This window comes from Stenella coeruleoalba (genome assembly GCF_951394435.1).
Source record: "Stenella coeruleoalba genome assembly, chromosome: 13".
Taxonomy (NCBI): domain Eukaryota; kingdom Metazoa; phylum Chordata; class Mammalia; order Artiodactyla; family Delphinidae; genus Stenella; species Stenella coeruleoalba.
The window spans coordinates 66,372,138-66,516,316 of record NC_137159.1 but is presented as its reverse complement, the minus strand read 5'-3'; the positions used below and the strand labels follow the sequence as shown (position 1 = coordinate 66,516,316).

The 144,179-nt window shown below is 44.5% G+C and overlaps 2 protein-coding genes across 4 annotated transcripts; both read left to right on the top strand.

Moving 5' to 3' along the window:
- Nucleotides 1–26,776: 26,776 nt before the first annotated feature.
- YPEL5 (yippee like 5) lies at nt 26,777–42,927 on the top strand. Its single transcript, XM_079940089.1, has 3 exons — nt 26,777–26,925; nt 38,670–38,834; nt 40,277–42,927. The coding sequence occupies exons 2-3, from the start codon at nt 38,694–38,696 to the stop codon at nt 40,499–40,501; spliced, it is 366 nt and encodes a 121-aa protein (XP_079796215.1). The 5' UTR covers nt 26,777–26,925; nt 38,670–38,693; the 3' UTR covers nt 40,502–42,927.
- A 3,092-nt stretch (nt 42,928–46,019) lies between these two features.
- On the top strand, nt 46,020–128,885 carry LBH (LBH regulator of WNT signaling pathway). Of its 3 annotated transcripts, XM_079940090.1 has the most exons (5): nt 46,020–46,914; nt 54,049–54,278; nt 73,962–74,100; nt 107,148–107,250; nt 128,452–128,885. In XM_079940090.1, exons 3-5 carry the CDS (start codon nt 74,039–74,041, stop codon nt 128,638–128,640), a joined length of 354 nt encoding a protein of 117 aa, XP_079796216.1. In that variant the 5' UTR covers nt 46,020–46,914; nt 54,049–54,278; nt 73,962–74,038; the 3' UTR covers nt 128,641–128,885. The 3 variants fall into 3 exon arrangements, with proteins under 3 accessions (XP_079796216.1, XP_079796217.1, XP_079796218.1); XM_079940091.1 differs by lacking the exon at nt 46,020–46,914 and having other exon boundaries at nt 54,033–54,278; XM_079940092.1 differs by lacking the exons at nt 46,020–46,914; nt 54,049–54,278; nt 73,962–74,100 and adding an exon at nt 104,341–104,559.
- Nucleotides 128,886–144,179: the final 15,294 nt, after the last annotated feature.

Below are 144,179 nucleotides of genomic sequence, written 5' to 3'. Positions count from 1 at the left end.
ACCCACCACCTCGGAGAGTTTGCTCTTATGGTTTCCTCTTACTGGAGCGCTCTAACCTCCCAATCATTACTGGCTTCATCTTGCAGGTATAGCACAAATACCACCTCCTCTGAAAGAACCCCCAGAAAACCCTTCCTGAAGTGACCCCACACCCACACCCCAATGAGTCTCTCTCTGCCCTAGCATCGGGCTTGCCATCGTCATCATACTGAGCCACCATCTGGCAATGCTCTTTCGTTAATTTTCTCTCCCATGCCCCAAGCCCTGGCCCACAGACTGTAAATTCCAAGAGACTGGCATCTTGTCTGTTTCATGCCCTGCTGTGTCCTCAGTCAAGGGAAGAGGCCTAGCACATAGCAGGCACTCAAAAGCTTTAGAATGAACTAATGAAAGAAATGCTTTTAAAACAAATTCATGTCAAGTAGACATGGAAATTATTATTTGCAAGTAACTAAATTCAAGGCTGGTATAGTGGAAAGAGGACTAGGTTGAGCAGTCATAAGACATGAATTTTAGTCCTAGGTGGATTTTTTTTCTAGCCGTACGGGTCAACACACTGAAAATTTTGAATCTCAGGCTGGTTTGTTGCCTGTTAAAGAAAGAAGACAATGCCTCACACATCAGTGCTGGAAGGGTCGAGCTAGAAGTTTATATTAAAATGCTTTGTCAACTATAAAGTGTGAATAAATATATTATCGTAACTTTTGTCAACTGAAAAAAATGTACAACCTAAAATTTGAGAATAATATTTTTTTCGGTGGATGTACTAAGGAGTTAAGACCAGGAGACACCCTCTCAGATAGCTCTGAGGGAAGGTGTGGAACCGGAAAGGTAGGACCCGGGATATATAGGAGTTTTTGCAAAAAAACCCCAATAGTTAGAACATCAAAAGATTACTGTTAATTAAAGAAAAACCAGACATCTCACGTTAATGAATTTAGTGCTTTTCTATGTATGGGAAGATGCAATAGTCTAGGCTCATTGAAATCATTCCTTTGATATGCACCTTAACTATCTAGGGCCAGTATCCTGCTTTTCTCCATCCTGAGTCCCCTCAGGGTGCCCATGGGGTGTGGGTTCGGGGGAGGCGCACTGCTGCAGTGGCTGATGGCTTGATGGCCACAACATCCTCTGTTTACTGATATGGCAGGCAACATTTTTCATCCACACTTTACAAAGGAAATTACTACAGTATTATATAAGTACTTTCCCTATCCTAAAAATAAGCTCCAACTTAAAAAACACTGATCTAGAATCAACATTTCAGAAACTCATCTAGTACATAGCAGGAATCATTTCTACAAATGAGGACAGAGTATATAAATTGTGTCTATTCATGGACCATGTTGGGTTTTTTTCACACTTTGCCCACTGACAGCTGGCTTCACTTTTTTTTTTTAATAGATCTTTATTGGAGTATAATTGTTTAACAATATTGTTTTAGTTTCTGTTGCACAACAAAGCGAATCAGCCATATGGATACACATGTCCCCATATCCCCTTCCTCTTTAGCCTCCCTCCCATCCTCCCTATCCCACCCCTCTACTAGGTCATCGCAAAGCACTGAGCCTATCTCCCTGTGCTATGCTGCTGCTTCCCATCAGCCAACTGTTTTACATTCGGTAGTGTATATATGTCGATGCTACTCTCACTTCGCCCCAGCTTCACCCTCCCACCCCGTGTCCTCAAGTCCATTCTCTATGTCTACATCTTTATTCCTGCCCTACAACTAGGTTCATCAGTACCATTTTTTATTTTTTTAGATTCCATATATATGCATTAGCATATGGTATTTGTTTTTCTCTTTCTGACTTACTTCGCTGTGTATGACAGACTTCCAGGTCCATCCACCTCACTAAAGATAACTCAATTTCATTTCTTTTTATAGCTGAGTAATATTCCATTGTATATATTGCCACATCTTCTTTATCCATTCATCTGTTGATGGACATTTAGGTTGCTTCAATGTCCTGGCTATTGTAAATAGTGCTGCAATGAACAATGAGGTACATGTCTCTTTTTGAATGGTTTTCTCAAGGTATATGCCCAGTAGTGGGATTGCTGGGTCATGTGGTAGTTCTATTTTTAGGTTTTTAAGGAACCTCCATACTGTTCTCCATATTGGCTGTATCAATTTACATCCCCCCCAACAGTGTAGGAGGGTTCCCTTTACACCACACCCTTTCCAGCACTTACTGTTTCTAGATTTTTTGATAATGGCCATTCTGATTGACATGAGGTGATACTTCATTGTAGTTTGATTTGCAGTTCTCTAATAATTAGTGATGTTGAGCATCTTTTCATGTGCCTCTTGGCCATCTGTATGTCTTCCTTGGTGAAATGTCTATTTAGGTCTTCTGCCCATTTTTTAACTGGATTGTTTGTTTTTTTTGAAATTGAGCTCCATGAGCTGTTTGTATATTTTGGAGATTAATTCTTTGTCTGTTGTTTCATTTGCAAATATTTTCTCCCATTCTGAGGGTTGTCTTTTTGTCTTGTTTATGGTTTCCTTTGCTGTGCAAAAGCTTTGAAGTTTAATTAAGCCCCATTTTTTTATTTTTGTTTTTATTTCTGATCCTCTAGGAGGTGGTCAAAAAAGATCTTGCTGTGATTTATATCAAAGAGTGTTTTTCCTATGTTTTTCTCTAAGAGTTTTGTAGTGTCTGGTCTTACATTTAAGTCTTTAAACCAGTTGGAGTCTATTTTTGTGTATAGTGTTAGGTAGTGTTCTAATTTCATTCTTTTACATGTAGCTGTCCAGTTTTTCCAGCACCACTTATTAAAGAGACTGTCTTTTCTCCATTGTATGTTCTTAACTCCTTTGTTGTAAATTAGGTGCCCATATGTGCGTGGGTTTATCTCTGGGCATTCTATCCTGTATCATTGATCTATATTTCTGTTTTTGTGCCAGTGCCATACTGTCTTGATTACTGTAGCTTTATGGTATAGTTTGAAGTCGGGGAGCCTGATTCCTCCAACTCCATTTTTCTTTCTCAAGATTGCTTTGGCTATTTGGGGTCTTTTGTGTTTCCATAGGAATTGTAAGATTGTTTGTTCTGATTCTGTGAAGAATGCCATTGGTAGTTTGATAGGGATTGCATTGAATCTGTAGATTGCTTTGGGTAGTATAGTCATTTTCACAATATTGATTCTTCCAATCCAAGAACATGGTATATTTCTCCATCTGTTTATGTCATCTTTGATTTCTTTCATCAGTGTTTCATAGTTTTCTGAGTACAAGTCTTTCGTCTCCTTAGGCAGGTTTATTCCTAGGTATTTTATTCTTTTTGTTGCAGTGGTAAATGAGAGTGTTTCCTTCATTTCTCTTTCTAATTTTTCGTTGTTGGTATATAGGAATGCCAGAGATTTCTGTGCATTAATTTTGTATCCTGCAACCTTACCAAATTCATTGATTAGTTCTAGTAGTTTTCTGGTGGCATCTTTAGGATTTTCTATGTATAGTATCATGTCATTGGCAAACAGTGACAGTTTTACTTCTTCTTTTCCAATTTGTATTCCTTTTATTTCTTTTTCTTCTCTGATTGCTATGGCTAGGACTTCCGAAACTATGTTGAATAAGAGTGGCGAGTGTGGACATACTTGTCTTGTTCCTGATCTTAGTGGAAATGCTTTCAGTTTTTTACCTTTGACTATGATGCTTGCTGTGGATTTGTCATATGTGGCCTTTATTATGTTGAGGGAGGTTCCCTCCATGCCCATTTTCTGGAGCGTTCTTATCATAAATGGGTGTTGAATTTTGTCAAAAGCTTTTTCTGCATTTATTGAGATGATCATATGGTTTTTATTCCTTAATTTGTTAATGTGTTGTATCACATTGATTGATTTGCATATATTGAAGAATCCTTGCCTACCTGGGATAAATCCCACTTGATCATGGGGTATGATCCTTTTAATGTGCTGTTGGATTCTGTTTGCTAGTATTTTGTTCAGTATTTTTGCATCTATGTGCATCAGTGATATTGGTCTATACTTTTCTTTTTTTGTGATATATTTTTCTGGTTTTAGTATCAGGGTGATGGTGGCTTTGTAGAATGAATTTGGGAGTGTTTCTCCCTCTGCAATTCTTTGGAAGAGTTTGAGAAGGATCAGTGTTAGCTCCTCTATAAATGTTTGATGGAATTTGCCTGTGAAGCCATCTGGTCCTGGACTTTTGTTTGCTGGAAGATTTTTAATTATGGTTTCAATTTCATTACTTGTGATAGGTCTGTTTATATTTTCCAATTCTTCATGGTTCAGTCTTGGCAAATTGTAGCTTTCCAAGAAATGTCCATTTCTTCGTGGTTGTCCATTTGATTGGCATATAGTTTTTTGTAGTAGTCTCTTACAACCCTTTGTATTTCTGCAGTGTCAGTTGTGATTTCTCCTTTTTCAGTTCTAATTTTATTGATTTGTGTCCTCTGCCTTTTTTTCTTGATGCGTGTGGCTAAAGGTTTATCAATTTTGTTTATCTTCTCAAAGAACCAGCATTTAGTTTTATTGATCTTTGCTATTGTTTTCTTTGTTTATATTCATTTATTTCTGCTCTGATATTTACAATTTCTTTCCTTCTACTGACTTTGGGTTTTCTTTGTTCTTCTTTCTCTAGTTGTTTTAAGTGTAGGGTTAGATTGTTTATTTGAGATTTTTCTTGTTTCTTGAGGTGAGATTGAATTGCTATAAACTTTCCTCTTAGAACTGCTTTTGCTGTGTCCCATAGGTTTTGAGTCGTAATGTTTTCATTGTCATTTGTTTCTATGTACTTTTATTTCTTCTTTGATTTCTTCAGTGATCTCTTGGTTATTTAGTAGTGCACTGTTTGGCCTCCATGTATTTGTGTTTCTTACAGTTTTTTTCCTGTAATTGATTTCCAATCTCATAGTGCTGTGGTCAGAAAAGATGCTTGATAAGATTTCAATTTCTTCAATTTTCCAAGGCTTGATTTGTGACTCAAGATGTGATCTATCCTGGAGAATGTTCCATGAGCACTTGATAAGAAAGTGTATTCTGCCACTTTTGGGTGGAATGCCCTATAAATATCAATTAAATCTATCTGGTGTATTGTGTCATTTAAAGCTTGTGTTTCCTTATTTATCTTCTGTTTGGATGATCTGTCCATTGATGTAAGTGAGGTGTTAATGTCCCCTACTATTATTGTGTTACTGTTGATTTCTCCTTTCATGGTTGTTAGCATTTGCCTTATGTATTGAGGTGCTCCTATGTTGGGTGCATAAACATTTATAACTGTTATATCTTCTTCTTGGATTGATCCTTTGATCATTATGTAGTGTCCCTCCTTATCTCTTGTAACAGTCTTTATTTTAAAGTCTATTTTATCTGACACGAGTATTGCTACTCGAGCTTTCTTTTGATTTCCACTTGCATGGAATATCTTTTTCCATCCCTTCACTTTCAGTCTGTATGTGTCCCTCAGTCTGAAGTGGGTCTCTTGTAGACAGCATATATATGGGTCTTGTTTTTGTATCCATTCAGCCAGTCTGTGTCTTTTGGTTGGGGCATTTAATCCATTTATATGCAAGGTTATTATCGATATGTATGTTCCTATTACCATTTTATTAATTGTTTTGGATTTGTTTTTGTGGGTCTTTTTCTTCTCTTGTGTGTCCCGCCTTGAGAAGTTTCTTTAGCATTTGTCGTAAAGCTGGTTTTGTGGTGCTGAATTCTCTTAGCTTTTGCTTGTCTGAAAAGCTTTTGACTTCTCCATTGAATCTGAATGAGATCCTTGCTGGGTAGAGTAATCTTGGTTGTAGGTTTTTCTCTTTCATCACTTTAGGTATATCCTGCCACTCCCTTCTGGCCTGCAGAGTTTCCACTGAAAAATCAGCTGTTAACCATATGGGGATTCCTTTGTATGTTATTTTTTATTTTTCCTTTGCTGCTTTTAATATTTTGAATTTAGTTTTTGTTAGTTTGATTCATTTGTGTTCTGGTATGTTTTTCCTAGGGTTCTCCTTTATGGGATTCTCTGTGTTTCCTGGACTCAGGTGACTATTTCCTTTCCCATGTTAGGGAAGTTTTCAACTATAATCTCTTCAGATATTTTCTCAGACCCTTTCTTTTTCTCTTCTTCTTCTGGGACCCCTATACTTTGAATGTTGGTGCATTTATTGTTTTCCCAGAGGTCTCTGAGACTGTCTTCAATTCTTTTCATTCTTTTTTCTTTATTCTGCTCCTCGGCAGTTATTTCTACCATTTTGTCTTACAGATCATTTATTCGTTCTTCTGCCTCCGTTATTCTGTTATTGATTCCTTCTAGTGTATTTTTTATTTCAATTATTGTGCTGTTCATCTCTGTTTGTTTGTTCTTCCTGATGTTTGTTAAACATTTCTTGTATTTTCTCAATCCATGCCTCCATTCTATTTCTGAGATTCTGGATCATATTTACTATCATTACTCTGAATTCTTTTTCATGTAGACTGCCTGTTTCCTCTTCATTTATTTGGTCTTGTAGGGTTTTACCTTGATCCTTCATCTGTGACATATTTTTTTGCCATCTCTCTCTCTCTTTTTTTTTTTTTATGAGTGGGATTGTGTTCCTGTCTTACTGGTTGTTTGGCCTGAGGCTTCCAACACGGAGTTGGTAGGATATTGGTAAAGGTGGATCTTGATGCTGAGATGAGGAACTCCATGAGACCTCACTCTGATGAATATTCCCTGGGGTCTAAGTTCTCTGTTAGTCCAGTGGTTGGGACTCGGAGCTCCCACTGTAGGAGTCTCAGCCCGACCCCAGGCTCATGAACCAAGATCCTGCAAGCTGTGTGGGGCAGCAAAAAAAAGAGAACAATAACGAAGTAAAAAATAAAATTAGACTAGGAAACTAACAGATATGTTAGAAAGAATATAAAAATAAAAATATAGATGAATCAACAACTGGAAGTTACCTCAGTACCATGATAGTAAAAAAGAGGAGGAGGGAAAAGAAAAAAGAAAAAGTGGGGAAAAGGCCTTGGCTGTGAAGGGTGGGGCCTAAGCAAGGGCAAGGTTTGGGCAGTGGGCGGGGCCAATGCTCAGGACCCACAGGGCTGGAAAAGGCCTTGGGAGCTGTGGGGGGTGGGGCTTAGGCTCAAGGGACAGAAGGGGCCCAGGCATGCCCCCCAACCCTGGTCTCAGAGGGCAGGGGACCTTACCTGGGATCCCAAGAGGCTTCCTGGTCTCGACTGGGTGGGTAAATACCCTCCTCTCCTCTCCCACTCTTCCCAGAGAGTTCCTCCCACCTGCCTCTCCTGATCTCCCTGGCCTCAGGGTCGCAGATCCTGTCTGGCCTCCATTTCTCCTCCCCCCTCAGTCCCCCTACATCCTACTGGTCCATTTTGGTGTTCCTCCCATCTCCTTGGATGTCAGAGTCCCCCACCAGCGGCCGGCAGGCGCCCTAGATGTGGGGAGAAGCTAACTCCACATCTTCCCACACAGCCATCTTGACTCCGCCCCTGGCTTCACTTTTAAACAATCTCTTTTGTCTGATTGTTTATTTTCTTTTTTAAAAGGCTTTCTCCTTTTATACCTATAATATATGTTCTTGCAAAATTTTTAGAAAATACTGTTAAGTATAGAAGAAAACAAAATCACCTGTAGCCCTAACATTCTGGAGATAACCAAAGTACATATTTTGAAATATTTTCTTCCAAATTCTTTTCTAAAATTGAAATTGCACGTGACAGTCTCATTTTGTACAGAGCTTAGAGTGAATGTGCTACATAAAAATGGCTCTGTTGAGCCGCCTGAGACCCTAGTGAATGGGAGGCAGATGGCACAGAATGGTAGAAAAAGCACAAGAGTTTGATTCTGACTCTGCTTCTTGGTAGCTTGTAGATTTGGTGCAAGTTATTTAGCAAAATAATAATTCCTACCACATTGAGTGGTTGTGAGTGCTCAATAAAATAAAATATGTAAATCGACAGAAAAGTAGTGTTGCTCGATAAATGATAGTCATATTATCAGTACTGTTAGCCATAATGTCTTTAAAGGTGGCAGCTCAGTCTTAATGCAAGGAGTTTAAATTGAAGCAAAATTGGCTGGAGCCAGACACAGTGGGTTAGGACAGGGTGAGAACTCTGCGCTCCTTGCTGGAATGTAGTCTTGTGTGTCCAGAGAAAACCTCCTGTCTGAGGCTTACCCTTGAAAACACTGATCAAAACTAGAAAATCAATGGGAACCAACAAAACCCAGATCTGGCCACAACTTAAGGACAGTAATCAGAGCTCTCTGTCACTGGCCCAATGCCGAGAAGTACATGTGGCAAAAGCTGTGGTGTGTCATCCAGAGTGTCCTTCCTTCTGGATGAAGGACTGGTTCCCCAGCTGCTGGAGCGCTGTTGGCAGGCCACCCTCAACTGTTAGCCCTCTCCAGGGGTGACCTCAATGAAGAAAACTGCCTTGCCCTGTCACATATCTTTTTGGGATGAGTCCCATCCTGTGACTGATGATGAGGGTTCTAAAGGCCTGCACCTCTTTTCCCAACTCGGGACAGCTCTGAAAACCCATCCCATCTTCAGAATGCTCTGTAGGGTCTGCTGAGGTTCCCATGAGGACTTGACATCTCCGTCTACGCAACCTTGCTCTGTTCACTTCCCTTCTCTTCCGTGGGTGCTGATCCCCAAAACGCCCCCTACTGAGCTTCCTACATGCTAGCTCCATGTCAGAGTCTGCTTCCAGGAGGAGTCAACCTGTGACAGGAGCCTCACCCACTCCCCCTCCTCACTTCCTCCTGGGCAGTCCCTGCTGCCCAGGGACAGCCAAAAGACTAGGCTGACACTAGATTTCATTCTTACACTTTACCTTTTTAAAAATGTTACGTGAGGGCTTCTGCTTCCAGAAGGATGGAGCAAGCATACTTTTCCCTATTTGTCCTGCTAAATATAACCAAAAACCCTGGACATTCAATATAGTACAAACAAAAGAAGACTCTGAAGGTGGAGAGAAGGAAGACAAGCTAAGGACCTTGGGACTCAAAGAATGACACTGTGATTAGTGTCTTGAGTTTCCTTTTTGCCTCATATACCCCAGACCTGGAGCTGAAGAAGCCAGCAACTCAGAAATAGAAACAGGCAGTCATAAAGCCTGCTTTCTCCAGCCAAAGAACCAAGAAAAATATAGTCTAGCAGAAGAGAAACTTTTATACAATAACTACTCAACTCCAGTCAAATGCCACAGAAAAAAAAAAAACTATGGTCCCATCCCCACCCTCACCAGCAAAAGGAGCCTAGACCTCTATCCTCATCAGACTGTAATAGGGTTCCCAAGCCCCCTGGCAGGGTGTTGTCAGAGAAGACCAAGTGGGAGCTAAAACTTTCCTTCTCCCCTTCCCCCATAACCATCTAGACATGTGGTGTCATTGGAGGCCACATGGGGAGCCTGGACTTCCACCCCCATCCTGCAGTAATGAGGCATCCCTACCTCTCCTCACTAGACTGGTGTCATAGGCTCAGGGGAGGACTTTCACCACTGCCCAGTAATAAGGAAGCCACCTCCTCCTGTGGTACAGTAGAAGCCACTCCTATCCCTCCCTGCAGGGTGTGTAGTATAGGCCAATAGGGGATCAAGAATACCCACCTCCAGGGACTTCCCTGGGGGCGCAATGGTTAAGAATTCGCCAATGCAGGGAACATGGGTTTGAGCCATGATCCAGGAAGATCCCACATGCCGTGGAGCAACTAAGTCCATGCACCACAACTACTGAGCCTGCGCTCTAGAGCCAGCAAACTACAACTACTGAGCCTGCGTGCCACAATTACTGAAGCCCGCACACCTAGAGCCCATACTCTGCCACAAGAGAAGTCACTGCAGTAAGAAGCCTGCGCACTGCAGCGAAGAGTAGCCCCAGCTTAACGCAATTGGAGAAAGTCTGCCCGCGGCAACAAAGACCCAACGCAGCCATAAATTAATTAATTAATTAATTAATTAAAAAAGAATATCCACTTCTACCCAGCAGTACTGAGGAATCCTCCCCCTCAGGTGTCAACGGAGGTTGGCTGAATGGAAAATCTGGGCTTCTAACCCCACCCCTGGGAAAATGAGGCAGCAGCTCCCCCTTCATCCGCTGGGCTCACACTAGATTTTATCTGACACCTGCCGGAGTGGTGTTAGCAGAAGCCAGCTAAAATGGAAAGTTTAAACAAGATCAGAGTTTCACAATATAAAAGCCCAAAATAAACAACTTTCAATAGAAAATTATTCATCACAGCAAGAACCAGGAAGACCTCAAACTAAATGAAAAAAGCAATCAATAGATGCCAATACCAGGAAGACAAAGATATTAGAATTTTTTGGAAAAGATTTTAAAGCAGCCACAATAAAAATGCTTCAGTGAGCAATTATAAGCACATTTGAAACAAATAAAAAGATTTTTTTTAAAAAAGCAAAGAAAGAGGGAACAATGGAAATTTTAGAACTGAAAATCACAGTAACTGAAATAAAATAAACCCAATTGGTGGACTTACAGCAGAATATAAGAGACAATAAAAAATCAGGGAGCCTGAAGATAGGACAATAGAAATTACTCAATCTGAACAACAGAGACATAATAAATTGAAAAATAAAAATGAACTGAGCCTTAGGGATCTATGGGACTAAAACAAAATATCTAACATTAGTGTCCTGGAGAAAGAGGGCTGGGCTGGAAAAGTCCCTTAATATATAATGACTGAAAACTTCTCCAAGTTGTCAAAAGACATAATCCTACAGATTCAGAAAGCTGAGCAAACCCTAAACAGTTAAACCCAAAGAAATTCACACTAAGGCCTACCATGGTCAAACTTCTGAAAACTAAAGACAAAGAAAACATCCTAATAAGAAACAACATCCCCTTATAGGGGAAAACAATTTGAAAGACAGCAAATTTCACAAAATAAGACATGGAATCCAAAAGGAAAGTAGAACAACATTTTTCAAGTGCTGAAAGAAAAGACTTGTCAACCCAGAATTTTCTATCCAGAGAAAATATCCTTCAGGAATGAAGGATAAATCAAGGTATTCTCAGATGAAAGAAAACTAAGAGAATTTTTTGCTCGCAGACAGAACTACACTAAAAGAGTGGCTAAGAAAATTATGTAAACAGTAAGAAAATGCTTTTAAAGGAATCTTGGAACATTAGGAAGGAAGAAAGCACACACAAGCAAAAATATGGATAAATACAATAGTCCTTCCTTCTCCTCTTGAGTTTTCAAAATTAAGTTTTATTGTTAAAGCAAAAATTATAATACCGTCTGATGTGGTTCTCCATGTAGAGGAAATATTTAAGACATTTATATTATAGGTGGGGAGGGCAAGGGATTTAAGTTTCTATATTTCATTTGAACTGGTAAAGTGTTGACAACAATAGACAGTAATAAGTTAGGTATATATAATGTACTACCTAGAGAAACCACTTAAAAAGATAACAAGGACATATACTCAAAAAGCACTATAGAGGAAAAGGTGTTCTAAAAGAAAAGTTCAAGCAATCCAAAGGAATGAGGGAAAAAGAAAACTAAGAAATGAAAAACACAGAAAACAAATATAGAGAGAACAAAAGATAAGACACAGCTGAAGTCCTAACATACCAATAATTACACTAAATGCAAATGATCTAGATACACTAAAAAATGGAGATTGACAGAGGGATTGAAACGTTATCACCTAACTATATGCTTAACACAACTATGTGAAATTTTTAATTTGACAAATTACATCAAGATCAAAAGTCCTGAAGGCTTTGCAGAGGTTTTCTATGACATGCAAAGAGTGGGTACAATTCACAAAGTGTCTGGGAGCTCTAGGGAGTGTAATGTGGCCAGAACATCAGGTACCAGTAGGGGAAGGAGATGGTGGGGAAAGTGTCTACAGTGGAAGGAGCTGCAGGAAGATGATGGGTACAAGAAACAGAAAGAGTATGGTGGTCATAGACATGTGCCGCTTGGACCTCCCACCAAAAATAAACTACTGCAGGGAGCGCAGCTTCCAGTGGCCACAACTTTGGATCCACAAAAGAGCATGCCTCAGCTGCACTTGCCTGGCCTCTCCCAGCCTGAGCCCACAGGGGCTACTGCAGCTGGGCCATTTCTGCCTGATGCAGAATTCCTCTAACAGGCTCTCTTTTTTGGAGATGGCCCTAAGCTCTTGCTCTGCAATCTCCCTTTCCTCTTTCCTTTCACAGTCTGATGCTCTCACTTGCTTTAGCCTCACCTCTTCAGCTGTTTCCTCCGTTGCCCATCTTGCACATTAATTCTCTGATTTGATCTTGGCATCTGCCTCTTGGAGGACCTGAACTGACCCACAGAGAGAATCTGTGACTATGTGACGGAGAGAAAAGCTGACTGGGGCTCAGCACGTGTGATTACTAGACCCATGCCCTCTGCTGTGGGCTGGGGAGATTCAATGCTTCCCCAGCAGAGCTTAGATAAGACATCCCCCACACCAGGCCCCTGTTGTTGCTATTATGTTCTGGTGAGGAATTCAGCTACCATGATACCTTGGTGATGAGAAGACTGTGGGGATCTGACTGATTACAAAGTGGCAGTGTGCTGCATTAGACTGTGCTACCACCCTAGTAACCCACCACTGATGGCAACAAAATCACTGTCCCGCAGAACCTTGATTTCCTCATCTGTAAGATGAGAGAGTTAGGCGACATACTCTCCAGGCTCCTTCAGCTCTACAGTTCCATAAACTGAGTTTGTTAAGATTTCAAATTTGTGAATGTGGTCTTTACTATCAAAGAGAAAGATGACTTTTCTTTATTAACCAATAGAGTTAAACAGAGGCATGAGTTTTTCTTGTGAACAGCACAGTTAATCCCAGGCAGAGGAGAGCAGGAACAAAATGGATAGGGAAGAGGGGACACTGAGACCTTGGGGTGCTCTTGGGCTCCTGCCAGAAGCAGAGGTGGTACAGAGACCATAACCTGCCCTTACTTGCATTGACTTCTTTTTTGAAACTACAAAGGTTTTACAGGCTCTTTATTTAATTTAAAAAAAAATGATCAATATATAGTGTAAAAGCTAAACTGCTTAAGGGTTATCATTGTTCACAGTTTGATGTTTCTCTTTCCAGGTCTTTCTCTCTTTTGCACAAACTCATAAATTTCCACTTATACACATCTTCTCTTTTGAATTTTAAAGACTATCAGAGAAACAGAAGCTTACTGTAAACAAAACAAAATAGAACAAAAAAAGAAAAGAAAAAAGGTTTTTTTAGAAGACCCGGAAGCTTATGAAGAAAAAGTATAAGTCCTGACTCATCTCTGTCTAATTCCAGTCAACTCCCAGGAAGTAACACACATAGGAATATACAATCACTGAATTGATATCTCTACTTGCATTCCAAATAAGCAGCTCAAATTTAAGTCCAAAATGGGCTTAAATGATTCTTGTCCCACTCCACGCCCCAAATCCATTCTTTGAGGCCCCAGTGTTTCCCCATCACTAAAGGATCCCAACATTTATCTCGTTGCTCAGGCTAAAATCTGGGAGTCAGTCTTGGTTCCTCTCTTTCCCTCACACCCCACATCTACTGCATCAATAAGTCCCATTGAGATGAATGGATAAAGAAGATGTGGCACATATATACAGTGGAATATTACGCAGCAGTAAAAAGAAACGAAACTGAGTTATTTTCAGTGAGGCGGATGTACCTAGAGACTGTCATACAGAGTGAAATAAGTCAGAAACAGAAAAAAAATACCGTATGCTAACACATATGTATGGAATCTTAAGAAAAAAAAAGATTCTGAAGAACCTAGGGGCAGGACAGGAATAAAGACGCAGACGTAGAGAATGGACTTGAGGACACGGGGAGAGGGAAGCGTAAGCTGGGACGAAGTGAGAGAGTGGCATGGACATGTATACACTACCACGTAAAATAGATAGCTAGTGGGAAGCAGCTGCATAGCACAGGGAGATCAGCTCGGTGTTTTGTGTCCACCTGGAGGGGTAGGATAGGGAGGGTGGGAGGGAACCGCAAGAGGGAGGGGATATGGGGATATTTGTATATGTATAGTTGATTCACTTTGTTATACAGCAGAAACTAACACACCATTGTAAAGCAATTATACTCCAATAAAGATGTTAAAATAAGTCCTGTTGACTCTGTTTTCAAAATATCCTAAATTTTGCCATTTCTCACAGTGTCTATTATCACGGCCCTGTTGTAAGCCACTGTCTACTCTCACCTAGATTATAGCATTCGATTTTTGACTGATCTCCATGCTTCCAAGAGCAATCAGAGGAATTGTTTTAAAATGCAAAATGAAAGTGAAGTTTAAATGACTGCAATGACTTTCCATTACCCTTGGAATAAAATCCTACCCATTTGGCTCTATGTGATCTTCCCCACTTTTAAGCCCCTATGCCCCAGGCTCACTAGCCTTTCTAGGCTACGTGCAGCACCTTCCATGCAGGGACCTTCAATTTTCTGTCCCTTCTGTCTGGGACACTCTCCTCTGGCATCTTCACTTGGTGCTCCTTCTCAAATATCTCTTCCTACAGGACCTCAAATAGCTGTCCCACACTTAACCCTACACACTGCTGAGTTCTCTTCAAGATAAGATAACCTGCAAGTATTTAATCACTTACTTGTTTAGTTTCCCTCTCACTAGAGTCCATCACCCATGAGGGGCACAGACTCGATTGTAGTCAGCACTGCATCTCCAGTTTCTAAAGCAGTGCTTGCTAAGGACTTCCCTGGTGGTCCAGTGGTTAAGACTCTGCGCTTCCAATGCAGGGGCCACGGGTTTCATTCCTAGTTGGGGAACTAAGATCCCACATGCTGCACAGTGTGGCCAAAAATTTTTTTTAAATAAAAAAATACTAAAAAGTAAATAAATAAAGCAGTGCTTGGTACACAGTAAGTGCTCAGTAAATATTTATTGAATGAAGGAATGAAAACACATATGTGTCCAGAATTTTTTAAAATAATGGTTTTATGCTATATTTACTCTTTTCATGTTGTTCTTTTCACTTAAAAAATATCACACAAACACCATTCTATGTCAGTGCATATAAACCCACATCCTAACACAAGACAGCATACCATGTTTATACCATAATTTATTGAACCATTTCCCTACTGATAGACATTTATATCATTTCCAGGGTGTTTTTTTTTCTCCTTTTTTTGATATTACAAATAGTGCTTGAAAGAACTCTCTTTTACATATATTCTTGCACCCTTGGATAAGTGTTTTCACAGACTAAGTTCCAAAAGTGGAATTGTTGGTTTAGAGTCTTTCCTGACTTTAAAGAGAGAACTGTGGGTTGGGAGAATGAGTGTGGACTTCATTTCACAAGGTCTGTATTTGAATCCAGGCTTTGCCATGTGCTTAGCATTCTGTGGCATTCAGGGTTTATACATAAGAGATAATGAGTGTATAAGTATCTTCTAGAATACAAAGTTGTGTACAAATGGAAAAATTATTAATCAGGTTGTGTGGCATAGCAGTTAAGAGCATGGGCTCTGGAGCCCTACTGCCTGAGTGCTCATGGAAGCCCCAGTTTACAATATGCCTTGGGCAGATAGGTTAACCTTTCTATGCCTCAGTATTGTCATATTTTTATAAGATGTGGATACAGTATTAGCCATCCCATAGAGTTATTGTATTAGATAAATTAAAATATGGGTAAAATATTTAGAATACTGAGTAGCACATAGTAAAAACTATTTAAATATACTATCATTGTTATTATTACTGTGACTTATTTGGGACCATATAAAGTATTACTTCATGAAGAACAGAGCTAACTAAATACTTCCTGATACTTCTTTTGGTTTAGAAAAATGTCCTCACATCTTCATAAATTATAAAAATCTCTCTTACCGTCTCCTTCCCCTTACCTGAGCTTTCTCACTCGTTATTAAAGTTGTCACCCTTTTCAACTTGTTCACGTGTCACACAGAATACTACATGTGACCTACTCTGCATTCTACATATGTCATTCAAAAACTGGATTTAAAAAAGAAAGCAAAACTGTAATACTTCCCAATGATTTCTAAGGGAAAAAACCACAGTGACATAGTGCTGCTTGGAGAAAATTAAAAACTCACCATCTGGTGATGGTACATGGCAGTGTATTTTACTGTCACGTACCATCACCAAAAGGCGCTGGTTATTATTCATGGTGTGTTCTTCTTGAAATTCGGATGGCACATCCACGAAAGACAAAGCTCAGCCCTGCTTGAAGTCTTTCTGCAGAATTCCCACTGAGCTAAACAGTGCTAGTGAAACAGAGCTGTCACAGTGGGTACAGTTAACCCTATTTGCCTGGTACAGGTTAAGTGACATGAGGTTTTGTTACCAAGTCCAAGCTTGTACTGCTCGCCACACAGGACAATGAATCGGAGACGAGGTGTTGAGGCAAGGAAGACGACTTTATTCAGAAAGCCGGCAGACCAAGAAGATGGAGACTAGCGTCTCTGAAAAACCATCTTATCGGGCTCTGGATGCCAGTTTCCTTTATAGAATCAGAGAGGGAGAGGCGGTGAGGAAGTAAAAGGGCCATCATTCTTGCAAAACATCTGGAATGAGCAGTCTCTGTGAGGGGATGTGTTAGTTTCTTCTTTCTTGCAGCCATTCGCAGGTGGACGGGGTCAGATTGTCTCCCAGTGAGCTGAACATCAGAGGGGCAGGGTTCCCTGAGGCAGGCCATTATGCACGATTAGAATAACAAAGGCAACGAAAAGCAAAGGTTAAAGTCAAAGAAACAGATCCAACGTGGAGTCCGATTTAGTTCTTCCCTGTTACAGTTTCCCAGGAACACAATGGCCATGGCATTGGGGAAAGACAAGGCTATTTATAATCTGATAAATAAGCACTGATTTATGTTTCTATCTACTGTGTGGTCATTATATTTGTATCTTTGAATCCTTTATCTCTCTGTGTGCCTCTCTTTTCTTTCCTTTTCTTTTTCCAAGAAGTGATCAGTTTGCCCATTCTCCAAAGTCCATTTTGGAGCCAGGGAACACATCTGCAGAAGTCAAAAGTTTGCTAGCCATAAGCCGCCTCCAAGATTACTGATATAATTACAACCTTTGTCAAAACAAAGGGATTTCTATGAACTCCATAGGATGAAATCTTTTCAGATCGAAGCTTATTCAGCTGGCACTGGTTAAAATTCAGAATTACAGTAAGGATGTAAAGGTATTGTGATAGTTCATTACGTGTCAACTTGACTAGATCATGGGATGCCCAGATATCTGGTTAAACATTATTTCTGGATGTGTCTGAGAAGGTGTTTCTGGAAGAGATTAGCATTTGAATCCATAGACTGAGTAAAGCAGATGGTCCTTCCCAATGTGGGTGGGCCTCATCCAATTCACTGAGGGCCTGAATAGAACAGAAAGGCAGAGGAAGGATTCAACCTTTGAGCTGGGACATCAATAATCTTCTGCCCTTGGCACTGCTGGTTCTCAGGGCTTCAGACTCAGACTGGAATCTATACCATCAGCAATCTGGCTTTCAGGACTTTGAACTACACCACTGGCTTTCCTGGATCTCTAGCTTGCAGATGGTAAATGTGGTACTTCTCAGCCTCCATAATTGTGTGAGCCAGTACCTTATAATAAATCTATCTATCTATACATATATATTCTATTGGTTCTGTTTCTCTGGAGAACCCTAACTAATACATACTTCTTGATAGAACACCTAAATTCATCAGTCCTGTCACCAATATGTCTAACAGACTCATTTTTAAATTTGCATATAAGCATTCCCTTTCCAATAGTGAGGCTCTGTTCCTAAAAACCTAGGTTTTGAAACTTTTAAAATTGAGGCTCTCAAGACCTTAAAGACTTTGGGATTAAAAACAAACTTACCTATAATTATACTTTAAAAGAAATGTATTGGTCCAGCCAAATTTCTTAGACTAGCCCTTATGGTCTCTTTACCATCTATTGTCAGCCTCGGTTTCTAACCTTGTCCCTGGCTATTGCTCATTACAGACGTTATTCTGTTAAACAGAGTCCCTCAGTCTTCCATCTTCCCCAAGCATGCTGACGCTTCCTGTCTCTGAGCCTTAGTTTAAGGGCAAATTGATCACCAAGGAACTTTTACAACAGATGCTAGAATGCATCCTGGCAATGTCTTCAGCAATAAAAATATATGGCTCCATCTGCCTGGAACAGGACCACCCTTCTTTTGAGAAATGCCATTGTTATGGGCTGAATGCTTGTGTTCTCCTATCAAAATTCATATGTTGAAGCCCTAACCCCTAATGTGATGGTATTTGGATATGAGGCCTTTGGGTGGTAATTAGGTCATGAGTGTGGGCCCTTATGAATGGGATTACTGTCCTTAAAAGAAGAGGCCAGGGCTTCCCTGGTGGTGCAGTGGTTGAGAGTCCGCCTGCCGATGCAGGGGACACGGGTTCGTGCCCCGGTCCGGGAAGATCCCACATGCAGCGGAGCGGCTGGGCCCGTGAGCCATGGCCGCTGAGCCTGCGCGTCTGGAGCCTGTGCTCCGAAATGGGAGAGGCCACAACAGTGAGAGGTCCGCGTACTGCAAAAAAAAAAAAAAAAAGAAGAAGAGGCCAGAGAGCTAGTTCACTCTCTTTCCGCCGTGTGAGGATACAAGATGTTGGCAGTCCACAACCTGGAAGAGGGCTGTCACCAGAACCTCGACCATGCTGACACCCTGGTATGGGACTTGCAGCCTCCAGGACTGTGAGGAACAAATATCTGTTGTTTATAAGCCATCCAGTCTATGGGACTTTGTTATGTACTATAGCAGCCATTTCCCCAACTCCAACCCCATGGAGCTGGGAAGGTATAGGGGATGCCAATCACAAGACCTCACACATCTGGCCATGGTGACTGGTCCCTGATCCAGCCAGGCCAATCAGAATCCTTCTCTAGAACTTTCCTAACTGGAGATTGCAGGGAAAAGACTTTCCTCTCTTGTCAGGAAGCTGTGATAATGTAAGCATGGAGCTGCATGAGGCCATGGCAGGGAAGTGCAAGGCGAAACAGAAGTGGAGACAGAATCAGCCATTCTTGGCCACATCTAAGTTCTCTCGGGCCAGATCAGACCACCCTTCCTGTTCTTCGGTGATGTGTGCCAATACATTTCCTTCTTATGCTTAGTTACTTCAGGCTGGATTGCTGGATTACTGGTATGGACTGATACAGGCAGTTTTGCAGAAGATGCAGATTCTTCACATGATCATTTTTTTGTATCATTCCTCAATAAAAGTTGAGGGCACACTAAACTTAAATGCGCTTGTGGCAATAAAATTTATCTTTATCAGTTTTCTGGTTGCTAAAGTTAAACGTACACATTTAAAATGTTTATGAAAACTAGGACAGTGTAGAAAGTGAATATTTCAGAATTTTGTCTGTATGTATATAAATACATATAATGGTATTTTTGTAAAAAATTGGATCAGACTATGCATTTAATCAATCCTATAGCTTACATCTTTCACTTAATAAAGTATTTTGGATATCATGATATATCAATTCATATAGATCTGCTTGGTGCTTGGTGGTGTTTTAAATGTTTATGGTCAAAGTGTGTCCTCCTAAATGACTACCACTGGTAATAGTGGTCAGTAAGAGTGTGTGTTATCTCAATGATGGAATTCTAGCTTAGAGCCAGGAGACCTGTGCAATTGCCTTTTTGTGTGCAGACAGGTTTTGCAAAAAGTTGAATGGCTCATTTCTTTCTTTCCTTTTATTTTTTGGCTGTGTTGGGTCATCGTTGCTGTGCACGGGCTTTCTCTAGCTGTGGCGAGTGGGGGCTACTCTTCATTGCAGTGCACGGGCTTCTCATTGCAGTGGCTTCTCTTGTTCCGGAGCACGGGTTCTAGGTGCGTGGGCTTTAGTAGTGGTGGCACACAGGCTCAGTAGTTGTGGCTCATGGGCTCTAGAGCACAGGCTCAGTAGTTGTGGCGCACAGGCTTAGCTGCTTCATGGCATGTGGGATCTTCCCAAACCAGGGCACGAACCCGTGTCCCCTGCATTGGCAGCTGGATTCTTAACTACTGTGCCACCAGGGAAGTCCCTGAATGGCTCATTTCTTACCTCCATGTCAGGCTATTGGCAGTATTTCAAGTACTCTTTGAATCAGGGTTGAACCATGGGAGAGAGCTATCAGGTATTTGCCGGGCAATATGCAAGGTGACCTTATAATGTGGACAGTACAGGGAAAACAGCAAAACCTTCTCACTCTGGACTCAGCTTCATAATCAAGAGTCATGGAAATAATGACAAGAACTAACACAATAGCAACTTTTACTGAGTACTTAATAGGTACCAGGGACATTGGCTAAGCATTTGACAACAGATGCATTATTTAATGCTCACAGTAACTCAAAAATTATCACTATTTTCAGTAATTAAATTGAAGCTCTTGCCTATGGTCAGACAGGTAGAAAGTGGCAGTGCTGGTATTTGAACTCGAGCTAAATAGCTCTAAAGCCTGTGTTCCTCACCACCATTTATCCTGTTCTATTCTCCAGTTCCCCAGCCCCTTCCCCTGCCACCACCGACTTGGGACATTTATCTGTCCTTACCTCAAAACTCAGATTTTGAGATGTAAACATTTTTATTGTTGGGAAAGTTTGTGGAAATTTTACTAATGCTTTTGTTGTTGGTTTTAAAATAAATTTAGAGGAGGATATTACAATATCCTTTTGGTTGACACAACCTGATGCAAGTAAGGGTTGGAGGTTTATTGACTAAGGTTCTGCTCCCTGACCACTTCAACATTTGCTAGGTCAGACTTATGGAAATAATATACATTAGAAGAAATATAGTTATGTGCAGTACAAAATTAAAACTAATTATAAATAGCACCAAGTAATTCATAAGGAAACTCAGTATACAATACGACTTTAGGAAACAGGTGAAGTATTAGTTTCCTATTGCTAATGTAACAAATTATCACAAACCTAGAGGCTTAAAACAACACAAATGTATCATCTTATATTTTGAAAGACACAAGTCCAAAATGGGTCTTATGCGGCTAAAGTCAAGGTATCAGTAGAGTGGTGGTCCTTTGGGAGGCTCTAGGGGAGAATCTGTTTCCTTGCCTTTGCTTGTTTCTAGAGGGTGCCTGCATTCCTGGCTCATGGCCCAACATCACTCCCATCTCTGCTTCCATCTTTACATCTACTTCTCTGACTCTGACTCTCCTACCGCCCTTTTCTTTCTTTCCTTTGTTTTCTTTCTCTTCTTTCCCTTCCTTCCTTCCTTCCTTCCCTTCTTCCTTTCTTTCTTTCTTTGTTGTTAGAAAACCTAGTTTATTTTTTTAGTGGTGGTAAAATGCACATAACATTTATCATCTTAACCATTTTTAAAGGTAAAGTTCAGTATTATTAAATACATTCATATTGTTGTGCAACCAATTTCCAGAACTTTTTCAACCTGCAAAACTGAAACTCTACACTCCTTAAACAACTTCTCATATCCTCTTCCCCCTAACCTCTGGCAACCACAATGCTACATTCTGTTTCTATGAATCGACTACACTAGATACCTCATATAAATGGAATCATACAATGTTTGTCCTTCTGTGTTTGGTTTATTTCACTTAGCTTAATGTCTTGAAGGTTCATCCATGTCATAGCATGTGTCAGAATTTATTTACTTTTTAAAACTGAATTATTTCCACTGTATGGGTAGACACATTTTGTTTAAACATTAAATTGTTGGACACTCACGTTACTTCCACCTTTTGGCTATTGTGAATAATGCTGCTATGAACGTGGGTATACAAACATCTCTTCAAGACCATACTTTCAGTTATTTGGGGTATATACCCAGAAGTGGAATTGTTCTATTTTTTACTTTTTGAGGAAACTCCATACTGTTTTCCATAGAAGCTGTACCATTTTATATTCCCCGAAACAGAGCACCAGGCTTCCAATTTCTCCACATTCTTGCCAACACTTTTTGTTTTCTGTTTTGTTTGGTTTTTGTTTTTTTAGGAGTAGCAATCCTGATGGGTATGAAGTGATATCTCATTGTGGTTTTGATTTACATTTATCTAATGATTAGTGATATTGAGCATCTTTTCATATGATTGTTGGCCATCCTATCTCCCTTTTATAAAGACCCTTGTCATTATATTGGGCCCACCTGAAAAATCCAGAATAATCTCCCCATTTTAAGATCTTAACTTAATCCCATCTGCAACGTCCCTTTTGCTACGTAAGGTAACATACACAGGTTCCACACATTAGAACACAGATAACTCGTGGGGCAAAAGGTGTCATTATTCTGTCTACCACAGGTGACTACTTTACTGCCAAAGCCAAAAGGATAAAAATTCTGAAGAATTTTTATGGATGTTTGGCTGATGATTTCAAATACAAAAAAGAAGTATTTTACGATCAGTGACATTTGAGACAGCTTTTAGTAAAGTGGCAGGACTGTAACTCAGAATAAGTTATATATTTTTTATGTTAACTACTAATCTGAAATTGTATTTACATATATCTGTTTCTTCCCAAAGGAGCTATTTTGTTTAAATTACCCAGAGTTCTCATAAGTTTAGGTTAAAGTGAAAACCATACAGTCCTAGGCTAGTATGTCAACTCTACGCTACACAGCATTCAGGATCCAGGTTCCTTTCCCTAGGATGGAATCCTGGTCCTTGTGGTCCAGGCAACTTTGCAGGAAGCAGGATGGCGGGGGCGGGGTGGGCAGCAAATGCATGTCATGTCAATATAAAGCAAGGGAAAAGATAAAGGGGTTATTGTAAGAAGTTACATGGGTCTAAACTATAGTGTTAGGTGTGAGGACAGGTCACTTGTATGTAGAGTCCAAAGAATACTTGCAGCAATTGACGAAGTCATGGGGGATTGGGGGATTGGGGTCCATTAACAGACACGAGAAGGGAGTGACAATCCTAGGCCTAAGGAAATTGTTGTTTGTCTCTGCTGTTGAGAGAGGAAATGTGGGTTCTGTTTAGAACAAACTGAGCTTCAAGATTCAGAGTTTTATCCAGGTATAGGTGTCCATCAGACCCTGGAAAAGAAGAAAGGTTGTTTTTCATCCAACACAGGAGAAAGTGCCAAGAAAATAGGTGATGTAGGAAAAAACATCAAGTAGAGAAACTTTGAAGTAGCTCATTTCCAACAGTCTTCATCTGACTTTAAATTATGAGACATGAGTATCTGCAGAGTGAGACAGGTGGGTGGAGGCCCACATGTTTCAAGTTTGGGAAGCAAGGAGGTTTCATAGGCCATGGGAAGTGTGGGGAGGCTCATAGCTAATTGCTCATGAAGCACACACTTGAAAGGTGGTCTTACCTCTAAAGCAGCAGCGCCAGTGTGAGTCCTTTAAAGCAAGAGAAGGCACACAGAGGAGGGGTCCAAGGAAACAGCAACAGAAGGGCATTCTGAAAGCCTGACCCAGGGTTTGTAGTTATATTGAATCACCCATCTGGGGGGATATCAGACAGTTTAGGCCAGAAAGTATAATCAGCAACCAGGATAAAACACCATGGTATGTTGGTGTATGTTGGTATATTCCTGTTTCTTATTTTATGGACTTGAAGAATGTCAGAGTTAGCATATGTCAAGTGATGAAGGAACTTTTATTCAAGAAATGTAAATCTGGTTTAATGTTGGAGATGGGTTATTGTAATACATCACATAAAGGAATAAAGGGGGAAATGTTTATCTCAAAAGACACTAAAAAGGTATTTGATAAAATTGCATACCCATTTTAAAAAAAGAAACCTTACAAACTATCGATAACTTCTAGGAATTTGTTTGACAGAAATATTCACACATGTACTCAAAGATATATGTACAAGGATATTTAAACAGAAATAAAAGGCAAAATGACTAGAAAGACGTAGGCAAAATTATGATCATTTGCAGGCAGAGGAATTTTCTATCCAGAAAATTCAGGAAAGTAAACTATAAAATCGTTATCTTTCCTACAAAATAACAACCAACCAGTTAGAGTTATATGATAGGAGAAGTTTCTATTCACAGTAACCCCCTCTATTAGTTTGCTAGGGCTGCCACAATGAAATACCACAGACTGTGTGGCTTAAGTAACAGAAACTGATTTCTCACAGTTCTGGAGGCTGGAATTCCAAGATCAAACAGTCAGCAGGTTTGGTTTCTAGCGAGGCCTCTCTCCTTGGTTTGCAGGTGGCCATCTTCTCTCTGTGCACACACATCCCTTGTATATCCCAGTCTCCTCTTTTTACAAGGATGCCAGTCAGATTGTTCTAGGGCTCAACCCTAAGAACCTCATTTCAATTTAATCACCTCTTTAAAAGCCTTATCTCAATATACAGCCACATTCTGAGGTACTGGGACTTAGGACTGCAACATACGAATCAAGGGGGCATAACTCAGTCCATAATATCCCCAGAAAATATACAATACCTAAATATAACTCTAAGAAGATAGAAGCAACCTAAAGGAAGACAGATATATCATGACATTTCACTGGAAGACATAAAAGAACACTTGAATAAATGGAGAAACATACCATATTCTTGGTGGGAAAGTTTCAATATTATAAAGTGCAAATTTATTCCAAATTAAATTAATACGTATAGCACAAATCAAACAAGATAAAATATCAAATCTCTCAAACTTTCTTTTTATTTCTCTTCCATATTTGTTATCTTCAACAGTAAATTCTTTATTTCTAATGGGCATGCCACCATCATCCCAGACCCATCAGCTTTCACCCCAAATCAACTTTCTCAACCACCCTATACCTAGCAATAGGAAGTCATCACCCTACCAATCACCTAGGATAAAACCTCTGGTTTATCTTTGAAAATTCTCTCTTCTTAGCCCACCTACATACAATCAGTCAGTTCTGTATAGCCATTCTTGTTAATGTTAAACCTACCCCTTCCATTCCATTCCTATCTGCCCACCTTTCCTCATATGTGGATCCTAACTCTGCACAACACCAACACCTAGATTTATCTTTCTAAAATATGGTTTTAATCATTCTTTTACAAGTTTACAAATGTTGTATTCAATACCTCTATTGGGTGATCTTGGACAAGTTAGTTAATCAATATGCCTCTGTTTATTTAGCTGTAAAATGGGAATGATAGCAGTACTTACCTCACTGGGTTATTATGAAAAGTGAGTTAATAATTTTAAAGCACTTGGAACAGTAAGTGCTTTATATGTATTTGTTAAATGAATAAATATCTTTCCCATTGTTTTTTGCTGGTACTTAAAGTGTTCACTTTGAGAAAAACTCATTCCTTGGGGTTTAGGCATTGTATGCCCTTTTCAAACGATTATATTCAGAAATATTTGACCAATATTTTATCAACGAATACAAGTTTCTAAAAAATATATTTTTAATAGCAAAAGATTGAAGGCAACCTCATGTCTGTTAGTAGAAAAAGTAATGCTTAATAAAAGATGAAGTCCTATTATAAAAAACTATGGAGACAAAGGTAAATTTGTAGATAAAAGATATATTTGACATGGAAGGATGGCCATAACATATTGAGTGAAAAAAGCAAATTGAGGAATAAGAGATGCACGTTCCTTTCAGGAAGAATAGGAAAAAACACATGAAGCTGTAAGCAGAGGACAGTCTCTGTTATGAAATGAGACTGTATGACCTTCCTACAATGAACATGTATTGATTTTGTAATTAAAACTAAGTAAAAACAAATGAATAATGAGAAAAAAAACTTTTAAAAAGTTTTAAATTTCCTCATCTCTTGGAAAACTCGCTTATCAAAAGATAATCCAGGTTTTTATCTGCCCTGAATGAAAATACTGGTGAGTTTGGGGTTGGTGAGGAGTCAAATGCTACGATTTGCTCCGAAACCTCTATCCCACCAAAGACAGCTTTAAGCACCTTGCAGGTTAGTCTCAAATGTTAGTCTTTATTTTTTACCTGAGAAAGAGGCATCGTCAAACATTTCTACTTTATCGTCAAACATTTCTACTTTATCCATTAATCCAAAGACCATTAATGTAATAACCTGGGAAATTCTAATTTAATGAGACGCAAAATCTTCCATTTTAAGCGTTGATGAGGATTAAGGGAATAGCTACCCTTTTCAACAAACAAATCTCAGACTCTCTGAGGCAAAAAAATCTTCATGTAGAAGACTCTGAATTTTCTCATCTTTTTGATAAACACTTCCACTACCAAGAAAGAACTCAGGCAGTTGTAAATAAAGTTCGGCCACACCTGAAAAATGCTTGCTCCAGTTGTTCCTATATGCCCAGACTCAAAGGGTTTGGGGTTTGTAAATAAAAGGTGGCCTACTGTAAGGAGGGGCAAGAGTAAACAATCTCAAAGAAATTAATTACACGGTGCATTTAAACTATCCAGGCACCTGCTTTACCTAGAAAAACTGCCTGTTGTTTTCATCACTGGGCCTCAGGAAACTAGGCCCTAGCCACCACCTGGTGACGCTGATAACGCGCAATGTCTCTCAGCTGCAGCAATTAGAAAGGCCGGGCAGTCTCCTTTAAGAAGCTGACTCACGTGGACGCTGTGTTGTGTGCTCTCAGCTGGGAAGGGGGTGGATCTCAGGTCTCTCCACATTGGCTGCGTCTGGAGAGGGGGCAGAGTTAGCCTCTTTGATTGGCTGTCCGAGTCCCGGGCGTTGGGTCAGGGGCGGGGCGAGCTGCAGGGAGATTGCCCTGGGTCTGCGGCTTCTGGGAGGGGCGGGCCGCGACGCAAAGGGGAGCGGGGGTGGGGGAGGGTGAGCCAGAGAAGGGGCGGGGCCCAGCGGAAAGGGCTGGGTGCCGGGGAGAGGGCGGGGTCTAGAAATGATGGGCGTTCTGGGCCAACCGGGAGAGCCGACTGTTCGAGGGGCGGGGCTACGCCGGGTGATTGACGCTGAGGCCCAACCAGGGAGAGGCGGGGCCAAGGCCAGGGCCTGACTAAACCTGGAGACTCCGCTGGCTGAGGGGGCTTCGTTTCAGCTGAGGACCGAAGAGCCGCTGGCGGCCGTGGATCTTACAGCCGCTCGGGGTGAGTGCGGCGGTCGGGGGCTGGATTCGGGGCCTGAGGGGGGCTGAGGCGCCCCTCTGGGTCAGCGGCTTCGAAACACTCGGGATCGGCCCGGGGCGGGAGGCCCAGGCAGGAAGTGCCTTTTCCTCCCCGCGCTCCCTCCGGGGTCCCAGCGCGGCCGACCCCCGCCCCTCTGGGCGGGCTCCGGTGCCGGGGCTGCGGGCTGACGAGCTGGCCTGTTTCCTCTTTGTGAGGCCCAGGCGCGGCGGCCGCCGTCAGCCCGCCCCCGCCGCGCAACCGGGGCAACCGGCGCAACCGCAACGGACGCGACCTCCATCTCGGCGCCCGCGCCCTCCCGCCCCAGCGCAGCCTCTAAGGCCCTGCACGTCGCGGCCGGGGCTTCCGGCGCCCCTCCGCGGGCAGTTTGGCCAGCAACCCCGTCGCCTGGGCTGCCCCGCCCCCACGGGCCGCGTCCCCGCCGCAGTGTCGGGGGCGCGCCCCGGACTCCGCGCCGCCGCGGTCTCCGCCGGGGCCTGCGCCCACGGCCCCGAGGTGAAGTCCGAACTCGACTCCGAGATGTGCGGCGTTAATAACGCCACGGCGTGGCCTGTCCTTCAAAGGGGCCACATCCCCTTTCGGTTGGCACTGGCCATGAGCGGGGGTCGGCGTTGGCTTTTGTTTGCTGCCCCCCAAAGGCTGGATGCCCGCCACCCTGCCTTCTTGCACCCCAGGAGATCCCCGGGCCGAGGGAGGGGTACGCTTGACGGAGGGCGTGGCGCAACTGCTGGGCGGCCGTCGGGCGGCCGGGGCCGCGGGGCCGCCCGCTCAGCTGTTTCCGGCCCGTGTTTGTTGTGCCGGAGGAGGCCCGGCCGCGCCGCGCTCGGGCCCCGGCCCCTCCCGATTGGCCCGCGGCGTCACGTGCCCGCAATCAGCTGGGGCTAGCCTGGGCCGCGGGGCGTGGGTGGCTGCGGCGGTGCTCACCGGCGCGGGGTGTCGCGCGGCCGCCTGCTGCCCCACGCGAACAGCATCCTTGCTTTCCTTGTCGGTGGGGCGTATGCGCACCCTGGTCACCCCTTTATTCTGCACTCGTAGGTAGGACAATGAGTATTCCGGACAGCGGGAGTTGGAAAATTGGAATACTACAAAGATCTGTTTAATCCCGACACCGATTAATCTCCCCTTGCGCGGAGAGTCTGGGAAGGTGTACAGCTCATTTATTTTTAAATTTTTTCTGTTTACAGAGCCCTGTTGGTAATCTGAGGATTTTTATTTCAGATCTCCTTGACAGATGGAAAACCTGAAGTAACCTCAGGCTAACCTTGTGTTTTGGGGAAATTAGACTTGCTGCTGAAGTAACTGGGGGCAATAGGGTATTAGCTAATCTTGCACAGTTGCATATGCAGTGTTGCAGCTGTGTTCCAACAAAAGACGAACCAAAATGCATGAAGTGTGTCCAGGGTACATATTTGTGCCAGATGTGAAGCGTCTTGGTGGAATCTTTCCCTAAAAGTTTATTGCATACTCGCGCTATGTTAGGTAAGAAGGAAATTGCAAATAATTTATGATCTTTTCTCTAGAAACGCACAGTTTTTAGTAAAAAGGCATAGTCAAATGAAATTGGGTAACAGTACGCAGTTAAATATTAGTAATTTATGAAATGATGTTGTAGAAGTTCAAAAATGGGGCAGTGAGAAGAGTGAAGCATCCTAGAGTGGATTGATATTAATTAGACCTAGAAAATGAAGAGGCTTTGGGATGCTATTAGGCAAACAGAGGCCTAGGAGGAAAAAAAGAGGCCCAGAGCCTTTATAGATAGTGAGAAGGTAGAGCTTGTGGAATTTGGCACACAAAGTATTTTCCACATATGCCATTATCTTTCTGGCTTTGTACTGGAATACCAGGTAAAATGTCACGCTCCTTGGAAAGAACCAATGTCTGCCTTTATCACATTCTCACCCAGCTCAGTGCCCAATACAGGCTTACTGTTTGGCTTTTTTTGTTTCTTTTTTAAGTTTATTTCTGGCAGCCATCTTATCTATAGGAGAGGGTGTTGATGAAATGTGCTTAAGTAAGTTATTTAACTCTATACAGGGACACTAAATTGGATTTTAACATGTAAAATACATGTTGCTGCTTCTAAAATAATCTGGCTGGATCATTGAGGACCTTTCCCTAGACTTAGTTGCCTTTTCTTTTGCTCTATTTAAGTGGTAGGAAAGAAAAAAAGGTTTAGAAAATTAAAAAGGAAGGGAAATAAGGCCAAAATTAAGTCTAAAAATGAGATTAAATTAGCTACTACCCTCCAAAAAAACAGTCCATGAGACATGAGGCTAATCCTAAATATTAAGATGTGAAGATAGTCCTACCAAGTATAATCCTGCCCAGATTATCACTTTAGGTTTCATAGTGCCTAAATGGCTATATAAACCAATATCAGTTTCTCTGATAATCCTGTGTAGTAATGTCTTGGTGGTGTAGGAACTGAACCTTAGGTGTGACATGAAACTTGCTACTTGACACCTGAATCAGGAAACCAGAGAGTTAAATTGTACTCCAGTCCATCCAATTAGAGGCTTTTTTGACTCATGGTATTGCATCACAGCAAATGAGAGATCTTGAATTTGTCTTGCCAAAAGCTGTTTTGGGGCGATTACCAACTCAGATTGTTTAGCTGACTCACTGAGTTACATGACTAGTCTTATTTTCTGGAGATAACTGAACAATAAGAATTATAGAAACAGTGAACTTGGAAAACATTTAACAACAACAAAGGCATTATTAGCAGGCAAGAACAAAAATATAAAAGTTACTGTCAAATGAAGATCTGAGGGCTTCCCTGGTGGCGCGCAGTGGTTGAGAGTCCACCTGCCGATGCAGGGGACACAGGTTCGTGCCCCGGTCCGGGAAGATCCCACATGCTGCAGAGCGGCTGGGCCCGTGAGTCATGGCTGCTGAGCCTGTGCGTCCAGAGCCTGTGCTCCGCAACGGGAGAGGCCGCAACAGTGAGAGGCCCGCTTACTGCAAAAAAAAAAAAAAAAAAAAAAAAAAATGAAGACCTGATTGCACAACCAGAACATCATTTGAAACAGCAAAGTAAACTGGTCAGGTATTGCAAGAGAACAAGAGGAAAGCATAGCTTTCTTGTGTCACCGAAACCTTGGCTTGGTGAACATTTTGTAAAAAAAAAAAAAAATTGGAAAATTGGTTTTGTGGATCAAACTAAATTTATTATTTTCTCTTGTAGGTTTTCAATAGAACTTCATCACAAATTGGTATGAAATAGTTGATGAGATAACAGTAGAGTTAGATGCTAATTATAGTAATCAGCCCAGCACTGTTAAAAGTCCTTTGAGTTTTGTTCCTTCCCTTTTTGGAGAGGGAAGAGACTGAAAACCAGATATACAAGCTTGCTCCCGCATGTTTCCATTTTAGCCAAACCATTGCAAAACACAGCCTTTCCTGGAAGGGCAGATTCCTTTAACCCTTTCTGCACTAGGCTCCTGCACACTCAGTTCCCTGCAGGAGAGAGTTTTTGTGTCTTGTATTTGCCCACCACCTCCTAGTGCAGTGGAAAAACTCCTCTTACCTGTCCAATGATAGCTAGAGTTGGGTAGAGTGTGTGTTTTGTGGTCTGTGGAAATGCCCTGAGGAAATAATTCTTTTACAAAGGAAAAGTCTATCTGTGGATTGGGTGTTTTCCCACCAGAGGGTTCTTAGAGATGCCTCCCTGGTATTTTTAGGGCTGGGAAGTGTGATTCCTCCTCCTGTGAATTCTACTTGCCAGGGTTGAGTCCCAACTGGATTATTAGTTACAGGGAGGTCAAGTGCCTATTTTAAGACCTAGAATTATGATACTGAGAATTTGAGATGCTTCACAAGGTTTCTAACTTTCCTCCTGCATGTAATTTCTGTCACCTGGTCACTTAGCTTTGCAGTGATTAACAGGAAATGAAGCCAGTTAATATTGTTTGTTTCATATCCTTTCTGAGCCTTGCTTTCTTCATCTGTAATTGGAGGGGGAAGTTCAGGTGGAGAATGTTGAAGAAGATAATCTAATTTTACTAGATTTATCTTTATTTAGCATTTATTGTGTGCCAGGCACTGTTCTCAAAATGTATTATCGCCATTTAATTTTCACAACTCAGAGATGGGTACTGCTGTCACCGTTTTATAGATGAAGAAACTGAGGTGAGGATACCTTACCCAAAGTTTATGCAACTTTTAAGCGGCAGAGCTGAGATTTGAACCCTGAGTTCAAGTATTTGAGCTACATTGTTTAAATCCTAGGGGTGGAGAGAGAAGGAGGCAGCAGCTGGGTATACTATCTATTTTTATAATCTTTGTATTGTTGATCTTCAACATGCTGAATTTACTACAGAAAGTTAAGGACTTTAGTTAGAAAATCCATGAAGAAGAGGGGAGTGGGATTAAATTGATTTTGTTGGATACTCCTGTTGATCCTTAAACCTGAATGCCAATCAAGTTTCCTTTTTTTCTGAGAAAGACTGTCTGCTTTTTAAATGAAAAGCTCTTCTGCTCTCCAAACAATTTTTTCAGCAAGGGTCAGCACACTTTCTGTCAAGGGCCAGATAGTGAATATTGTGAACTTTGCAGCCCATAAGGTTTAAGTAGCAAATACTCAAATTCTGCCATTGTAGTGAGAGAGCAGCTAAGTATAAACAAATGGGTATGGCTCTGTCCCAATAAAACTTTATTTATGGTCACTGAGATTTGAATTTCATGTAATTTTCATGTCACAAAATATTCTTTCAGTGTTTTTTCCCCAACCATTTTAAAGTGTAAAAAGCATTCTTAGCTTTTGGGGCATATGAAAATAGGTGGTGAGCTGAATTTTGTCTGTAGATCTTCGTTTGCTGACCCCTGCTTTTAAAGAATATATTCAGCAATGAACCAGACTAATGAACAGGATATTTGTTAGTGTGTATGTGTGTGTGGTGTGTATAAATCAGTACCAGTGGTGAACAAGTGGAATTTGAAATTAACACAGTACCATTTACATTAGCACGCCCGCCCCCCCCAAAGAAATACTTAGGTACAAATCTAACAATGTGTATACGATCTATATGAGGAAAAATACAAAACTCTGATGAATGAAATCAACAAGAACCAAATGAATGGAGAGAGATTCCGTGTTCATGGATAGGAATACTCAATGTTGTCAAGATGTCATTTCTTCTCAACTTGTTCTGTAAATTCAATGCAGTCTCAGTCAAAATTCGAACAAGTTACTTTGTGAATATTAACAAATTTTTTCTAAAGTTTCTATAAAGAGGCAAAAGACCCAGAATAGCCAACACAGTATTGAAGGAGGAGAATAAAGTCTGAAGACTGACACTACCCAACTTCAAGACTTAATATATATCTACAGTAATCAAGACAGTATGGTATTGGTGAAAGAACAGACAAATAGATCAATGGAATAGAATAGAGAGCCCAGAAATAGGTCCACATAAATGTGGTCAACTGATCTTTAACAGAGGACCAAAGGCAGTACAGTGGAGCAAAGATAACCTTAAATGTGCTGGAACAACTGGACATTCACATGCAAAAAAGTGAATGTAGACACAGACTTTACACCCCCACTCACAAAAATTAACTCAAAAGTGGATCACAGACCTAAATGTAAAATGCAAAACTATAGAACTCTTAGAAGATAATATAGGAGAAAACCTAGATGACCTTGAGAATGGCAATGACTTTTTAAATACAACACCAAAGGCATGACCCATGAAAATAGATAATTGACAAGCTGGACTTCATTACTATGAAAAAGTCTGCTCTGTGGAAGGCAATGTTAAGAGAATGAAAAGACAAGCCACAGACTGAAAGAAATATTTGCAAAAGACATATCTGATAAAGGACTGTTACCCAAAATATACAAAGGACTCTTAAAACTCAACAGTAACAAAACAACCCAATTAAAAACTGGGCCAAGGGCTTCCCTGGTGGCGCAGTGGTTGAGAGTCCGCCTGCCGATGCAGGGGACACGGGTTTGTGCCCCGGTCCGGGAAGATCCCACATGCCGCGGAGCGGCTGGGCCCGTGAGCCATGGCCGCTGAGCCTGCGTGTCTGGAGCCTGTGCTCCGTAACGGGAGAGGCCACAACAGTGAGAGGCCTGTGTACAGCAAAAAAAAAAAAAAAAAAAAAAAAACCTGCGCCAAGGACCTTGACAGATGCTTCACCAAAGAACATACACAGATGGCAAATAGCACATGAAAAGATGCTCCACATCATATGTCATCAGGGAAATGTAAGTTAAAACAGTGGGATGCCACTACACACCTATTAGAATGGCCAAAATCCAGAATACTGACGCCACAAAATGCTGGTGAGGTTGTAGAGCTCATTCATTCCTAGTGGGAATGCAAAATGGTACAGCCACTTTGGAAGACAGTGTGGTGGTTTCTTAAAAAACTAAACATACCATATAATCCAGCAGTGACACTCTTCGACGTTTACCCAATGGAAAACTTATATCCACACAAAAACCTGCATGGGGATATATATAGCAGCTTTAGTCATAATTGTCAAAACTTTGAAGCAACCATAGTGTCCTTCAGTAGGTGAATGGATAAATACACTGGTACATCCAGACAGTTGAATAGTATTCAACACTGAAAAGAAATGAGCCATGAAGCCATGGAAAGACTTGGAGGAACCTTAAGTACATATTGGTAAGAAAAAGAAGCCAATCTGGAAAGACTATATACTGTATGATTCCAACTGTATGACATTCTGGAAGAGGAAGAACTATGGAGAGAGTAAGAAGATCAGGGGTTGGTGGTAGAGGGAGGGAAGAATAGAGCCCAGAGAATTTTTAAAACAGTGATAACATAATGATGGATATATGTCATTATACATTTGTTTAAACCCATAAGATGTACAACACTGAGAGTGATCCCTAAAAAACTATGGACTTTGGGTGGTTATGATGTGTCATTATAGGTTCATTAGTTGTCACAAATGTACCACTCTGGTGAAGGATGTTGATAATGAGGGAGGGTATGCATTTGTTGGGGCAGGGAGCATGTGGAAAATCTCTGCCTTATTTTGCTGCTGTGGACTTAAAACTGCTCTAAAAAACTAAATCAAAAAACCTTTTTTTAGAAAATTGTTTTATTGACCTGGAAATTATATAGTCCATAATGTATTAATTTTTAAAATAATACATTCCTGGAGACTGTCTTTCATGGATTTCTGAAAGAGAAAAACTATTTTTTCTCTTAGATTCTATAAATCCTATAAATTTAAAAAACTGTAAAAAGGTAAAGGTCTTAATCTATTGCTTCACTGGAGTCTCCTATTAAAATAGAAATTGAAAATTCTAGGTAGCTAAATTCTATTTATTGAAGAGGGAGGAAATTGAAATCAATTACTAAAATATCAACATATCATGTGTGAATTTCACTTATATTTTCAACCTGACACCTTACTGTTTCCAGTAATTTCAAATGAACTGATGTTAGGCTTCCAGTTAAACACTCAAATTTGATAATTTTCTTACTTCCACCTTTTAAGGTTTCAATAACCTACAGCAAGGAAAATCTAGTACCCAAGAGACCTTATTTATTAAATTATTTGGGGAATGGCACTTATAAAAATTAAAATTATTAGATTCTTTTTTGCTTGAAATGCTAAAAAGGAAGAGAGCGTCTTAAAGCTTTAATTAATGATGAGTTTGGGGCTAATTTTGGTTATAAACTTGAACTTCAACACTGATACCATAACACACATTTTATTACTTAGGGACACAGTAAGTGCCCCCACAATCAATACAGAGAACATTAGTCATCTGTGAAAGCAATTCATTCTTAAGATATTTTAGAGATATGTGACTGAAGATATTTGGTACTCTTCTAAATCCAAGCAAGGTGATTAGCATATCTGGGAAATAATTTAGATGTAAAAACAGTCAGAAGGTAGATCATTGGTTGCCTGTGGCTGGAGATTGACTGAAGAAGGGTTTGTGGGGATTTGGGGGAGGTGATGGAAATATTCTAAAGCTAAAGGGTTTGTGGTGATGGTAGCACAACTTTGTAAATTTACTAAAAGTCATTCATTTGTACACTTACAATGGCCAAATTTTATGTTATGTAAATTATTCCTTTAAGAAAATTGTTTTTAAAGAATCAGCTATATTCTATCCTGTCAGATAAAAAGTTTCAAAGTTTGTAGAGGAGTGGTCTGTATAAGCTCTTAGAAAGGGGTGGCTGAAGTCCATGTCTTTTGTAAGTAAGGCTGAAGTACCTTTTGTAGCACTATCTAATTTAGCATAAATGTAGTGGCACCTGTGAATGTATATTGCATTTACTAATGCACACTCCCTGACCACAAGAGGTTTATCTAGAAGTGATGAGAATTTGAACTAAGACATTGATGAGGGAGGGGGAGGAAAGACCTCGAAAAGCGATCGCGGAGGTATTGTCAATTTTGCAGTTTCTTAAAGAAGTTGCCAGGGTTTCTAGTTTAGGAGAGTGATTGGAGTTGCCATCAACAAAGTTAGGGAATATAGCAGGTTCAGCATGGAGACAGGAGGGGTGCATGATAAATCTGAGGGAGAAGGACTGAATCTGGCTGTCTCTTCTGGTCACTAGAGAGTAAGTGGGGTGAAAAGAACTGGAGCAGAATTTAGTTCACATCCCAGTTTGGATGGTTTCATAAAGTCACAGTCTTTATTTCTTCCTCTACAAAATTAGGATAATATCTACTTTAGAAATTGTCAAGATTAAATGTGATATGTAAAGTACCAAATGCAGTGTCCCATATTATTAAGTCTAAGACAGAGTTCAATATATTGTCCAGGTCCAGAGAAACCTGATTCAGGTGTTATGTGTTAGCTTTTTAATAACCTTCGCCCTTCTGTAAGGAAGTGGCAGTCTGCTTGACGTCAGTCCTCCCGAATGTGCACAGGGGAAGTGAGCACTAGGTTGCACTCCTAGCCCAGCGAAGCTAAAGCCTAACACCTGGGACCCAATGGCCTGCGAAGGTTTTTCTATGTCCCAGAGACCTTCAACAGCAAGTGGTGTTTTGCTTGCTTCTGCTGGATTCCATGGCATTCAGGCTTCTCTCTTTTGGCAAATTAGAACTACATTTTACAGTTTTATAAACATATATAGAACTCTCCAAATAGCAACTGCAACTGGGAATAGTGATTCTGTACAGATATTTTTAGTCTTGGTAATGAATCATGTAACTGAATCCAGTAAAAAATAGCTGGGTAAAAGTTAAAAATAGTCTGAATTTGAAGCAGGGAAGAGAAGGCATGTTAAATCTATTTACCCCATTTAGAAATAGTTTGCATGTATCCAGTAGCAAGCAGATGGCCACAGCTATGTTGTAATACTGAACCAAAGATAGAGATGTAGGTAGAAGGTATCAGGAGAGTTCATTTTGAAGTTCTGAACATTTTCCTCAATAGTATTGTATCTGTCACAGTCAATTCAAAAATATATAGTTATTCTTGCATTATGGTTGAAATAACTTACAAGATGAATATTGTATTTAAAAGTTTGAAGGAAAATTGGCTTGAAAGTAACAGTTCCCAGAAGCCCAAGCTGGAGGCTAAATTACTGCACAAATACTAGTTTTCAGAGAAATATAGATTCTGAGGACTATGTCTTCAGAGGTGAGACTATAAAACCCTGCTGTTGATTCCTTTCTCTAAATGACCAGTATTAAGAAAGATGACCAAAATCAACTACTCACAGGGTTGTTGAATGCTTAATTTATATCAAGAGTCATAAACTCAAATGTCTTAACAGGTGAAGTAATTTTGTGGCACAGAATGGACACAAAGCAAATGAAATGGCCTAGCTTGGGGAGTCGCAGCCACCACTCACCTCTAGCCAGTTGTTGCCCTATGAGAATATATGCCCTGTGTTGCCAGCTCTCCCCATTGTTTTTTGTTTTTTTTAAAGGCCCAATACAGGCTCTTAATGAAATCTCTCAAATTTTAAGTGATTCTCAGCGGTTTTTTATTAAAAGTAAAAAACTGTGCTCCAGATTAAACATGTCCACTTGTGTTTTGTGAGGGAAGGGTTGTTTTGTTCACTGCTGTATGCCTCTGCCACCAAATGAATTCAGCCAGCAGGCCTCAGATTTGCAGCCTTTGACCTTTGCATAACAAATAATGTGTTCTTAGGCATCTGGGAAAAGTAATGCTATCCTAGAGACTGAAACAATAGACAGCAAGTCTTACCTTCTGTTGTCGTTTTGCAGAAATACAATCAGAAAGCTAAATGTCATTTCATAAGTCTTGTGTTTTTACCCAGGGTTTACTCATTGACACTTTTGTTAGTGCACTGGCTTTCCTTTTACAAGCTATACATTGTAATTATAGTCACTATTTGTTTTTCATTCTTTATTAAACTCCCATATCATAATGTGTAATGGGAGTCATAATTATCTTTGTGATAATGACATTTCTGATGACATTAGAACTGCCTAATGGCTGAGGAAGTTGACAGATGTTAGAAGGAATGGAATTTTTAATTTGTAATGGAATTTCCCCAAGTTTAAGATGACAGTGGATTACACATGGCTTCTAGATTTTTCTTTTCCATAGTGGTAGCTGTGTTAGCTCTGCGTGCCATTTTAAAGACATATAATGTTAAATATTTAAAACATAGGAGCTGATCACTACACGCAGGAATAAATGCTTTTTAAAATGAAAAGCTATAGTGTATTCTTGACTATGTCTAGATCTTAAAAATACTGTTTTAGGCGATTAATTGCAGTGAATTTAAGGAGTTGCATATATTAACTCTCCTAAGTTTTAAAATATTGGAGTGTGATTATCCTTGTTTCAGAAGTTGGATTCAGAGATTTTTTGCAATGTTTCAGAACTTCTGTGATTTGTTGAATTGGAAGGATTTCTTAAAAATAGTAAGCTATATAACGACGGCTCATCTTTCCCTTCTTCTCTGTTCTTGTTTTACTAGCCTTATGCCAGCCTAGACCATCTTGTGTGTCCTCTTCTTGTGTTAGAGTAATGGAAAAATTTTGGCTTTGACTTGGGTGAGCCGTATTCCCGTCACGATTTTCTGTACTTGAAACTGTGTAACCTTTGACCAGTTAGTAACCTTGGGTAATCTTTGAAATGGGGGCGATAACTTCACAGAGTTGTCGTGATGATTTTGAAATAAGTAAAGCATCCTAGTACAGTGCTCCACAGACTCAAACTTAACTACTGTTAGTGCCATCACCCCTTCGTGGTTGTTGACGCACCTGATGACCAGAGAGCCAGGCCCCCCATGCTCTCGAACCAGACTACCCTCTTGTTTTCTGATCGCCCCTTTTTCTACTCTTATCTGATCATCCCACTCTCATCCCACAAGTCTTTTCTCAAATTACACATACTCAGAATGTATACTTAACCCTGTGCTAAACCTCTTTTCTCACCTCTCTGCTTGTACTTCTCATCATTCAGTTTGATATTCCACTGTCTTCCTGTTTTTTTCATACCCATCAAAAGAGAAGTGATACCATTCTTTGGCCTTCCTAAGCATGTTTACTTCCTTGACTTACTGCTTCTAAAATGTTCTTAGTTTGGGTATGCCTATTTGTTTCCTCAGTGTGTGAACTTTGGATCCTTTTGTTCAGAGTCAGCTATTTCACGTATTAAGTACTATAAAGAGATCACATATGTGTATATAAATGGTTCTCTATGACACCACCAAGTAGGTACTAACAAATTTTTTCAAAAAATCATAATGTGTTTCTTGTCCTTTTCCATTTGCTCCTAGGTTTTTAGAACTTCAGCTATAAAAATGGGCAGGATTTTCCTTGATCATATTGGTGGTACCCGTCTGTTTTCCTGTGCAAACTGCGATACGATCCTGACCAACCGCTCAGAACTCATCTCCACTCGATTCACAGGCGCCACTGGCAGAGCATTTCTTTTTAACAAGGTTGGTGGGGAAAACCAGTTTCATTTCCTAAGTGGGTTCAGTGGATATATTTGATAGCAGTACCAGAATACCCCTCAGAGCATGGAGATGCCAGGAAGAGTCAGAATGAGAGCTGTGCTCTATAGAACTGATTGTTGAGAGTTTAAAGATTGTATTATAATAAGAAGGGTGGTCTCCGTTGCTTCAGAAGACATTCAGTGTAAGAATTTGGTAGTTACTTCACAGACTATTGAAGGGGCCAAGATACCCCCATATCACGGATTTATCCTTATAGAGAGGTAGCTGCATTAAGCTGTCATAGTTTGACAGTGCAAGTGAATAAGGATCATCTAACCAACTTCCCTTGCTTTAACTTATGCCTACCAGTCATCCTTCTGATTATGATTTGGCTAAGAGGTTTGCTAACAGGAAGAGCGCTTCCTGACTTACACATTAGTGTATAGTCTGCCTCCTTCTCTAATTTCTGGCTGGCTTTGAAATTGGTTGATGTGATTCTGCCTCCTGGAATCTAATGTGTACCAGCAAACTTGAATTTCCAAATACTTTACGCTAAGGAACAGAACTAGTCCAAGGTCCTGTTCTTAGAAGTTCAACTTAAACCTCTCCAGTGGACACTCCCCTGTTCCACTTAGAAATAAGTTTTTTCTCTCAAAGAATTGATAGCGTATATACCCCTTGCTCTTCATTTCGGTATAGAGCAGGGGTTGGCACACCATGGCAGGCCAGCTGCCTGTTTTTGTAAGTACAGTTTAATGAAGCACAACCATATTTATTCTTCTATGTGTTATCTATGGTTGCTTTTGTGCTACAGCAGCAGAGCTAAATAGCTATAACAAAAACCATATAGCCGTCAAAGCCAAAAATATTTACTATCTGGTTCTTTACAGAAAAGTAAAGTGTGGAAGATTATTGGTTGTTAAGAATCATTGGAAATTCTTCACAGATTCTCTGAACCCACTTGAAAACTATGTATTGCAATCTACCCCAGTCTCTTTATAGATAAAATGTAATTTCAGAAACAAATCTGCCAAATTTCTTTTTATGGGGTACCTGTTGCGTACTAGGTTCTTTTGCATTGGTAGCCATAGTTGTACTCATCATCGAGTGGTGAATTATAACAGTTGGACCCAGACCTACGTTTTATGACTCCAAGTTAAGGACTCTTCACTATAACACAGAAGTGTAACTAACGTGTATAATAGTGTGACTTAGACTAATACAATAATGCATGGTTACATTAGATGTCCAGTTGAGTACAGATGCTTACCTGTCCCAGCAGTTTGTAAAAATAGCTCTTGGGAAATGTATTGTAGGTTTGACTAAAGTAACAACTGCTATTCGTTTTTCTGAAGTTGCTGTTCTTGCACCAACAAAAATATTGTGTACCATTTTTGGCAGATAACTTACATGGCTTTGCAATTTTGTTTTCACATGTTTCTTAGGTAGTTAACCTGCAGTACAGTGAAGTTCAAGACCGGGTCATGCTCACTGGCCGCCACATGGTTCGAGATGTGAGCTGCAAAAACTGCAATAGCAAACTGGGATGGATCTATGAGTTTGCCACTGAAGACAGCCAGCGTTATAAGGAAGGCCGTGTGATCCTAGAACGTGCGCTAGTTCGAGAAAGTGAGGGCTTTGAGGAGCATGTACCATCTGATAACTCTTGAAGAAAAAGAGATAAATCCATCTTTTTCCCAGGTCTTCTTCACTGAAAACAAAAATCTACTTACATACACTGTCACCTTAGCATCAGAGTCGGATTCATGAACTGTGGAACAAGAGGTTGTGAGAATCTATGATGGAACCTTTCTTTCCTTCTTTCTTTTTTTTTTTTAAATTTTCTATTTTCCATCCAACAGCAGTGTGTAGAGAGAATATTATGCGGATGCCGTTAATTTTTTTCCCCCCTATGTTTACATCTTGAGGCAGAATAGTCTATCTGCAGCTACATGGTGGGCTATGTGAGGAAAAATATCTGGACCATTAGAGTGAAAAAGTGTTTTATGTAAATTTTGAAAGGAAAATGTGTCAAGAGCATGGTTCTTAAATTTATTTGGGCTTCATTTTAAAACTTTTTTTTAAACCCAGTTATTTCACTTGATTTGCTAGCTTCAGAGAAGAGATCCGAATTTGTGACCAGCGCTAAAGGTTCAGTGTTAGTATGGCTTGTGCTGGCCATTGTGCCATATTCTTGTTGGAGATGAACCGTAGCATCAGAGCCCATTCTTCCTTGTCAGTCTTGACCCAAAGATGTCACCATTCCTAGTTACTTGTCACCACATAATTGGTGTTGATTGGAAACTTTTCCTGATATGGGGCAGAACTGCTTGGTTGTCTTTTCCATGTAACTTAAGCATAGTAATATAAATAAAGTAATAGTTGGATGTTTTTGGTCCTGTGTTGCTTTTAAAATCACCTTTTAAAAGAGCAGAGTATTTGTTAAGTAATTTTCATAGTAGTGTTTCTTTTCATCTCTTAAGCTAAATTGTGTATAAGATTCTACTTTGTTTAAATTAAAGCATACTGTTTAAATCCACAGTATTGCATTTAGAAAACAGTTGAACAGAATGTCAGTGTGCATTCATGCAGAAAGCATTTCATCTGCATCTGTTTTAAAAGGAGGGAAGTGAAGCAGCCTATCTAAAACTACTGCTTTGCAAAGTGTTTCAACCTATCCTCCTCAGTTTTGCATTGATTTTGACAAGTCTGTGGAGCCTGATAGTTACATCAAAGGACTAGATCTTCTAGCATTATTTTCTCAGATCTTCCCTCAGAAGTTTAGCTGTTGAAATTGAAATTCTACTTGGCCCCTTCAAATAGAAAGGGATCAAATTTGACTCAGGGGGTTATTTTAGCCCAAAATTTACAACATTATGAAGTATTAAAATGTAAATGTCTCTCTATCCAAACTATTTCTAGATATTCGAGTATTTCTGGTGGAATAAATGGCGTTAAAATTGGCTAAATGAATGAATGGATGTTTGCTCAATTTCTAGGTCTTTGTCTAGAGATGAAATTTGCCTCAAATTAGTTAGCAAAATCTTTCTGTTATTGATACTAGATGTGATTTCTGAGTACAGTTAGGATTAAGTTTCTCTTATTTGCCTTTGGGCTCTTGGTTAGAGGCATAGGCCTCTGATTTGGTAGGTGTATAATATTGCATTTGAGATATGTGGACACAAATTCTTCTCTTTCCTTCACCATGGACTAAATCTTCATGCATTAAGACACAACACTGATTCCCATTCATTTCCATACCAGCCTTTGATTATATGCAGATTCCTAGTAGCATGCCTTACCTATAGCACTATGTGCATTTGCTGTCACAATAAAGTATATTTTGTCTTGCATTGGTGCAAAACTGCTACTTATTTTCCACTATCCTTGTCTAGTAATCATCTTAGTTTTTATCTATGAACACATACATCTTACCTTTGAGTAGCTATAGCTTTTTCAGTTGGCAGTGATAAAGTGACATTCTGGTTTAGGTAACTCTACCTAATTTCCACATGGAGATACTGAATTTACAAATATTAACTTCTCTGAGATGACTTTTGCCTCAGACACTGACACCTATAATTCAGTATATATGAACAAATAAAATGTCATAGCACTAGGTTAACTTTCAGGTGGCTGCACCAGGTACCATAGCAGCAAGTTCCTCTACACCCTTCCTTTTAAAAACTTCATTTGCAAAAAAACAAAAACAAATAGCAATATGGAGGATCCAGTCAGATTGAATTGTTTACAGAAAAGCAAACACACTGTGCACTTGAGATGGGAAACCACTAGTGGGAATGATTTTGCTGTGGGAAGGAAAAGTTAACCAAATACAGGTGAATATACTGTATAATGAGTGGCTTACTGAAATGTGTACAGAGACTGTCCTAAAGTGAATATTCTGAGTTAAATATCTGTTAGTAATTATGTAATGATTTAAGTTACAATTGTGAGTGGCTACTTTGGGATTGGAGGAGAAAAATAGCAATACCATAACTGTTTTCTATTTTCAGTTTTCAATACCTATTCATAAAAGTCATATATGAGGTGTTTAAATGTAGAGTCTGGGCCCTAGCCCAGGCCTAAATCAGTCCACAGGTAATTTTTTTTTTTTTTTTTTTTTTGCGGTACGCGGGCCTCTCACTGTTGTGGCCTCTCCCGTTGCGGAGTACAGGCTCCAGACGCGCAGGCTCAGCAGCCATGGCTCACGGGCCTAGCCGCTCCGCGGCATGTGGGATCTTCCCGGACCGGGGCTTGAACCCGTGACCCCTGCATCGGCAGGCGGACCCTCAACCTCTGCGCCACCAGGGAAGCCCCACAGGTAATTTTTGATCAGGCAGGATTTGGAAACTACCAACTGTACAATATTCAGAGACAGGTTTATGGATTTCATTTTTACAACAGTTAAAAATACCTCACAGTTCAAACAGATCCACTAATTAATTGCATGTCACTTTTTAACACTGGTTTCCCACGAGGAGCCATATAAAACCAAAACTTAATCTAGGAAAGGTGTGAATTGGGAATAGAGCAAGATTAAACTGAAAAACTCCTTTTAAGGTAGCACATTGCAATGATAAGAAGATATCTGTTATAGAAATAAAGCACAACTAAGAGGAGAAATTAGCATGGATACTCATCCTAAATTGGATATGAATTGTATGGCTTCTTTATTTTAAAATATTGGTACTTCCCAAATTGAAACTTTTCTACATTAAGGCAAAAAAATATACATTTCAAAGCACCATTAAGGGTTTTGTGATCCTGGGCATTGCTTTACTTATTTATTTTAATTAATTAATTTATTTTTGGCTGCGTTGCGTCTTCGTTGCTGCACGCGGGCTTTCTCTAGTTGGGACGAGCGGGGGCTGCTCTTCATCGTGGTGCACGGGCTTCTCATTGCGGTGGCTTCTGTTGTGGAGCACGGGCTCTAGGCATGCAGGCTTCAGTAGTTCTGGCACACGGGTTCAGTATTGTGACTCGCAGGCTCTCGAGCGCAGGCTCAGTAGTTGTGGCGCACGGGTTTAGTTGCTCTGCGGCGTGTGGGATCTTCCTGGACCAGGGCTCGAACCCGTGTCCCCAGCATTGGCAGGCGGATTCTTAACCACTGTGCCACCAGGGAAGGCCCATATTTATGTTCTTTAAAATCATCTGCAATTTGACCATTTTGGGAGGCTTGTTAACAGTGAATTATGTCTCCATTCCCTCCCACTATACTGGATTGGTCCCTGAGGTGGAGCCAAGAAATCAGATTTTTTACAAAACTGCAAAGATAACCTATTGCTAAGATGTGAGAATCACTATTCAAAGGGTTGTTCAAACAAAATAATGTATAGTTTTGGTGTGCTACCACCTGGTAAACGCAGGTGTTTATCACAGGAGGCCCACAGGCTTAGAAGTATGACTAAGAAAAAGCAGATTAATTTCCACCTGCTTTTTAAAAACAGTGGCTCTTTTAAACAGTTAAGTACAATAGTCAGATAAACTGATGTTTAAAGAGAGGAGAAGTTTCGGGAAGAGTTTCTAGAAAGATCACTAGACTTTATAAAGACCTGTCTTCAATGCTGTGATTTATCAGCTGCATGACTGGGAAGTATGTGACTTAACCTCTGAACCTTAGTTTTCTCAAGTATGAATTATGAAAACAAGCCCTATCTTAAATGATTCTGGTTAGAATATAGTGAAATATATGGCCTAAAAACCTGTTAAGTATCATGCAAATGTTTGAAATAACTACTGTTTTTTTTCAATAATCCTGAACAACACTTCACAACTTAATTTTGCTCTAAATTAAAGAATGACCAGAATGCTTTCAAAGTTTTATAAATCCTTCCTGGTCTTGATATGTACTGCTAAATCTTTAAGGGAATTAGGGCATGAAATCTGCTGTTTATCAAATGTTACTGTCTTGACCTTTGACCGTAAGAAAGCTTTCATCATCTGCTACAATAGACATTTTACTTTGCTTTCAGAAATTGTCAGAGCTTCTATTTTTGTCCTAACATGGAGCAGAAGGAAGGGAAGGTTAAAAGTTCATTAAATACAACCTCAGTGATAAAGAAAAAAGCATACAAGTTTTCTCCCCAGTCAGACAAATTTACTTTTTGAAAAGAATCCTGCAAGAATTTCCACTAAAATTCCACTAGTTACTTTTCACATCCAATTTTCTTTCTCCCGTGTTTGCCTCAGCCTATTTCACACTACTGCTATAATAGTGTTAGTTCAATTTTTAAAGAACCCTAAAATTATGAGAAACTATTTATATACCAGATCATCTCATTTTAATCCTACTCTGGTAATTTGCCCTAAAGATGAACAAGTCATCTCTCAGCCCTGGATTTCTAGTAAAGTACATAGACAGATTTTGTGTAATAATTTTAAAAACTTGTATCCAGAGCAAAGCCCAGCTTTGAAAAAAGGTATTGACCAGAGGTTTTCAGGGATTGGTGCAGTTTGAGAAACTTCACTGGTGTGCCCCTGAGTCAGGACGTTGGCTTCAGTTGTCCCCCAGAATTTCATTCCTCTTCCACTAACTGTTGGGGTGCCATGGAGTAAGCTGTCAGCATCTGGCACACTACCTTCTCAGCTGACCCGCTCTCTACCTGTAGCCCTCCCAGAAAATACTGGGCAAAGTGGAGGCAATACTACGAAAGCGTGAAATCCGTGAGTATTCTCTGTCCCTGGCTAAGCCACCTCCCTTCCTCCAGCCTCTAAGCCAACTGGAAGGTGCTCATAGACATTTCTGAAACCTGCCAGTATGCCAAAAGGAGTCAGAAGTATTTCCACCCCTTTCCTAAGAAAGTCTTAGGTCCTGTTTCAGAGTGGCCTCCTTAGAAATTGAGTTTCAAAGATGGGGGCAGCGGGGTCTTTTTAAGGACTTGAGTGATAAGGAGTAAAAGAGTCGAGTGGTCCCACTGAAGAAAAAACGTTTGTTAATATAAAATTAGCTGAAACCCATGCTACCAGAAAAGCACCAGTAGGTGGCAGGAGTATGCAGGATATTCAGTTCTTAAGTGCCAGTCTGGCCTGCCTTGGAAAAGAGTTAATATCTGGGGCAGTCTGTTACTGTTGTTAATGGTCAGCTAACCTGAAGCGAGAGGCGATTTCACCCCACTGGAGTAGAATTGCAGGGGGTCAGATGAAATCGTCCGTGAGAAAATGCCCTAGAAACTATGAATTACTATACAAGTAATAGTACTATTTCCAGATTTTTATGGTAAGTGATTTTTTTCCGCCATGTTTGTTTTAGTATCTAAAGCTTTAGCTTGCACAACTTCAAAATTTTTTTTCAACAACTATTTTTTGATATTGTCTTTTGACAATGACAGCCTGAGGTCACAGGAACATCACAGTGTGACTTTGAAGTTAGTTAACCTCTTGAAGCCTCATTTCCTCAACTTTAAAAAAATATGGAAACTAATTTCTAGAGAACATGTGTGAAAACTATAAGCCCTACAGTATTCTAAAAACAAAACATTTCTATAAATTGAGTGAGGTTCAATGAGTTATTTAATTAGCTTAGGCTCCAGTTGCTAGAAAGTATTTGCTCGTTCATTTATCCATATTCAGCAATATCTGAGTGCCTATTACGTGTGTCAGGCAATATGCTAGTCATTAGTCAGCAACACCTGGCACCTACTTCCCAGCAGCCTTATGAAGGATGTTTGCAAAGCCCAGTACAAATCCTCAAAGCCACTGTATCAATACTGACTGTATTCCTGCTACAGGAAATGAAGACATTCAACATAGGGGTACACAAGCTCATAAAGCAGAATAAAAGGCCTTTGTTTTTCCAGCAATTAAGTTCTAAGTTTGAAAAGAGGAAACCTACCAGTTTAAATGGAAATAACAGAAATCATCTTTCCATGTGCAATGGACTCTGAAATTGGATTAACCTTACATTCTAAAATGAGCTTCCTCTGTCTCCCTTCCAGAAGCAAATGTAAATCAGCATTTTCAGGGCACATGGAGAAAAGAAGGAACACCAGCTCACCTCCAACAGACATGCCAAGTAGAGGACTTCCGTAACAGTGAAAGGCAGGGGCCAAGGCTCAGAGCCTTTGCACAAGAAACGGCCCAGGTAAAGTGTTCTTTAAGTTGGATTGGGGGAGAAGAAAGGCGAAGGTGAAAGAATTGTAAACTTGTAGATTTAGGCATTGTCGGATTAGTGATCTCAAACTCAGATGCCTTTGGATGCCAGACAGTTCATTAAAATAAGGAAAGTGGGCCTGGTGTAAGACTACTGAAAGGGGTGGTTATAGAGTGAAGAGGGGGAGCATATACCAATTAAAGACAGACGCTTGGTTTAAGTCAAATAAACAAAACAGCTTATTCTTTACACCTTAGGGGCTCCTGCTTACATCCCTCACCTAGTCCAACCTCTCATTTTAAACATTTGGAAACTAAGACCAGGAGAGGTGAAGTGACTAAGGCATGTTCTCTGTAAGTAGCAGAGAGAAGACTGTTTTAGGTGAGGCATTTCAACACAACCACAGAGTATGCTAGAGGTCAGATGCGTTATTCATATTTCAGAGGAGACTTTGGAGGCAGACTGCCTAAGAGCATGGACTCCGTGGCCAGAGGGCCTGTGCCTGAGTCTCAGCTGTAACACTTAAGAACTGTGTGCCCTCGAGCAAGTTTCTTAACCTTTCTGTGCCTTGGCTTCCTTGTCTCTAAAATGGGGATAATAATTGTACTAACTCCATAGGGCTGTGGTGAGGATAAAATGCATCAATATGTGGAAAGTACTTAGACCTGTGACTGGCCCATAGGTATTAGCAATTCCGTTTCCAGATGAGGAAACACATACTTAGAGGTCAAGGTCACACAGCTTTACTAGAGGTCAAAAATCTGTATAGGCGCGCACACACACACACACACACACACACACACACACACACACACACCACACACACAGCTGGCATGGAACTCCCTCTCAAACATACTGACTTCAAAGCCTGACCTCCTGAGCCTCACATCTGCAGTGACCAATAAGAAGGAAAGGGGGGGCCAGAGCAGAGGCCGGAGCTCTGTGGCTGGTTCGATTGTTCTACTTTTTAGGAGTAATGTAGGTTTCCAGAAAAGCAAGCACAGGGATGAGGCAGTTACATCAGTGTTTCTCAAACTTCATCATGTATTAGAACTAACTGCAGGGTGTGTGAAAACACAGAGTGCTGGCATCTTGCACAGGGTTTCTGAGTCAGCAGGTCTGGGATGGGGCCCAAGAATTTGCATTTCTAACAAGTTCCCAGGCAGTGCTGAGGCTGATGGTCCAAGGACCATACTGTGAAAAACACTGTTGAATTTCTTCTGATCCTCAGTGTCATCTCATGAGCTTGGCATTTTCTCCATTTTATAGTGGAGAAAACCAAGATCAGAGAACATGGCTGACTCACCCAATATCATACCGCTGGAGCTGGGTCTTGAATCAAGTTGGTCTGACACCGAAGCCTATGTTTTCTCTACCTCACCATGTGACATGAGGTGTGGGCAGTTATTCTCTGCCAGGCACAGAGCTACGGGCCAGAGGCATAAGGAAGGTTAGGGCTCTGTCGTGGGCTGGAGTGTGCAGGTGGAGAAGATGTGAGGGAGAGTTCCCTGGAGAAGTTCACCAAGTGCCCTACCTGCCCTGCCACTGACACTGCCTTCATTAGCTCTCCAGTTCGTGCTCCCTGTAAGGCCCCATCAGCCTCCACAAGCTCACTGCCCGCAAAGCTTCAGTCACCTTAAGTTCTTGTCCACCCCCAAAAGTGACATGCTTTCTCCAGCTTGCTGTGCTGTGTTCAGGTTTCCATCCGACTGGGATGCCTACCCCCTTCTTGTCCTGGAAGACTTGGCAGCCCTGACCACCATCCCTCAGTCCCACCACTGTGGGTTATGTGCTCCTCCTGTACCTTCCCGAGAATACCTGGCTTACCTCTTTCATAGCACTTGTGTACATTGTTGGGTAATTATATATTTACCAATCTATTTCTCCTTCTACACTAAATTTCTAGTCTAAACCAACTTTTATCTCTAAGTCCTCAGGGGCTATGACAGTATATGGTACAGAGTGGTGGGGCAGTGGTCCCAAAACTTAGCTACACATTAGAATCACCTGAGGATCTTTTTAAACTTCTGAAGCCCAGGCCACACTCCAGGCCAATTAAATCACAGTCTCTGAAGATGAGATAGGATATCAGCATTTTTTTCAACTCTCCCCAGGTGATTCCAATGTGCAGACAAGCTTAGGAAGCACTGAAGTAGAGTTTCGGGATGCAGGATGGATGGATGGATGGATGGGTGAATGGGTGGATAATCAAGTTGAAGTTTGAATAGGAGAGTACCAGGCAGAGAGAGGTAGAAGATTTTCAATAAAAAGTAACAGCATAAGCAAAAGTTCAGGAATTTGAATTTTATGCCATAGGTAGATGGAAATCATTGCAAGATTATGAGTGGAAGAGTGAAACAAACAGATATGTTTTTTAGGCCAGTTGGCAACTGTTAGATCTTATTGGAGTAGAGGAGGCAGGAAAAAAGTGAGTTTTCTGCTTCACCCTCCTTCTAGAGACTGGCCTCTGGGAGGCTGCTGAACTTTCCAGAGAGGCAGCCCAAGTCAAGCTTGATTGTGGGAGCACTCGTGGCTACTGGGGTGGGGGTGGCGGCTTGTCATCTCCAGCTGCTGTGAAACTAGGACTCAAATCCAGGTTTTTCTGCCTCTGAGTCTCATAACTCTTTATACTTCAAATTATCAGCCCCTCCAGGTGGCTTCTGACTCCATAACCTGCTGTGAAAGTAAAACTTGACAAACTCAAATGCAAAAGCAAGCAGACATTAGATCATCAGCGGCCACTAATAAAGCTGAACCTGCCAGTTAAACAATTAGCTCTGGAGATCAAACTGCAAAGAAAAGCAATGATGAAGCTATCAATTATACTCTCCAGTTTTATCTTCTAGTTTAATCGATCCATCCATCAGCTCTCTGATACTCTAGTGGTTATCCTCTGCATTGGGTTTCCCTGGGTCCCCAGGAGGCTGCCCACCCTGCTGTACCCCATTTTACCTGAAACCAGGTTGTCCTCTGGCCAGTGTCTTTCCTTCTCCCCATTCCCCAGACTAGTGATGGAGGTGGGGAGGAATGTGTGAACTGGAGTCGAAGGACTTCACACACTTGGTCTTCTGCTTTCCCCGCCACACGTCGAGAAGGTCCCAAGCATTCACCTGGGAGGACTAATCAGGCCCCATGCACCTGGTCTGTTTTTTATCGTTTTTCCCTGTTCTTCCCCTCCTCATAAAATTTTCTCTCTCCCTTCTCCTTTTTTGTTTATTATTCCTCCCATCCCCTTTCCTTTTCCCCTGCCACCACCCTCTTAAGCTTATGACCACTTCTCTCCCATTTGTCTACCTGTTAGCTTCCTACCCGAGGGATACCACACTCAGATTTTGCCCTGGGCAGGAGCACCTAGCCCAGGAGGAAAGTAAGGACTGAGCTTGCTAAGCCCAGCGCCTGCAGAACTACAGCCTCCCAGAGGGTGTGTCTTCTGATAGATACAAAGGCACTGGATGGGCTGGCTACCTCAAAGTTCTTTGTATTCTTTCTGTATCTTTCTCCTCTGTTCTGGAGCAATGCAGTGGGGTGGACAGAGCATGGGCTCTGGTGTCACCTCTGTTCAAATCCTGGCTCTGCCGTTGACTGGTTCTGTAAACTTGACTATGTTATTTGACCTCTCTGAGCTTCAGTTTCCTCATCTGTGCCCACCTCCTTGGTTGTTAGCTCTAAATGCCTAGAAAGGCATTCAGCATAGTGAACACAGAACAAAGTCTTGAATGTTGACTCAACCACTTATCAGCCATGTGACCTCACTATCTAACCTCCCTAAGTCCCAATTTCCTAACCTCTTCCATGGGTGATAACAGGACCAAACTGGTAGGGTTGTGAAGATAAACGAGATAACTCAGGGAAAGTACTGAGCACCTGGACACATAGTCAACATGCAATAATTGCAAATTGTATGCTCTGTTTGATGTTATATATTATTCACACACTACCTAGCACATGGTAGGTGCTTGCTGTAGCCAGCCTCCAAGATGGCACCAGGGATCCTCACCTTCTGGAATTCATATCCTCGTGTAGTTTATTCCCACACTGAATCACAGCTAGTTTGTGTGAATATCGTGCAAGTGACAGTGTGTGACTTCCAGGGCCAAGTGGTAAAAACCATCTGAGCTTCCACTTCACCGTCTTGAATCACTTGCTCCAGGGGATGTCAGTCTCCAGTGCCATGAGATCGGGCAAGCAGCTGTGGAGAGGCCCCCATGGAAAGGCCCTGAGGCCCCTTGCGAACAGCCAGCACAAACTTGCCAGCCATTTTAATGCACCACCTCTGAAGTGAGTCCCTGAGATGGCTGCAGGCCTGGCTGATGTCTCATGGCCACGTGATGGGAGACCTGGAGCCAGAACTGCCCAGCCACACCAAATTCCTGACCCATACAAACACTATTGTTTTTTTAAGCCACTCATTTTTTCTGCAGCAATAGTTACCTAATATAGTGCTTTTAAAAATAAGTCAGTCTCCTCTCCCAAGTGAGAAACAACAGGTTGGCATGTCCGTCTGCAAAGCCACGCAGTCTAGCATATGACCAGCAGGGAGCGCCATTGGACCATTTTCTTAGCTGGCATTTTTTTTTCCCTCAAGCAGTGGGCGCACCTGGGTCTGGCAAGAGGAAATGCCAGACCTCCCAGGAAATAGGCCAGCCACTTCAGGCCCCTGCTCCCCGTGGACAGAGATGATGGCAGTCCCTGGGGAACAACCAGGCCCAAGAATCGGCTCAGAGTAGATCCCTTGCCCGTGTAGCTAGGAAGCCCAGAGAACGGCTCAGAACCCTGCTTCTCCCGCTTCACAGCTTTAAAGCAAGTTCTGGGCAGGCTTGAATACAACTCCCCAGTGGCCAGAGAAGCTCCCATTCTTGGGCTTGAGCAAAGACCCTGATCACGGGTGCTGTGGCCATGAGGCACCACTGGGGGAGGGTTTGTATGTCTTGTCCAAATGACTCATTCGCCCCTGAGAAGAAAGGGCCAAAGAGAGCCTAGCCCGAGTGACAGGCCTTGCTCCCTCTGCTGTGCTGGTGCACCGGAGCCCCCCACCCTGCCAGTGAGCACACCTCATGGTCAGCCTATGAGAAAGTCCTGCTGCAGGAGGGCAGTTGACACTGTCCTTCTTGTGCCCAAGGTTTTGGGACCCCTCATCACATATTTGCAGACCCAGGCCCAGCCTCAAGGAGTGCAGGCCTGTCAGCTGGGTCTGCCCCAGCCGTAGAAGAGTTGGAAACCAGGGACCAGCTAGCCAGCCAGCCAGCCTGAGAGAGGGCCCGCAAGCTGAAGACAGCTGGGGTCAGAGTGCAGCACCCTAGTTCCTGCTGGGAGGTGAGAGATGGGTCGGACAGCTAAGCACCCCTCCTTGCTCTCCTCATCCTTCAGAAAGAACAGAGAGCCCTGATGGCCCTCATCTCCTCTGAGGCTGAGACTCGGGGTATCAAAGGCCTTCCTGGTTCTTCTGCTACATCTTCCTCGCCCTGGAGAGGCAGAGCTTTGTAGGGGAGGGTAGAAAGGGCTAGAACATATCCTGGATGCTTTGCCTCATTCCTTGTTGGTGATGGGGTCAAGGTAGGGGCTGGGGGTGAGAGGGTGAAGATTAATGTACCAGGAGTTGACTGATGCCTGATACCTACTCCCCCTGCCCTTAGAACTGGGTAGGAGGCAGAACCACGTGGGCTCCAGGGGGCTTGTGAAAATGTCAGGAAGGCACCTTTTTTCTTCTGATGTAGTGTGCTTAAGCATTTACACATTGAGCTACATACATATAAGTAATATTATACATTGCTTTTATTTCTCCTTTTTATTGCAGGGTGTTATTTTTCTTTGAAATTATGCACATAGATAGGTGTTAATAATTATGAGCTTCAACACTGTAAAGGGGCACATGATGGTTAGTTTTACGTGTCAACTTGACAGGGCTAAGGGATGCCTAGATAGCTGGTTTCTGGTTGTGTCCGTGAGGGTGTTTCTGGAAGAGATTAGCATTTGAATCAGTAGACCAGTAGTAGACTGAGTAAAGAAGATCCTTCGCCGGTGTGGGTGGGCATCATCCAATCCTTTGCGGGCCTGAATAGAACAAAAAAGGCGAAGGAAGGGCAATTCCCTTTCTCTCCTTGAGCTGGGACATCCATCTTCTGTCCTCAGACATCAGAGCTCCTGGTTCTCAGGCCTTTAGCCTTGGACTGAATGATACCACCAGCTGCCCTGGCTCTCCAGCTTGCAGATGGCATATCTCAGCCTCCATAATCACATGATCCAATTCCCATAACAAATCTCCTCTTGTATATCTACATATATCCTATTGATTCTGTTTCTCTGGAGAACCTTGACTAATACAAAGCATTAAAATGGTTATAAAAGAGAGGCATTGGGTTTGATTGTGTTGAGAAGCACTGCTGTAGAGGGATTGATTATTGCCTCAGCTCGTCCCTTGACAATTCAGTTCTATAAGAGGCACTCATTTCTTAGGCTCCAGAATTATGCTATCAATTAGCCTTATGCAGCTCTGATTAGAAAAGGTAGAGATAGTACTTTAACCTTTAGCCAGATACACATTTTGAGCCTATTCTTGTATCAGCCCCATTGTCAAGACACTGTGATAGCTATTCCTTATTAGGTGTCTAATAGGTTTAGGTGCCTTCATTCTGCAGGTGAAATAGCTACAGCTCAGAGAGGTGAAACAACTTGCCCTAGGAAGCTCAGCTAGCAAGTAATGGAGGAGATCATCCTGCTTGATCTGAAGGCTGTGTTTATCACACCAAGCCCTGGTGCTTCTGAGAACAAACTTGCACTTGACAGGTGCTATAGGTTGCATATTTGTACCCCTCCAAAATTCGTTTATGAAACCTAATTCCCAATATGATGGTATTAGGAGGTAAGGCCTTTGGGATGAGCATAGGTCATGAGGGTGGAGTCCACGTGAATGGGATTAGTGCCTTATAAAAGAGATCCCAGAGAGCTCCTTTGCCCCTTCCACCTTGTGAGGACACAGCAAGAAGACAGCCATCTATGAGCCAGAAGCAGGCTCTCGCCAGACCCCAGACCTGCCGGCCCCTTGATCTTGGACTTTCCAGCTTCCAGAAGTGTGAGAAATAAAATTTTATTGTTTAAGCTACCCACTCTGTGGTATTCTTGTTATAGGAGCCCAAATGGACTAAGAAGACACCAGGTTCCAACTTGTTTGGGGAAGCCCCCAGTTGACAAGAAGTGTGGTTCCGTAGTTATTGTCACAAACCATCCCAAAGCTGATCTTCTCCATCCTGGATGTTGCACTGGGACCCTCACCCTTGCCAGATCTCAGTCCCAGCAGTGAGAGAAACTCCAGTCCCTGCGAAGATCTGTGGTTAGATGACTGAACCCGCTCTCGCCCAGTGAGTTGCTTTCCCTCTCTAGATATGCCACATTGTTATTGTAAAAGAGCATATGTTGTAATATTTGATAGAGTTAATCATGTTCATTCCTTTCGTTTTCAGAATTTTCCTGTTGCACAGCAGGCACTCAATAAATCAAAAAAATTATTTTATATTTAAGTATAGTTGATTTACAATGTGTTAATTTCAAGTGTACAGCAAAGTGATTCAGTTACACATATACATATTGTATACCTATTCTTTTTCAGATTATTTTCCTCTGTAGGTTATTACAGAGTATTGAGAAGAATTCCCTGTGCTATATAGTAGGTCCTTATTAGTTATCTATTTTATATATAGTAGTGTGTATATGTTAATCCCAACCTCCTAATTTATCCCTCCCCCGCACCTTTCCCCTTTGATAACCATAAGTTTGTTTTCTAAGTCTGTGAGTGTGTTTCTGTTTTGTAAGTAAGTTCATTTGTAACACTTTTTAGATTCCATATATAAGCAATATCATATGATATTTGTCTTCCTCTGACTTCACTTAGTATGATAATCTCTAGGCCCATCCATGTTGCTGCAAATGGTACTATTTCATTCCTTTTTTATGGCTGAGTAATATTCCATTGTATATATGTACCACATCTTCTGTCAGTGGACATTTAGGTTGCTTCCATGTCTTGGCCATTGTAAATAGTGCTACAGTGAGCATAGGGGTGCATGTCTCTTTTCGAATTATGGTCTTCTCTGGATATATGCCCAGGAGTGGGATTGCTGGATCATATGGTAGTTCTATTTTCACTTTTTTAAGGAACCTCCATACTGTTCTCCATAGTGGCTGTACCAGTTTACATTCCCACCAACAGTGTAGAAGGGTTCCCTTTTCTCCACACACTCTCCAGCGTTTATTGTTTATAGACTTTTTTTTCCCCCTTTTTTTTTGCGGTACACGGGTCTCTCACCACTGCGGCCTCTCCTGTCGCAGAGCACAGGCTCCGGACGTGCAGGCTTAGTGGCCATGGCTCACGGGCCCAGCCGCTCCGCGGCATGTGGGATCCTCCTGGACCGGGGCACAAACCCACGTCCCCTTAATCGGCATCTCAACCACTGTGCCACCAGGGAAGCCCTGTTTATAGACTTTTTGTTGATGGCCATTCTGACCAGTGTGAGGTGATAACTCATTGTAGTTTTTTTTTTTTAATAAATATATATATATTTATTTATTTATTTTTGGCTGTGTTGGGTCTTCATTGCTGTGCACAGGCTTTCTCTAGTTGCGGCGAGTGAAGGCTACTCTTCGTTGTAGTGCGAGGGTTTCTCATTGCAGTGGCTTCTCTTGTTGCGGAACACGGGTTCTAGGCATGCGGGCTTCAGTAGTTGTGGCACTTGGACTCAGTAGTTGTGGCTTGTGGGCTCTAGAGCACAGGCTCAGTAGTTGTGGCACACGGGCTTAGTTGCTCCGCGGCATGTGGGATCTTCTTGGATCAGGGCTCGAACCCGTGTCCCCTGCATTGGCAGGCGGATTCTTAACCACTGCGCCACCAAGGAAGTCCCTCATTGTAGTTTTGATTTGCATTTCTCTAATAATTAGCGATGTTGAGCATCTTTTCATGTGAATATATATTTTTTCAATTTATTTATTTTTGGCTGCATTGGGTCTTCATTGCTGCGTGCGGGCTTTCTCTAATTGCGGTGAGCAGGGGCTACTCTTCGTTTTTGTGCGCAGGCTTCTCATTGAGGTGGCTTCTCTTGTTGCAGAGCACGGGCTCTAGGCACGCGGGCTTCAGTAGTTGTGGCTCGCGGGGTCTAGAGCGCAGGCTCAGTAGTTGTGGTGCACAGGTTTAGTTGCTCCGCGGCATGTGGGATCTTCCCGGACCAGGGCTCGAACCCATGTCCCCTGCGTTGGCAGGCAGGTTCTTAACTACTGTGCCACCAAGGAAGCCCTAATGTGAATATTTTTATAAATGAATGCTTCAAGGGTGTTATGGTCTTGGTGGCATGATAAAACTAAATAGATAAAAACAAATGGTGCTATAGGAATATATTCATTCAACAAATAATGACTGAGCACCTGCTACATGTAAGGTATTGTGCTGAGTGCTGTGGAAGATCCTAAAGTAAGTGAGCAACAGATACCCTCCCCGAGTACCAAATGTAAAGTACTTTATAAAACAATCCTTGTCTTTATCTCCACTTTCAAGGCACACAGAATGAAGTAGAGACCTGCATCGACCAGCTGGACGAGGCATATAAAAACTGAAGCTCAATACAATTCTAGGTTGTTATTCAGGTAGAAATGCACAGCAGCATGCAAAATGGAGAGTGTTCTGAAACCATGGAGACATTGGGGTGCTTCCTTCTGTCCTATGGAAGAAAGTGGGGAGCTGTGAGAATCAGAGTGGTAGGCTTTGAGGAGAAGCTGGACACATGTTTTTAGGAAAATGACCCGAAAAGGAGCCCCCAAGATTATCCACGTGAGGTTGATGAATGCCTCCACCCCAGGGACACTCACCTTTCCAATCCCTAGTCTCGTCAGGTGCTCTTACCTGCAGTAGGGAAGAGCAAAGGCAATCAGCGGAGGCTCCATCAGCCCACGATGAAGAGGACCCCCAAAGAAAAATGTTTAGAAAACCATACGGGCCCCCTCTATGTGAACAGTCTGTCAGAAATGTCTGCCTCCTTACAAAGAAACAGACTCGTCCCAACGTATCTTAATAGCTTCATGAGCTTCTGCACAATCAGGAAATTGATTTTCTGTTCTCTCCTGACTCCTTCTGGACAGTGGAACTCAGTTATCAAGCTTTACTTCCTGGTCTCCCAGTAACCCTATTTGGTGAAATTAGAGTTAGGAGTTTAATTCAATGTAGTACAAAGCCCATGAGGTTGGCTTTATGGTTTCAAGACCTCTGCTAGGAAACAGAATCCTGCGATCTCTATTCCTCTTCCAAAAATTGACGGAAAGGTGGGGCGGGGCGGTGGAGTGGGCTGGGGTTCGGCACAGCTCTCCTGAGTTCTGTGCCCCCTGCACCCTGAACTGCTATGCTTTGAGCCCTTTCAGGGCTAGATATCTATCAGCCTATTCTGTGAAGCTTGACTGGCACCTATCTTCAAAAAAAAAAAAGAGGGACTATTAGATTTCTTTTCCACGCTGTATAAAAATAAAGTGACGAACTGAGCCAAAACACAAATAGCTGACATTCTTCAGGCACCTCCCAAGTGGGATGCAGTTTACATGCGGCATTTAATATAATCCTACCCTCGGCCAGCTGCATGGGTACATGACCCACGTAGTTCACAGGGGCCCACTCTTAGGAGGGCCCCTGCACTTGGCTTACTGCTCTGCTGTTGCTGTCATCTTGAGATTCTTAATGTCTTCTGAGCAAGGAATTTTCGTTTTGCACTGTACCCTGCAAATTATATAACCAGTTCTATCCTCACCATAACTCTGTTGTTTGGTAGGTATTGTTGATCCTAGGGAAACCAATGTTCAGAGTGGGTTCAGAACCTCACCCAAGTTCATACAGATGGAAAATGGCAGAGCTGGGATTTGAAGCCAGGTCCCTGCTGCCAACCGCAAATCCATGCTCTGTTGATTCAGTGGTGCTGCCCTCCTGACTTGGTTGTCTAATTCAAGTCAGCCCATCTCTCTGAATTAGGATATTAATTCTGGACACTACAGGTTAAAGTGCATTAGCAGGTGGGTTTTTCCCCTTAATCATCAAGATAATTACTTTAGAACTCTAAATAGTTCTGAATGTGTAGTATTTATTTTCCGACAAAATGTTTTCCAGCTAAATCTGCCAAATTTTGTTTTTGAAACCTAGGCAATCTTTTTATCCTCATACATTTTTTTGTTTTGTTTTGTTTTTGTTTTTGCGGTACGTGGGCCTCTCACTCTTGTGGCCTCTCCCATTGTGGAGCACAGGCTCCGGACGCGCAGGCTCAGCGGCCATGGCTCACGGGCCCAGCCGCTCCACGGCATGTGGGATCTTCCCAGACCGGGGCACGAACCCATGTCCCCTGCATCGGCAGGCAGACTCTCAACCACTGCACCACCAGGGAAGCCCTATCCTCATACACTTTTAAAATGGCATTACAGATGTCAACATGAAGAACACTTGCTCTATAACAAAATTACATTTCTTTCCAAGATGTAGTGATTTAATAATTAAAACAATATCCATGAAATATAAATACAAGGTATTCATAAATAAATTAAATTGGATTGTGGTTTCTAAGAGCCAATTATCATGTAAAATATCTCTGTTGGTTGAAATAATATGAGAGCAGAATATCAATTCTGACATTCTCTATAGGCCATTGTTATAAATTGCTAGAATGGTCTAATAGGTTATGGAGTTTTATTGAGGTTTGAGATGGTCCTTAAAGTATTCATTATGTGTTAGAAATTAGTTGTCTTGATTGATTTTAGTTATAATTCAATTATATGTTTACAGCATGGGAGAAGGAGGGGTGCTGTAGAACTGAGACGAAAAGTCTGTTCTACTTATGAAATAATAGGAACTAAGACAGTGGCACCATGATTAAGAAGTTCAGACAAACCTAGATTTGAATCCCAGTTTCACCACTTTCTAACTGTGTGACCTTGAACAATTTACATAAATTCTCAAATGTCTTCATCTATAGAAAAGGGTTGTAATGAGGAATAAATTAGATAACGCATAAAGCACAGAGCACAAAGCACTCAGCAAGCCCTAAAATAAATGCTAGTTCTTATGATTTCTGCTGCCACAAAGGGGGGATTGAAGGGTTTGGGAATACAGCCCTTTCCTACCTCAGTTATTTTGCATCAACTGAAATCTTAAGGGCCATAACAATTTCTACAGCAATAACTTGAAACATTAGTGGGATAACTCAGTGGTGTGTTGGTAGGTGGCAGGGAGAGTCAGGGAGCCCAGATTTCTAGTGCTTCCTGTTTCCATGGTGTAAGTACTCCATCAAGCTACCAAAGCGTTGCTGCTGAACGTGGAGTTGGGAAGGGATGCATGCACTCACTTCTCAAGAACTGCTGTGACCTGGTTCCACGCCCACTGGGAAACCATGGGTTCCAGTTCTGGCTCTGCAGCTATCAAATTGCATGACCCTGGGCAATTCCCACCATCCCTGGGCCTCAGCTTCTTCATCTGTAGTAGTACCTATCTGGCATGCCTCATAGGGTGGATGTGACAATGAAATAAATAAAGGACATGAGAAACTATTGAACCTGTGAAACAGTGGAGAGTAAATTGGCAGTAGTGTTGATGCACAGACTCCTGTAATTACAGAGGGAGCTTTGTCTGATTTTAAGGTCCCAAGACCGGCAATTCCTTTGTCTTTTGATCTGCTGCTCAGCTGGGCACTCGAGCTCCTGGTTTATTTACCTTAATCTTTCTTTTTTTCCTTCTTATAATGGTTATCTGCACAATTAACATAATAAAGCAAGTTAGATAGGCTCTTTCAAGCCCTAGGGAACAAAGACTGCCTCCAGTTTCTTGAGGCCTAATGTGATCTGAGAAGGAGATTGAGAAACGGCAAAGCGTGCCCCACCCACCCTTGGAGCTCAGGAACAAGGGTTCCTTGTCCTTCAGGACCAATGGCTGTTCTGGTGACCTGATCACCTTGTTTTCCCCTTAGTTCCCGACTCTAGTCCCCCTGACAGTCAAGAAACTCTCTCGGACTTTCCTGGTGGCGCAGTGGTTAAGAATCCGCCTGCCAATGCGGGGGACACGGGTTCGAGCCCTGGTCTGCGAAGATCCCACATGACACAGAGCAGCTAAGCCAGTGCACCACAGCTACTGAGCCTGCGCTCTAGAGCCCACAGGCCACAACTACTGAAGCCTGCACGCCTAGAGCCCGTGCTCCACAACAAGAGAAGCCACCACAATGAGAATCCTGTGCACTGCAACGAAGAGTAGCCCCCGCTTGCCCCAAGTAGAGAAAGCCCGTGGGCAGCAACGAAGACCCAATGCAGCCAAAAATAAATAAATAAATTTATAAAATAATATTTTTTTAAAAACCTCTCTCTCTGTTTTATCTACTCTTTATGGCCCCTCACTGTGGCCGCTTCTACTTCAACTACAATGAAAAACAGTGAGTGTCATGGTAGGAGCATGAGTCAGGCTGCGGGGTCCAGATCTCAGTGTCACTGGGGGCTTCCGTTGAGCTGGTTGTGTAACATTTCTGAGCTTCATTCTCTTTGAAACAGGAGGGAAGGGGGCAGGGCACAACCTTTAAAAGAATGACATAGCCTGAGGACATGACATAAGCTGATTAGGCCCAAGATGGCAGACGGTTGACTTCTACTAGACCTTGAGCCTGAGTATACACTCACTGTAACACATCAGCAAGCTAAATGACACACCCACAGGTGCCATGACAGTTCCAAGGCTGACCATAAAGGTCAAAAATTAGGCGGTGGCCCAATTCCTGGAAGTCCCGTCCCTTCGCAAAATAGCTAGAATACTCCTCCCACTCATTAGCCTATGAAATTACCCACCCCTATAAAAACTGACAACCCCATACCCTGGTGCCGCTCTCACCTTCTGAGATGGCCCACAGTCTGTCTGTGGAGTGTGTTTCTCTCTAAATAAATCCACTTCTTACCTATCACTTTGTCTTTCACTGAATTCTTTCTGTGACGAGCAATCAAGAACCCGAGCTTCATTAAGTCCTGAGACTATGTGTCTGATCTAAATTAAAAGACCATGGGTTCCTGGTGGCACAGTGGTTGGGAGTCCGCCTGCCGATGCAGGGGGCACGGGTTCGTGCCCCGGTCTGGGAAGATCCCACATGCCACGGAGCAGCTGGGCCCGTGAGCCATGGCCGCTGAGCCTGCGCATCCGGAGCCTGTGCTCCGCAACGGGAGAGGCCACAGCAGTGAGAGGCCCGTGTAAAGACCATGGGTTCAAGTCCCAATCTGGGTTTTGGCTGGGTTCGAGTCCCGGCTCATGGGTTCAATTCCCAATCTGAGCTGCACAGTTTCATCTTCATCTGCAGAATGGCGATCATAGCGCCTACCTCATAGGGCTAGTGTGACATTGAAAGAGTCAGAACATGTAAAGCGTTTAGAGGAGTGTCTGGCACATCAGTCCTTGCTGACAGACTTCCTGCTTCTACACCATCTACCTGTGGTCTCCCCATCAAGCCTGGGCTCTGATTGGGTCTCTTTGCCACAGTCCAGTGCAGTGTTTCTCATGGATGGAGAGCTCTCACAGGCCTTCTCTCTTGTCTGCCTAAATGTGGCTGCCATTGGCTACGAAGCACTTTCACAAGACACAAAACAGGGCACATTGCTGGTGAGGAGCCTCCCGTCATCTGAGGGGGGCTGTGGCTGTGCAGACACCCTGAGTCTCTTGGCTTCTCTCCTATACAGCAAGCAGGCCTTTCTGAACATCTAAGAGGAAGAGACATCACCCATAAGCATATTCAAGAAGACATATTCTGTGGCTGGGTAAAAGAAGGTCCTGAGGATTATAATCAGAAGAAAATACATGGAAGTTTGGTTACCTTTTCATCAGTGGATCTTTCAGAGGTTTGTCCTTGATTTGAATATTTAGTCTTCAAAGGCTGTGCTGGTTGTCAACCTTTTCTGGCTCCAACACCCTGAGTGGCCCACTCCTATCGGTAACAACCTCTAAGGCTGCCAGTGAATCTCAGGCTGGGGTATAATAATCTCCAATGGTTTGGTTAGCTTGATAAGAAACAGTCAGTTTCTTCATTTTCCTCAGAGGGAAAGCATTTAAGAGTGTGTTTCCAAGGTTCAGCTGCTCGTTTAATAACAATAATAATTACCTTAATGTTCTTCAATAGGGGATTAGTTAAACAAATTATGGTACATCCATGGTACATGATGCAGCCATTAAATTAAATGAAGTAGAACAATACACTGTATTTCATTAATGGTTACACAGCTCTAAAACTGTACCATGTGGGTGGCTTTGTGAGTGTTACAACTTGCGGGTGGAGATTGCTGTTAAGAATTTTGGAATTAAGGAGCAGGCCAGCTGCATCTTAAATTAAAATCAGATCCCTGGATGTGAGCCGAAATTGCATTTGTATCCTGGCCTCCTGAAAGGGGGAGAGAGAGAAGAACCCGGCATGAACAAGTTTCCTGGAACACCACTGGAAAGCAAAAGGGACGTTGTAAAGATGAGGATGAGACTGGAATTACAATTTCTGGGAGACAGCATGGCTCAGAACTGGCTGTTCCAAGTGGAGAACGATTGTGTGAGTCACTAAATGGAGGAAATCTCTGAGACTCCCTTGCGGAATCGGAATTTGCTGGTCAGGCTAGTTCAGAGCCAACAACCTGCTTGCCCACTAGCCACTGCCTTGGGGACCAAATATCTGGGAAGCACAGGGTTGAACTGCTTTCCACTGGGAAGATGCACAGGGAGCCCTATGCTGGGGGGAAGAGGAAATGTTTAAGAAGGGGTTGGAACGTGCTACAGAAAGAGGACGAGGATAAACAGACACCAGAGCAGGGAGATGCCACTACCCACCCAACTGAGCGTTTCCAAGGCCCCACCCAGAGCAGTGTTGGCAAGAGAGCATTTCTGGGTGGACGGGTCACCTTCACTTCTCTGAAATAAGCATATGGCAGGGTAGATAGCAACTGGGATGGGTACATCAAATTCATAACCTTACAGCTGGGACTTGGGGAACATTTGACATCTCCCCAAATGATTGCAGTGTGCTTTCTGTCTGGGACCCAAAGAGCAAGGCACAAGGGTTCATGCACGCCCTCCCTGAGTTCCTGGGCCAATGATATGCAGCCAAAAACGAGTAAACCACAGGGTATTGGCCCTCAGTGTTACTCTGAGGTACCACTGAATGTGAGTGCCCGTGAGCTGAGGAAGAAAGAAAAGACACTCCAGCAGCCAGCAAGAAGCAGGACTGAAAAGTGGCGCTCAGGTCTGATGTCCAGGCTGGCGTGGCTCCACCCTTTGAGGACAGATCCCTGATGTTCCAGGTCTCAGCGGGTGTGGATAAGCAGGTTCCCCTGCCCAGGGCTCTCAAGTACTGAGTATAAGTCTCTAATTTGCTTTCCACGTGGCAAGATAAGGAGTGAGAACAATGTACTCCCATCATTCACCTTCAGATATTTCACCATGAGATTGGAAATGGCTTTGCATTAGTTGTCTGTCGCTGTGTAACAATGTGGCCCAATACTTAGTAGCTTAAGACAATAATGATTTATTATCTCTTGTGGGTACCAGGGCTCAGATATTCAGGCCAAGCACTGTGAGGAGGGCTTGTCTCTGCTCCACCAGCTCTGGGGCTTTAGCTGGAAGGAGCGAAGGCTGGGGCTGGAGTGATGAGAAGGCTCATCCACTCACACAGTTGACTGTTGAGGCTGACCACAGGCTGAAGGCCTAGCTGGGCTGTTGGCCAGACAACCAACATGTAGCCTATTCAAGTACTTTGGGCTTCCTCAGGATATGGTGTCTGGGTCCAAGAACAAGGGTTCCAAGAGAGCCAGGCAGATGCTGTATCCTCTTTATGCCCTAACCTTGGAAATCAACATAGTATCACTTCTGTCACTTTTGTTGTTGTTGTTGTTAGATTTTGTTGTTGTTAGAATTGAGTCACTAAGTCTAACCTGTACTTAAGGGGAGGTTTAGATTCCCTCTCTTGGAGAGAGGAGTTTCAAAGAATTTGTGGACCTATTTAAAAACGCACATAGGCCTCGTAGTTACATAGATTGTGACAAATAGGGATTGAAAGGCTGCTTGCTCCCCACAGTTCCTTTTCCTTACCATAACTAAGGTGTTGAAGCTTGAGGGGACTAGGAATTGAAAGGTATCATTAAGACTTTTGCTGTCCAATCCCACTACTGGGCATATACCCTGAGAAAATCATAATTCAAAAAGAATCATGTAGCACAATATTCACTGTAGCTCTGTTTACAATAGCCAAGACATGGAAGCAACCTAAGCGTCCATCGACAGATGAATGGATAAAGAAGATGTGGCACATATATAAAATGGAATATTACTCAGCCATAAAAAGAAATGAAATTGAGTTATTTGCAGTGAGGTAGATGGACCTAGAGTCTGTCATACAGAGTGAAGTAAGTCAGAAAGAGAAAAACAAATACTGTATGCTGACATGTATATATGGAATCTAAAAAAAAAAAAAAAGTTTCTGAAAAACCTAGGGGCGGGACGGGAATAAACATGCCGATGTATAGAATGGACTTGAGGACACGAGGAGGGGGAAGGGTAAGCTGGGATGAAGTGAGAGAGTAGCATTGACAGATACACACTACCAAATGTAAAATAGCTAGTGGGAAGCAGCCACATAGCACAGGGAGATCAGCTCGGTGCTTTGTGACCCCCTAGAGGGATGGGATAGGGAGGGTGGGAGGGAGACACAAGAGGGAGGAGATGTGGGGATATATGTACATGTATAGCTGATTCACTCTGTTATAAAGCAGAAACTAACACACCATTGTAAAGCAATTATACTCCAATAAAGATGTTAAAAAAAAAAGATTTTTACTGCCATGGTGCCATTCCAACCCCAGCCTAGTATGTGAGAAGGAGGTAAAATGGACTCATTCAGCTCTAGCCAGCAGTGCCCAAAGAATCCCCAGAGAGGAATTCAATATGGTCCTAAGAAGATTATGATGTAAGAAAGGGAGGTTCTAGCCTGTAAACAGGGGGCGTTAATAGGAGGCATTATTAGACATTGGACATCCCCTTGGGAAGGTCCACAAAAGAAATCAGCAGAGGGGAAGGGTAACTGGACAAAACCTATTAGCATGTGAGTAGGAATCTCTCTAATGTCGTGGGTTTGACCCTGGCCTCTGCAACACGCTAGCTATTTAAATTACAACTGCCTTAACCTAGCTACTTAGCTTGTATGAGCTTTGGTTTCCTCAGCTGTAAAATGTGAATGAGAGCAGCACCCATCTCGTAGGGTTTGCGTGAGAATTAAATACAGGTAACCTACAGTGCCTGGCACCTGGCACATCACTGTCATGTTGTTGTTGTCCTGTCTCCAGCCTTTCCCCTCCCACCTCTAAAGAAGACTCAGTTTCTTCCTCTTTCTGAAGCTGAGGGGTCTTGTCTTGCCAGGGAAGTTTCTGTGAGCTTTTCCTATGTGAGAGGAGGGAAGGACCATGAGGAAGGGAAGAGGAACCGGGACTCAACGCTGAGGGACAAGTTTTTCATGGAATTTTGAAGAATGAAATGCAGGATAGTTCAGGGGTGTGAGCCAAGAGAATAGGAGAGAGGAAAAAAAACAGGGTTTTCTAAGACAGATCCTTCATGTGGTTCAAAAAATATGAATATGAACTTGAGTTCGTTTTTAATTACCTTTTGGTTGTCGTGGCTATTTCTTTGATCAGGACATTGCTCAGAATCTAGACCATGTGGAGACAGTTTTGTAGGTGTTTGTTACACATTTTGAACTAAAACTAAGGCTCAGAACTATAGATATAGCTTGATTCTATTTGTGTATGCTTTTGCATAGAAAACTTCTGGAAGAAATACAAGCCACCATTAACAGTAGTTTTCTTTGGGCTGAGAGAGAGACTATTACTTATTTTGTACTCTTTGGTTCTACTAACCTTTTCTTTAACATGGGCAGATATCACTTTCTGGATCTACTTGACACAAATTAGGTGTTTGTTTTTGTTTTTATAAATAGCCATTTATTAAATACCCATTAAATATCTGTGTTAGAAATTTTATATGTGTTATATCTGATCTTCTTAACAACTTTACAAGATTGGTTCCATTATTTCCTGTTTTATAGATGAGAAAATTAAAGCTTGAAAGATGAAGTGAATGTTTTAGTTAGGAGATACACACACACACACACACACACACGTATATGCATATATATAGAGAGAGAGAGAGCCAGAGAGAGAGAATTTTTGGCTCACATGATTGTGGGGCTGGCAAGTCCAAAGTCCATAGGGCAGGCCAGCAGGCTGTCAGCGTGGGTAAGAGCTCATGCTGCAATCTTGAGTCTGAATTCAGCAGGGCAGCAGGCTGGAAACTCAGGCAGGGTTTCTATATTGCAGTTTTGGGGATAATTTCTTCTGGAAACCTCAGTCTTTGCACTTGAGGCCTTCAACCAATTGGATGATATGTTTATATTAAGTTGAGTAGTGATAACACACTACAAAATGTCAACCAATTGGATGATATATTTGTATTAAGTTGAGTAGTGATAACACACTACAAAACGTCACTTTTTTTTTTAACAAAAGCAAGGAGGTGATTCTCACAAGAGTTGGGACACTGCTGCCTTTAGGAAGGAGTGAAGAATTGTTACCAGAAAGGACAGGAGGGGGTAATATTCTGAAGTGCAGGTAATATTGTTTCTCGACCTGGAGGTGGTCGCACAGATGGTCATTTATTCATGAAAGTCTTCATAATATTTTTGTTTCATATACTCTTATGTACATGGCTATGTTTTACGACTTTAAAAAAGTTTTCAACAATCAACTTAGTTGTTGCTCTCTTTTATTTATTTATTTTATTTATTTATTTATTTTTGGCTGCGTTGGGTCTTCGTTGCTGCGCACGGGCTTTCTCTAGTTGCAGCGAGCGGGGGCTGCTCTTCGTTGCATTGCGCGGGCTTCTCATTGCGGTGGCTTCTCTTGTTGCAGAGCATGGGCTCTAGGCACGCAGGCTTCAGTAGTTGTGGCACGTGAGCTCAGTAGTTGTGGCTTGCAGGCTCCAGAGCGCGGCTCAGCAGTTGTGGCACACGGGCTTACTTGCTCCGCGGCGTGTGGGATCTTCCCGGACCAGGGCTTGAACCCGTGCCCCCTGCATTGGCAGGCAGATTCTTAAACATTGCACCACCAGGGAAGCCCCAGTTCTTGCTCTCTTGATGCAGCTGAAGACTGGAGATGCTGGGAAGGACTCACCCCGCCCACCAGGCAGAGTGCTTCAGCTTGGAGGGCCAGCTCCCGGGTCAGGCTCTGCTGCCTCTCCCTGCAAGGACCACCTCCTTCACATGCCTCTCAGCCCATTTAGGGCTCCTGGAAATTGCCCCTCCCGCATTTCAGGGCTCCTGATCAAGAGGAGACATCTCATTGTGGAAAATTTGTTCTGTTTCACTTAAGAAACAGCATTTTCTTCCCGTGTCTGATGTGTTGATTAGATTTCAGACAGGATTAGCAGGGTTGATGGCATTAAGTAAAAAGTCATCTCCTTTGGAAACAGCCCAGGAAGTCTGGATTCCATTTTTAAAAGTGTTGGATCCCATTAAGATGAAATATTGAGAACCGTGTGGATTCCGATTTGATGGGAGAAGTCAGAACTCCAAGTACTGGCAGGCCCGTGTGAACACCTCTGGGGCAGAGGGAGGAGGGTGGGAAATGAGGATAACATAATTTGTCAGTAAGAGCAGAGAATTCTCGGCAACTCTCTTCCTCGAGAACAAGTGATCAACAAATCAAATATGGCCCATCTGCCATCTGCTGAATGAATTACAGTACACCTGTACCATGAAATAATGTGCATTCACTTAAAATTTCAAATTAGAGTTATACCAATGGACTTGGATAGAGTTCCACCAGGTATTATTATTAAATGAGAAAAGCAAAATATTTTAGCTTTTAAAGCATCTAAAATATGATCCTATCATATAAAACCATGACAAACAACCTCCCCATTTATGACATGAGTACTTATGTACATGAATATGTGCCTCTATATGAGTCTACATATATGGAGAAAAATATGGAAAGAAACATACAAGATTGTTAATATCAGTTACCCCTGGCAGGATTTGGGTTTGTGGTAGGTGTTGAAGAGGGTGGGGGAGAGAGGAAAGTTGGAACCAAACAAAAGGGAACCATAACAAAAAAGAGCCAACGAGTCTGATGTGATCACATTTATGTGTTTATGTAAAAATGAATAAGGGGGAGGGTGTTAAACTGTGTGGTGCATCTCTACTGCCTCTAGCCCTGCCCTGGGCATTGTAAATAACAGAGGAAGGCTCTGTCCACTAGAAGCTTACACTCCCTTTGGGGAAACAAGGCATAAACACTTGCAACACTTGGTGTCAACATAATCTGACACTCTAACCTCTGTCTTCTGTGTTCTTGTTTATTTAACAAGCATTTCCGGAGCCCACACTAGGCGCTAGTCATGGTCACTGCCCTAGGGAACATATCTAGTTGTGGAAAATGCAATATAATTAGAGATGGATACATAGAGGCGCTGAGTAAATATTCATTGCATTGGGTTAAAATAGCTATAATTTGGACACAGGTGCTATATAAGATTTTTGTCATTATAGTCAAATCAAGATCTAAAGGGACCTTACTACCTATCCAGTCTGACTTCCTTATAATTACATACGTGGAAACCGAGGCAAGTAGATGAGAATCGTCACTTGTAATGTACAGCAGAGCTGGGATGCCAACCCACAGCTCAAGGACCACTCTTATTTCTTTCTGCCATAGTGTGAAGTCTTCAAGCAGAACTGAGAACAAATAATGCCTGAATGAAGCATTTGACATTTTAGTCATGTTTCAGATGAGGCAGCTGATATAATGGGGAAAACATTGTGCTATAGGTTGAATTCTGTCCCCCCAAAAGATATGTTCAAGTCTTAACCTCTGAAACCTGCGAACATGACCTTATTTGGAAATAGGGTCTTCAGATGTAATCAAGTTACATCTGATGAGGTCATACAGGATTAGGGTGGTCCCTAAGTCCAAAGTGACTGGTATCCTTATAAGTAGAGGGAAAAGACATAAAGGAAGTTTAAATACCTATTACAGAGTGAAAGAAGTCAATCTGGAAAGCCTACATACTGTATGAGATTCTGGAAAAGGCAAAATGATGAAGACAGTGAAAAGATCAGTGGTTGCCAGGGGTTAGAGGGGAGGGATGAATAGTCAGCGCACAGAGGATTTTAGGGCAGTGAAAATACTCTGTGTGATATCATAATGATGGTTACATGTCTATACAGTTTTTCCGAACCCACAGAGTGTACAACACTGGGACTTCCCTGGTGGTCCAGTGATTAAGACTCTGTGCTTCTACTGCAGGGAGTGCGGGTTCGATCCCTGGTCGGGGAACTAGGATCCTGCATGCTGCATGGTGCAGCCAAAAAGACCCCCCAAAAAACAAACAAACAAAAAAACACAGAGTGTACAACACCAAGAGTGAACCCTAATGTAAACTATGGACTCTGGGTGAACATGAGGTGTCAGTGCAGGTTCATTGATTGTAACAAATATATCACACTGGTGGGGTACGTTGATATGGGGGAATTTTGTGTATGTGGGGAGCCATAGGGTATACAGGAACCCACTGTACTTTCCACTCAATTTTGCTAAAACTGCTCTAAAACGTATAGTGAACCTAAAACTGCTCTAAAACGTATTGTCTATTTAAGAAAAAAAAAAAAGAGACACCAGTGCTCATCTCTTGATAGATTGAAAAATGCCTCTCACAGATCTCCTGCCTCTGTTCACCACCGTTTCCCGGTAGCAGTGGCCAGTGGGTGGGATTACAGTGAGGCCAGGTGTAGGAAAAGAAACATGCTGGCTGCCTTCAGCACTAGTTAGCTTGCAAACAAAGAGCTTTCCCTCCTTGTTTGGCCAGGGGCCAGGAGGGGGCGCTCCTTAGCAGGCTCATACACCACTGCAATGCTCCCGTTGAAATAGGAGCGTGATCTTATTTTTAGCAGATCTGTGTGTCAATGTCACCCTGAAATGAAAGTGCCTGGATGGTGGCAGGACATCATGCTGGGGGCTAAGGGGTCAGTAATTCCAGGGCTGTGGCTGTGGGACTGGATGACAAAGTATGACCCAGAGTTGAGGGAGGGGAAATGTCACAGTGCCTTCCATCCCCCCGACAATAGCCTGTGTCTTGAAGGTGGTGAAACCAGGAGGAGGGAGGCAGCTGTGGCAGAGAGGGGGTTGCCTCCCTCCTCCTTTCCCTCCTCCTTATCATTTTGGAGCTGTGCTAAGCACTTCACATGCATTTCTTTATTTCTTTCTTTTTTTTTTTTGTCTTGCTATTTTCTTTCTTTAAAATTTATTTTATTGAAGTATAGTTGATTTATAATTCTATGTTAATTTCTACTGTACAGCAAAGTCAGTTACACATATACATTTATGTATTGATATATATATGTATGCATTCTTTTTCATATTCTTTCCCATTATGGTTTATCACAGGATACTGAATATAGTTCCCTGTGCTATACAGTAGGACGTTGTTTTTTAATCCATTCTGTATATAATAGTTTGCATTTGCTAATCCCAAACTCCCAGTCCATCCCTCCCCCACCCCCCTCCTCCTTGGCAATCTCCAGTCTGTTCTCTATTTCTGCTTCACATGCATTTCTTTGTCTCTGATTTAGTGTCTAAAGGTGACCCCTCTCCTTTTATGAGCTGTGGGCCCCTGAGCCTATCACTTAACTCTCTGAAGCTCAGTTCCCACGTTTGAAGTGGGGACATTAGCACCTGCGGGGGGTTACTGAGGGTGTGGGGTAGTGGAGACAACCCAGGCTTTGAGTCAGGCGGCCCAGGGGCAGTTCCTGAAGTTCTGCTCACCAGGTCCCTTCTTCTCCTTGCACTAACAAACAGAGATAATCATACCCCCTGCATAGGATTTAGGGGAGAATTTAAGGGACTTAATGAAAACCTATCACTTGAATGTCTGCCCTATACCAGCCATTACACCAGGGCTCCAACACACACTCATTTAGCATGACACCTGATGATAGCATATGAGAGATTAAGCTGTTCCCATTTCACAGATGAGGACACCGAGGGCAGAGAGGTTAGGTCTCAGAGCTCGGACCTAAAGCCAGGCCTGGGGTCCACTTTCTAAGATAAGTGTCTGTACAGCAGGCACTGACCCTTAGCTCACAGGGCTGACGTAGGAATCAAATAACAAGGCATTTGTAAACAACGCAGTGAAAACAGTGCTTTGTAAATATAGGCAGCTTAAAACAAAAAAGTACTTCTATTTTTTAACTTGACATTTAAAACTTGGAGAACATCACAAATGTTATATTCTTGTGGATAGTCTTATTTAGACTAAAATTGCAAAAAATGTTCACCAACTGAAAATATTTTTACAGCTCCCCCAAACTGTTTACTAACAAGCATCCAAAGGTTTGTTTTTATGGTACTGATGTAGTTTTGAATGTCAAATGACAGTCTGCTGGGATGGAAAATCAAAATAGGGCTTTTTGTTAAAAAAAAAAAAATAGGACATCATTTAGCCCAAGTGGAAGATACTCAATAAAAAATTTTAAAATACACTTTTTTTCCCTGGTGGCTGTCACATACAGTCTTTCTCTCTCTCCCTTCCTCTCTCTCTGTCTGTACTGCATTCCCTCAACTTTGCCTCCTCTGAGCTTCTGCGCTGGCTCTTGGTTTCATTTCTTCTGTTCTCTCTTCACTGGGTGTTGACTGCTGTTAGTGACTAGTTGTGCTGCGGACGGAGCTCCCTAGGATGGAGGCGAGGGCTGCAGGCGAGGTCCCCTGGGCAGGGCCAGCTTTATAGACATGTGGCCAGTGCAGTCACACAAGGCCCCGCACTCCTAAAGGGTCCCTCCACTCTTGGTTTAATGCTCTGCAGTTGCTGTCTTGAAATTCTTAATAATTCTGTCGTTGAATTTGTGTTTTTGAGTGAAGTCTGATGGGACAGTGGAGCCTGGTCTCATTCATGGTCCCTCCCCTTGCCGCCTCCCGGGGACCCTCTTCCCTGCCCCCTGGGGCTCCAGGCCCTGCCTGCCTGCCCCTCCCCACCCCTCTCCTGCAGCCACTGCCATTCTCTGCCCAGGGGGTGACCAGGTCTCACTGGAGGGACAGACCCATGGACCTGATTACAGGTATGGGGAAGGTCATGGTCAGGCACATGCCCTGCTCCCACCCCGCCACATCTCAGGGTGGGGTTGCCAGCAGCCGTCCTCCTTCAGGGCTGGCATAGGTGGCCTGGCTAGAACCTCCTGCCGACCCCTGATGGAGGTACAAGTGCAACTGGGTGTGAGGATTGCAATCCCTTGAGGTCACCTGGCCTCTGTGGCTTGAGGTGATAGCCCTTCAGCTGTGGGAGGGGAGAATGACTTTCCTAACCCAGCAGGGACCCTGAACTTTTATTTTGCATGGGGTCCCCAAATTATGCAGCTGACCCTTCCTCGGGGGTCTCTCTTCCAGTACTTCAGTGGGCACCAAGGTCCCAGGTCTTGTTTCATTCTTTTCCTGCCTCCTGGATTCCTCCTCCCCACTGTCCTTCACCTGTTTCCTCCCGTTCTTTCAGAACTCAACTTAGATGCCATCTCGGTGGGCGCCCCCGCCCCGCCATTCCCAGCCCTCGTTGGTGTCGCTTTCCTTTCTCTGCTTGTGGCACCCAGTGCAGCCTCTGCCATCAACTCTGGCTCTAGTCCTTGTACCCTTGACCTCTTTGGACCTCAGTTTCCTCTTTATAATGGGGGAGGGAGGGTTGGCGAGCTCTTGGAGGCCCCTTCCAGCTCTGCCTTCCAGTCCGTGATTCCACACGTGTGGGTCTCGACCCCCAGCAGGAGTGTGAGTAACGTGCAGAACGAGACCTACCCTTCCCCTTGTCTCTGCCTCAGTTCCCACCCCTGTGCTCAGCACATCGCAAACACCTGACAAATGTGCATTGAACTGGATTGTGAAAGTCTGTAAAACACTCAGTTCCTTGGAACAAAGGCACAGCAGGCCTTTCGGACTCTCCTGCAAAGGGATCTCTTCAGGCATGTGACCTGGTGTGGCTTCAGGCTTTCAGATCCATCTCATGTCCATCCAGCTGCTCCCAGTGGGCTGAGGCCATCATAGTGCAAAGCCTGGGTCAGCCTAGAGGTGGCCTTTCCTGGCTGTGTGTCCAGCAGAGGCCACTGCTGCCCCAATGTGGGTGCCCTGTGTGATCTTCCCTGATGGGCTGGTAACTGTCTACTCAAGCAGGGTGCACCCTTGACCTTTTGCCCCAGCCTGAGAGTCAGCTGCCCTTTGCCCCTGGCAGCCAACTGGCAGCCACTTGGCCAGAGACCAAGGGGGACGATAGCTTGAAGGCAGGCAGCTGGCCTGGGAGTCCAGCCTTCAGATGTCAGCCCATTCCAGGGGGAGGAGCACAGGTGATGGGAAAAAAGCAAGAGAAAATCACCTCCTCCAAAGGGCATCGATGTCAGAGATATAGTACAGATTTGAACACATAGGGTGGGGAAAGGAAGACCAACTCTACTCCCTCGGACTTCTCAAACTTGAGAGTGCAGAGGAAACACTTGGACAGAGTATTTAAAATTCAGATTCCCAACCTCACACATGAGAGAGTCTGACTCAGTAGGTCTGGGGTGGGCCCTGGAATCTGCATTTGTATACTGTCATGGAAGAAGGTGGGCTTTGGAGAGTCTTGGGATCAAAGCCCAGCTCTGGGGTTTATCTTTGTGTCCCTGCACCCCTCACTTTATCCACTGGAGTTTGATCAGAGAGGCAGAGCCACGATGAGTGATACCAAGTAAAGACATTTGGGGGAGAATTAGGCATCACACAGTTGCGGATCTGGTTAAGCAGTCTACATAAAGTCATTGTTTCTGCATCCAGTGTTGGGCCTGAAGTCCCCTGGGCCAGCAGTTGGGAAGGAAAGACAGATGTGAAGTAGGGGAGAAAAGGACAAACTGGAACCCACAAAAATGAACTGGGCCCCTCAGGGAGAAACTGCAACTTGTATTTGTCTTGCTTCCTTTCAGTGACGCAGGTGACTTGCAGGGTTAGTTGGTGACCCACAGAGCCATACACACAGCTGGCCCAGGATTTGGAGAAGCAGATGGAGAAGACTGGGCTGGAGCAAGAGGGACAGTGGACTCACAGCTGCCACACACCAACGAGGTGAGCCAGGAGCCCAGCATCAGCCTGCGTGGCGGGTACTGGTTGGATGGGGTTTAAGGAGTGCCCTTTATACAAACAGATTTCCCTCTCCTAAAATATATTTTTAAAATTTGACAAGAAAACCTGAAAATATAGAAAGGATTAAACAAGGAAATAAACCCATAATTAAATAATCCACAGCTACTGTTAACATTGAGGGTTTTGTCTTTTACATATTATTCTATTGTATATTATATACACACACACATCTGTATTACATATAGTTTCACAATTATAATTAATTTGTGTATACAGTTCTGAATCCCACTTTTTTCTCTTAACATGATTCTTGTATTTGCCCAGTGATTAAAGTTCTTGGAAAACATCCCTTTTATTTATTTTTTTTTAAGATTTTTTTTTTGATGTGGACCATTTTTAAACTTTTATTGAATTTGTCACAATATTGCTTCTGCTTTATGTTTTGGTTTTTTGGCCACGAGGCATGTGGGATTTTAGCTCCCCGACCAGGGATCGAACCTGCACTCCCTGCATTGGAAGGCAAAGTCTTAACCACTGGACCGCCAGGGAAGTCCCCTGAAAACATCACTTTTAATGGATATCATTGTCCATCATAAAGCTGTAGCATAATTGTTCAACAATTTCCCTATTGTTGAACATTTATGCTATTTTCTGTATCTTTAGTGGCAATGTCATGAACATCTATATACACCTTAGTTCCTATCCCAGACTATGTCCTCAGGACGATGGAATTACTGGTTAAAGAGCACCAACATTTAATGCTTTACCCCCCAAAGAAACTATAATCCAAACATATAGAAAAAATATACAAAGAAGGTGTTTCTTCCTACTCTCAACCCTCAAGCCAGGAATGCATCCAATTTTGACCGTTTGCCTAGTACTCAGTCAGGAATGAAGAGTGGTTCAGTGATACCCAGCTTTGATTCTTGAGTGATTAAGGCGTGAGCCCAGGCAGCAATGAGCACCCTGTTCAGGGTGCCAGGGGACTCTGGCTCGGGGCCCCTCAGCACTGAATCACTGGACTGACATGTGTTCTCCCCACCGTGGAGAGGAGATGCAGGGTGGAGAGGGGACACAGGGTGGAGAGGGGATGCGGAGCAGAGGAACCATTCTATCCCTGCCCCCCCAGCACCCTCCCTCACTGGAGCCCTGCAGGCTGGGAGTGCCAGCAGAAGGCCCAAGAATCGATGGTCCTGAGGTCAGTGTATCTGAGGTTTGCTCTTGGCCAGAATTCAGAGTAGGGAAAAGAAAACTGCATCTGGGTCAAGGTGAGCCTGTCTGGTTGGAGGTCCCAAGGCTACACAGAGGACAAGAGTGATCAGAGCATTGAGCCAGGTGTGGCATTGAAGGAGAGCAAAGATGCTGGTTCACACAAGAACCCCGCCGGAGGAGCCCTTCCATCTGAGATAGTAGCCCTCCCTGCGGGTGGTCAGCCACACAGTCTTAAACCTCCATGACTTACATCTTAGTGCCAAGGCCATCCCTTCATTTTAAAAGGAAGAAGGAAGAAAACTAGTACCCACTGGGGATTTGCTGAGTGCCAGGCACTTTAAAACACAAGGGAGGCCCATTAATCCCCATTGTTACAAATGAGCACACCAAGGCCAAGAGAAACAAAAGGCCTTGCTTAAGGTGACGGGGCCAATTAATTAAGGGCTAGGGCCAGAACTGGGTGCTTCTCAATCCCTGGGTACAGAGGCAGGTACAGTAGGGAGAAGACCACTGAGCTTGGGTACTCATCCAAGCTCTGCTGTGTATTAATTCTTTGAACATAGGGATGGTACTCATGCCTTCTGAGCTTCAGCTTTCCTCTTCTGTAAAATGGGGGACTGCTTGCTTTGTAGGGTTCCTGTTCAGAGTAACAGGGATGATGCTTGAAAAGGACCTGGTGTCATGCTTGGCCCACAGGAGGAGCTCACTAAAGCCAGTTGTAGCATTCACTACTTTTGCTTCTGTCCCACCTCTTCTGGGAGCCCTGATGGGGAAGCCCATCCAGGTATGGATGGATCACAGGGATTTCTGGGAGACTTAAGTCTCTGGAACGAATCCCCTCACTCCCTGACCACCCCACCGGCCCCCATCATGTTCGACCCCAGCGCAGAACGCTGGCAGCTTGATTACTTTGCAACACTCTGGCTTTTCTCTCAGAGCAGAAAGAAGGCTCCGGACTCTACATCACTTTCATGCTCCCCAGATAGACCTGGTCCCCAGACAGAGGAAGGACAAGGCTCAGAGCTGGGGGTGGGGGTGGGGAGGAGGTAACTGGAGCATTACCTGTACGAAGTGTCCAACGTCCAGGTGATATTTTATCCTGCTCCTTGTGAGGGTCTCCAGTGAGCAGAGGACTGTTAGTGGCCTGCGCTCTTGGTGCCTAGGCCTTTGCAGACCCACCTCAAGTTTTCCTGGGGGTTTGGCTAAGCGCTCCCACCTCAGCCCTTTAAAGGCTCTGGGCTGAACTCAGCCACCTCCGACAGGACCACGAAGGACCAGCCGAGCACTCGATGGCTGCTTCCCAGCCCGCCTGGGAAACATTTCATTTTCTATTTGCAGAATCACAGATGTTGACTTTTGATCTCTTCCTCTCTCCCTCTGGGCCTCAAATCAGTAATGACAACTATTTCATCTCTTTTTAATTTTTTTTTCTTTTCCCTATAAAGAGAAAATGTCATGAGGGCTCAGAAAGGCTGTTAAAATATTGTAAGAGTTTATTACACACTGGCTACTGGGGTGAGAAAGAAAAGATCTAGCCCTCTCCACGTAAAGCCAGTGGCAATCATCAGAAGGGGGCTGAGTGGGGCACCTTTAAAGGCAATGTTTTTAACCTTCCGTGTATTTGTACACCATCCAGGGATCTTGTTATGGTGCAGATTCAGATTCAGTAGGTCTAACGAGCTCCTGGATGAGGGAGGTCCACACTGCTGGTTCCGGACCACACTCAGAGAAAGACGTTGAGGTTCTGCCTGTCTCTATCCTGCTCCAGTCCTGAAGTGCTGTGATCTATAAAACCCTCCCTGCCATCTCCATGCAGCTGGGTAGTGCTGGCCAAGCTTCTCTCAGCAGACACTTTAATATAATTAAAACCCACACTAGATTCTTATCACTTCTGTTCTGTTTAAACAGAGGATATTCAGATATATACACATTTCCAGAGGTGTCTTTGTTTTTTGGGTTTTTTTTTTTTTGTCACACCATAAGACATATGGAATCTTAGTTCCCCGACCAGGGATCAAACCTTCGCCCCCTGCAGTGGAAGTGCGGAGTCCTAACCACTGGACCGCCAGGGAAGTCCCCAAAGAAGGTGTCTTTAGACCAGAATCTGTCCCAATAGGTCACACAAAGACTCTTATTGGGGGTGGGGGTCTTCCTTCTCTCACTCCTTTCCATCCTTTGGGTTATTTGTCATTTTTTCAAATGAAATTCAGCTCAACCATTATGATATCATGCTGAACCTTTTGCCACTCCACAAATGGGCAAGTCTCTGAATACCCAGTGAAAATTACCTTTTTCCTTCTATATTTGCTAGTTACTTATTTAAAAATTCATGTTCTATGTATTTAGAGCACATAGGCTCAACTTTAAGAAAATGTATTATATGACTGAAACATAATGCAGTGGATAATTAGGGTGCATTAGAAAGTGACCTCAGTTTCATAAAAGGATTCACTGCAGCATGCCTTCATGTGATGAGCTCTTTTCTGGTCATTTAACTACGAAAATCTTGCTCTCAGAGATTCTGATTTAACTGGTCTAAGGAGGGACTAGGGCTCTAATTTTTTTTTAAAGCTCCTAGGGTGATTCTAATGCACATCCAGGTTTGAGAGCTACTAGACTAAATGATGTCAAGCTTCCAACTTTAAACTCTTCAGATGACTTGCTGTTCATTTAAATTCAACACACATTTTTGTACACCTGTCGTGTGCCAGGCACTATGTGAGGCTTCAGACACATGAAGTCCTGGTTCCTACATTCAAGGCTCCCACAGACTAGCAGGGGAGATAAAGCATTCAGAATTAATTTTTTCTGGAAACCCCACAAATAGTGAGTCAGGGAAACGGTGTCTGTATTGTACAAATAAAAGGCAAGGAAGGAATGGGCAAACCTGCCTGTATCTCCTCCACATCATCACTATCCCTCTCCCTTCCCTCCAAAGGGAATAGAAGATGGATTAAGTAGGAGAACAATGAGCTGCAGGGCAGACGCTTGGCAATCAGATTTGGGTTCTGGGGAGAATGGGAGGGCTCTGGGAGGCTGAGGTGTGTAGCCATCCAGACTGAGTGATTTCTTTTTTTTTTTTTTTAATTTTTTGGCTGCATGGGTGTTCATTGCTGCGTGTGGGCTTTCTCTAGTTGCGGCGAGCAGGGGCTACTCTTTGTTGTGGTGCGTGGGCTTCTCATTGTGGTGGCTTCTCTTGTTGAGGAGCACGGGCTCTAGGCACACTGGCTTCAGTAGTTGTGGCATGCGGCTCAGTAGTTGTGGCTCGCGGGCTCTAGAGCGCAGGCTCAGTAGTTGTGGCGCACAGGCTTGGTTGCTCTGAGGCATGTGGGATCTTCCCGGACCAGGGCTCGAACCCATGTTCCCTGCATTGGCAGGTGGATTCTTAACCACTGCGCCACCAGGGAAGTCCCCAGACTGGGTGATTTCTTAATGCAGGAATGCAAAACCTGCCCGCAAGTGGCAAAGAGTATGAGATGATTCTCAGCAGCTCCTCTGCCAAAACTGTCAAGAAATTCAAGTTGCCTTCTCCACCTCCTTTTCCGAACATGTCCCCAGCCTCCCGGTTTGGGTGCTCTTCTCCCCAGATGGCCTTCCCTGGTCCCCTCACTGCTCTAGGTCCCTCACCCCATCCAGGCTTACCTGTCCCCAAATAACCTCTCACCAATGGTAGTTCTGACCCCTGTGCTGCAGGCATCAGTGAGTGGGGCTGGCTTCCACATGGAGCTACGAATGGCCAAAAGACCCACTCAAAAACACTTGCATTGTAAGGTAGGGACTCTGTTCTTCCAAATGTCACTCCAACGTGGGAGAATTCAAGAATGAGATGTTTTAATAAAGGCAGAACCAGGCAGCCCCCAGCTTATACTAATCCACCGAAGAGCAGAGCAAATGGATTTTGGCAGAAAGTACCATATGCCCCAAGCATTCCCCTTGACCTTACTTCTGGGCCTCACTTCTGGGTCAAGTGGGATGCTCTCCCACAAGGGAGAGAGAACTTGCTCCCAGGCCAAGTTGGCCAAAGGGGAAATGGGCTGCTTCTCAAGACGCTCAGCTTCCGCATTTTGTGAGGATATGGGGTGAGGTTTGGGGGCAGGACTATTTGAACAATGAATAGGGTGTTGGCTACTTTTAATGTGCGTTACAGGGAGCCTCTAAAAACCACTTTGTGACCTGCCTTTAGCTGCCTTCCAGCTCTATGAATCTTTGAACTATTTGAACTGAATTTAGGAGGTCTCCTGCAAGTGGAGGAGTCCTGGAAATCCTGCAAAGCCATGAGTACGAACAAATATTAACTGGGACTCTCCTCAGACCCCACTCTGTGACCCTCAAGTATTTCCTATCACTCAATCCTCACGGTCATTCCAAGGGGTAGATATTATACCCATTTTACAAATAAGGAAACTGAGGCTCAAAGAAGCTGAAAGATTTGCCCAATATCCCACAAAAAACAAGCAGTTTCGAGCCGAGGTTTCCTAACTTTTAGTCTGATGCTCATTGTATGATATTATGATTTGTATTCTGTTCAGACACAGTAAGAGCTGGAAAAATCCCAGAGTATTTATTCAAGAAAGAAAGTGATCTCAAAGAAGAAGAAATGGATTTGGTGGAATTGAATGGATGGGTTAGCTCAGGGCAATCTCGTGAGTTGCCAGCAGAGGGCAGAAGCCTGCCATTCTATATAGGTGCTTACATCCTTTAAAGCCCACGGAGGTCTGGGAGTAAGAATTTTTCACCGAGAGGGAACCCAAAGAAAGAGTAGGAAAGTGCCGGTGTGGACCGCTGTGGTTTCAGGTGGCATGCATCTGGGAGCCAGGGGTATGGAAAGAAAAGCATTCTCCTCTTCTGGGTCCCCTGCACCCAGAAGGCAAGAGGCCCACAGCAGCACAAGACACTGAAACATGCACGGATTCGAATACAAACAATCCAAGATTTGGGTCCTGAATCCCCCAGTGTCTATCTTCTGTCACTCTCCCTGTTTGTGCCTGCGTCTGCATCCATGAAAAGAAGGTAATAACAACTGCCTCGTAGGATGATCAGCTAAAGTACTTTGCAAATTATAAAATGTGCTGGCAGGTTAGTGGAGCTGGGTTTGAATGAAGGCTGCTCTAGTGTCTCTCACTAGCACGTGAGCTGTTGACAAGGAGGCCAGGTTGACACCTGTGCTGGGAGGCCAGGGGAGGGGGTGTGGAGCTGGGGATGTGGAGGTGGTAGGCAGAGGAGGGGATGCCACTGCCCCCATTCTCTGATCAGGGTCACTCTGACCTCAGGACACTCCACTCCAGTTGACATGCTTCACATGGGCTGCCTGTCCTCCGGGGTCCTGTGTCCTCAGAGGAGAGCCCCAAACCTCCCCGGCAGCACCTGAGAGGCCTGATTTTCAGTGATGTGGCCCAGCTCCCTCAGCCCCAGGGATGGTGGGCAGAGTCCCTTCCCAGCCAGACAGCTCAGAACTGAAATGCTGCTGGTGAGGCTAAGTGCGAGAGACCAAGGACCCCGTTGCTGCTCACCCCCAACCCGGCACTCGTCACAGTAACAACACTTTACAGTTCTTCCCAGGAGCACAACTTCCCATCTCATTTGTGATTTTGTTCACCAGGCCAACAGTCCTGAGAGGGAGGTAGGACAGATACAGTTTTAACTCCAATTTTTTAAGAGAAAGAGACTCTCAGCCAGCTTAACAATTTGTCCAAAGTCAAGCAGTAGTTAAAAAACAACAACAAGAACAACAATGACAAAACCCCAACCAATTCAGAACCTGGTCTTATGGCCTTAAAGACACCACCTTGTACTGATTTTTCTATCAAGAGAGATCTTCTATCTCTCTCCATCTGCTTTCTCTCTTTTTAAACTCCCGGTATAGACATATAAGGTCATCATTCTCAACTTATGTACATTATCATCGTCAAGCTAAGCGAAGACCTTCTTTTGTTTTGTTTGATTTAATTTTATTTCCTTTTCCTATCATCCCCAATTTGTGTTCCCACTCAACACCTCTTCTTACCCCCTAAATGGGCACCCCCTCTGATTTGGTTGGTTGGTTCTTTCACTGATTGATTTATTTATTCATTCATTTGTAGGCTTGAGCCAGATACATTTCTGACCAATAATGTGTTTATGATGCTATTAACAAGCATTTTTTTGTTATTGTCGTTCACAACTCATGGACCCTAATTTTGATTCCTTTTTTTCTACACTTCTAGTCATTTCCCATTTATATGCTTTACTCATCCCCTACTCCTGCATCCCTAAGTATATTACCTGCTACTTGTGCCTACTTAATTTGTTTTATTCTTATTGGCTTCTGATTTGTTTTATATTATTCTAGACTTTTTATCATCTTGGACGTGTTTCCCTCCTCGTTTTGTATTATTTGTTTATTTACTGTACATGCTTCTGAGTCCTTCATCCAGGTTGGTGACAGTGATGTACACAATCAACACATTAGTCAGTCCTCACCGTCACCTAAAGTCCGAGTAAGCTCCTTATGAGGCTGACAGTAAATCACTGAACTCTTGCTTTGATCTTCTACAAGTTTTTCGTACTCTTTAATAGTTGGATGCTGAAGCAGTGGTGTCCCATAGAACTTACCACGATAATGGAAATGTTCTATACTTTTGTACTGTCCAGTATGGTAGCCGCTAGCGACGTGTGGCTATTTGAGCAGCTGCAATGTGGCTTGTGTGACTGAGGAGCTAAAATTTAATTTTAATTAATTTAAATTAAAATTTAAATAGCTTCATATGGCTACCTATTGGAAAGCACAGATCTATTGCATTACTACTCAAAATGTAGTCCCTAGACCAGCAGCATTGCCATCTGGAAGCTGGGAGCTTGTTAGAGATGCAGAATTTCAGGTACACCAACTTCTACTGAATTAGATCTGCATTTTAACAAGATTCCCCATATGATTTCTATGCACACTGAAGTTTCTGCCCTCCTCCCCAGATTTACTGAGATATAATTGACATATAATCGTGTAAGTTTAAGGTGTACAATGATGTTGATTTGATATACTTGTATATTGTGAAATGATTACCACTATAGTGCTAGCTAACACCTGCATCACATCACATAATTACCATCTCTTTTTCTGTGGTGAGAACATTTAAGTTCTACTCTCAGCAACTTTCAAGTATAAATACAGTATTATTAACTATAATCACCATACTGTATATTAGATTCCCAGAACTATTTCATCTTATAACTGGAATTCTGTACCCTTTGACAAATATTTCCCCATTTCCCCCACCTCCAGCCCCTGGCAATCACCATTATAGTCTATTTCCATGAGTTCAGCTTTTTAGATTTCATGTATAAGTGATATCATACAGTATTTGTCTTTCTCTGTCTGACTTGTTTCACTTAGCATGATGCCCTCAAGGTCCATCCATGTTGTCACAAATGGCAGGACGTATCTCACATCTTCTTTACCCATTCATCCACTGGCAGACACTTAGGTTGTTTTCAATCTTGGCTATCCTGAATAAAATGCTGCAAAGAACATGGGAGTCCAGATTTCTTTTAGAAATCCTGTTTCCATTTCCTTTGGATATATATCTAGAAGTGGGGTTGCTGGACCATATGGTAGTTCTATTTTTAATTTTTTTGAGGAACTTCCATACTGTTTTCCATAGTGGCTGCACCAGTTAACATTCCCACCCACAGTGCAGAAGTGTTCCCTTTTCTTTACATCCTTGCCAGCATTTGTTATCTCTTGCCTTTTGGAGGACAGTCATTCTAACAGGTGTGAGGTAATATATCATTGTGCTTTCGATTTGACTTTCCCTGATGATTAGTGATGCTGAGTGCCTTTTTACCTGTTGGCCATTTGTATGTCTTCTCTAGAAAGAGGTCTCTTAAAAAAAAAATCAGAGCATTTGTTTGTTTGCTGTTGAGTTATATGAGCTCTTTATATTTTTTGGATTTTAACCCCTTATCAGATATATGATTTGCAAATATTTTCTCCCATTCTGTAGGTCTGATTTTTTTGTTTAATTTTTTTCTCTTTAAAGGTATTATGCTTCTTTTGTAAGAATGATACTCAAATACATCATGGCTTGTTTTGTTTTTGCTATTTTGAAAAAAACTGTATGTTTTTCATATATTTTCTATTTTAATATACTTTTTATAGGTGATATATCAATAGAAGAAAGATATTTGTGATATCTTCATTGAGCAAACGCTGAGCTTTCTTATTAGTGCTAATAATTTTTTTATTATGTTGAGTTGTCAGTGTGGTCGGTCAGAGTTCTCTCTCTTTCCTTCCTATAGCTCTTATTTATTTTTCTGATTTTTATTGCTTTAGCTAGGTCTCTAGTACTATGCTGAGCCATAGCAGTGATAACAGGCACCCTTGATTGTGGGGATGAATCTAAACTTTCTCCATGTAATATATATGTTGTAGACACTTAATATATAGCCTTCATCAAGTTGAGAAAATAAACATTTATTCTAGTTTTTTTGGAGACTTTTTAAAAAAATTCAAAAGTGTTTATTTGATACAAATGGTTTTCACAATAAAAGTTCAAATGTTTTTTAAAACATTTCTTGAGATAATCATGAAATTTTTCTTCTTCTGTTCATTAATGGTAAAAATTACATTAATAGTTTTTTCTCACATTAAACTTTCGTGTATTCTAAAAATAAACCTTACTTGGTCATAACTTTTTAAATACACTCTTGGATACAGTTAGGTAATATTTTATGTAGAATTTCATATCAATATTCAAACATGAAATAGCCTTATAGTTTTTTGTTTCTTTTTTTTTACCATCCTTATCTGACTTTGTAATGAAGGTTAGACCAGTCTTATAACAAAGGCGAAACTGATTTCTATTTTCTGGAACAGTTTGTATATGTCAGGGTATTATCTCATCCTTATGATTAGGTGGAACTTATCTGTAAAACCATCTGAGCCTAGGGCTTTTCAGGAAGAGGAGAGGTCTTTGATTACACTGTAATTCTTTATTGAATACTTGACAATTCAGTTTGCTGTTTATTACTGTTGCAACTTTGGAATTTCATATTTTTCCAGAATTGTATCAATTTTAATGCCTCCAAATTTCAATTTTTCATAATATTGTTAGTCTAAAACTTTTTGTGCTGGTGCTTCTTTCAATATTAATTGCATGTTTACATATCTTTTTTCTTCTTCTAACTTTGTCATATACTACTTGTATATTTTACAACCTTTTCAAGAAACCAGCTTAATGTCTTGTTGTTTCTGCACTCTGTCTCTCTGATTTCTGACATTATGTTATGTTTTCCTTTCCTCCCCTCCTTCTGCTCCTCTTCCTTCTTCTCCTCCTCCTCCTCCTCCCTCATCCTTCTCCTCTTCCTCCTTCTAGGTTTATTCTGGAGCTTTTTTCTAATTTCCTGCATTGAAAAATTGGCTCTAAGAATGTTTCAAAAGGGGTTTGGAGTAAGCCCTCTGAAGCCTTATATACTTGATACTACTTTTATTTTACTTGCATTTAAATGATGTTTTGGCTGGATATAAAATTCTAGGTTTGAAGTCCTTTTCCACCAACACTAAAAATATTACTTCATTGCTTTCTTGTATGCATTTTTGTTATTGAGGTTTCATATAATTCTGATACTTTTTCCTTTTTCATTGATCTACTTTTTCTTTATAAATATTTTGAGAATTTTCCTTGTTGTTAATGTTCTTAACTTTTACTACAATATTTCTAGGTGTGAGTTCCTTTTTTTTATCTATCTTGTTTAACACTGAATCCTTTCAACAGAAGTTTTATATTTTCTTTATTTCTACAACATTCTCAATTACAATACCTTCAAATATATCCTCCTGCCTTAATTCATTTTCCCATTCTGGCTCCAAAGTCTGTGATACTAACCACTTCACTATCCTCCCGCTCTTGAAAAGAGAGTCAAGATTTCGTTGCCCTCGTCTGCTTAGCCACTGCCTCCTTCCCCCACGCTAAAAGGCCGTGATAGGGGCCTATTTTGCCTCTGTATTCTTAGTGTGTCAGTGCTCACTGTGTGTTGAATGAATGAATGAAGAGAATGGAGGAGTGGCGGTGACCACAGGGCTAGAGCAGGAGGTGCTGTTGCAGCCGGGGCAGCAACCAAGCCTCATGACAGTGCTGTGTGCCCACACCCAGGTGTATGACCTCTACAGGGTGGCAGCTCCTTAGCAGAGCCCTCCCTGTGGGAGGAAACACCTAGGGCAGCCAGCCCAGCCCAGTCATGTTCTAAGATAATGACCTGGGGTGAGTGCCTGCCATAGCTTTGACCAGCTCTCCATTTGGCTCAAAGCTCCCTTCTGGCAGCTGTGGGGCTCCCGATGTGAGGCCTGTCTGACTCCTTCCTGTCCAGCTGTGGAACCAATGGCAAGTTGCCCTCCTCTTTGACCCTCAGTGTTCTCTTCAATATCTTGGGGAGAATGTTACTGTCCTTTCCAGCTTCCAGGGGTGTAAGAGGCAGCAAAAAAATATTTAAGTGCTTGTAAACAGGGTGCTGCTCTCATCAGGGACAAACCACAGTGCATGTAAAACTCTCTGACCCTGGAGTCTGCGTTCAGAAGGGAGATTCCCACATGGGCACATGTGGGCCTTGATCTAACCCTGCTTCCTTGGAGGGGGTCAAGACTCCCCACAGGTCTGTGGCTCTTCAGATCATTTGAAAGAAACCTCTGGGAGCTAGAGCCAACTCCAGGTGGGTGATTCCATCCACCCTTCACCCTCCCCTCCCACACCCTCACTCACAACCCTATACTGTATTACCTCACTCCATCCCCCCACCATTCCCTGCTCTGGTTTCATTGAGGCTCCATTCTGACCTTCCCTGCTTGTAAGAGGGTCCCAACGCCCAGAGCATTTCCCTTCCCCTCTGCCCAGCAGAACTTCTTTTGCTATGTATATAACTTATGTCCTGCTCTTAGCTAGGCCTAAGCTGAGGAATTCAATCTAAGTGTTCCTTGGATGATATGGGCTTACTCCTCATAAATTATATATATATATATTCTTTCAGTAGGGCACCCAAGGTCTTAACACAAAAGTAGAAGTACCAGGTCTCTTGGCAGCCTGGTGGCAGGAAGAGGGGAGCGGTTGTTCCAAGACCTTCAAATAACCCATTTAGGCAGTAATGTGGACTCTTGAGAATATGCCCTTGGTGTCCAAGGCACAGACATTTTTCTGAATGAAATTCTCTCTTTTGGACCCAGGCTATCAGCTCTTTAGAACCACCCCCCTTACTTTCAGCTTCTCTTTTTTCTTTTTTGCGGTACGCCCGGCCTCTCACTGTTGTGGCCTCTCCCGCTGCAGAGCACAGGCTCCGGACGCGCAGGCTCAGCGGCCGTGGTTCACGGGCCCAGCCGCTCCGCGGCATGTGGGATCTTCCTGGACCAGGGCACGAACCCGTGTCCCCTGCATCGGCAGGCAGACTCTCAACCACTGCGCCACCAGGGAAGCCCTCAGCTTCTCTTAATGGCCACTCCCAGCAATCTTTGAAACTTTATTGATTCATACTATTTTCTACCATCTCCTCAGTTTTATTTTTTAAGTAGATCTGATACCCTTTCAATATTCTTGCTTTTCTGATCTTCTTTCATAAAAGTCTTCCTCTTCTATAGCTTTATTTTAAGAGGTTTCAAGCATGAGGTAAGAAATTAGATTTGATTTTCTTGGGCACCATCCAACCCTGAACTCAAAGATTCTGTGAAATTTGCAACATGGTTAACACTAAACTAGCACCACTGAGGACCACTAATGATTAAACCTGCAATAATGTGGCTGGTGCCCTTCTACCTAATGAGAGGATACAACACTGACCAGTAAGTTCTCTGTCTGGTGTTAAGATTACTGAGTTACTCTGACATTATCTAGTTTGAACATTCAAACTAGCCACACTCCTGGTATGCCATGGTAATCCTATCTTAGTAATGACAATAATAGATAACACACAATATACCAGGCACTTTACATCATTAACTTATTTATTTCTCATACTAATGCTGTGAGATAATTAATATTTTCATCCCTACATTACAGAAGGGAAAACTGAGGCAGAGTAAGGTTAAGTAATTTGCCCAAAATTGGAGTTGGTAAATGATAGAGCTGGGATTCAAACTCAGCAGAATGGCCTCTTTCCCATACTACCTCCTGAAGATCAGAAAAGATTATTGTGCACCCCCCTATATGTAATTATGCTGTCATATCTGCTCATAGGAGACTATTGGAACCCTTTTCTTTACCCTTTGTCGTTATGATATGTGTCTAGGTTTTACCTTTTGCACACTGGGAAAAGTTGGAAGAATTAGGAGATCTTTGAAGCAGATAAGAAATAGAAGTAAAGGGCTTCCGTGGTGGCGCAGTGGTTAAGAATCGCCTGCCAATGCAGGGGACACAGGTTTGAGCCCTGGTCCGGGAATGTCTCACATGCCGCGGAGCAACTAAACCTGTGTGCCACAACTACTGAGCCTGTGCTCTAGAGCCTGAGAGCCACAACTGCTGAGCCTGTGTGCCTAGAGCCCGTACTCCACAAGAGAAGCCACCGCAATGAGAAGCCCATGCACCGCAACCAAGAGTAGCCCCCACTCACTGCAACTAGAGAAAGCCCGTGTGCAGCAACGAAGACCCAACGCAGCCAAAAATTAAAATAAGTAAATAAATTTTTAAAAAAAGAAATACAAGTAAAAATACTGAAGCTGCAATAAGAAATAGGAAGTAAGCAATGCTTGAGTAAAAGTGAGAAGGGTTGGAGAGGGGAGCAGAGGAGGAAATGAGGAGTCTTATGGAGGGTTTGGAAATCATAATCACATGTCATACAAAATGAAATGAATAAATAGGAACATTCAAAATCATAAAGATGTCAAATTCATCTATGGAATTTTAATCAAAGTCCAACAGGGTGTTTTGTTTTGTTTGGAACTAGACAATCTGATCCCAAAAGTGATTTGGAAGAGGAAAGGGCCAAGAATAACTGAGAAGCAATTTTGAAAAAGTACAAGGTAGAAGAGCTTACCCTACCAGATATCAAGACTTATCATCAAAATATTTAGTAATGAAGACAATATCATTTGGGCAAAAGGATAGACCAATGGAGCAGAATAGAGAGCCCAGCCACTGGCCCACCTGCACTTGGAAAGAATATAAGGCAGAGATGTCACAAATCAGTGTGGATCTATTTAGTAAACGAGTCTAAGGAGCAACTGTTTTCATATGGAAAATACAAAAGTAGATTTCTACCCTAAATCAACCCCAGGTAGATTAAAGAATTCTTCAATAAAAACAAAAAGCAAAAGTTTAAGATACAAGATGAAACTATAGAAAAATTCTTCATGACTTTAAGGTAAAGAAGGATTTCTCTAAGAAATGCACACACACAAATAGAAACCAGAAAAAATGGATAATTTTGACTACATTAAAATTAACTTCTACACAACAAAAGGCCACTACAACAAAGTGAAAAACAAGCCATAGCCTGGGAGAAGATATTTTCAGTGACTATAACATGTAAAGAAATCTCTAAAATTAATTAGAAAAAGATAAACAACACATGGGGGGAAATGGGCAAAGAATATAAACTATCGATTTGCAGAAGAGGAACCCCGGGAGGTCAATAAAAATACAGAGAGATGCTTGCTTTCACTATTAATCAAAGAAATACCAATTAAAACAGTAATGTTATACCATACACACCCACCAGCTCAGCAAAAATTTATGTTAGACAATGCCAAGTGCTGGCAAAGATCTGTTATGTCATGGAGCCTCATTCACTGCTGGTGGGATTGTAAATTGATACAAGTATTCTGGAGAGCAATTTGGCTGTTACTAGTAAAGTTGTAGGTGGTCGTGTCCAGAAATCCCACTCCTAGGCGTACAGTCTTGTATATATGCACAAGGAGACATGTATTAAGATGTATGCTGCCACATGGAAACAACCTAAAAGTCCATGAGACTGGATGACTAAATTGTATTATAGTTATACAATGGAATACAGTACAGTGTGTGTCAGCATAGATGAAAATCTCATAATTGTAATGCTAGGGGAGAAATGCACATTGCAGAAGATTATGATTATGTATACACACACATATACATGTATAGTTTAAAAGCATAATAATACTTTATAATGTTTATGGATACATAAAAATGCAATAAATATAATAAAAAATATAAAAACATGCACGAGGATGTTGAATTCAAAACAGTGCTTCACTCTGGGAAATGAGAGAGGAGAATGGAGTGGGGAAGAGGACAGAGGGAAACTCAGCTGTGTCTCTAATATTTACTTTCTTTGAAGTAAGAAGACCTGAAGCAAATAAGACAATATGCTAATATTTTCCAAAGCTGATGTGGCCATCATTAATGCTGTCCACCGAATATTTCTGGCTCTCTGCTTTCCAGGCCCATGGTAAGATTGCATTTTCCATTCACTTTGAAGTTAGGGGTAGCCTGGAGACTTTGGCCAATGAACTGAAGTGGAAGTGACTTACATTTCTGGTGTCAGTGCACAAAAGTGTTGGCCAACATGGCAGCCCAGAGACAAAGTTTCTCTCCTCCCCAGGCCCTACGCAGACATGATATTTCCAGATAACCTGTGGAGTACAGGTGGATGAGTGAGAGATGAACCTTTATTGCTCTTGGCCATTGAAATTTGGGGATGTTTGTTACCACAGCACAACCAACTCTGTCCTGACTGATATAGCTGTGAAGTGTGTCCATAGGTGTTCACTGTGTTAGTCTCTGATTTTATCTACATGTTGAAATATTACAAATACATTTTTTAAAGTTTTTAAATTGGACTGGATTAATCATATTTCTCAGTTCACGGCACATTGTCTTTATTGGTCTGCATAATGCCCTTCTCTTATTTTATTAATTCTCATTTTCTTAGTAAGTACCTCAGACTTGAGATGGAAGCAATGTTGAATGACAGGACATCTTGATGTATTGACAAAGGGAATGAATGATGGGCTCGCACTCCTAGCACGAGTCCTGATTTCCTCCAGTGCTCTCTGGTCAGATTGTGGGAGCCAGACTTTCCAATCAGAAAGTCTCAGCTCTTCTCCAGAGAAATGTAAACAAGAATTGTGATGAATGCAATGGTCCCAATTGTTGCTGACTCTTTGTATGGTTTTAGAAAAATCATTTCACCCTTTGTTCCTAATTCTCTGATGTGTTGGCAAGTGCTAACCTTGCCCCCAGAGAGTTCCTTCCCTACCCACTTAGAGCCAGCACCTGCCCTCCATCCCCACCAACCAGCAACTGTTTCCCCAGACGCAGGTCACCTGTGAGAGAAATGCTAAGAAAACTTTCCACACCTCGTGGCTCCCAGGTTCCTTTTGCAGGGCTGCCTGCAGAACCCTCAGGGAGTGAAAACCCCACGAAGAGAAGGAGGAAGGGGGCAGAGAGCTGGGAGAAGGAAGAGAAACTTGTGCTTCTGGCCAGTTCTGTTCTGTACTGTGGAGCGAAACACAAGCAGTGCCTGGAAGTCACCGTGAAATTTGATGCCTTTGAGAAGTTCCGTGGAAAGAATGACATCATGACCAACCACTCCCCCCACCCCACCTTTTTTCCAGTGGGAGTGAGAAATAAATAGACTGACACATTTTCCAGTCAGGGAGCGATTCTGGAGAGCAAGTTTACCTTGGCTCAGGAGCTCAGGTGGGGCTGTGAGAAACCTTATCTGTGCTTGCCCTGTAAACAAGGGGCCCTCCATCTCCCCGGAGCCTTGGCCACTGAGCAGGTGACCGCGGCAGGCAGGTGAGCAGGGCAAGCCACGGGCTGGCCAGAGCTACCGCAGAGCCAGCCTGGCCCCAAGCAGGCTGTGTTAGGTAAATATTGCCTAGATTTGACTGACAGACTCATTTACTGACTGTGGCTGCCAAGAGAAATGCCATCAAATCCACCAGATTCAAAGGTAAAACAGACGTCCCTTAATTTGATGTTTCTCAAACTGTAATGTGCATATGGTCACCTGGGGATCTCCTTAAAATGCAGCTTCTGATTCAGCAGGTTGGGGCAGGGCTGAGAAATTGCATTTCTAACAAGCTGCCGGGTGATACTGATGGTGCTGGTCTATGGAGCACACTGTGAGCTGGCAAAGCCTCAATGTTGAGATGACCGTGTGCATTTTACACGGTCGAAATAGTTACCATTTAAGGAGCCCCGTCTGACTCTGTGACAGGTGCTGTACCAGGTGTCTTCTGTCACTGAGCTCTTTTACTCTTCATACCAGCTCTGCAAGGTAGGCATTATTATCCCTGCCCCTTCCTTGGCAGACAAGGAACTTGAGGCTAAGAGAGGTTAATTCCTGCTCTGTAAGTGTCATTTCCAAAACCTTTCATTACTATCTTCCCTCCCCTTCCCCACGATCTGAAATAACCCAAAGACAAAGGATAATACACACCCTGTGTAGGGCTGGGCGTTGTCTGCTTGTGGTGATCGGCCCACTTGACATCCGAGAATGAATAATTCCTTTTGTACAGAATCATCAGGGCCAAGCACAGGACTTCAGGAATCCTGGAGTGAATGTTTGGCCCAGTAAGCCCTGGCCACAGTAGAGATAGTCACTCAGAAAGGTGGACACGTCTGGTTTTCAAATCCCTATTGTACTGATGTGTTCACCCCTAGGAAATGCGGTTTAAGATTCTAAATACCAGGAGGAGATGCTTTGATGTGTCAGCTTGGAAAGAATGCCTCTTAAGGGCCATTTAGGACTGCAGGAGGGAAAAAAAATGCCCCAGCTTGTGTAAACACCAGCGTGAAGGCAGTTGTAATTGACTGACCCACCTGGAGATATTTAAATACCTCCAAGAACTGTGATGTGCCCTTGCAAAACCCAGACAACTTCCGGGTATGAACTTGCATCACATCTGCATCTCAACCAGCAAGGCAATCCAGCTAGCTGGTCCTGGCCACACACAGGGCAAAGTGGGAAAAATATGATACTCTCCCCCAGACCCTTGGAAGACCTGAATTCTGGTGACCACTTAGGAAGTCAGACTGCTCTAGGACTCCATTAGCATTTGAACCTCATCCATAGTGGTTCCAAGATGCGACCATGATTTGTACTGCAGGGTGGGGAAGGCCAGGTTCAGGTCCTCCTGGAAGCCATTACAACTCCATCCTTGTTACACAGAAGAAAATACTCAGAGCAGCAAGTCCCAAGACAAATTGAAGGCCTCCAAAAAGTCACATTTAATTTTGTTATTTACATATTACATCATCCTACAAAGTATTTGAGGGAGTTTACGGAAACCACATAAAAGAGAGCAAACTTTAAAAAAAAATAAGGAGAGGGAATACGGGAGGAAGGGAAAATAAAAGAAGAGGATTAAGCCTGGTGTGGTCAATACCTTATCAAATATTTTAAGGTCCCACGCACTTGGACTAAGTTATCTTAAATCGAGCTCTGACTTCCTAACCTACAAAGCAAAAAAGAAAAGCATGGACAGCATTCACTACACCTATGCTATAAAAATGAAGCAGCTGCTTCAGAGAAGCACAGCTATTCCTGGTGCTGAGGTTCCCCATGGGGCTTCATGAGGGAGAACCAGAAGACACAGTGGAATGTCATCAAGAGTGTCCTCAACACCAGCTCTATGGGAAGTCCCACGGGTTGTTTCATGGGGATGTTTCCTCTAATTCGCCCAGTGCAGGCTGACGGCCATGCCAATGCCTAGTCCATCGAGAGCAATTGTGAAAGATTCCAGAATGACCCCTGCGGAGCTGGCTTCGTCCCAGGATAAAAATCAGAGGCAAGGAACTGCTCTGGTAATCTGACAGTCTGATTTCTAAGCACTCCTCACGCCTGCCTCTCTGCAAATCTGAATTTAGTCTGCTCTCCAGGCCTTGTGCCCACCTCACTTAATTTTGGGGTGTGCGTCCTGAGCACTCCCAGCAAATCTGCAGACAATGAAGGTGAAGACGGGGCACAACCTGTAGCCCATCCCCGAGCTGGGAGCAACGGTCTGCCTGCCATGACTTGCTGGGCACAGAGCAGTCTCTTTTCCTGGGAAAGCACAGGCTGAGGAGCCAGAGGACCAGTGCTGGTCCTGAGTTCACGCTCACTGACTGTCACAACTGAGGAAAGTCAACTCCTCTCTCTGGGCCTTACTTCTGTTGCCTGCAAAAGGGAGAAGATGGGCTGGCATCTAATCTGTCCGTTCCAGGAGGATTCCCCAAGCTGTGGTCCTCCGTGATGCACGGCAAATGGAAGAGAGGCAAGAAAGCAGAGTTGCAAGCTTTGGGGTCTGTGATAGAAATGGAAATGTGCCACCTGGATCCGCTTCAGGGGAGCACCTGCTGCCCAGCTGCTGGGAGTGGGGTCAGCAGACTGCATCCAGCTCCCAGCTCCTTCAAGGTCAGCCTCGGCTGAAGAGGGCCTCCTCTGCCAAGATCAGGCCTTCCCCACGACAGCCCACACTGCAGATGCAGGAGAACAAAGGCCCAGGCATTTTGTCCCAATGCGGGACACTCTGACAGGTAATATTTCCCCCACAGCTCCCCACAGGATTGGCTGAGATTTGTTGAGCCTGCATTAGACTTCCTTCTCGGCCCAAGCCTGCTTCTTCCCCTTCCTTTCATCAGTGTTGGCCCCAAACCCTGTCTCCACAGCTGCCTCTGAAGAACCTAGTCTGCAACAGCTTCAAAGCACCCACGGCACAGAGACTTGCCAGACCTGACCTTCAGAACAGAAGCCTTAGCCACCAGGGATCCCAGAGTGAGAGAAACAACTAGTGTGGATGGTGTGACAACACTTATAGCCACAGCCGCAACTCAACAGGCAGTCATCACGTGGACGCCCCACCCATCTAAAACTGACATGATCCTCTTCTCCCCAAATCAGTCCCTTCTGGGCTTTGTTTTCCCAGCGGATGGTGGCAGTTTTCCAGTCACCCAAGCTCAAGACTTTTCCAATTCCTTCTCCCTTCTGCTCTCACATCCAAACAATTACCGAGTTCTAAAGCCTCCATCTCTGCATGGCCTCTCACCTTGTCATCTGCACCTCCCATGGACACAACCTCTCTCTTGGGCCATCACAGCAGGTCCCCTTCTGACCTCCCTTGCTCCAGCTCGCCCCTCCTTACTTACCGTCAGATGGTTATACCTGTGCGGGCTCCTGTCACGGTGATGGCCCCCACTGCCCCCCGTCATCGCTCTATGGAAGGAAGAGAATGTCAGAGATACTGGAATCACACCAGTCCTTCACACCTGTTTCCCCTGTAGTCACTGGGAGGTATTTGTTGCTGCTTGTGACAAACACTTATACACAAAGTGGTAAAACAACATGAATTGGATAAGTTTCTGTTTCTATTTGGATTGAGGTCAGTGTGATTTCCCTACCTTAGACCCAGAAAACAGAGCACTTGTTCAACTGCGGAGGTGCCCCTGGCATGTAAGTGTATGTGCCTGTGTGGACATGTGGAGGTCCCAAGAACAAAAAAAGAGCTGGGTGACTTGCTGGCATTCAATACCAGGGTATTTCTTAATGTTCCTTGTTGAACAAATAGCTTTCATCTGCTCATGTCCCCATGTGCAGAAGGGCAGGCTGTGAAGGCGGGATGCCGTCTGCCTGCCAATTAAGGCTGGTGGAACCTCCCTGGGCTTTGATGGAAATGCAGCAGTTCACACACCGTGTGCTTCTAGCCAAGGCATTGGCAAGTGCAAGACTAGTGCAAATACTCTGAGAAATGTGCTGGGAAGAGGGAGAGATGGGTTATCAACCATTATATTTGGCATCATCCTCTTCTAAGAGAACTGGCTTGGCCTCTCTCAGAAAACAAGAAAGGGTTGCTACCTTTGCTATGTTTTCCTGTTAAGCAACAAAATGAAATAATTGATGTGGGTTTCACTATCCCTTCTTTTTACTGTTCATCTTCAAGCAGATCCAGTAGAGAATAATTTAACACTGTACCTTTCTGCCAAGGAAGCAGAGTGTCTGCCCCGACTGCACCCTTATGTGTGACGAGCTGAGGGCAGGGAATATAAGGTCCATTTTACAGAGGAGCAAACTGAGGCCAGACAAGTAAAGAGACCTGTTCATTCTCTTATTAAGAATGTCAGACAACATCATATATGGTGTGTAATTCATTAGTCTTTATATATTCTTCTTTTTAAGTGAGGAAATTAGTAAGAACTGGGGAACATTAGGGTCCTGGAGGTGGAGGCAATAACAGGAGAATAACCCTGGGGAACATGTGTGGAGGAGACCTCCTCCAGTGAGGAACAGGAAGTGAAGTGGGTCAGGGCTTTCAGTTGGGTTCTCCAACTACCCCTAAATAAAAAAAAGCCTGTGGCTAGGGGTGGGGGCCGCCCGCCCCCAGCCTCCTGAAAGACTGGAATGCTCTAGCTTTTTTCAATAGTAACATCAGGGCATTAAAGAGTGAAGTTAGAAAACAGCCTCAGGAGGGTCTCCTTCCCTATTTCTGGTTTTCCTTTCTTTTTCTTTTTTTTTTTTTAATTTATTTATTTAATTTATTTATTTTTGGCTACACTGGGTCCTGGTTGCTGTGTGCAGGCTTTCTCTAGTTGTGGCGAGTAGAGTCTACTCTTTGTTGCGGTGCGCGGGCTTCTCATTGTGGTGGCTTCTTTTGTTATGGAGCACAGGGTCTAGGTGCGCGGGCTTCAGTAGCTGTGGCACGCGGGCTCAGTAGTTGTGGCTTGCGGGTCTAGAGCGCAGGCTCAGTAGTTGTGGCGCACGGGCTTAGTTGCTCCGCAGCATGTGGGATGTTCCTGAACCAGGGCTCAAACCCGTGTCTCCTGCATTGGCAGGTGGATTGTTAACCATTGCGCCACCAGGGAAGCCCTGATTTTCCTTTCTTAAGAGGATGCCAGGGCTTCCCTGGTGGCGCAGTGGTTGAGAGTCCGCCTGCCGATGCAGGGGACGCGGGTTCGTGCCCCGGTCCGGGAAGATCCCACATGCCGCGGAGCGGCTGGGCCCGTGAGCCGTGGCCGCTGAGCCTGTGCGTCCGGAGCCTGTGCTCTGCAACGGGAGAGGCCACAACAGTGAGAGGCCCGCATACCGCAAAAAAAAAAAAAAAAAAAAGAGGATGCCAGGGTGATGAGGAAGGAGACAGCCAGGTGCTCTCTCAGAAGGCAGGTGGAGATGCAAGGCAAGGGTCCTGCAGTTCAGGCTTTGATGTCAGGGTCGGGGGTGGAGGACGTGGGGGCCAGCTGCCCCACTGTCCTCAGTAGCTGGTGAGCAGTACTGTCCCCGGCTCTGCCCGAGCCCATGTGCCACGCCGTCCACTCGCAAGGCTTAGAAACCCTTCATGGAAGCCTCTGACGCCCCAGGGCCTCATCAAGCATGTGAAAGGGCATTTGGCCTTCCTCGCCATCACGACCTGTCATCAGCTTTGCTCACACTGGTGCAGGACTTCAGTAGTGATGTCAAGGCCACCTCTCCTGGTGCACACGTGGGCTGCTTGGCCTGGCCTGGGCAAGGGTGCTGGGTGCCTGGGGTCCACTTGGAGAAGTATCCTTTGGTCTAAAACTCCGTCCCTTCTTAGTACAAAGGAAGGAAGAAAATGATCTGCCCAGACTTTTTATACCCCTCCCCATTGATCACTGGCGTTAATCTGCTCCAATGCTGTCGTCAGATTCGAGCTGGGGTCAAAGATTCCCATCAGATCCCTCCAGAAGGGCTGTGACCGACTAGGAAAGTCATTTTCTATTGTGCCCATGGTTGCACCCACGAGCCCTTCTGAGGGGTTCACTTCCTTCTCTGTCCTCTCAGGGCATGGTTTCCCCTCAGCCTCCGACCATCAACCATACTCCAGGCTCCGGGACCACAGAGATCTTCCCTCTCACCCACTCAGCCTGCCTGAAATGGCACTATTAGTTGGAGACCCTGGAGGTACTGTGAGCATGTCGTTCTCACAATAGTGTGAATTTGGCAGATCAAGTTCACTTGCTTGGCAGCTGCCTGACATTAGGGCGTTGAAGAGTGGACTTTTCTTTGGAAAAGAAAAAAAGATGGCTTTGGAGTTTGGAAGGCCAATATGTAGGAGGGAGCATGGGTTTCTTGAGATCAGTGGGTGCCTGAGGCGGGTCAGAAAAAAGGTGTGAAACAAGAGGAGATGGAAAGGGGAAGTCTCAGAAGACACGATTCACATAAATTCAATCTGACCTACTTAACACTTCTGCTTAGGCCCCACCCAACTGGAGGAGAAATGCTGATGTTAACTCAAATAATGTAGAGGTGAGGAAAACTGGACTGGTTTGGCTAACAGAAGTTCCAGACATTTTTCCTGCCAGAAATTTGGTGCACAGCCCATGCGGCTGAGCACAAGGCCCTTTCCTAACAAATAAGTATTGCATTTCACATGCAGACTTGGAGCCTAGGGGCCTCCAGTGTCCCCCCACCCCAAGCTCTAGATTCTTTTGCTCACTCCTGGTTCCCAACACACCCTGGCACTTTCTCACCCCTGGGTCTTTGCTTATGCTGTTCTTGTTGCTAGCATCGCCTTTCTCTGGCTTTTACCCATCCTTTGAGGCCAGCTCAGTAGCATCCTTTCCCTTTCGCTTCTCCTGATACCATTCATTTATTCAACAACTATTTCTTGAGTGCCTACTATGTGCCAGGCACCCTTCCAGGTGGTGAAGGTACAGCAGTAAACAAAACAGACTCAATCCTTGCCCTTGTAGAATTTATATTCTGGTAGTCAGCACCCTTCTCCCCAGGACAAGAGTAATCACGACACCCCCCATGCTCACATCTCTATCACAACAGCTGTCAGATGGTCCTAGAGGGGCTGGCATCTCCCAATCTCCCCAGTGACGGACACCATGCCAAGCACCAGAGGCAACCCCTGATTTCTTTATAAAGGGAACTCAGGGATGGGAAATCTGGTAGGAAGGGTAGAGGCTATAGGGCTTTTTTGTTTTTGTTTTGTTTTGTTTTTTGGAGGAGGACAACACATTTCGTTTTATTTCAATCAAATCACAGAGGCTCGGGTTTTTATATGCAAACGGTACTTACATAGCACACGTGCTGTTTTTATTCGGCTTTACAATTATTTAGGGGATCGCTAAAACAATTTAGTGATTCGTCTTAGAGCTGTGTTGGCCCATCAGACCCCCTATTATCACATAGTGTGTGTGTCTATTTGAGATGGTTTTGGGGGTGATGGAGATGGGAGAGAACTAAAGACCTCCTAAAATAATTCCTTGGAACTCCACCATCTGGCATGTAGTAGGTGCTTAATACCGCCTTAATTCTACCTGTTGGTAGAATTGTTGTTGAAAGGTCAGGAAGGTGTAATATGGACCCAGCTATCTGATCCCAAGGCTGGGCACCATGTGGGTGTGAAGTACACGGGGGACTCCAGTGAGCTGGTGTTAGCTTGGGTTACAGAGTTGGCAGAGGCCTTCAGAAGGAGCTGCTCAGCGTGCATAATTCACTGCTTGTTCCTCCAAGGAGGAACAGTGGGTGTGAAATCAAGAGGGACACAGCTGGCCCTGGAGGAAGCTAGCTGACATCCTGTATATTTGAAAAGAAAACTGAAAGTGCTTTTCTTCACAAGAAACTATTGTAAGTGTTTTTCTCTTTTTTCCTAACCCCCCAGGAGCCATGGAGTTTCTCTGGTCCAGAGGTGTGGGTGAAATGGCGGGGGATAGGGTGGTATGAAGGGAATTTGGATTGTTCTGTGGTCTGTGCTCTTTGTCTAATTCGAGGAAGGTATCAGCCTGCTGGAGTCCACCCCGAGGAGCCCTCTGCTATATGATCTGTGTCCTGGTGATAGTAACCTCTTTTCTGGCTGTTAAAGTACATTCCTGTGTAGATGTGGAAAGAGAGAAAGCACGCTAGGGCCAGAGCCAGGACAGGAATGTGAGTATTTCCTTAATTGGACACGAGAGCCTTGAACTGGTTCCAGTTTTAGTGTTTTCTTTTAAGAGCCTGGACCCTAAAGATTCCATAGAGTTTTCTTTCTCTGAAAAAATCCCTTTGGTTCAAAGCCCCCTTGATAGAAATAAAGAATAAGCCAGGGCTGAAATCTCTTTGATATTTGGGAAGGCAAGAGTTCATGGGCTGCCAGATCCCAGGCTTCTTTTGGGGGTGAGAACGTTCTGGGCAGAACGGTGGAGGCTCCTCGTGAGATGCACAGGGCAAGAGCATCCACGGGCTTCATACTGGGCTGCAGGGCTCTGATGATAGGATGCAGAGCACTTCGCCCTTGAGCATTTATTAAAGCAACTTCTCTCAGCCTTATTAGTGCCCTGAGAGCTAAAAAGAGACGCTATTGCCTGCCTTATTGCTTTAGGAGTCTGAGACAGAGAGTTTACACAACTTGCTGAGGACTTAGAGCAAAGTCAGTGGAAGGCTAGAGGATTCTGTCTGGTGGGTTTGGGTTGCTCTGTGTCATGGACTGCTAATTCCTTAACGGCCGAGGTGGGAGAGCGTGCCCACACTCTCAGGCCCGCTCATTCATCGTGTGCCCAGAACCCAGCTGAACGCTTGCTGGGAGGCACCGAAAACTCCATGGGGTGTGAGGGGAGCTGCTAGGACTCTGGCACCACAGCAGTGCCCACCAGGCAGAGCTTCACTGCTTGCCTCTGATGTCTGCCCCACAAAAGCTGGAAACTTCAGTCAAGGGGCTCCAGGGGAAAATGGGGCAGTCTGTGGTTGAAATAAGTGAAAAACTGAAGCAGATGCAATCATGTCTGCCGAACCCCTTCTTTCCTCCCCCTCCACATCTTAAAAACAAGCCGTGCATCTGCTCAGTGCTTTCCAACTTACCAAGTGTTTTCATAACATTATCTCATTTCATCCTCACATCAACCCACACACATTCTTGCCTTTCAGATTTCTTATATACTCAAATGAATTTCACTGAAAAATTGGCTAGAAACTCCCTTTCTCCCACTCACTTTTTTTTTTTTTTTTTTTAACCCCAAGCCTTTGACTGATAGTTTGAGAAATTCCTAGATTCCCAGGGTGGGAAATTTTATTCTGCCAGCCCTACTACCCCACTGGATGGTCACAAAGTAGTCCTGATCTTTGCTATTGGAATCAACACCTGTGTATTCAGTTTATAGATTAGCTGTTAAAACAAACAAAGCCACAGAGGGGAGGATAAATGTCGCATTGTGGGGAAAATATAGGCTTTAGAACCAACAAGCCCCAGAGTCAAATTTTAGTTGAGCCATTTGAGAGTCACGTTACTTAACCTCTCAGAACCTCTTTTTTCAGCTCTAAAATGGGGCAATAGTGCCTCTGTCTTAAAGTTGTTTGTGAGGCATAAGTGTTCTAACAGATGGGAATGTATCTCAGCAAACTTACCTTGTGAAGTCCCTTCTAGCTAACCCAAGAACCAGCTGCACCACTACTAGGCAAATTGCGGGCAATACTGCCTTTTTGCAAAGGCAGAAGGGACATAAAGTGTGGGAATATGTTGCTAAATGAATGTGGATGGAGACTTTTTTACTCAATGAGTAATTAGAGACGTGTCCTGCATACATGGCATAGTGGTGTCTGAGATATAAAGCTCAGTACCTTTATTCTTTTTTTTAACTCTTATTTTAGGTGAGAGTGAGAAGGAGCTGGGAAACTGGATTTATGTAATGTTGGAAAGCATTACAACTTGGATTTTTCAAGTTGTAAAGTTCTCATTACACTTGGATTTTTATCGAAGCAGAATTGCAATTCAACTTTCTAGTTCCTGGGGACAAAGGTAGGAGAAGGGACTACGGAAACGTATTTAGTTCCCTGGTCTGCACATAGTAAATGCTCAATAAATGGTGGTGGTGGACTCAGGGGGTTTCAAGAGACCGGGTCGTGTGTTTGACTTCTGTTGCTGACTTCCTGGCAAGTGCAATGCAAGGCGTGGGGTTGTCGTGGAAAGAACATTTGACCAGCAGTTTGAAGGCCTGCGTTCAGGTTCCATCAATACCCCTTAATAGCCTGGCGACCTTGGACATGCCACTTAATCTTCGATGTCTTCTCACCTGTAAAATGAGGAGACTGGACTCGGTGATTTGGAAAGTCTCTTTCAGCTCTAAGTTTCTGCAGCTCAGTGCAACTTCATTCGTTTGTGTTTCTGTTTCTTCATTTATTCAAAGAAAGCAGAGATAGAAACCTATCTCATGGGGTATCGGGAAGAAATGGTCAGTCTGCAGGTTAAAATAACCTGTGTCTTTAGAGAGATGAAGGAAACACAGTGCCCCACAGCGATGTAGTAGAGTGGCGGTATGATCCTTGGAAACCCCCTTCATTTATTTCAGCTTCTGTTGGCATATTTGTAAAGTTGTGCTATGGTAATCTTTCTACATTCTTTTGAAAGTTGAGATCATGGAAATGTTTTGAAAACCTGCCAGGTGCTATAGAGAGTATTCGGATTGAGAAATGTTATATTTGTTATAGTTGTATAAAAGTTTAGCCCTATGCTTCCCATGTTTTCAAATGAATGAATGTGTCATGGGGACCCAGAGGGGAAACAGAAACTATAGATTTGGGGTCCCAACTCAAGGCTTACTTTCAACTGCATCCTACTGACGGAGGTGAAATTTAGCTAAAATTGGCATTAATACAAATTTTCCCCAAGAGGAGCATAAGATAATTACCTCAGTGTTCTCCAACGTAGGAAATTTTTCCAGAGGCCCGATAGGCCAGATATCTGCTGATGGAGGCCTTACTTCCCATCCTCTTCTCAAAAATGAGGCCATTTTGACACTAAGGGGTGTGTGTGTGTGGGTAGCTTTCTGAGTTTTGAAAGTTTCACAAAGCAATAATCACAAAGATGTAATGCACGGCTGTTGGTGTAAAAGTGGTGAGACAGTCTTTCATGCCAGGCCTTGCCACGGGTTGCTACTGGGGAGAGATGGCAGAAGGCATCAGTTCTGCTCACCCAGGCTCTAGCTCAGGCACTCTCCTCTAAGTGCCCCAGAAAGTCCAGCCTGGAAACCAGTTCTCCAAGCACTGGCTTCTCCTTTGGTGGAGTAGATGACATGTCACACCCACCCTTTGAGAAGCTTCCCCACCCTACACCCAAGGCACAAACAGAGTCCCCTGGCGGCAGTAACCTCACACCTGGAATCCCCACCCCACCATGGCACCTGTCCACAGAAGCATCATCGCCCTCCATCAGGACAGTACCTCCAGAGGAGCAGAATGGAGGTGGTACTTAGAAGCACAAATCAATTTCTGATTTATCTTGTGGGGAGGGAGTGGAGATGGGGGTGACGAGAAGCTCCTGAATTTCTCTGGTTGGAGGGAGCAACTAGGGGGCTGATCTTTTTTATTTTATTTTATTTTATTTTTTGGCTGCGTTGGGTCTTTGTTGCTGCACTCAGGCTTTTTCTAGCTGTGGCGAGCGGGGGGCTACTCTTCGTTGTGGTGCGCGGGCTTCTCATTGCGGTAGCTTCTCTTGTTGCGGAGCACGGGCTCTAGAACTCAGGCTCAGCAGTTGTGGCACACAGGCTTAGCTGCTCCGCGGCATGTGGGATCTTCCCGGATCAGGGCTCGAACCGGTGTCCCCTGCATTGGCAGGTGGATTCTTAACCACTGCGCCACCGGGGAAGTCCCTAGGGGGCTGATCTTGAAGCTGCATTTTCATTGGAAGTTCACTGTTTTTATTCAGGTTGTATATATGAATGACTAAAAATAGCAAAGTTAGTTTTAATTTAATTATTCTTGTCAATTCTTAGCGATTATTTTTATTTGGGTTGGCTTGAGAGGGCTGATCAAATTATGAGTGCCTCCTCATGGCCCTGCCACTGTTAAACCCTCACCATTAATCCTATCCTCCTTTACCTGAGATAAACCTGATGTTTCTACTTTTAAGCGCATATATATGGATTCAATACATTCACTATCTTTCAAAGAGCTGACTTCAGTGCACACTTCATTTTGCCTAGTTTTGGATACCGTCCTCCCCCTGTCACCCCTCCTCCCCCCTCCACACACACATAGACTTCCTCTGTCCCCAGTACACACTTAAGTCAGGGTTATAAAGCCATTTTACAGGAGTCTCTGTGGCAGAGGTGTGAAGCAACGCACTCCAGCCACAGAGGGGCAGACTCCCATCCCTGCTCTGGGGGCTGCGCAGCCTGACCGCACGGAGGGACTCCCGGCGTTGCAATTCCCGGGCAGTGTGGGAGGGGTTCGGCTGAAGCTCTTTGTTTCTTCTTCTTGGAGGAGATCTGGGAGCCAAGGCTGGTGGGATGTGCTTGTGCGGCGTCCTCCAGCACCCCCGTTCCCCCGCCACGGCTCGGGTGTGTATGTGTCCAATGGAAAAACCCTACGACGACACCACATCCTTTCGCGCACCCTCCACGGCGCTCAGGGCTGCAGACCAGTCCCTTGCAAGCTAATGTGACCCCCGCGGGCACTCGGTCCCACAGCTCCGCGTCCCCTCCCACCTTCCCACTGCCTCTTTTTTAGCTGTGCTCTCATTTGCACGCATCTTCCCAGGGATAGAAGAGACGCGTCTCGGGCGCAGCAATCCAGGTGCCACGGGCGAGGATGTCAGGGGAAGGCCTAGTTTGGGGGATGTACGCTGAAGAGGGATCCCGAGGTGTGGGCCGGGGACGGCGAGTGGGTACAAAAGAGGGCACTGGTTGAGGGATGGCGCCCGCCCCCGCGCCGAGCGGTCACGTCCGGAGCGGGCCCCGGCGCCCTCCTCACACCACGGTCCTCTGCCCCCAAGTACCCCCCCACCCGGCCCCAGAGGTGTGTGCAGGGAGAGGGGCGCGGGGCGCCAACGCCCGCGGGATTGTAGGTCTGAAGTAGCGTTGACATTGAACTCCGGTCCCCTTGCGTGCGTGTGTGCGCGCGCGCGTGGCCACGCGCGTGTTTGAGTGTGTGAGTCGTGGGGTGGGGGCCGGGCTAGAAGCTGCAGCAAACCACTGCCCTCGGGGAGCAGAGCCGAGCGCGCCCCCGAGCCGCCGCCAGCGGGAGCTGCGAGCGCCGAAGCCATTCATGATTTTGGTGACGTTATTCCAGGAGTGGGCGAGGGGGGGCGGGGCCTCCCGGAGCCGAGCCCCGCCCCCGCCCCTATAAATACGGCTTCCTGGGCTCTTTGTGGGGCCGCGAGCTCGGTGGAGAGCCGAGAGCTCCGTCTGCTTTGCCGACGCTGCTGGCAGTGGGGCTGTCTCCGGGAGGCGGACCGGCGAACGCCCAGTGCCCACACTCGGCAGCCTGCCGCGCCTGTCTGCGCCCGTGACATCCTTACCCGAGACGCAGTGACCGTGTTTAAATCACAAGGGCGTGGGTCAGGCTCCCCTAGGACTTCATGTCTGTATATTTCCCCATTCACTGGTGAGTATCCTGCGCCCTCGGCGGGCATCCGTCTCGCGGCCGTGGCTGCGGGGCCCAGGCGCCTGCTCGTGCCTGCTCTGTGCGAGGGCAGTGGGTGGCGCGGGCGCCGGGCACTAACCCGCCGCCCAAGCCGGAGCAGGAGTCAACGTCAAGGTTGCAAAGGTGGGGGTGGGGAGGTGGCGCTGAGAGCATCCAGACAAAGGAAGTGAACTCGAAGCTCTCACTTAAGTTACGGCTGGGAGGGTGTGCGTACGGCCGTAGTGGGGTCGGGGGAGAACCAGGGGTCACGGCTGAACCCGGCTAATAAAAGCCCCTTCGCGGAGGGCTGCGGGAGGCGCGCGCCCTGCCTGGCGTAGGGGGCTCCTGCTCTCCCCGGGCCCCTCCCCTTTTCCTTTTTGTTTGCATGCAAGTCTTGGCGTCGAGGCCGGCGGCAGCGGGGCTGAGCTGGTGCAGCGGCGGCTTTTGCAGAGCTCCGAGGGGTGAGGGAAAACGCTCTCCCCACACGTAACCCGACTGAAGCCACAGGCAGCAGCACAGTTCCTCGCTGCACCCTCTCGATCCCTTTTCTCTCCATAGACCCTAAACCCGACGCGCCTTGATGGGGGCCCGGGTTGGGGAGGAGCCGCCCTCACCGGGCCCGCCGGGAAGGAGCCCGGGCCGGGTGGGGGGAGGCGGAGGTTGCACCCGACCGGGTATCGGGGCTGGGAGAGATGCGCCCCGGGCGCCCGCCTCGTTGAAGACCGAGGCCCACGGCCGCTGGGACTTGCGCACCGTCTGCTGCTTCCTTCCTGCTCTGGGGAAGAGGAAGAGCTGTCGGGGGGCGAGCGCTGGCGGCCTGGAGCTCGCTTCCAGGTGCGGGCGTGGAGAGCCCGGCCCCGCAGGCTCCGTGTCCGCGCAGTCCTGCTCAGCTCAGATACCGGAAAGTTCATGCTTCTTGCTTCAACTTTTCGGCCCCGCGCCACAGCCGGGAGCGAGGAGCGAACGCCCGGACACCAGGCTAAGAGCCTGGCGAGAGCCCGGTGGGCGCTCTTCTGGCCCGTTACGTTGGGGGTGGGCAGTAGCCTCTCCGTAACCCAGGGGGAAACTGACTTTGGAGTCCTAGCTCCTGACCCTAAACTTGCCCGGAAGCCTAGCATCTTCTTTTAGTCTCCCCTCCCCCAATCCAGCCCGTCTCTGTTTAGAGAGGAGACTGAACTCTCAAAACAAAGTAAAAATTTCCTCACCCCGGAGGCTTGCGTACCTCTCTCCTCTGAGCTCTCCTTCCCTCCCACCTCCAGGTACCATACGGGTGAAACTTGGAAGGCAGTGGAGGCTGTGTGCCCCTGGCCACTCAAAACTTGCCAAAATGGTGTTCAGACTCATCAGGGTTATTGTCCCCTGAGAGATTAAGGTTTGGTATTATTTTACAGTTGATTGGCATTTCATAGTTTGCAATGCTTTCCCCCCCAGAGATTAGTCCTTTACCATAGCTGTGAGATATGCATTATTAGCATCATGGTAACAGACTAACAGCGCATCTGCAGCTCAGAGAGGTTATACGACCTGTTCAAGATCACACAGCACTTGAGTGGCATAGCTTGGACCAGAACCTATTGCTTCTGTTTCCAACTCCTGTGCCATTTCTACTCTATGTAGTAGCTGTAAAATGAAGAAGAGTTTGGTACCCCTGTTTCCTTAGATACAGTCTTTCTAAGGCTTACCCTACATTTTTTTTTTTTTTTTAACCATGTGTAAAGGCATGATGGTGAAAATATTGCCTGTTGGGTAGGGAGTACACTGACTTTGGTATGTGCTATTTGGCATTACACATTCGGGACCCTGTACGTGCCCATGGCTTGTGTGAGGATAATGGAACATTTGTATCCTGCTTACAGAGTACAAAGCACTTTCACATGTCAGCCATTGGTGGGCCAGCTTGGCCCCTCTGGAAATTTCCTTTGCAGTCAGAGTCCGGGCATCCTTAAGGCTTTTAATCCAGGGGATGTTTTTCAAGCTGTGAGCTTGCAGCTGCTGTGGCTGGGGCTAGAGAAGGAGGTTGGATGGCAGATGTGAAGCTTTCAGAAAGCTGACCCTTTGGGGCTTTAAGTGGGACATTTTGCAAAAAGGAACACCAGAGACACAGAGAGAAATTTAGGAAGGCAGCATTATCGAACTTGGTTTCTCTGAGGTTGACCTGTTATCATTATGTAATGATAATATTCAGTTCCCCTAGAGACGGGTTGAATTGGTTTTAATATAGATAGACGGCCTCAGCTACTTACTGTTTTTATTTTTTTTCTAGTTCTGTCACTTAAAAGAAAATCCAGAGTCGCTCTGTGCCAGTAGGGACTAGTACAGGAGAGGAGGGAAGAGGAGGTTTGCCAGAGCGGTTTTCAGACAATGAGCTTTGTTGGTGGAGGTTGAGAGCCCTGATGCTCTAGGCTTGTAAGGTGCTTCCTCGGGGCATGAGCTCGTTTTTCAGCGAGTTCTGTTTTGAACACCTCTCATCCTGCTTCCAGGCAGTCCTCTAATTTAACAGCAGAAGGCACTGAGAGTAGGCATGTGAAAGTGCGTGTGTTTGTTGACTTTTGCTCTGGGTTTCTTGGCAGCCCTGACTATCTGAGATCAGCCGAGATGACTGAGGTGATGATGAACACCCCATCCATGGAGGAAATAGGCCTCAGCCCCCGAAAGGATGGCCTTTCCTATCAGGTAAGTTCAGTACTGGTTTCCTTCTGGTTCCTTAGAGCCTAGTGTCTTTTGCTGGGGCTGGAGGCAGACTTGGTTCTGTATCCCAGTGCTGTTTGTAAGAGCTATGCACCCTTGAGAAAGTCCCCTAATGCCAGTAAGCCTCGGTTTCTTAATCTGTAAAATGGGGCAACAAGAGTCCTTACTTCACAGAATTGTGGTGAAGATTCAACATGATGAGATGACATGGATAAGGCATTCACAGTACCTGGGAGGCAGTAAGCGTTCAGGAAGCATGAGCTGATGTTATTAATTAGTCATCCTGGCTGCTGTGGACTCTCCCCTTCATGGTGGCAAAGGGGGAAGTGATAATGTGCAGTCAGTTCAGATCAGAACTTCCCTCCCCACCCAAGCCTTGGGCAGTAGCAACACTGCTGTGAGGGGCAGCTTATGGGGAAGGGTAGTCTGGTGGAGGCATTGCTGTGTCAAATGCTGCTTTCTTCCTCTGGTTGATGGTTGACCAACTGATTCCAACAGGGTTAATGTTCAAACTACTTAGAATTGAAGAGACCTTTCCCAGAAGGGTAGCTGTCTCAGGGATGTTATTGCCAGGATCCAGCATAGAGATTATGCTGTGTGGTGGATCCAGAATATATAAGGACCAAAAAAGTGGTCTAAGTAACACCTTCAGATTCTCAGCCCATTCAGATTCTGGCCTGCCGTTCACTTTCCACTGCCCACAGCCCACTGCAGAGACCTCCAGATAGCGCCGAAGCAGTGAACTGTTTTCAGATTTCCAAGAAGAGTGCCTACGTTATTACCTTCAGGGGAGGAAAGAGTCTGTTCTTAAGGGAAGATCTCGGAGCTAGGGAAATTGTGTAGGATGGCTGTCCGGGGAAGATGAATGAAGTGTGATGGGCTCATTCAGCAGATATTAACTGAATGTGGCTATGGGCCATGCACTTTACAAATGTTACTCATTCACTGTTGACCGTGGGCACTGAGATGGGAATTTTTGTTCTGTTTCACAGATGAGGAAACAGGCTCAGACTGAGTGGATGACTTGAGTCTCGAACTCCAAAACCTTGCTCTTCTGATGTATCATGTGTCTGTGCCTTGAGGTTGGCTCTTGGCTAGAATCTAGACTTGTTCTGCCTTAGAACCATTCCAGGGGCATTTGTTTTGTGAAGGAAGAGAAAATAGAAAGCTGGGTGGGTGTGATGGAGGGAGGGTGATCAAAGAGAGCTGAGATGAAAGCTAAGGTTGGGTAAGGTAATTTGGCAGGTGACAGCAAGAGTCACCTCAGACACACTTGGGAGGTTAGAGAAGGCCCCTTTGTTGTGTGTCAAAATGGCCAAGCCCCTTTTGCTGGCTGGAAATAAGTATTCAGGTAGGCTGCGGGGATTCAGAGGGAGGGGGAAAATACCCTTTCCTGGTTGGTTTTGTACCTTCCACCCTCAGAGCGGGTCTGAGAGAGACAATTGAAAGCCCCACAGCCTGTGGGAGGGTAGAAGTTTCCTGACCTACCAGCTGGGGTGTTTTTGGATACCAGTTTCCAAGCCACTGAATCAGACTGAATCTCTTTGTGGTTACAGGTGAGGTGTTTTTTGTTTTTTTTGTTTTTTCAGTTCTGGGTTTTAGATTTCCATCACAAAACCTTTCCAAACACAGTCATCAGTATGTCTGTGTGTGCTTTTTGATATTCTCCTTTTGAACATGTTCCAGGATAAAGGACCAGGTCCTACAGGGCAGTTTTCTTGACCTTCAGCCCATTCCGCTGGATCTGAGGGTAGGAACAGGTCATGACCCAAGAAGGGGCTGCAGTGCTGGGTGAGGACAGCTGAATTGGGGCTGCCACGGCAGGAGGAAAATAAAATCGCCTCTGGGTTCCTAAGATAACTCGATGCTGCCTAAGAAAAGGGCCCGCAAATCTTCCTTTGTGGTGCTAGACTTAGGGCCCAGTTTTCACAGCCTCTCAGGAAATCTGCCCTGCTACCTGAGTGGGGACTACTGCACAGTTCCAAAATATCTTACCTAGAACTTCAAAGCACTCTGTCACAAGATTTCAGAAAGGTCTTCTGGTTGCCTGGTGAAAAGAAAGGGGAGAGGTGGTTATCGTCAAGCAAGCAGTATTTATTGGACTCTTGCTGTACGTAACATGCTATGCTGGGCATTGTAGGAAGGGTCCAGGGCTCACGTGGGAAACTAGCATGTACATAACTGGAACACAGGCCATCTGGTGGAGCAATATGAAGGCTACGGTCAGTCCAGGGATGTGTGGCAATCTAAAGGCTTGGGAGAAGGAGGTCAGACTGGGCTGGGCCTTGAAAGAGGCTTTGAGAGGACACTTCCACCTCTAATTTTGTTGCACCTTCAGATACCCCTTGGCTTGCCCCTGTTTCAGCCAGGCGCAGCGCTGTGCAGCGAACTGATCTGCCAATTGTCATGAGACCGGTATTTTCTGGGCCCGCTCAAAGCCAGTGCCATCCAATTAAACACATTCCCACCAGAGCTGTGGGGATTGGCTGGGGCTGCACTTGGCTGGAGCCTGTCCATTGTACATGCTCAGGCTAGGCTTGGCTCTGGGGGCAGGAGATCTTTGAACTCTGTTCTTGGCATTCCTCCTGAGGGTAATAATAGTACATGGCTTTTACTGCGACCTGCTTTTCCAAGGAACTAAAAGTGGGAAGGAGACATCAATCCCAACTTGGCAGTTGAAATAGAATCTCAGACTTGTGGTTTGACCTTGAAACAAGGTCATAAAATAAATAGGCACACTGGAATTTGTCAGTTGTTCCCCCACCTTCCAGGTCTACCCAGAAGGAAGCTTTCCTGATTTCTCTGCCCCAGATGTGATCTCCTTCTTCTCCAGCACCTGTGGCATTTGTGCTTAAACGATGCTGCCGTGGTCCTGCCTGACCTTCTCCCTGCCCGTGTGTCCGAGGGCAGGGGATGACTTATTCCCTCTTTGTGCCCATCAGCCATCAGCCCTCCTGCAGCCCTCCCCAACCCAAGGTGCCTGCTGGCCCTGGGCCTTCACAGAGCAGGTGCTAAATGGATGGTGGTGCTTTCAGTTAAATTGAGTCTCTTGGTTCTGAAGCTGCCCACGTTCACTTCTGCCTTAGAATTTTTAAAGGGCCTCCTCAGGGTCAGATAGATGTCTTTTTATCCCCTGAAAGATTCGGGTAAGCCCGTCTCTTGTGCTTAGGGAGTTAGCATGTATAAAAAATCCACAGAGCCGGTGCCTTGTTTTGTCTTTAACATTTATTTGGAGAGTCAATTCAGTATGTGCAATGCACGTCAGCTCTCTCACTTGGCATGAATTATGACACCCCGTGGGGTGGGTGAGTGAATGGTTACTAGAAAGTAGAGGACATGTTGGGTGGGATGGGAGTGGCGGCCAGCTCACAGGGCTGAGTGGGAGGGTCTCCATGTGGACATTTCTGCCCCTGCTGGCTGCAGCTCGCTTCCCACACTGCATCTGTCAGCCTCCTGTTCTCTGGCCCCTGGGACGGGAACGTCTGCGCCTAATGCCTTCTTCCTTTCCCTAATTCAGGGGAGCAGGTCAGTGGCTGCCTTGCAGGCTCCCGCATCCCAGCTCTAGGGACTCTAAGAATGTGGCAATTCAGAATGCCTCTCTGACTGGGTCTCCTTCCGTGCTGGGCCTGAGTTGGCCTGGAGAAGGGACCTGGGCATTTGCCTGTGGACACTGATGCTGCCACCACAAGGGCTGTGCTGCCTAGCTTCCCCCAGCACAGTTTGCTGAGGCTTTTGCAGTTCTATCCCTCTTGCTAAGTTCTAGACAGAGATATGGCTCCCCAGTTTTCACTTAAGACTCTCCCATCTAAAGCAACTGGACCAAGATCTGATAACTTTTATCCTTCCCAAGGCCCTTTAAATTCCTCTCTGATCAGCATACATGTCCCTCCCTGGTCACCTTTTGTATTCCTCTTGCTGTTCTTGGTCTCATACTCCTACCATTTAACGGCCACCCACCAGTCAGATGAGGGGAGCCAGGGAGGATGCGCTGTAAGCCAGAGGCGCTAATTCTACATGTACCACAGTGCCCCGTGTTCTGGGCCTTCCTTAAGAGCTTCCCCTGCATTTCCCGACAGGAGGGAGGGATATCCTGGCGTTTGATAGGATAGGGAGAACGGACAGTGGTGGGTGACCTTCTCCTGCCACAGCCCTGCCGTTAGCTTCTTGCAGTCTGAGCCTCGCTTTTAGCTCTGCATTAGGACGGGTCTAATGCACTGTGTTGGCTGAGAATAGCTCCTCCCCAGATAGAAGCTCTCTGCTTCTTCCATCTCCAAGGCCCAACAATAGACGACTCCTTTATCTCTCCCTCCTCGCTCTTTATCAGAAGCAGCAACTCCTCTCTCAAAGAATAGTCTCAGTTGAACCTCTAAAATCAGGTAGCACTTCGGAAACACTTTCTCTTCACTCACCTCTCTGCTGAGCCTTTCTTTATGAGACCCCCGAGGCTGGCTCTCCTTGCTCCCACCCGTGTAAATGCAGGTGTTGAAATCAATGATGGGCTGGGGTTCCTGCGCCTGTCTCTATTCGCCTCCCTCAAGCCCCCGCTCACAAGGCCACTCCAGGCATAAGTCATCACCTCCCTTTGTCTCCTCCTCCTGGTGCCCTTGTCTCGTTGGATACTCCCAGCTATGGTACCCCACATGTTCTTAAGAGTTTTGGAGGCCCAGCTGGGCAGGCGCACAGAAGTCCCATGGTCACCAGGAAAACATCTTTCACATCAGACTTAAAAAAGCCTCAGTTGTCCCTGAAGAAACATAAAGCTAAAATTCCAAAGCACTTGGCAGGAGATGTCCCCCCGTGGACACGACATGCTCCTGGAATCCCAGTGAGTTTTCTTTTTCCTCTCCCTACCCCGTCCACCCTGCTCCCTGCTTGGTACAATTCATAAGAACATGAGGCAAACAGGCAGTTAGGGCCACAAGGTTCAGAGGCACAAGGAGTTCATGTCTTTGGGTGGCGTTGGGCCTGTGTCTGAACGTGCTGCCTCTTTTTTTTTTTTTTTTTTTTTTTTTGCTGTACGCGGGCCTCTCACTGTTGTGGCCTCTCCCGTTGCGGAGCACAGGCTCCGGACGCGCAGGCTCAGTGGCCATGGCTCACGGGCCCAGGCGCTCCGTGGCATGTGGGATCTTCCCGGACCGGGAAGGCGTGACTATCTGAGATAGCATCGGCAGGCGGATTCTCAACGACTGCGCCACCAGGGAAGCCTCGTGTGGCCTCTTTTTGAGCCAGTGCCCAGGTCACGTCAGTTTCAGGTCACGTCTCCTTTGTATGAGGGATCCAGCACCTTCCTTCAGTGCCCAAGGCCTTGACACAAACATGGTGTTCAGTGTTTTGCAATGCCCCTGGGTGAGGGCCTGCAGAGGGCTGGAATTATTCCCATGGGGTTCCTCCCCAACACACACACTGTGGTCACAGCAGTGAGTCTGTAGCACTGCCAGGGAGAGAACAAGCTTTCTTCGCTTCCCTAGCCAATGTGACACACACTGGAGCCATACAACCTGGCCTTCTCTCAAAGGGCCTGTGTTAGGCCTGAGGCCTCTCAGGCGGTGGTGTGTTCATCCCTCTCCAGGCCCAGGGTCTGTGTCTTAGACGGCTTTGTTCCCACAATGCCGGGCACAGTGTCCTGCGAGTAGTTGCTTAATGGATGCTGTATGATTGATTGGACACCTCCTCTCTCCCTTTCCTGAACTGAGAATTATGCCTCCACCTCGGCTATCCCACGGCGCGGGTTTTTATAGAATCAGCATTTTCTCTATGGTGACCCAGTCTCCCGGGTCGGATAGAGAGGAGGATTGTACCATTAGGGAAATGGATGAGTTTGGGTGGCGAATCTTGTGACTGGAGCCAAGAGCTATTCCTGGGTGTCTAGTGAATGTCCTGAAATGATCTGTCAGGCCCGAGTCCTGAAATACTCCTCGGAGGATGAAGACAGGCCCTCATTCACACGGGGCCCAGAGTTGCCGGGGCTTCGTTCCTTTTCAGTCTCATAGACCCTGCGCCCCCCTCGGCTGTCTCTCGCCTCGCCACCTGCCCTTCCCTTGTCCCGGAGCCCAGCTCAGGAGGATTCTTGATCAGTCAATCAGCTCCTGTGTCTGCTCCCCACTCCTTGACTGGGGGAGGGCCCCTCGTTGCACAGACCTATCTTAGAAAAAAATTAATATTTGCCAAAAGTTTCTCCAGCCTGTTTTGACCTCAAGGGAAGTTTGGGAGCTCCCTCAGTCCCCTCACTGCTAGAATTAATTGCCTTACACTGTCAGAAGCCCCTTTTAGGTAAACTGTATAGAAGAGGCACCCAAGCATTTAGCTGAAGCGACATCGACTGCTTGCAACTCAGCCAGTAATTGTACTGGAGCCAATGGGAAGGAAGGTTCCAGATCTCTCATCCAAAGGAGAACTGCCCTGAGCAAAGAGGGAAGTCACAAACCTCAGTCCGGGGGGTGGGGGGGCGTTGGTCTCTAGGTCTGACTTTCTCCTAACTTGAACCTGAAGGTGGTTGCCAGGCAGAATTAATTAGTATACCTTGAATTCATCTCCTGTCTTTACTTTGTAGAACTTGAAACACATGTCCACCCTGGATTTGAGAGCATCCTTGGTTTTCCCAAATTCCTAACCATTTTCTCCAGACACAGCCCTATGTGTCAGTTCTAATTTATCCGCAGGTGAGCATTAGCCCAAGGTGTGTGGGCAGCCCCAGGCTCAGCCGCTGATCCCCATGGGACAGAGCCTGAGATGCCTACAGAGGCTCACACGCACACACGCACACACACACACACACACACACACACACACTCGCATGCACTTACATGAACTCACACACACATGCGCACACACACACACGACCAAAAGGGCAGACAGCAGAATGTTAATAGCAGTTGTTTTAGATCAGAGTGCTGTAATTACAGGAAAATTTTCTTTTCCTTCCCCTTTTTTGAGTAATTTCATATTTTCACTGGCAAACTATGTATTTTATTATTCTTATGCTTACTTTTCAAATTTTTAAAGTAGCATAGGCCCATTATGGAATTTTTATTTTCTTCTTTAAACTTTTTTTTCCAGTCACCATAATCTCACCATGCATAAATCACAACTGTTAACATTTTAGCATCTTTTCCACAGAAGTTGTTTTTATATGGCCAAGATCACACAGGGTTGTGTTCTGCTTTTTTACTTAATGGTATGTAAGTCATCAGCATCACATCATCACAACTTATCTTTTTTTTAATAAATTAATTTATTCTATTTATTTTTATTTTTGGCTGAGTTGGGTCTTTGTAGCTGTGCACGGGCTTTTCTCTAGGTGCGGCGAGCGGGGGCTGCTCTTCGTTGTGGTGTGCAGGCTTCTCATTGCGGTGGCTTCTCTTGTTGCGGAGCACGGGCTCTAGGCACGCGGGCTTCCGTAGTTGTGGCTCATGGGCTCAGTAGTTCTGGCTCATGAGCTGTAGAGCGCAGTCTCAGTAGTTGTGGCACACAGGCTTAGTTGCTCCACGGCATGTGGGATCTTCCTGGACCAGGGCTCGAACCCGTGTCCCTTGCATTGGCAGACGGATTCTTAACCACTGCACCACCAGGGAAGCCCAAAATTTATCTTAAAAATGCTTCAAAGCCAGCATTTTAATAACTGCACAAAGTTATAAAGTTACAACATGATTTTTTCACCATTCTCCAATTGTTGAATTATTTTTAAATTGTATATATTTTTCTCTTATAAATAATGTGATAATTTATATATAATTTTATATATAAATCTTTGTCCATAGTTTATACTATTTCCTTAGAGTCTTAGGAATAGAATTTCTGAGTCAAAAGGTGTAAGAGAGTGTGTGTGTGTGTGTGTGTGTGTGTGTGTGTGTGTGTGTGTTATAATTATAAAGGTGATATTAATTCCTTTTAGAAATTTAGGAAAATATAGAGAAGTACAAACGAAATTTTAAATGCCTATATTCCTATCACTGAAATATTTTGGTATGTTTACTTCCAGTATTTTATATGCATTTTTATTAAAAAAATAAAATTGAGGTAAAACTGTATGTGCCAGAGTGAATCTTTTTTCACTTCGTATAATATTGTGACTATGTTCCTGTCACTTGGTTTTCTTTGTAAAATGGCATTTCATTTTGTTATGTACCACTTATTGCTGAATATTTAGGTTGTGGCATCTTTTGTTCTTACAGAGAACACTGCTTTGAATATCATTTTACACAAATCTCTGCGCAGGTCTGATTTGTTTCCTCAGAATAAATTCCTGGAAGTAGAATTGCTGAATCAAAGAGATTAAACATCATTAAGCCTCTTGATTATATATTACCTTAATAACAGAAGACAAATAAAAGAGTTTATCATAGTATAAGCTCCCAGCATTGAAAGCTCTACAAATAGAATCTCAGGGTTGTAAAATCTATACCAATGGGATGATGGAGGAGCTTTGTGGAGAGAGTCAGAAAGGTGTTTGGTTACTTTAAAGTGTTTGGGAGATGTTGTACATCTTCCCCTAGTTTGTTAACTGCTTATTTTGAGCAGAGATGATAACAGTTAATGATGTTTAGGCACCATTTAGCCAGCATTGCAAATTAGCCAGGGACATTCTTGTCCCCTAGTGGGTATGTTGACATGCTCTGTGAATTACAAATGTATATGAGTTGGCGATCCCCCTACTTATCTCCTTTATTCTGTTAATGACATTGGAGCACCGTGTGACCTTGAGGAAGACCAGGGTAGTTGCCTTGGCTTGGATACCCACGAAGGTTGAACAGACGCACGTTTAGTCCCCTGAACCATCTTGGTTTTCCTGGGGTTCCAGGTCTGGCTTATGGAATGGTCATGGTTTTAGAAATATTGCTTCCCTGGAATCAAGGATAAACTGGGCTCTTAGAAGTAGATCTGAACATAATGGAAGTCTTGGGCCAGTGTTCAAGGGCCTTCCACCCAATAGCACCGCAAGGCTCCAGGTTCTTTGCGACAGGTAAACAGCCTAGGCCAATGTTCCAGTAGAGTCCAATATGCCTGGCGGTTTACAAAGTTAATTTAGGTGTTACACAGACAAACTTTGAAAATGTTAGTGTATTTTATGGTTATTACCTATGACAAGTAATACTACTTTTCCATTTATGTAGTGATAGAATTTTATTTTATTTTTTAAATGTTTTAAACAAGTGAGTAAAGAAAAAATATAATTGAGCCATAGTGTGTATGTGGACGGGAAAGCGTAACCATGGTGGTGCCTGACTTCCTGGGACTGGCATCACCGTTGTTACCATGAAGGAGTTTTTTTTCTTCAAGAGTTGAATCTGTCCTCTTGGACGGAAGCATTCTTAAAGATAACCTAATACTAAATTATGATTTCTGTATTTCTTTGGTCCTTTGCCCCCTTGGATATAGCAGTTAAAGCCATATCAGAAACGTTCTTGGCTGTTTTCCTTGGCACCCTAATATTGGAGGTTTTAATGCCAGATTACTTCTTAATCAGGTTCTATGTATACACCCCTTCATGTTTTAACAAAGTGTTAAAACCAAAGTGTTAAAACCTCAGCTGCCCCTGAGGTTCACAGAAACTTTCAAGGGATACGACAGCAGAGAGCATTTTGGAGAAATCAATTTCCACATCTTTAGCTTCCTTCTGTTCCTTTTCTAAAATTGCGTTTCCTGAAGACAGGCTTCACCAGTTTTCTTTTCCTACCTTTCCTATCAAGATTGCCCTCCACCCCCTTTGTAAGAGGACCTGCTTCTCACCTACGTGAATCTTTTAAGGTGCCTTCCCAGCGTATAGAAACCTTAGGAGAATCGAACAAATGGACCATTTAAAAATGTTACTGTCTAAGAAGCGTCATAAATCCCACCTATCTATAAAAAAACCAGTGAAAAATTACCTTTGCGTTTAATTATTATTTGTGGTATGTTTATTGATTACTTATATACTAATAGCTGCAATAAGCCAATCCAGAACTTTATTTTTTTAACTAACAAGGCTTAGGGTCATGGGACATAAAAACATTAAAAGCCAATTTACAAATACATCTTTTTATTGCAGAGAAGTATGAAAAAAGCTAATGACTAAAAACTTTCAAACATGAAAATACATTAATATAAAATTCTATGGAGCAGTAGAATGGAAATACATTTTCAAGTAGAGAAAGGAATAAGATTTGACTTACGAGCTTGCTTATGAGTTTTTAAAATAGGTGATGGTAGATATCAAATTGCTATGGTGTTTATAAGCCATTGAGTACTTATTTAAAAGAGTGGCATAAAAATTTATTTTTAAATGGTAATATTTATAATATAGCAGAAGTTTTAGGTGTCGGTTTTAAAAGGTGTGAAAGGAGACAGTTTTTCAAAATTCTTTCAATTCTTTCAAAATTCTTTCAAGATTCTTTCAATCTCCAAGTTTGGAGATCGTGGATATAGATATTTTCCTTGGGATCAAAACTGAGATACAATAGCATCCCAGAGGGGGAGGGTACCTTTGAGACTGGGCCAGTCTCTATCAGATGTGAGAATGCACTCTACAGTAGCGTGGCACTGGGTCACTTACGTGTTCTTTGGACATTGCCAGTGATACGGAGCTCAGAACCTTTCAGTGCAGCGGGATTATGAAGTATGAATCTGGATAACTGGTTTCTAATCTTGGCTTTGCTACTGTCTATGTCATTTCAGGCAACTCCCAGCATCTCTTTGGACCTTGCCTTCCCCATCTGTAATGGAGAGAGTTGATTCTATCATTTTTGTTAGAAGTTGTATAATGCAGTGAAATCCTCCATTCTGATTTTAGATAGGCCCCCTGGAGTTAAAAAAAAATCTGCTCTCTCTTAGACTTCATGTCAGCCTTTTAAGTATTTGAAGGCACCTCTTATGTTCCCCTCAAATCTTTTCCAGTTTTAAAACATATTATCCTTCAACCTTGATTTATGGAGTCATCTTTGTGAAGGTATTTTTTTCTCCAGGCCATTGGCTCTCAAATTTTTAAATCTCAGTTCCTTTTACTTTTTAAAAAATTATTTAGGACCCCCAGAGATATTTGTTTATGTGGGTTATATCTTTTGATATTAAAAGTTTAAAAATTTTATTATTTATTAATTCCTTTAAAATGACAATAAAACCATTACATGTTAATATAAGTAATGATTTTTAATAAAAATAAATATATTTTCCAAAACAAAAAAAAAGTTCAGCACAAAGAAAGGTTTCACATTTTTGCAAATCTGTTTGATATCTGGCTTAATAGAAGACAGCTAGAGTCTCACATCTGCTTCTGCTTCCAATCTGTTGTGATCGGTGTTGGTTGAAGTACGTGAAGAAAATCTGGCCTATGCAGATATGTACTTAGAAAAGGGAGAAATATTTTAGTAGCCTTTTCATATATTTTTCTTTGATATTTTGGCAAAACTCAGTAAGTGGTAGTTTCTTAAAGGTTAGTGGTAATGTGGAATCTGAAACCTTATCAATGAACTTTCTGTACTCTTACATTAAAATTCATTAGCCTATCTTGCACTTTGAACGAATCTTTTACGCATGCTTGTTTTCATAACGTGCTGTACTGATCATTTGGAAAATATAGGTTTGCTGAGTTATGCAGATCTTCCAAAGTTAACACATTTTGTTACATAATATCAAAAAAAATCACATTAGTTAATATGTGGTCTCATCAGAAATTCTTCAAGTGATAGGAAACTGTCAAGATTATGGTGGCTGATACAAGTTTTACAAAATTCTAATTTTTGCTTGAGACCTCAGTTTTTATCATTGGTAACAAATACCATCAGTCATTTTTTTGAAATATCAGGCTCATTTTCTTTGAAATATTAGGCTCAGGTCTGCCAAATACCCAAGTCTGAATAACCATGGTTGTTGGTCAGTCATTCTTTCAACTAAAAATGGCGTCCCATGGAAAAAGCGGCTCACCACTCAATCCCATAAATGCTTTTCTGCGAGACAACCATTGTGCTCTGATGTGCACCAGAAGTGTTGTATAACGACTTTGCATTTCATCACAGAGTATATTAAACAACATGTACTTAACAGTCAATATTTAATAAAAATTAATCTTTACTGCTTCATCAAGGACATGAAGTTTTTTTGTTTTTTTTTTTTTTTTTTGCTGTACGCGGGCCTCTCACTGTTGTGGCCTCTCCCATTGCGGAGCACAGGCTCCGGACGCGCAGGCTCAGCGGCCATGGCTTACGGGCCCAGCCGCTCCACGGCATGTGGGATCCTCCCGGACCGGGGCACAGAACCCGCGTCCCCTGTATCGGCAGGCAGACGCCCAACGACTGCGCCACCAGGGAAGCCCGAAGTTGTTTTTTTGTTTTTTTTTAATTGCAAGTGGGAGGTGGTGACGAATACAATGACCACCAGCACAGTTTGCAGCTGCCGCCAGCATTAATTCTTGCTCAGGTGCCAGCAATTTCACCCACCGTTGCTTTTTATACCATTAGCGCAAGTATCAGCACAGGAAAAACGGCAAATAACATCTTAGTATTACTAAGAAAATATTTTAACTCCATGGACACTCTGTCCCTGAAAGGAGCTCAGGAATTAAGCTTTGAGAACCACTGCTCTAGACTGAACAGAATGTGTCTGATCAGACGCTAGCTGGGCATCACCTCCCTGTTAGTGCAGGTGGTGTAGATGGTCTCCATGAGATTAGCGGACCTCTAGGAACATAGCCCTGTTTGCTTCAGTGTTTTCACATCAATACTGCAGTTGCGATCAACTATAATCTCCAGGCCTCTTTTACTGGACCTACTATCAAGCAAGGCTTCCTGTTGGAGAGGGGAAGAAAAGTTTTTAACTTAAAGAAAGATATAAACTAGCTGATGACCTCACTTTGGGAAAAGGTGAGTTGGGGGTGATGGATGTCATCCAAGTGGAGACTTTCACAGATGGTGGAAAGGGCAGTGAAGCCGTGGATTGGGGAATCCTCAGCCTAAGATGGACAGTGGAAGCCAGGAAGCTGCCTGAGTCCAGAGAAAAGCCTAGGCTGACACCAAGTCCAGGGAGGGCACAGGGAAGGTGAGGTTAGACAGGTCAGGTGAACCTGAGCAGGGTCATGAGAATCAGGAGAGAAGCAGCCTTGAAGCAGGCTGGCCTGGTAGTGTGCTGCAGAGGTCGTGGTGACTGAAGGCCAAGCAGGGCCCTGGGCCTGGGCTGTAAGCAAGTCCTCAGAGACTTGAGAGTGGTTTCCATCCAACGATGGTTTTGGAAGCCAGGTAATAGGGGAACCCCAGACAAGAAGAGAATGGGAGGCTATGGGACCAGGCTAAATATTCAAGATTTTTGTCTCCAAAACAAAGAATGAGGGAATGGTTGGAAATGGCAGCCCTGTCAGTCTGGGCTTTCTGAGAGAGGGTGTGTGGCTGTGGGACACCTGGGTGGCACCAGCAGGAGAGAGAGAGAGAGAGAGAGAGAGAGAGGCCATCCCCCAAGGCCCCCAAGAGATGACTGGGAAGCATGTCTTCTTTTCAAAGGGCAATAATGAGATAGTCAGGGGGCATATTTGGATGGGGGTATTTGAAATCATCCTATGCCAGAAAGCTGCAGTGTTTTCTTACCACCCTGGAGAACTTTGAGAGATGTTCTGTAACATTACAAAAGCCCCATCAGCTCGCTGGGCCCGAATTATCTGCAGCAATTCGTGCTAATTAATTGGAATTTGGAACTCCTGACTTGCAGGATGGGTGTGTGTTGGAGAGATGTTTATGAAAGATGGTGTTTATCCAGAGGATTTCCTTTTCTTTTAAGTTTCAAGGCTGGAGGCTTAAGCATCTTTAATCCAAAGGAAGGAGATCCAACAGTTGTTAATAAAGCCCCAAATCTCTGCTCAAGTCTCCTGTAGGATTAGAGACACCAGAGAAGTGTAGGAGAGGGTGAGGTGGATAGTCTATAACCCCAGTCCAGGGGAGATTTGCGTGACGTGAGTCTCAAGGATGGAGAATGAGGTCATTAGCATCTGAGTGGAGGTGTTAGAATGTTCTTCCCCATCCTCTGAATCCAGGCAGTAGCCACTGTGCCCCTTTGCTATAATTCTTTCTGTTCTTGCCACCCACGTTTCACTCTGAAAAGTCAATAAAATGCAAATAATGATGATGATGATAAAATAGCAGGAGGCGAGGATTTCAAAGAACATATTTCTTGCCTTCACGTATTGTTAGGGGACAAAAAGCAGGGTGTACTTTTCTTTTGAATTAGCTGCCCCTCATTCACTCAGCCTTTGTCAGAGCAGGATGCTGGTAGAGATCTGCCCATTGTTAGAAACCAGCCCTTCCTAGGAACGAATAAACACACAAGGCCCATCCATTGTTATTCTCCAGGAAAAATAAGAAACCCAGGCGGCAGGCCCCTAGAGTAGGCTGGGGGAAGGAGGGGAGGGTGCGTAATGGGGAGACTTACGCTGCAGGGGCTTCCACTGAAAGGCCAGGATCTGGACAAGGCAGTGGCTTCCATTCCAGTTGGCCTAACCAATGCCCTGGGAAAAGAGAGGTACTGTAGGAGAAGTCCAGAGAACCTGGCCTAGACTTTGTGAGCACAAGCCCAGGAGTGCTGCTAATTTCCTCCTGTCCCAAGCCACAGCTACAGACGTTCCAGTGCCTTACTGTAAATGCTCCCTGGGGACCCCAGCTTTACCTAATAAGAACCATCATTAGGAATTTAAAGTTTATAGAACATACAGACATACCTGTATTTAATTCTCTCCAAAGCCTATAAGATGGGAATTAGTAGTAATCCCAATTTATAAATGAGGAAAGGGGGGCGATGGGCCTCCACATCTTTGAGCCTGTTGGCTTCCGTGCTGGCACTCAGGCTGAAGCATCGTGTAATCCTTTCAACAATACTGTAGAGTGGAAATTCCTTCCTCATCTTACTCACGAGGCAGCTGAGGCTCAGAGAAGTTAAAACGACTTGACCCCAGTCATAGAGATAACAAAGCACGGGGACAAGGGAAAAGCCAGATCTTTCAGACTCCTGGTCTACCTGTGGGAGTGGAGATTTTCCATCACAGGTTTGAGGTTCATTTCTACCCCCTCCTCTGGAACCAGAGAGGGGAGAGACACACTGTGTGGTTTTGGATGCCGAGGCAGATCCCTCTTGGGGCCTTGGAGAGCCACCTGGTTATTCATCGCAGGCCCTCTGTCCCACCTGCCCTCTCCCCCGCACCCCAGCACGCCTCCTTCCTCTGTTCCACCCCAGCAAAGAGGAGCAGGATGGCCGAGCTCCCTGGGTCTCAGCTTGCAGAGCTGGTAATTAGCCCTTTGTATCTAGTTAACCACCTTTCATCTCCTCTACCTGCTGGTGTCCGCTTTCCCTATTAGCATCTCTCAGCTCTTTGCCGAGCCCTCCACCTTCTTTGTGGCCAGCTCGGGTTGTTTGTCAGGGGTGACGGCTGAGGGATGCACGCACACAGGGGAGGGCTGCTCCAACCAGAGTCGCTCATTTTCCATCCTAGGTGCCAGGCATCTCTCTTCTCTCCCACCCCAGAGGCAGCCAGGTTTAGGTCACCTGGCTTAGAGGCAGACAGTCGATAGCTAGGCCCCCAAATTTCGGGCCTTTGGAGCCCTGGTATTACCTTTCAGTTCCCCTCTGTAGGTGAAATGGGAGCCGACTGACCGGTGACTTTTATACTTTCAACAAAAGCCTGCTGACTAATTTCGCATCTCCAGGGGCTCACCTTCAACCCCAGACTTCTCTGCTCTCAGGCCTCCCGGTCTATTAGCCAAGCATCCTGAGCTTTCCTGGACGGTCCTGCTTTCACTGTCCTCATATTTATCTATTTATTTGTGTAGCTGTTTCAATTTATATTAACTTTACATATTTCATATAAATTTATATTAATAAAAATGAAAGGGAATTAAAAATTTTAGCCTCAAGTGCTTAAGAGACACATGTGGCTGGTGTTTGCCATTGGACAGCGCAGATAGAAAATATTTCCATTATTGCGGAAAGTTCTGTTGGACAGCTCTGATCTACAGGCAGAAATTCCAGTATATTGGCATCCAAACTACATCTCACAGACCATTTCTTCCTAGAAGGTCCTAAAGCTCCTTTGACCTTTTTTTTTAAATTTATTTTATTTATTTAGTTTTGGCTGCGTTGGGTCTTCCTTGCTGCGTGTGGCCTTTCTTTAGTTGCGGCGAGCAGGGGCTACTCTTTGTTGCAGTACGTGGGCTTCTCATTGCGGTGGCTTCTCTTGTTGCGGAACACAGGCTCTAGGCACGCGGACTTCAGTAGTTGTGGCACATGGGCTCAGTACTTGTGGCTCGTGAGCTCTAGAGCACAGGCTCAGTAGTTGTGGCACACGGGCTTAGTTGCTCCACAGCTTGTGAGATATTACCGGACCAGGGCTCGAACCCGTGTCCCCTGCATTGACAGGCTGATTCTTAAAACCACTGTGCCACCAGGGAAGGCCCTCCTTTGACCTTTTGAGTGAACTCATTTGAGTTCCCAAAATGTCAGATCCTGTTGGGATTGGAGGCCACCTGGCAAAGGATGCCTTTGAAGAAGTGTCCGCTATAAAATTGACCATTACCAAGTTTTTTTTTTGTTTATTTGTTTGTTGTTGTTTTTGTGGTACGCGGGCCTCTCACTGTTGTGGCCTCTCCCGTTGCGGAGCACAGGCTCCGGACGCACAGGCTCAGCGGCCATGGCTTATGGGCCCAGCCGCTCCGCCGCATGTGGGATCTTCCCGGACCGGGGCACAAACCCGTGTCCCCTGCATCGGCAGGCAGACTCTCAACCACTGCGCCACCAGGGAAGCCCGACCATTACCAAGTTTGAATGCCTGCTGTTCCCCACAGTGGGACATGCAGGGCCCGGGATGTTCTTGGTGCATGTGATCTCCAAGATGTCATTTGCAAAGGAGGGAACTCGGTGTCTATTAGTTTCATCCAAGCCATCAGCCCTGGCAGCCGAGTGTAACAGCTGGATGTGGAGTCCGGTGTTGGTGGACAGAGGAAGGGGCAAGGCTGAGAGAATCACAGCTGGGATGGATGCTTTGTGATCTGTTCTGCCCTGGAGGGTGAGGGTGGGAAATGCTTCTCAGAGCCTCCCCATCTTCCTTTCTGGACACCTTAGAGAGGAGCCTTTTGCTTCAGAGAGAAACGAAAAGGATTTTTTTCCCCTTCTCCAGTCCAAGGAGAAGGGACGCTTTGGGGTAAGAGGTTTAACCAGAAGCAGTTTCTTTTTGGAACAGGGGCAGTGCTTTATTCCTGGCCAGTTCCTGCAGGCAAACAGCATGCTGGGCTGGCCTGCTGCCCCAACTCTACCTGTCATGTGCTTGGCAAGTCTGACTTGAGTCCTTTTTTCCACTGCCTTCCCCACCCCGTCAAACTGCCGTTGCAACCTCTCATTTTTCTGCTGCCTAGATGATTAAAAAGCATGACTTAGTGGAAAAATCTTGACCTCCTTGGGGTCAGCCTCTTAGGCAGCTGTCAGAGATAAGATTGTACTGGCAAAATACTCAGCTTTGCTCTGCAAGGCTTTCTGTCTGGATGTGAGGAAATGAGAAGCTGGTTGGTTCTGGGTGCGTTTTGTTTGTCTTTGGAGAGAGCTACAATTTTCAGAGGCATAAATTGGTATTATCTGATAATACAATATAATCTCTGATGGGAGGGTTAGATTATTATAGTGATTTTTAAAAATGTAATTAACAGGCTTTGTAAAAGAAAAAAAGTTTTTTTTCCATGGCGCCTGCTTTGAGCAATTCAGGGAGCAAAGTTCTCTGGCAAGTAAGCAGTATCAGAAGTTCAATGCTCAGACTTCCCCCAAGGACTTAAAAGACTTAATTGTGTGGCTCCTGGTATGAAAGGCATTGTTTAGAGTTATTTTAATTACTGTGTTAGTATTTCTGCCTCTTGCTTGGAGTTTGAAACTGCTGTTGGAGACTGCTCTCGCAGTCCTGTTGAAACTGCTCCAAAGAGGACATTCCGATTTGAGTTTAGCATATGTCTTCAAAGCATTTTATCATCTCTGTATTTGCCCAGGCTTTGCACCCACCTAGTGAGACCAGAAGGCCACTTCACTTCTTAAAAAGAGAAACTGAGGCCCGGGCGTTTGAGAGGTCTTGGTTAGGGTTGTACAAGTGATGTCAAGGTTGATGTGGCTTGACCCAAGTGTTGTCAAATGAGCGCCTCATTCGAAGTCCTGTGGGTCTGAGTTTGGGTCCCCGTTCAGCCGCTTCCTAGCTCTGTGGCCTTGAGTAAGTCACTTGCCCTCTCTGTGCTTCAGTTTCCTCATCTATAAAAAGTGATCACACCACTGCATACTTCAGAGGATTATTGTGAAGATTGAGATTCTGCTCAGCAAACGTGCCTGGCATATCTTCCATCATCAGCAGCCTCCTTATTTTAACACTTTTCCCCCCACTTTTAGTTAAAGACGCATTCCCGGCTTAGAACAAAATCATATGCTCTCCGCCCTTGTCGTTGTCCTCCTGCTTCTGCTGGCCTTGCCGCTGCCTGTCTCTCTGGCTCTTCCTCAGCGGGTGCGATCCTAGCTAGGAGCCGGGTGCCACCTCTCTCAGCCAGGGGGTCACAGCGCAGGCCCAGCCCTGGGCTTTAGGTCAGAGGGTAGAGGCAGGGGCCCAGGGCTGTCTTGGGCCAGGTGTCCATCCCCTCTTGATATTTCGCAGCTCTGTCCTTGAAGATTTAGAACAACCGTTTGGACGGGGCAGCTCATCTTCTGGACCTAGCTGCCCAGATGGTCATCCTGGGGCCTGAACTGCCAAATGGGCCATTAAAGCCTAGGGTCTTGGGCTTCCCTGGTGGCGCAGTGGTTGAGAATCCGCCTGCCAATGCAGGGGACACAGGTTCGAGCCCTGGTCTGGGAGGATCCCACATGCCACGGAGCAACTGGGCCCATGAGCCACAAGTACTGAGCCTGCGTGTCTGGAACCTGTGCTTCACAACAAGAGAGGCCGCGACAGTGAGAGGCCCGCGCACCGCAATGAAGAGTGGCCCCCGCTTGCCACAACTAGAGAAAGCCCTCGCACAGAAATGAAGACACAACACAGGCAAAAATTAATTAATTAATTAATAAACTCCTACCCCCAACTTAATCAATCTTAATCAATCCTAAATTAATTAATAAACTCCTACCCCCAACTTAATCTTAATCAATCTTAATCAATCTTAAAAAAAAAAAAAAGCCTAGCGTCTTGCCCACCCTCCCTGGTCAGTTTTCTGTGAAGTGGGCATGTTGACCCAGTGGCATCCATTCATTGTTCAAGAGGCACAGGTGTTGAAGACAGGAGATCTAGGTTTGAATCCTGGCTCTTCCTTGTGACCCTCAGAGCCCCAGGTCCCTCTGCTCCTGGGCAGCGGGGGAGGGGGGGAGGGGAGGCCTACCGGAGGTATCTGAAAAAGCTTTGTAAACTGTAGCATACTTTCCACTCGTGGGGGTTCCCCTCACTCATGCCCAAGGCTTGTGCTCGGAAGGGCACCTGTGTCCTCACCCACAGCAGGAGGCTCCGGCTCCCCAGAGGAGAAGTGAGGAGGGGCCCAAGTAAGCCACTTGACCTTCTCCCTGCTCGGCATATGGGTCTGTGCGCAGAGCCTAGTCCAGGGGCAGACCTGCAGGGCTGGCTGCATCAGGAAGAGAAAGCCCGCAGGGGGGCGTCATCTTTCCCGCCCTCCCTTCACCCCACTAGCCGAGCCCCTCCCTGCCTTGTTTTCCTCCTGGCCGCCATTACCATCCTGTTTATAAGCCCCGTTAAGTCTTTAATGATGCCTGGTTGTGCAGCTGGCTTAAGACTTAATCCCCCAGCAATAGGGCTTTATTGGATAAATGGTTAATAATCACTCGTCTGCAGGGATTGGGGAGGTTGTGTTGAGGCCCCTGATTCCCGGAAGCCCCACGTGGCCCCTGACATGGTCAGGGACTTGATGGGGACAGCACTGCGTGGGGCTAGGTGCAATAAGATTGGGTACCCTCATAACACCCCAGAAGTTGGGAAGGCCTGAGTTTCTAGGAGAGCACTTCTGCTACCTCCAAGGAACAGAGCCAGGCACAGGGAACCCCCGGGATCTCTTCAAATGTGTGTCTCCACCCCCTCCAGGGTCTGCTTTCCTTTCTTTTGCCATTAACAAGCTGTGTGACCCTGAGCAAGTCTCCTGACCCCTCTGGGCCTCAGTTTCCTTATCTATCAAATGGAGAGGTTGGAAGAGATGGCCTTGCAGGTGCCGTGTGATTCTGTGAGCCCAGGCGTCTCAGACAGTCTCCTCTCTCCGGCTCTCTGGCGTGTCCCCGAGAGCTGTGTGTGGCAGGAGACCAGCAGCCCATTGGATTAAGTACTTAAGCTGCTGGGCAAAGAATTGGGTCAGCTCTAGTCACAGGGCAGTGTGCGCAAAGGGAATCCGCAGAGCCTGGATTTTATAGCCTGGTTTGGGGTTTCTCCCAGCTCTGGTCAGGACACACAGTAGGCATCAGAAAAAGGAACCTCGTTGACAGGACTGTGGAAAGAGAAGTAGACTCTTTCAGGTGTAGAGCCGTCAAGGAGCCGGGTGTTGTTTACAGGTGAAAAAAGAGCCTGGGATTATGTTCCCATGTGCCTGTGTCTGGGGCCATGCCTTCAACCCTGATTTGACTTTGACTTTACAGCTACAGTGAGATCAGAACCCGTCTCCTTGAGAGGCACGTGATATTGGCCACGGACTTGGGAGTCAGGCAGACCTGGGTTTGATCCCATTCTACCACTGCTCGTTTCCAGGCTGAATGGTTTGGGCAACCTCCTTCTCCAGGAATCTCCTGGATTCTTTCAGGTGGCGTGAGCAGCACCTATGTTTCTGCCTGACTGTGTTGGGTCCAAATTATATATGTAAAGTACCTGGTAGGTGCCAATAATTATCCTGGGAGGAATTTAATGTTATAGCACCTGTTGTATGCATTGTACTTCTAGAGTAAAATGCTTGCTGCAAATGGAGATGTGACTCACTGTGGACATGATTTTGAGTTCTTTTATCTGAAAACAAGACCAAAAAGTACAAACGCAAATTTGGTGGCACTGCCATGAAAACTTTCAGCTTCAGGATTAGTCTGGGTTTCCCTTGTTGCCCCAGAGTTTGTTCCCTGGCTCCTGCCTGATGCTCTGCAGTATCCCACCTGCTGCTCCCCAGTATCCCAAGGGCGTAGCACGGTCTCTGGTGTATAGCGGGGGCTCGGTCCTGCACGTGTACCTGATGGGGTTCTCCGCTTTTATTTCAGATCTTCCCTGACCCGTCAGACTTCGACCGCTGCTGCAAACTGAAGGACCGTCTGCCCTCCATCGTGGTGGAGCCCACAGAGGGGGAGGTAGAGAGCGGGGAGCTCCGGTGGCCCCCCGAGGAGTTCTTGGTCCAGGAGGATGAACAGGACAACTGTGAAGAGACACCGAACGAAGACAAGGAACAGTAGGGTCCACGCCGGCTCCCACAGGGTCACACCAGACAGCATCTGTACCTGAACTGTGTTCTTTCCCGCTACCATGGAAGGAGAGCATGAGCCACAATAGTTCTGAAAAAGTCAGACGATGGCTTCCGTTTTGCACCTGCAAATCACTGAGTTGGTTTTCTTTTCTTTTCTTTTCCTTTTTTGAGATGTCGGGCAGTGGAGCCCTCTGCGACAACACGCCGGACCTTTGAGAAAGGAAGCTGCTTAGAGCAGGGGTTGGGGGGTGCGGGGAGGCGGGCGTCTTGGAGATCTTTATCTGAACTCAAGCAGGCTGGGGGCAGCCGTGGGATTCCAGTGGGCTCTGGGGGTGGGCTGGGATGGGGGGATGTGCAAAGCTAGCAAGGAACATCTGGGGCAAGAAAACAAACAGGAGATGAAAGAGAAAATACACATTTTAAAGAAAACATTGAGCAGAGAAGTGCAGCCAGGAAGTACCTACCCAGCAAGCATTCGCTCTGGCTGCTGGGACATCAGACAACAAAGTCTTCATCTCTCTCTAGATTTGCCCACTGCCAGCCTTTGTTTTTGTTTCAGGTGTGTTGGTCTGTAATGGGGAGGCAGGCAGAGGAGAGCAGTGGAGGCTGGCTACCTGCAAAGCCAGCTGGAGGTGATGCCGATGCCAGGAACGCCTCCCGTTTCCTTCTCCAGACCCTCCCCTCAGGCCCTAGCAGGTGCGTGTGCCCCCGTAATCTGGAGGTTTTTAAAGAGGCTGCAATGTTGAGCGCTCCCCTGATTTATCCTTTTTGCCTCCCAGCCCTTCTGGAAGTAGCGAGAGCCCTTCCCACTCTTGTTGGAGGGCCGATGTAGATGCTTGGACACCAAGGTCCATCCCCACCTGCCCCCCCACACACTTGCTCTCCCTTTGGGCAGAGGCACAGAGTGGTGGGCTCCCCCTGGCTGGCCCTTCCTTCTCCTCATCTCCACCCCCCCAGCCCTGGCACAGCGGTCAGGCAGGGTGGCTGCCAGCCCTGCCGCAGATTCCAGCCAGCCTGGCCAGCCACAGCACCCATTCCCGCGTGGGATCTTGGCCTCTTTTTCCGGTGGGAGCTGAATGGCGAATGGAGGATGCTTTTTCTGTTTCTTGTGGGGGAAGTGAGCTTTAACGCAGGTCCTGAGAGCTGGCAGAGCCTGGGAGTTATTGGATGGCAGTGACAGGCTCTCACGCAGCAGCCTGGGGATTGAATTTGAAACTAAAGGGTGTCATGAGGTCTTGGGCTTCTTCCGCGGTGTGTCTGGATGCAGGGGACAGGACGAGGGAGCATCGTCCCTCCTCACCTCCCACCTGACCCCTGCAAGGGCAAGTTGCAAGAGAAGGCTAGCTTGGACTTAGAGCTTCTCGTCATAGTTAAGAACCATCTGGAGCTGCAGAGATTGCAGGACAAGCCCTTCAGACCGTCTCTATCTCAGAGCAGGACGGTGCAGCTAAGAGGTGTGCTCAAGACCCTCCCTGGGGCCGTACTCGGCCAGCGGAGGCACCCACCGTGTCCCCTCGGGGCTCCAGTCAGTCCAGCTTGATCCCAGCTGGGACATGCGTGTAGAGTTGTACTTAATACCTCAAGGTCAGTGTGGCTCTGGAGAACGCTGGTGCAGGAGGACCAGCGTGTGCTGTTGTCACGTCAGCAGGACTTGGTCCTGGGAAGCCAACGCTCACCCCCTCACCCCTCTGCCCCCAACCTCTGTGTTGTCTGCTTGTGTTGCACACACTGATGGCAATAACTTCCTCCAGCTCCTCGAGCAAGTGGGAGAGGCCTGCAGCCTGCCCTGCGAGGGGGCTTCTCACTCTCGCTCTCCCTCTCCTTCTGGCTGCAGGGAGCCTTTCCAGTTACCCTCACACCCCCGCAGCTGCAGTTCTCATCCCGTGCCTCCCTGTGTGGATGGGGTCTTGCCTTGGAAAATCCCATGTTTCTGTGTCCCCCTCTCATCTGCTCCCCTGTATCATCTGTCCTGGTCTTGCCGTCTGATGGGAACGTGCTTGTAAACTGCATAACAAATCTACTTTGTGTATGTGTGTGTTTATGGGGGTGGTTTATTATTTTTGCCGGTCACTAGACCCCTTTGTACGGTCACGTGCAGTCTGAGCAGGCCAGGGGCTGACAGCTTAAGTCAGGACCCTCAGCGGCGAGCCTCTTGGGGCGACCCAGCTGCTCTTGGACAAGTGACTGAGCTCCTGTCTGGCCTCCTCTTTTTTTTTTTAAGTAACTTGTGTGTATTTCTAACTGATGCTATTGAAACAAAACAAAGCAAAACAAAAAACCCCCTAGTATTTCAGTAAAAATGCCTGTTGTAAGATGAACCTCCTATAACTTCTATCTGTTCTTTTTTGAGGCTCAGGGAGAAACTAGCATTTTTTTTTCCAAACTACTTTTTGTCACTGTGACAGTTGTAAATAAAGTTTGAAAATGCTTTCCACTCTTGTCTGGTTTCTTTCTTTCTTGCTGCTCCATTAGAACAGACAAAGCACAGGAGATACTCTTGCAGGAGGCTGAGTTCAGTGGAGCCCCATGTGAGGGTCCTTACATATCTCACCTTCTGACCCTTCTGGGGTGAGCCCATCCATGGTTTTTATCAGCTGGTTGAATGAAAGCAGCTTTTTTCTTCTATGCTAGAGGTTCTAACTCTGGATGTGCATCAGAGTCACCAAGAGAGCTTTAAAAAAATACAAATAACCTGGATCCTACCCCCACAGACTTGCATTTCAGTTGGTCTGGGGTGAGGTCCAGGCATTAGCATTTTTTAGAATCACCTAGATTTTAACACACAACCATGGTGGTGGTTGGTTTTTTTTTAAATTTTATTTATTTATTTTTAGCTGCATTGGGTCTTCATTGCTGCACGTGGGCTTTCTCTAGTTGTGGTGAGCGGGGACTACTCTTCGTTGCAGCGCACAGGCTTCCCATTGCGGTCGTTTCTCTTGTTGCAGAGCATGGGCTCTAGGCACGCGGGCTTCGGTAGTTGTGGCATGTGGGCTCAGTAGTTGTGGCTTGTGGGCTCTAGAGCGCAGGCTCAGTAGTTTGTGGCACACGGACTTAGTTGCTCCACGGCATGTGGAATCTTCCTGGACCAGGGCTCGAAGCCGTGTCCCCTGCATTGGCAGGTGGATTTTTAACCACTGTGCCACTAGGGAAGTCTCACAGCCATGGTTTTAAACCGCCCTTCTAAGGGAAGAGAAACATCCAAACTATATTGTAAAGTTGTTCACAAAGACTGGGAGTGAATGAATGGGTGTGTATATAGCTCGAGAGAAATCCAGGAATCATTCAAACCATTGACTGAGTGCCTAGGACTTATCAGGCATTGTTAAAGAGTTTGGGTGAACAAAATAACAGTGGTCGCAGCTCTTACTGCACTGCTTTAGTGTAAAATTAAAGGAAAAACAGGTGCTCTAAGAGTAAGTGTCTGTTGGAAGGGTCAGGAGAGGCATCTGAAGAAGTGACAAGGGGTAGGAGAGGAAGCGGGTGAGGTGCATGGAGAGAGTACTTCCGGCAGAAAAGGCTTGGGATGAGCTTGACTGGAGGGAATGGGGAGGAGGAAACAGTGCAAGGAGGGATGCTTAGGCCTGGGTGAGGAGTTTGGGTTTTATTCTAAGTGCAGGGCCTAGGACAGTATCATTTACATTTTTACACAATCTGGCTTTATGGAGATGGGATTGGAGCGGGCAAGATGGAAGGCTAAGAGACCAGGAAGGGGGCTTCATGGAGGTCAGAGTGAGAGAAGGTGGTGCTTTGTGGAAAGGGTTTTTGGACATTTGTTGAACCTGAGGCTGGCTATTTTTGCCTTCACTCAGCCCACATCTGGGCTCTTAACCATGGGCAGTATAAGTAATCAAGTGATCTGTGCTGAGCTCAATTGATATTAGTGGAAGATCAATCCATTTTAACATTAGCCTGTCAGACCATTAGATCTATGGATCTGCTGCCCTGAAGATAATGTTCAAGCCTTGATCATCCTCATCTTGGATTGCCCTCTGTGTCCCCCAGACAGCCTGAGGATAGAGTTTATTACAACACAGCCTCCTTGAACATAGCCCCACAGAAAACTGTCTTTATTCACAGATGATATCATTTATGTAGAAAAATCCTATGGAACCTACCCCAAAAATCTACTAGAGCTGACATGTGAATTCAGCATGGTTGCAGGATCTAAGATCAATATACAAAAACCGACTATATTTCTGTATACTAGCAATGAATAATTGGAAATTGAAATTGAAAATTCCACTTATATTAGCATCAAAACATAAACTATTTAGGGATAAATCTGCTAAAAGATGTACAAAACCTATTCAATAAAAACTACAAAACACTACTGAGAGATATGAGATAAGACCTACGTAATCAGAGGGGTATACCTTTTTCATGGCTCTGAAGACACCATGTTGTTAAGATGTCAGTTCTCTCCAAATTGAGCTATAGATTCAACACAATCAAAATCCCAGCAAGTTTTTTTTTTCAGAAATTGGCAATCTGATTCTAAAATTCCTGTGAAAATGCAAAGGACCTAGAATAGCCAAAACAACTTTAACAAAGAACAAAGTTAGAGAACCCAAATCTCAATTTCAAACTTGATTACAAAGTTACAGTAATCAAAACATTTAGCATTGGCATCAAATAGACAAAGAGATCCACGGGACAGAGTCCAGAAATGGCCCCAAACGTAAATGGATGATTGATTTTTGACAAAGGTGCCAAGGCAACTCAGTGGAGAAGGGACAGTGTTTTCAACAATTGGTGTTAGAACAATTGTACATCCACATGCAAATATCCCCTGGGGATGGAAACATGAGTCTTTACTTCTGTCTCCCATTGTCTCCATGTGACTTTCTAAATAGAATATTTATTCATTTAGGAAAAAATTCATCTTCATGGTTGGTCAATCGCTTCAATGCTGTCCCCACTCCACCCCAGGTCACCTCCTCTGTCCCTAAAGGAGGAACATTGGTGGCAACTGGTGACCTTTGCTGTGTTATTCAGGACGACTTGTATTCAAGTCCTGCTCAGCCCCTCCATATGTTATCTGGGACCAGTTTCTTAATGTCCAGGATCTTCAGGTTTCTTTTCTAGTACCTCTTGCACAGGGATGTGAGGATTGAACACTCAGTAGGCACTCCACAAGTCGGGGTTTTACCTCTCTTCCCCTTAAACATCTAAGGAACCGGCCCCTTCCTTCTCTCCCCTGTTTTTTGCTCTGAGTCCTGTGTGCACACCAGAGTCAAGGAGAGCTTCAAGGTGAAGACAGCTCCCTACTCACAAATGCACCTCCCTTAGTCTGCCCCTTTTATTTCTCACCATGAAGGAGGGGAAAACAGGGAGAAGAAGGGAACTTTAATGCCTTCTGTCCACCGAAATATTGGAGAGGGAAGGGGGAGACATCTCCCATCAAGCTAGGCCTGATGTCTGGCTCCTTTTTAAAGAGGAGATCCTTGGGCAGAAACCTGTTTGAAATGATGCTTGAGTTTTGTGTAGAGGTGTGGGTGACCGCAAATGCAAAGGCCCTGTGGTAGACATTGACTTGACTTTTTTGAGGAATGTCTGCGAAGCCAGCAGGGCTAGAGTAGGGGAAAAGAGAAGTAGCTGAGGCCAGATATCACAGAGCGGAGTTTAGAATCACTATTGCCCACTCTGAGAAGCCCACTGGGGAAGGAAGCAGGCTCGTCAGGCATCCCAGCCCCCGGAAATCCACTGGTCAGCCCACCCAAAGTTGTCTGACCGGGTGGCAAATGGCAGTCAGTATTGATGGACCTGAGGCAATGTCACTGCCTGAAGGGGCTTCTGGATCATCAAAGGAGAATTAAATTAGGTAGAATTCAGTTTGTACATCTGTCTTCCAATTACTGAAGTGTGGTTATGGCTAAGAGAATGGGCTCTGAGCTCAGGGCCCTGGATCTGTAGCTCAGGCCTGCCTCTTACTAGCTGTGTGACCTTAGGTGAGTTACTTTTCTGGGCCTCACTTTCCTCCTCTGTAAACGGGTACCTACCTCACAGAGTTGTGGTGAGGTTTAAATGCACTATTACAAGTAACATGCTTAGAACTGTAGCAGGGACACAGTGAGTGCTCAAAATGTTAATCATTGCGGTAGGCAGAATAATACCCCCAACTCCCGAAGTTGTCCACAGGCTAACCTCCGGAGCCTATTACTCTGTTATGTTACATGGCAAGTGGGAGTTAAAGTTGCAGGTGGAGTTAAGGTTGCTAATCAGCTGCCCTTGTCTTGGGAGAGCCTGGATTATCCAGGTGAGCCCAATCTAATCACAAGCGTCTTTACAAGGGGGAGGCAGAAGAGTGAGTGCCAGAGTCAAAGAGAGATTTGAAGATGGTGGAAGGGGTCACCAGCCAAGGAATGCAGGTACCTCTAGAAGTTGGAAAAGGCCAGGAAACAGTTCTCCCCGAAGCCTCCAGAAGGGACACAGCCCTGCCGACACATTGACTGTAGCCCAGTGACACCCATTTCGCACTTCTGACTTCTAGAACGGTAAGATAATAAATTTCTGTTGTTTTAAGTCACTACCTTTGTGGTAATTTGTTAGAGCCACAATAGGAAACTAATACAGCCGCTGTTACCGTATGATGATGGTGATGATGATATAGACTTTTCCTGTGTGGCCTCAGAGAGCAGGGTGGCAATGGACCGGAGGGGGTTTCAAGCAGGCCGAGGCCACTGTCCAGAATTAGAGCCCATGCTGTCCTAAGGCTGAGTCTTTTCTGGGTGTCACCAGGCAGAGGTATCTGTCAGATGGAGGGGGCACCGCTGCACTGGGACTGGGTAAGTTTGAGGCTGTAAAGAGCTTATTCTAGAATTTTGAAAATTAGTGATTGATGTGTGATATGTTTGTCCTTATAGCCTATGTATCAGAACATTCACTAGAACACTCCCTTCTCCCCATTTACCTGCATAGAAGGTCCTGCTTTGAAATGTAATTCCATTTGCACTACTTCTGTTGCCATTTCCAATCAGAAAAGTATGAATTCACCCTTTTCTAATATTGGCTACTATTTATAGAGCACTGGGCTATAGGTTTACCGTAATTTCTTCTAACTCTCACAACAGTTTTACAAAGTGTGGGTTTTTATAGAGAGAGGTTTTTTTTCTGTACAAACTACAATTAGCAATGATGGAAATTATACAAGACGGTGGAGTTTGGGGACCTCATCTTTCAAATCCCATTACGGTGGCAAGTGATGGGATTATTTGCATTTTTTTTTCCTTCCATTGTCCCTCATACTTACCAGAATGTACTCAATATATTTTTTTCCCATGAAGTCGGCATTTTTAATGTTATTTTACAGATGAGGAAGCTGAGGTCAGAGGGCTTTAAAATATACCGAAAGCAGGGTTAGAATCAATGATGTGCTGGTAAATGTGTAAAAGCTGGTGCTCAAGGGAAAAAAAACCAAAAAACCTGATTTAAAACTTTTGCCAATTTCCATGGCATAAATGCTCCCACTCTGGCTGATTTCGTGGACAAGCCACTCAGCCTGAGTCTCAGCTTCCTTTTCTGTAAAATGGATATAACTCCAAAACCAGGACCGTGCCTCGTTCAGAGGCCCTCTATAAACTCAAGTGCCCTTCATTCAGAAAAGAGAAATAGCTCCAAAAGATGTACCTGGCACAGTATTTTTCCAACTGAATCATGAATCATTATTGGGTTGTGAAATCGATGTATTTGTGGTTTGCAACCAGAATTTTTAAAAAGAAAGATGACAGAAAAGACTAGAATAGAACAGGAAAAACATATCACAGTGCAGCAGACATGGGAAGATTGTTATTCCCTGAAAACTTGGTTTCATGCCTACCTATGTATGGATGTGTGTACTGGGTCATGAGAAACTGTGCCACTGTCAAAACAGTTTGAGAGTCACTGAGTGAACCTGGCTTTCTAGAAAGCAGTGAGTGCTTTTACCTCATAGAGTTGTAGGGTGGGAGAGAGGCAACTAGAAAAAGTACCTTTATACCCTTCTCTGCAGAGGAAATGGGGCTGAGGCACCCAAGGGTGGGGTCGGGGTGGCCTGTGTTGAGGGGACCAGCCAGAGAAGAAGGCCACGATGCCCTTGGCCTCCTCCTCGGAGGCCAGGGTTAAGCTCCAGGCAGCCCTCAGATTGCCTCCTGAGCGCTAGAGGGAGGGACCCTTGCATGAGGGAGGAGGAGGAAGCTGCACAGGAAATCCTGGCTGTAAGTTCAGTGCTGCTAGACCCACCACAGCAGCTCCCAGGCAACCAACAATAGCGCCGTTAGATAAAAATAACCCATGTGCTCTGCAGCTCTGCCGTGCGGGGCAGGGGCGTGCGGTCTAGAGGGCTGGATTCTCACCACTCTACAGCTGGGGTCATGCTACTTGGCGCCGTGCTAGGCCTTGATTTCCTGATTGCTAATTAGAGGGCAGTTTTTCAGCTGGAGGTCATTTGGGCTGGTGCCAGGAATGGGGCCCCTTGCCCCCAGGGTCTCTGCTCCCCTGCACTCTTACACAGGGTGATATACAAAATCGTTCATGCTGAGATCTTGAGCTCTGAATGCACCACCTCTCCCAGGTGGACTTTCTTCTTAAAAGAGGGCCCCAGCCCAGGAGGGCTTACCTGAAACCTGTCTCGATGGGGGTTGGGGGGATACGTGTGGAGTGAGGACAGAGGCCTTCCCTGCAGCTCTCTCCCTTGGCTATGGGCATGGCCTGACCCCGAAGCACCTCCCACTGTGCCCCCAAAGTCCTCTCTCCAGGCTGAAGAGAGAGGTTCCCTGTTCCCTTCAGTGCTTGAGCTCTGCGAGCGGTCAGTCTCCCTACACGCTGGAGAATGGAGGGAGGGGGTGAGGTCTGGCCCAGTGTTACTTTACTGGAGCAAAGCCTGCTGAAGATCAGCCGCCAGGTCTGAAACACACAGACCAGGCGGCCCTGTTTGCTTCTGGCCTCGCAGTTTGCTGGCCAATAATCTGGTTTTAGCCTGCTTCTCATCCTCCCCTGCCCATCCCAGAAGCACCCGCATCCCCCAAGGACAACAATATTACACGGCACTGCACTCTACAGCTTACAATACACACTTCTGATCTTTCATTCACTTACGCAGCACTTTTTTATCCTGGGCACATGGGCAGAATTCAGGGGTTCATGTGAATTTGGATTGGGACAGAAAGTACATCTATATTTTCCTTAACTACTAAGTGAAATTTAGCATGTCCTGCTATCAGGGATGTAGGCAACAAAGCACTGTAGTGTCAGCAGCACCTGTGATTGTCACCCATAGCTATCACAGGTATTTTCATTTTCACGGCACACTTGTTGCAGGTATGAATTACCATCTGTAGTCATGGCTACCTCAGAATATCACACCTGCTGCTTCATTTTGTTAAAGCATTAATAAAGGACACTTATGACTTTGTCACAAAGGCTTAGCTGTATCTCAGCATAGTTGATTTTCTTTGCAACACTTTGCATTTTATTTTATGCATTGAAAGCATTACTCTGAGAAGAGGATTAAAACTTTTTCCAAAAGGATCCAAAAGGATCTATGGCCCCAGAAGACGAGGAAGCCCCTGAGGGCCTGGTGCTGGGGCCCTGAGCAGAGCTAGAGTACAGCACGCAAGGGCAAGGAAGCCTCACCCATAACCCCCAGGGGCGCAAAGCCAAGAGAAATACCCATAAGCAAATAAGCAATTGCAAACTAGCCTGATGGGTGCCATGAAGGCAGAGACTGGACAGAAGCCACATCTAGGACGGCCACGAAGTAGGTGGCCGCTGCCGCATTTCAGACTCTGCGGAGTCCCAGCCACCGCGGGCTGAAGAGGAGAGAGCCCATCTCCCTAACCGTCCTGGGGGCCCTGGGTGGGGCAGCTTCTCCCTGGACCCGCTTCATTTCCCTGCCAGCCTCAGCCCAAGGCCTGGGAACAGGGTGATGAACTGTCCCCACTGCGTTGGCCTGAGATGTTTCCCAGAATGCAGGACTCTCAGGGCTAAAACCAGGAGTCCTGGGCAAACCAGTATGGTTGGTCACCCTACGTGGATGCCAAACCCCACCCTTTTTACCTAGGACTAATTCAGCCACCTGGAATTCGGGTCAGCTTATTCCCTTAAGCACCTTCTCTGTCCATCTCTGTCTGTACCTGTCTCTCTGGGTCTGTCTCCGACTCTCATTCTCTCCCCACCTACCCAGTTTCTGCTTTAGCTCCCAAACCAGCCAAAGTCTCCCAGCTCCTGGCTATAAAGTGATTTGAACTTTTTATTCCCCTGGGGGCCTGCCGAGCACTACTTGCTCTTTGTTTTTAATTGAGGTATAATTTACATAGTCTTCAGTTCCCAGGTGAATAGCTCAGTGAAGGTTTATACACCCATAAAACCACCACCCAGGTCTAGATATAGAATACCATCACTCCCCAGAAGGCTTCCGAGTGCCGATTTGTTGTCAATTACTCCTCCAAAGGGTAACCACTACTCTGACCCCCGCCACCTTCCTGTAAATGAAATCATACGCTCTACCCGTCAGGAGCACACCTGCTCCACCTGAAGCTGCTTCAAGCCCCAGTGTTGCCAGCCTAGCTGGGAGAAACCCTCTTCAGCAGGACCATAAAGCAGGAGGGACAGAAAATGTAGGGGAAACTTTACACCTTATGGCTGGAGGGAATAAATAGCCTCATTTTCAAGTGACGACACCAGGACTCAGAGAGACGAGTCACTTACTTGGTCCTTCTTTTGGCTAGCAGTGACTGGGCTCAGGGACACAGCCTACTAGGGAGGCAGAGTTGGGATTAGAACACAGAATCTCCTTCCTTTAAGCCCTGCAGCCTCCTTTAGGCAAAAGCCAGGGCCGACTCCTGCTGTGGCGAGGTTTTGCCTGGGAAAGCTGAGCGGGCAACCTGTTCTTTCGGCTTCACCCCCTGCCCAGATCCCCCAAATACCTGAAAGCCCAGGGATGCAGAGTGGTGGTTCTCAATGCTTACTGCACATTAAAATTACAGAGGAGCTTTCAAAAGACTCAATGCCCAGACCAATGAAATCAGTGTCTCTGGAGGTGAGACCCAGGAGCCCGTAGTTTTTAAAATACCTCAGGTGATTCCAATATTCTCAGGCAAGTTTGTAAAGCAACAGCACTTCTCAAAATTTACAGTGCATGTGAATCTTCTGGGGCTTTTGTTAAAATACGGATTCTGATTCAGCAGGTCTGGGGTAAGGCCTGAGATTCTGCACGTGAGGCTGATGCTATAGTCCAGGAACCATGCCTGAGTAGCAAAGATGTAGAGGACCATTCTGTATCCCAATTCTTCTTCATACAAATATATTTTGCAGTGATGCATTTTTCGGTTTGTCTTTTAAATATAAGGCTCACCTAACCACACCCCCCCCAGTAATTATATATTTACCCACCTTTACCAGGAAAGAGTACAATGATTTATCATGTGCTTTCTATGTGCCAAACATTGTCCCTCAACAACTTTGAAGATAGAGAAATAAAGAGCTTAATAACATGAAAACATGGAGTAGAAACAGAGAACAGAGATAAAATATCTAATATACATCCAACTGGGGCTTATGAAGGTGGTAAGAAGGAAAATAAAAGGGATACGATATTCAACAAGAAAGTGGATAAGGAGGGAGTGGCCAAGATGGTAAAGTAGGAAGACACTGAACTCACCTCCTTCCATGAACACACCAAAATTACAACTGCTTACAGAGCGACTATTGATGAGAATGACCTGAACACTAGCAGAAAAGATCTTCTAAAATTAAAGATATAAAGAGGGAACCACAACGAGATGGGTAGGAGGGTGGAGATGTGGTATAGTCAAGACCCACACCCCTGGATAGGTGATCCACGAATGGGAGGATAATTACAATTGCAGAGGTTCTCCCCAAGGAACAAGGGGTCCAAGCCCCACATTGGGCTCTCCAGCCCAGGGCTCCTGAACAAGGAAGACTAGCCCTCAGAATATTTGGCTTTGAAAGCCAGTGGAGCTTACTTTCAAAAGACCCAGAGGACTGTGGGAAATAGAGACTCTACTCCTCAAGGGCACACACACAATCTCACATGCTCTGGGACCCAGGGCAGAAGCAGTAATTTGAAAGGAGCCTTGGTCAAACCCACTTCCTGATCTTGGAGAGCCTCCTAGAGAGGCAGGAGGCAACTGGGACTCACCCTGGGGACATAGATGCTGGCAGCAGCCATCTGGGGGAGTTCATTCTACCATGAGGCACCACTGTGCAATACTACCTATAGCTTATTAGCACTGGGACATGGTCCTGCCCACCAGCTGGTCAGCACCAGTCCTGGGAAGCTCATGGCCAAGCAGCTACATGGACAGAAACATAGCCCTGCCCACCAGCAGACCTGCTGTCATAGGACCACCAGAAACATAGCCCCACCCACTAGCAGACCAGCTGTCATAGGACCACCAGAGGCCCCAGCTACCCTGGGGTCTGGCCCCACCGACCAGAGGGCTAAGGACCCAGCCCCACCTACCAGTGGGCTGGCACTAGCCCTAGGACTGCCAGGGCCCTGCAGCCAGTTAACCCAGGACCTGGATTCACCCACCAGTGGGATGGCACCAGGACTGAAACTCCACAGGCTATACAGCCAGCTGTGCCAGGACCTGGCCCCATCCATCATTGGCTGGCAACTTCCACACCAGGCAGGGCCTGTCAACCAACCAGACCAGAGGTCAGTCACACCTAATAGCACGTCCACGGTAGTCAGCCCACCACAACAGAAGGGCCCATGCAGCCCACACAGAGGACATTGCTAGACCGTATGGGTCTGGTGACCAGAGGAGGGTGTGTTGCTGGGCCCCAGAGGATGTCTCCTTCATAAGATCACTTCTCCAAGATTGGGGAACATGTCTGACCTACCTAATACATAGAAATAAAAGCCGCAAATTAGGCAAAATGAGGTGACAGAGGAATATATTCCAACATATTCAAGAAACAAGATAAAACCCCAGAAGAAGGACTAAGCAAAGTGGAGATAAGCAATCTACCCAATAAAGAGTTCAAGCTAGTGATCATAAAGATGCTCGAGAAGCTCAGCAGAAGAATGGATGGACACAGTGAGAAGTTTAACAAAGAGTTAGAAAACATAAAGAAACAAAGGTAGAGAATACAATAACTGAAATAAATACACTAGAAGGAATCAGCAGTAAATTAGATGATACAGAGGAATGAATCAGCAAACTGGATGACAGAGCAGTGAAAATTACCCAAGCTGAACAGAAAAAAGAATTTAAAAATGAGGAGTTTAAGAGACCTCTGGGACAACATTAAGCATACTAACATTCACATTGTAGGTGTTTCAGAAAGAGAAGAGTGAGAAAAGGAGACAGAGAACTTATTTGAAGAAAAAATAGCTGAAAACTTCCCTAACCTGGGAAAGGAAACAGACATCCAGGTCCAGGAAGCACAGTGTCCCAAACAAGAACGACCCAAACAGGACCACACCAAAACACTCTGTAACTAAAATGGCAAAAATTAAAGAGAAAGAGAGAATATTAAAAGCAGCAAGGGAAAAGCAACACTTTATGTACAAAGGAACTTCCATAATGCTGTCAGCTGACTTTTCAGCAGAAACTCTGCAGGCCAGAAGAGGGTGGCACAATATATTTAAAGTGATAGGGACTTCCCTGGTGGTCCAGTGGTTAAGACTCTGTGCTCCCAGTGCAGGGGTCCAAGGTTCGATCCCTGGTCAGGGAACTAGATCCTGCATGCCACAACTAAGACCCAGTGCAGCCAAATTAATTAATTAATTTTTAAAACCTATAAAAAAAATAAAGCCATAAAAGAAAAAAAAACCCTATAGCCAAGAATACTTTGCACAACAAGACTATTATTCAGATTAGAAAGAGAGACCAAGAGTTTTATAGACAAGTAAAGCTAAAAGAGTTCAGCACCACAAAACTGGTTTTACAAGAAATGTTAAAGGGACTTCTCTGAGCAGAAAAGAAAAGGCCACAACTACCTATATGAAAATTATGAAAGGAAATAAATCTCACTGGTAAAAGCAAATATATAAAAAAGATAGTAGATCAACCACCTATAAAGCTAATAGAAAGGCTAAAAGACGAAAGTAGTAAAATCATCTATATCCACAATAAGTAGTTAAGGGATTCATATTAAACATGGGCAGTGGGGGTAGGATTTAGTGAAAAAGCAGGATTGTTAAAATGCATTTGAACTTAAGAGATCAGCAATTTAAAATAATCATATACATATATATATATATATGGTTTTATATATAAACCTTGTGGCAACCACAAACCAAATATTTGTAATAGATACACACAAAAAAGAGAAAGGAACCCGAACATAATACTAAATGTAGTCATTAAATCACAAGAGAAGAGAGCAAGAGAAGAAAGGAATGAAAAAGAACTACAAATACAACACCAAAACAATGAACAAAATGACAATAAGTACATACCTGTGAATAATTAATTTAGATGTAAATAGACTAAATGCTCCAATCAAAAGACATAGAATGGCTGAATGGATACAAAAACAAGACCCATATATATGCTGCCTATAAGAAACTCACTTCAAGTCTAAAGACTGAAAGTGAGGGGATGAAAAAAGGTATTCCATGCAAATGCAAATGAAAAGAAAACTGGGATAGCAATACTTATATCAGAAAAAAATAGATTTTAAAACAAAGACTGGAACAAGAGACAAACAATCAAGACATCAATCCAAGAAGATATAACTATTGTTAATATATATGCATTCAACATAGAAGCACTTAAATAAAGCAAATAATAACAGACATAAAAGAAAAATTGACAGTAACATAACAAAAGTAGGGGACTTCAACACCTACTTACATCAATGGACAGATCATCCAGACAGAAAATCAATAAGGAACCACTGGCCTTAAATCAGCAGCCCTGAACCTTTTTGGCCACAGGGACCGGTTTTGTGGAAGACAATTTTTCCATGGACTGGGGTGTGGGGGGGATGGTTCAGGCGGTAATGCAAGCCATGGGGAGTCATGGGGAGTGGTAGATGAAGCTTCACTTGCTTGCCCGCCGCTCACCTCATGCTGTGCAGCCTGGTTCCTAACAGGCCTGGGGGTTGGGGACCCCTGCCTTAAATGACACATTAGATCAGGTGGATTTAATTTATATATATAGAACATTCCATCCAAAAGCAACAGAATACCATTCCTTTCAAGTGCACATGGAACATTCTCTAGGATAGATCACATTCTAGGCCACAAAACAAGTCTTAATAAATTTAAGAAGATTGAAATCATATCAAGTGTCTTTTCTGACCACAATGCTATGATACTAGAAATCAACTACAAGAAAAATACTGCAAAAAAACATGAACACATGGAGGATAAACAATATGCTACTAAAAACCAATGGGTCAGTGAAAAAAGTCAAAGAGGAAATCAAAAAATACCTAGAGATAAATGAAAATGAAAGCACAACTATCCAAAATCTATGAGACACAGCAAAAACAGTTCTAAGAGAGGAGGTTATAGTGATACAAGTCTCAGGAAACAAGAAAAATCTCAAACAACCTAGCCTTACACTTAAA

Bases quoted from the DNA above. Each gene is read 5' to 3' on its own strand.
- YPEL5 (XM_079940089.1), top strand. From the start codon at position 38,694: ATGGGCAGGATTTTCCTTGATCATATTGGTGGTACCCGTCTGTTTTCC. The intron at 38,835-40,276 runs GTTGGTGGGGAA...CATGTTTCTTAG, and splicing joins GAGCATTTCTTTTTAACAAG to GTAGTTAACCTGCAGTACAG.
- LBH (XM_079940090.1), top strand. From the start codon at position 74,039: ATGGAGAAGACTGGGCTGGAGCAAGAGGGACAGTGGACTCACAGCTGC. The intron at 74,101-107,147 runs GTGAGCCAGGAG...GTTTCTTGGCAG, and splicing joins AGCTGCCACACACCAACGAG to CCCTGACTATCTGAGATCAG. The intron at 107,251-128,451 runs GTAAGTTCAGTA...CTTTTATTTCAG, and splicing joins AGGATGGCCTTTCCTATCAG to ATCTTCCCTGACCCGTCAGA.